The sequence below is a fragment of the Thunnus albacares genome, chromosome 9 (genome assembly GCF_914725855.1).
Source record: "Thunnus albacares chromosome 9, fThuAlb1.1, whole genome shotgun sequence".
Taxonomy (NCBI): domain Eukaryota; kingdom Metazoa; phylum Chordata; class Actinopteri; order Scombriformes; family Scombridae; genus Thunnus; species Thunnus albacares.
The window spans coordinates 16,562,121-16,706,299 of record NC_058114.1 but is presented as its reverse complement, the minus strand read 5'-3'; the positions used below and the strand labels follow the sequence as shown (position 1 = coordinate 16,706,299).

General features: G+C 39.9%; 5 protein-coding genes across 16 annotated transcripts; 4 read left to right on the top strand and 1 right to left on the bottom strand.

Annotated features, from left to right (window-relative positions):
• Positions 1–28,274: 28,274 nt before the first annotated feature.
• On the bottom strand, positions 28,275–30,336 carry fam43a (family with sequence similarity 43 member A). 2 transcript variants are annotated; one of them, XM_044362336.1, is made up of 2 exons: positions 30,248–30,336; positions 28,275–30,135 (listed from the first exon to the last, which is right to left on the bottom strand). In XM_044362336.1, the coding sequence occupies exon 2, from the start codon at positions 30,107–30,109 to the stop codon at positions 29,069–29,071; it is 1,041 nt and encodes a 346-aa protein (XP_044218271.1). In that variant the 5' UTR covers positions 30,110–30,135; positions 30,248–30,336; the 3' UTR covers positions 28,275–29,068. The 2 variants fall into 2 exon arrangements, with proteins under 2 accessions (XP_044218271.1, XP_044218270.1); XM_044362335.1 differs by having other exon boundaries at positions 28,275–30,138; positions 30,248–30,335.
• A 1,438-nt stretch (positions 30,337–31,774) lies between these two features.
• Positions 31,775–37,990, top strand: lsg1 (large 60S subunit nuclear export GTPase 1). Of its 2 annotated transcripts, none has more exons than XM_044362324.1 (14): positions 31,775–32,125; positions 32,666–32,792; positions 33,144–33,264; positions 33,350–33,436; positions 33,528–33,614; positions 33,706–33,766; positions 33,919–34,095; positions 34,323–34,691; positions 34,922–35,023; positions 35,132–35,275; positions 35,733–35,856; positions 36,051–36,130; positions 37,019–37,189; positions 37,332–37,990. In XM_044362324.1, exons 1-14 carry the CDS (start codon positions 32,027–32,029, stop codon positions 37,509–37,511), a joined length of 1,929 nt encoding a protein of 642 aa, XP_044218259.1. In that variant the 5' UTR covers positions 31,775–32,026; the 3' UTR covers positions 37,512–37,990. The 2 variants fall into 2 exon arrangements, with proteins under 2 accessions (XP_044218259.1, XP_044218260.1); XM_044362325.1 differs by lacking the exon at positions 31,775–32,125 and adding an exon at positions 32,409–32,497.
• A 1,164-nt stretch (positions 37,991–39,154) lies between these two features.
• Positions 39,155–47,169, top strand: tmem44 (transmembrane protein 44). 4 transcript variants are annotated; one of them, XM_044362705.1, is made up of 11 exons: positions 39,155–39,710; positions 39,794–39,920; positions 39,998–40,088; positions 40,323–40,480; positions 40,778–40,864; positions 40,995–41,165; positions 41,630–41,776; positions 42,134–42,199; positions 42,327–42,467; positions 45,456–45,516; positions 47,028–47,169. In XM_044362705.1, the coding sequence occupies exons 1-11, from the start codon at positions 39,526–39,528 to the stop codon at positions 47,033–47,035; spliced, it is 1,242 nt and encodes a 413-aa protein (XP_044218640.1). In that variant the 5' UTR covers positions 39,155–39,525; the 3' UTR covers positions 47,036–47,169. The 4 variants fall into 4 exon arrangements, with proteins under 4 accessions (XP_044218640.1, XP_044218639.1, XP_044218638.1 ...); XM_044362704.1 differs by lacking the exon at positions 47,028–47,169 and adding an exon at positions 45,597–45,723; XM_044362706.1 differs by lacking the exon at positions 47,028–47,169 and having other exon boundaries at positions 39,157–39,373; positions 39,644–39,710; positions 45,456–45,723.
• Positions 47,170–50,487: 3,318 nt separating this feature from the next.
• Positions 50,488–90,107, top strand: atp13a3 (ATPase 13A3). 3 transcript variants are annotated; one of them, XM_044361155.1, is made up of 34 exons: positions 50,490–51,095; positions 58,426–58,506; positions 64,219–64,305; positions 64,398–64,571; positions 67,123–67,353; positions 67,847–67,917; positions 68,214–68,297; positions 68,784–68,853; positions 69,726–69,860; positions 70,906–70,978; positions 71,679–71,810; positions 71,960–72,142; positions 72,616–72,773; positions 73,587–73,775; positions 74,176–74,237; positions 74,933–75,083; positions 75,219–75,338; positions 75,575–75,592; positions 76,077–76,230; positions 76,887–77,007; positions 77,342–77,466; positions 78,554–78,714; positions 79,592–79,720; positions 79,862–79,941; positions 80,182–80,224; positions 80,330–80,439; positions 80,664–80,760; positions 80,879–80,951; positions 81,077–81,254; positions 81,438–81,616; positions 81,716–81,804; positions 82,032–82,112; positions 82,916–83,008; positions 84,756–90,107. In XM_044361155.1, exons 3-34 carry the CDS (start codon positions 64,255–64,257, stop codon positions 84,951–84,953), a joined length of 3,813 nt encoding a protein of 1,270 aa, XP_044217090.1. In that variant the 5' UTR covers positions 50,490–51,095; positions 58,426–58,506; positions 64,219–64,254; the 3' UTR covers positions 84,954–90,107. The 3 variants fall into 3 exon arrangements, with proteins under 3 accessions (XP_044217092.1, XP_044217090.1, XP_044217091.1); XM_044361156.1 differs by lacking the exon at positions 50,490–51,095 and adding an exon at positions 51,156–51,263; XM_044361157.1 differs by lacking the exon at positions 82,916–83,008 and having other exon boundaries at positions 50,488–51,095.
• Positions 90,108–92,303: 2,196 nt separating this feature from the next.
• opa1 (OPA1 mitochondrial dynamin like GTPase) lies at positions 92,304–130,163 on the top strand. Of its 5 annotated transcripts, none has more exons than XM_044361112.1 (31): positions 92,304–92,495; positions 93,744–94,068; positions 94,509–94,605; positions 94,753–94,860; positions 96,369–96,422; positions 98,308–98,390; positions 100,371–100,526; positions 102,342–102,395; positions 102,543–102,647; positions 102,969–103,055; positions 103,310–103,423; positions 103,553–103,633; positions 103,738–103,812; positions 103,927–103,998; positions 104,273–104,372; positions 104,559–104,689; positions 105,189–105,261; positions 105,532–105,604; positions 105,690–105,805; positions 107,779–107,843; positions 107,989–108,065; positions 109,073–109,238; positions 109,650–109,802; positions 110,004–110,112; positions 110,549–110,628; positions 110,727–110,867; positions 111,003–111,119; positions 111,232–111,325; positions 111,856–111,966; positions 127,722–127,795; positions 127,941–130,163. In XM_044361112.1, exons 1-30 carry the CDS (start codon positions 92,467–92,469, stop codon positions 127,784–127,786), a joined length of 3,111 nt encoding a protein of 1,036 aa, XP_044217047.1. In that variant the 5' UTR covers positions 92,304–92,466; the 3' UTR covers positions 127,787–127,795; positions 127,941–130,163. The 5 variants fall into 5 exon arrangements, with proteins under 5 accessions (XP_044217047.1, XP_044217046.1, XP_044217049.1 ...); XM_044361111.1 differs by having other exon boundaries at positions 100,368–100,526; XM_044361114.1 differs by lacking the exon at positions 96,369–96,422 and having other exon boundaries at positions 100,368–100,526.
• Positions 130,164–144,179: the final 14,016 nt, after the last annotated feature.

Here is a 144,179-nt window from a genome sequence, read left to right as displayed (position 1 = left end):
ACAGAATTAAGTCACACTGATTATAGACTCCAAAAGTTTCCTTACAGTCAGCAGAACGTCCTGGTAGCCAGCAGGAGGAGAGCACTGAAAACTAACACATGAAAGCTGTGTTTATTCAGTTGTGCTATATATTCTCATTTTCATAATGTTCACAGCAGCAGGCAGAGGTGACATTAGTATTACTCACTATGCAGACTGCCACCGGGAGGTCAGTTTATTGTGTTATGGCCAAAATGTTAAATTTGAGATTGTCTTGTCTGTCCTCTCTCTCTGGAAGACGCAGCGGATTTAATGCAATAGCAGACATTTTGTCTTAACTGTAGGACATGTTGCTATTATGTTGGGCAGTAAAACATAACTTAGGGATTGCAATTTTAAATTCAGTAATTCAGTAAAAAAATTTGGTTTCAACTTGTTTGCTGTTTAACAGGTAGTTGGATGGAGGGTTGATATCAGTTTGGTCTGTGTGCATTCAGTGCTCAGACTGGTCTGGTACGTGCTTCCTTGGTGCAGATAGGAGAAATGAGATTCTAGGTAACACCAAAGTTGGTCACCGGGGCTAACATTTGTCTTTTGCTGCTGCACAATTAGTGAAGTAACGTGAGAAATTGTGAGTGATTACCTTTTTAAAATAGTATGCCCAACATTGGTTACTAATGACACACTTCCTAATCTCACTTCCTAATCTTTGTCTATTTCAGTTGATCTTACCCAGGAAAAATCCTAAATGCAAAAAATGTTTTTGATTTGTTTGGGATAGACAGAAGAAGAGCTGGTTACTTTGCATGAGCAGTGACTACCGAACAGACAAAGAACAGAGTGTCACTTACAGGATAAAAACTCAAACAGTGTGAACAGAAATTCATATGAAAAGGACGTCACAGTCCTGTTTAATAATGAAAGTCACAGTCATCCATTAACTGACACAATGTTATGCAAAAGCAGATATATATTTGGCTCTTATGTCCACCTTATTCATATTCTAAGGTAGTCAGACACAATGTTCAGGTTTGACTCTAGAAACAGCCCCTGAACCCCCACCTGCTTGCTCACTTGGTGTTTACGATGATAAGAGTATCAGCTGTGTTCCTAAAACATGTCTGTAAAATAGTGTGCTGAAGTGGAATAGAGATTATATATTTCCCAGAGGCCAACGTCTGTCTCACAGATGTCATGTATTAAAGTATCAGAAAACATCCAGACTGATCTTTTTAGAAAACGTGAGAAAACATCCATTCTGAGTACACTCTGAAACGTTCAGAGTCAATGTCTTTAGGGGCTCAACCGCTTCTAATGTCTCTCCTTGCAGTTTATTCTTGAGTCGAGATTTAAAAGAAGTGAAGTCAGGACCCCTGTGCTAATCTTTGACTCCTAGTCCTCTACTTAAACCTGGCTGCTGCTAAAAATACTCCACACACGCTACCTAGAGACACACCCCTCACAGCCACACCACTTACCACACGCACACATTTCCTTGGAATAAGAGTAGATTCTGGTGAACTTGTTGGTTACTGCGAATGCGACCACTAATGACAGTGGCAGAAAAAAACACCTCAATGACACAGACATGATGCAATCTGCCAGTGGAAAGGGCAGATGAGGGCGACTGGAGGGTAGCCAGTTTGATCCTTCAGAGAAAATATGGGCCGGGATGGTGAAGAAGAAACACTCCTCACAGGACAACACCTGCTGAGGTGTCCTTGTGACCCAGTGTGACTGTATGAGTGTTAAACAGAGGTGACTTGCAGAAGAAAAACATGTAAAATTATAAGATTTCAAATAAAATGTAAAATAAAAGCTAAGAAAGGTTAAATAGAGCTCATAACGACTTCAAACCTTTCATGTTAATTAAACAAAAAAGATGCTGAGTCAGCTGTATTGCCAGCAACATTATAATGCACAACATCCTGTAATTTCAAAGGCTCTTTGTGTTGAATTTGATCAAAAACAGCAATCCATTATTGTCCAGTTTTAAACAAAGCCCTGGGGTTCACGACCAGGTTGTTGTTGCCAAAGGCTGCGCTGATTTAAACACCTCTGGAGGGCTTTTTCCGGAGCCACTGAGGACACGAGCCAGAGCCAGGAGCAGACGGGAGTTGAGCTCCTCTGCTTTCTTTCTTCTTGCTCTTGGTTGCATCCTGAGGCCAGGCGGCGGCTGGAAATAGCCCAGACATGCAGGCCAAGTCGGTGCAGAGCGCTGTTGGTGTTGTCTCCTGTAAGACTTCCTCAGCCATGCCGCTAATCAGCACAGACAGAGGAGGATGCAGGACAGGAGCCAGACACAGATCAGGCTCCACTGGGTGGAGCAGGCGACGGGAGTGTGCATGTGTCTAAGTGTGTGGGTGTACAGTAGATCTGGGCCTGCATGCATGATTACCTGCCTGCATGTGTGCATTAGTAACTTTGTACATGTAGTACTTGTAGACAGGAGACAAGGGAGTGGCACGATTCAACTTGCATTCTCCCATCTCTAACACACCAACTAAGTATATTTATTTAAGTACTGTACTTAAGCACAATCTCAGCTATTTTCTGATACTTGTACTTCTACGCCACTACATAAGATATCATCAGGGAAATATTGAACTATTTACTCCACTACATTTATCTGACCTCTGTAATTACTAGTTACTCATTAGATGTTACATTTAAATGATGAAACCAGTGGTTCACAACCTTTTTGGCTCATGACAGAGTAGCAGGTTCTGTTTGGGGTCCTCTAAATGTCCCCTCTAAACTTCTCAAATGGTTTTGTTTAAATAATTGTTCAAGGTGTTAAGAGGTAAATGTATCTAATTATTCACAAAAATCAAAGACACAACTGTTTGTTTCCCCACCCATCGAACAAACATGTTGATTAGCAACGCAGTTAATCTGATTAGAAATGGTACAGAGATGCCTGGTAGTGAGAAAGTACTTTATTCAAGTTCATTTCACTTCCTCTTATAACGCCTACAATCACTCACTAAATCAAAAAAAGGTTTTTCAACTCAAACACATCATCCATCCATGAAGATTAGAATCTGTTTCACTGGGCTCCACACAGCCAATTACAGTGCTGACCTTTTTCTCTGACCTCCTCTCTCCTCCTAACAATGAAATATGAAGGTACTGAGTATGTACTTTTCAGTTCTGATTTTAAAGTGAAAGTGTTTTTAAACATTTACTTCCACCAGATGACTAAACTGTGTGCTTTGGTATTTCTACGTGTAGTTTTGCCCAAGGAGAAATACTTGCAGCAATATCAGATTCCCATTTTGTGACTTCCGGAGGACATCAGATGTTTTTGTCTCAGTTCTCTGGTTTCTGGTTTCATTACAGATTTGTACTTGTTGAAGAATTTCTGGCACGTGGACTGCCTAATGCAAACAGTTTGACACTTTTATTATTTCCAATTTCCAAAACATGTCTACATTTGCAGACTTGTAAATGTAAGCATTCTTACTGATGCACAGTGACACCAGATGAAGATTTGTTTTCCTTTTCACTCCACATTTGACTGATTCCAGAGTTCACAAAACATCATAAAACATAATAAAACTGTAGATTTGATACCAGGAACTTTTTTTTCAGATTGCACAAGGCAGTTAAGATGGTGAAACTGAGAGAAACATGAGATAATTCAAATATACATACAGATGCAAGTTGTGATGAGCGGGGTTCAAGCATAATATGATAATTTGACCAATTAAGTGATTTCTTTGCTGCTTTAATCTGGAGTGTGTGTGATTATGATGATCCTCGTTTTCAACATGGTGACTGCTTTTCTTTGCATGTCAGTTTAAATTCTTGGTCTATAAAGTGTACATATTTGAGTAATAAAGTTTTCCCTATATTGACACTTAGATTCGGAAAAAAATTGATGGATTCTGGCATTTCAGCATTGCAGTTTCAGAATTAAAGAATATTAAAGGACCAGTGTGTAAGATTTAGTGGCATCCAGCGGTGACGTTGTGGATTGCAACCAAATGAATACCCCTCCCCTCACCCTCCCCTTCCAAGTGTGCAGGAGAACCTATAATACCGGCTAAGCTTGCGAAAAACGCAAAAGCCCCTCTCTAGAGAACTCTAGGTTTGTCCGTTCTGGGCTGCTGTAGAAAAATGGCGGTGCAACATGGCAGGCTCCGTGGAAGAGGACCGCTCCCTATGTAGAATTAAAGGACTCATTCTAAGGTAACAAAAACACAACAATTCTTATTTTCAGGTGATAATACACTAATTAAAACATACTTATGAATATTATATTCCATTTCTGCCAAGTCTGTTCAGCTAGATACTACTACATTCTACACACTGGACCTTAAATTAGCCCAGGCTTTAAGGGGTACTGCATCATCTGTTCCTTTGTTTATCTGTGTGTCAGATATGATAACAGAACTGGAGCTTACTCTTTGTCAATCCCTGTGGATAAGACTGTCAGCTACGTGATTAAAAGTAAACACAGAAGGCCAGTGTTTAGAGCTCCTTCACACTTCCCGACTGGCAGTTCTCCAAGGTTCTCAGCTCTGTTTTTGCATTTGTGCAAATATTTTGAGAGGTGTTCCTTGTAATAATCCTGAAAATCAGTTAATTATCTCCCCAGAGCCATTGTCTTATCCTGTTGACTGAACCAAGTCTGCGCAGTACAAAATGTGAGTGGAAGTTCACTTTTTAAATTTCCGAAAAGTACGGCGCCACCTCCAGCTGACGCTGCAGTCCTGTGTGTGTGTGTGTGTTGAGGTCAGCTGATCCTCTTGGAGGGAAAGAGGTCGAGGCACACACACGCACACACTAAGCCACAAACACAGTCCAATTTGTTCTCTTTATCTGCAGTGCAGCGAGTGTGTGAGAGATGATGAATGAACTGAGACAAAGAGTGATAAAGAAAGACAGAGATGGCAGATGATAGGGCGGAGGACATTAAAAATAATCATACACTCACTAAAAACACGCATACTGAATTCCTCTGCCCTGTTTCCTGTTTACAGCATGGTGACGGCTATTTTTGTCTACTAGATGTATTGAAGCGAGGCCGTCAGCTTTGACAATAGAACACAGTGTGAAGTTGAGAGACAAAACACTTAAAAAACACAAACACAACAGTCATTTCTTATCCATTTCCTGTTTGTTAAAGTGAATCAAATTCAGCTTTTAATTAAATTTGAACTTGACCATTAATTCATTCATCTTATAACTAGTTTAAACAATAGAAGGTCAGACTTTATTTCATTGGTCCCATATAAATCCTTATTTCATCAAAGGGAACTGATATGTGAATTCTTAGAAAAGTTTCTGGGAGGGACTATGAAGTTTAGAGAGTAGTGTTCAGCTGGTTCGCTTCCATTAAGCACATTTCAGTTTCAATTTTTGTCAATGCACAGCTGGTTAGCTTAACATGCAAAAAATACAGAGAAGAAAGTGTCCAATAATAGATTAACATTTACTTTGTTTTTTTGGTTAAAAGGAATAGTTTGGCATTTTAAAAAAAGTCTATAGATATCTATACATAGCCACAGGAAGTAGGCGTGCTGCAGGTGCTGCAGCACCCCCCATTTTCACACCTCATCTCTCCCAGTCCCACGATATGTTAGTATATATATTAAATTATCACAAGCAACGCAAGCTTTCCAGTTGGTTTCATATAATATTGTGTAGTGTCTTATAACATTTTGTCTGTATTGACCTGTTGTGAAAGGAAGGTTTGGTCTGGATTCAGACAACCTCCAGCTTTAACAAAATACTAACATTCAAATGCAGTTTTCAACCAACAGTAGCACTTTAAAAATGTAGTATTATCTAATATTATAAACATGTTGTTTTCATATTATTGTTTCATATTGTTTGGTGCATTTGCTGTGGCATATGTAGCAATGTAATATTCTAATAATATGTGTATTAAAGTGTTTTTGATCAAGCAAATTTTCCTTTTATATTGTGAGAGTTTGGGGGGATTTGCGTGGCTATGGTAGGATAAATATGAGGCCATCACCAGCAGCCGCTTAGCTTAGCTTATAAAAGGAAATGAGGAAAAACAGCAAACAAAAATTACGGGACTCCCAAGAGCTGTATTATAGTGTATATTTAATGCTACATCCACAAGATAGTCTGCAATAACTGACTGAATTTTAAAGAGCAGAAAATCTATTGAGCCTTCATGAAGGGACTGGCTAAGGTTCTTTGTTTTTTTTCCTTTTTTGCAGCAGACATTGAAAACAGAAGGAGGAAAATGTTCTTGCTCTATATTTGGAGGTGGGTCAAAGGTGATGTGGGAGGTTGAAGAGTGCATTTCACTGAATCAAGGAAAACGCTTCAGTACAACAGTCTGTTCTAGCCCCGCTGCCGTCCACCATGACGCCTGTTTATCTATCACACTTCCTGTGTCTGTATGCTGGAGCCCACTTGTGTTTCAGTGTGTGTGTTTTTGTGTGTGTGTGTGCATGTTTGACAGTTTTTATCTACAGTAAGTCTTTATATTTTTTCCTGAACACATTACTCTTTTTCTGTATCTGTTTTTAATGTCAATCTTTGTCTCAGTCACACACAAACACACACACACACACGTGCAGCATACACCCATTCCAGCAGATAAATCATAGCATTGTGAGCGTGTCACCTCAGACCCTGGAGGCTGCAGTTTTAGCATATTTCTAATGAGTAGAAAGAAGAACTGAGAGGATGAACAACAAGGGATCACACACACGCACACACACACACACACACACACATACACACATACACACACACACACACACACACACACACACACACACACACACACACACAAGTCACACTTTTACGTTTAAAGACACCTGAGAAAAGCAACAAAAACCCAGCCTACTATCAGCTACTGAGGGAGTAAAATACAAGATCAGGCACACACACTTAAAAATGCATCAGTGTACATACTCATACACACGATATGTACATACTGACATGTGCATAAACACTTATATGTTCACACACAAAATGCAATAAGAGGATAATTATGTTGTTTTTATTATTGTACTTTTTACTTGTTGCACCTTTATAGACAATATATTTATATACAGTAGATCTTTGGACTCATATGATATGTCATATAAACATTTTTTTCACTGTTTATTTATTGTTCTTTGTTGTGTTGTTGTTCTTGTCCATGAACAGATTTTGATTCTGATACAGATTCTGAATGAATACACCTGACAACCTACGTATAATATGTACACTTGTTGTACTGCTTCAGTAAAGAGCAAAATTCTGATTATTATACTGAAACTCTGCACCAGGTAGTTTCATGCACTGGCAGCTCTGAGTGGCCATGGGAGTTCTGCGTTAGAAATTATTTAAGAAGACATCACCTGATCAGAAGTCATACTCATGATGTCAGCAAAATGTGCACAACTCCAGTCTAAATTTCTGACAGAATAACAGGTCAGCCAGCTCTATGCAGCTTTCTTAGAGAGTGCACATTGACAGGCTCCAGTGAAAGCAGAAGTTACAGTACCTTTTTTGAATTTTGGAAAGTCTGACGGACTTTTTAATCAAGATCTTATGCAAAATGAGAGAGGAAGCAAAAACATCGTTATACAGTAAACTGATCCAGCAATGCCACCTGTTCAACTTTTTTGCATTTTTGGATACACTTTTGGATTTTTCACTGAGGTTTTGTTTACAATAGAACCAATGTCATAAAATATGGCAAATCTCTAGTGTCTAATTTTGAGATGAGTGTTTGATAAGTGTTTATTTAAAAATCTTTCCTTGTGTTATTCTTGTGGCTCAGTTTACGAAGTCACATATCAAATAACTGCAGGTTCCTGACGTCCCAATCTGGCCCAGAATCAATCTCACATATATGAGCTGACTGTCTTTTTAAGTCAGTATAAACATTTAACTCCCCAATGAAGACAAAAAATGCTAAGAAAAATAAAAATCCTTCCAAGCGCAGATTTGAATGTGTATGTAGCAAGTGTTATCAACAAAGGTCTGTGATTACCCATGAACCCATGTTCATGGTTGATTTAAATGGTTTAGCACACACTACAGTATCTCTGGTTTCATTATCCAGCTTCACTGGTGAATGCAGGTCTGCTCGGCTTTGGTGTGATAATTATTATGCATTTCTATTACTATATGGATTACTATACTTTTAATGTTAAATTATTACAGGATTATAACATTATAATAGTCCCTTTAACCATAAATTATTCTATTCTCTCTTTTGAAGATACTTGAAAATGATTGTTGTGTGCAGTTTGTTGCATTAGCTTGAAGGGAACATATCATGCTTTTTGTGATTTTCTGTTCATTTTATACTGTTATGATGTCAGATACCTATGTTAAACATGTTCAAAGTTCCAAAACTTGAGATGAATGTATATAAAAATTCTCCCTAAAATTCAAAAGCCCAGGCTTCGGCCTGCTCTGAACACTTCGTTTGCAATGTTCCTTCCCCTTCCTCCTCATGATGACATCATATTGTTTGTACATGCCCACAAATTGCTGTCCACACTGCAGCCTTCTTTGCTAAGGTTGTTCACATTGTCCACTTGCATATTTCAGATTGGATTCAGGCTCGAACATGTACAGATGTATTTGAGAAGTTTCCATTTTGAGAAAAGAGCAAAAAAAAGAAGTGAAATCTTACTACTACTGTTTGTTCCTGCAGCTCGGGAGGCTGCATGAACAAACAGTAGTAGTAAGTAGTCTGCCGAGTGGCTGTTTCCGGTAGCTAACCAATTAGAACAGAGTGGGCTCATCAGGAGAGGGGCCTTAAAGAGACAGGAGCTAAAATGTCCTGTTTAAGACTGAACTGAAGGACTGCATAAAGGACCAGTATAAAATAAATAAGTAATAAGTAATGAATTTTTTTTTTTTTTTTTTTTTTTTTTTTACTGTAAATCATGCAACGTTATTCCAGTAGAGGCCCAGAATATAAACATAGACCAGGAAATGTACATGATGCATCCCCTTTAATAACGTGACCAAATAAACAAAAGAAATCCTGTGAAGTTGCACACCACTGGAACATGCCAGTGTCCCAATGGTGTGCCTGGTGTTTTCTCTGATTGTGTCTTTGTGGAGAGACACAGAGAAAACACTAGGGGGATCACCCTCACACCCACACAATCTTCCTTAAGCTCCTCCAACCCCAACCCCCTGCCCTCCCCCTCCTTCTTTTCCCACACAGCAGCCAAACAGGCAGAAGCTCAGCGACAGCCTGTTCACTGCATCAGATACCCGGTTGGGTATCTATTTTTAAACTCATGCTTGTATATTGGGCAGAGTCAGCTTTGTGTGTTTCTTAGTGCTGAGCTCTGGCTTTTGCAACACAAATGCTGTAAACCCATGTTTCCCATCCAGCCGCGGAGATAAGAGAGTTTCTGCTATTCTGGCAGACAGGGAGCCTCTGCACAACAACAATGAGCCCCGCTAAAGACACACACAGCTCCGACACATGCAAAACAAACACGCACATTCTCACGCACATTCTTTAAAGCTCTCTGTAAACATGAGTGTGTGTGTGTGTACATGTACATCGTCTCTCCCACATACACACACAAACATAAACAAATGAACAGGCTATCGTTATTATTTTTTGACCAAAGCTGCTGATATCAAGTATTTTTAAATTTGCCCCTTCTGAAAAATGACAGAATCTTCCATAAAATGTTATTTTTGCTAGGGTGGAAAATCTACAAATTACACTGAGGATATCATGTGCAATTTACTTATAATCACATTAATAATACAAACAAACTCACCAGCCGTAGGTCGACATGGCAAGCAAATAGTTTAGGATTCCATTACAGTATTATAAACTAAGTATAGCTTGGCACACGAGCATGAATAATAGATGAGTACAGGAAAGTGCACGCATACACACTCTGCAGACATACAAAATACAAAGCATACTCACACACAAGTACACGCACTCTCTCTTTGTTAGTTTATCCTTCAGATCCAAAAGTGTTTATTAAAGGTGTGATAAGTACCACCAAACTGGCAACAGCAGCGAAAACTCTCGTTCTCATGGGAGGATGCTCCTGTAGCGGAGCTGAATCTCATCCCACCAGGTCGTTGTTGTTGTTGGCAGTGTTGCTGTGGCTGTTTAATTGTGTTAATACATATGCAACATTTGACACAGAAAGTCTTTTCTGACCTACTTTCACCTTCTGTGTGTTCTCATTCCATTCATCTCTGACTCTCATTCATCTCTCTTTCTTTCCTTCTGCTCAGATGGAAGGAGCAAAAAGAGGGAGGCAACAAAATTTTAGGAATTTTGGCAAGCAGTTTTAAAACTGTGAATAACAATTAAGAGCATTTCCTGAACATCTAATCAAAGTCATGCCTGTGTTATTAGTTTGTGTTTCAGCAGGTTGGATCTCAAGGGAGTTGCCCTGATAGCTTGTGATCCACCGTGCCAAGCAGCTGCAGATGTTCTCATTTGCAAAAGTCATAATAGAGTAGCTGGAGCCGTAGTTTGCAAGGCTAATATCTATGATACAATCTGTTTTCCTTGTTTGATGCATCACAGCTCTTTTCAGCTAAATACCAGTGTTCCTAATGTAGTTTGTCGTGCACAATGTCTTTTTTTTTGCCTTCAAATGTCAGTTTTAAACTCACATACCGCCCCATATTTTTTCTAATTTGCCCATTAATTATAATTATCAGCCACATCACCGGAATGGACTCAAAGGAAATGATAACAATGTTTCCGACAGAATCCTCTTACTGTAGCTCTGCAATGTACAGATTATATAGGCAGAGGATTATACAAACCTATTTCGTTAATTGGTTTGATTTAAAGCCTCTTTGTGTCTTTGTCTACCAAAAATATTTGAAATCCACTACAGTTTCAACCACTTCTCAAAAAGCCATCTCTTGATCCATCCATTTTAAATAACTTTAAATAACTCCGATGTCTAAACTTCCCTTCCTGGCTAATGTCTTGGAAAAAAAATAGTTGCTGGCCAGCTCATCGATCATATGAATGGCAATGGACTCTTTGATAAATTTTAGTCAGGTTTTATGGCAGGTCATAGCACTGAGGTAGTTCTTTTAGCAGCTGTCAATGGCCAAACATCTGTTTTATTGCTTTTTGATTTTACTGCAGCTTTTTATACAGTTGATCATGTGATTTTAATTGAACGTCTTAAGCATTGGGTTGGCATATCAAGTACAGTTTTAGATCTTTCTAATAGTAAATTCGATGCCATTGGTGAATTTAAATCATCAAACCATTTCTTCTATGGAGTGCCTCAAGGCTCAGTCCATGGCTCTTTATTATTCTCCATTTATATGTTACCTTTAAGTCAAATCTCTCATAAGTACAACATCAATTTCCATTTTTATGCAGATGACTCCCAGATCTATTTCTCACTTGACTCCAACAACACAACTGGTCAAAATACAATCCTGTCTTACAGATGTTAAAATCTGGCTCTCTCTTTCTTCAGTTTAACTCAGATAAATCAGATGCTACTATCATAGGTCCAGACCCCTTGTCCCCCCGGTCCCCCTTGTCTTCTCACTCAGGTTCTCTATACTGTAATATCAAAACCCAGTGCAGAAATATGGGTGTTGTCTTTGATGACAAACTTAACTTTGACTAACAGGTGAAGTCAGTTGTTCAATCGTGCTTTCTGCAACTTCGTAATATCTCAAAAATTAGATCTTTTTTATCTGCTAAGAATCTGGAAACTGTTATCCTCGCTGCATTCCTGTCTTAATCAATACAACCTCTCCAAACTTCAGCTAGTTCAAAATGCTGCAGCAAGACTACTCACAAAATCCAATAGAAGAGTACATATAATGCCTATTTATACATCTCTACACTGGTTACCTGTACATTTTTAAAAATTGATTTAAACTTTTAATGATTACTTTTAAAGCATGTTTGAAGTTGGCCCCTGATTATATCATTGACTTACTAACCCCTTATGAGTCTGAATGCAGCCCGAGATCCTCCACCAGGGGTCTGTTAGTAATGCCTAGATCAAGGGTAAAAACCAGAGGAGGCAAAGCCTTTGGAATCAGGACCCCGTGACTCTGGAACGACCTGCCAGAGGAGATTAGGCAGGCTAGATCTGTTTCTTCTTTTAATCTCTCTTAAAAATGCACTTTTTGAGAATTGCTTTCTCTTGAATCAGTTTTATCAAATCAATTTTTACTCTACTTGTTTTTATTGCGTTTTGGTAATTCATACCTCGCTTGTCATTATTACTGTATGAATTCTATCAGGATATCAGGATAGACAGATACCCATTTTCCATACTGACAGTGTCATACTTTCACTGAAGGAACATTAAAATTTTCTCTTCTTCAGCTCCACAGGAAGGTCAGAGGTCACATCGCAGGTGTAGATCAACAGCTTCAATGCTGGTAGGGATACATCCAGGGGTGTCATGTAGTCCTTTTTTTTACTGGTTTCATGACACTTATTAACACTATATTGCATTTAACAGCAACATTGAACAAGAAAATCTAAGTGAAAAGGCTTTAATCTCAGGTGTAATGTTAGCTGGTTAGCTAGCCAGCACTGTTGATTATTTAATGGTGAGTAAAGAAAGCTCACAAATGTGTAGCTACTGTTCATACTTACACTATTTAGCTATTGACTCTGTAAAAAACCTCCTTCCTTATACATTTGTAATGATTCCACACAACTTCCACAGCTGCAGAGCTGAGCGGCTCAACGAATATGAAAATGACTTCTGTTTATAAACGACATTATTAAGGATAATTAAAAACACCTCTTGTGAAAATAGAATTTAACATTTCTAAAGCTATTCAATTTCAAATATGTGAGGGTGCACGATGCCAGCCTCATAAATTCTGTCAAGAATTGGCCGAGATTGGAGCAAACAAAATTAAATTTGGCATGTTATTAGGCAGCTGCAAGCAAACACATGATACTCTCAAAAGATTCAACAAAAGGAAAATATGGTATTATACCAAAACTAAAAACTAACTAGCTTTAGCTGCAAATATGTGGACCACATGATTATTAACTGCAGGTGACAGCAGTAACGTGTCAAAATAAGAATATGTCACAATTCTCAAAATAACATGTGCTCAGGTGCTGACTGAAGCCAAATGCAAAATTACAAACATATTTTTAACCCACAGCTCCAGTGAAAGAGTAGCCAAGTAACCAGTGTTTCAAGCTGCTCTGGTGTGTTTCAAATGTAATTTTCAACATCCTGAGCATGATAAAGAAAAATCCCAATAACCCCTATTGTATTGAAGGACCAACAGATATTTTAGCAGCAGATATTTCAAAACTGCAGCAGATAAAAACTAAAACCATTTGCATAGCCAGATACCACTAAGACTTGTATTTTGGTTCACCTGATCCTTTAATGTGGCCATCTATCTGGTGCAGAATCATAAAACACACAAACCACTGATATTGTCCATACTCATGGCTTGTTTGCTCACACTTTCCATGGTGACAAAGCCAATCAGGTCAGTTCAAATCAAAAGTCATTGCACTGTGACACCAGTGACACATTTCACACATTTATATTTCTCACATATTGAAATCAAGCATGAAACTCATTCGTGTCACACTTCGGTAGGTGCTGCAGTTGCAAGTTTGGCAATGATGAATTCATTTAGATAGACTTTTGACAGACTTAAAATACTCCACAACCCTACTGCAGGTCAGCCTTACTTTTTCTGTTCGTCCCTCGTTATGACACGGCTCAAGAAGTCACAACAAAAAGGAAACACACCATGTCCAAGTTTTAACAACAGTGGTGTAAGGTGTTCATGAGTGGTAAGTGTGTGTGAGTGTGTGTGTGTGCGTGTGTGTGTGTGTGTGTGTGTGTGTGTGTGTGTGTGTGTGTGTGTGTGTGTGTGTGTGTGTGTGTGTGTGTGTTGTAAAGTGCAAAATAAAGCAAAAAGGAAACAAAAGCATCATAACCAAACCAAATGGGTGCCTGCGGGGAGGAGCAGAGAGAGCAGCGACAGAGAGCCAGAGAGCGTCAATGAGCTGCAGCAGTGGCTTAAGTAACCTGGGAACACTGGGCCTAGGTGTTCCGGTTCACTCCAATCAGTCACCTGCAGGGCGAGGAGAGACACAGGTTTGTAACAGATCGAAACCCCAGAAGACCCCAGGGGACATCACAACCTCTCACTGCTATGGAGGGTGACAACATGCAGGAAGTTGCAGATTTCAGCTTTAAGCTAACTTACAGCTTCACTCATAGATGGTATGGCTTTCACCTCCATGTATACATCCCAGCAATATATATGGATGACAATCAAGTGCCAACATAAATTGGTTTATTCAATTAGAGTTTGGACATATAAATGTTGCGGTAGTGGCATATATTCAGTTTACTTACAGGCTGCCTCACAGTAAATTGCTTCCTCACTCTATTAATTTCTGATTTGTTAATAAAAGTGAATCTCCGGTCATTTAATGAACAACAGAATCAGAAATCATCATTAAACTGAGACACACAGAAGACAAGAATTAGATTGTCTGATCCCATAACCTTTTATTCTCTGTTTATCTCTCCCGACCCCCCTCACCCCTTCCAGTCCGTACCATGTTCCCTTTCTTTGAACTTCTTTCTCATATTGTTTTTTTCTTTCATCTCTCTTTCTCTCAAGCTATTGGAGGAATGCCAAATTCTTCAGAGGCCAGATATGAGGAGCTTTACGTTCCACTCTGCTCTGCCATGTCGAGGTGGACAGGTTAGACAGGCGGGTGGAGGCACGTGACTCTTCTGGTGACAGATGGGAACAAGACCCAGACGAATCCACCTCTGCCCCCACACCCTCCAATTCCAGCTTGGCCTAAAGGATTTCAGTTTCTCATGCTCTCACTTTCTCATCCCTCCTTGCCATAACTGTCATACCACACTGTAGCCATGCCATGGTGTGCTGTGCTATACATGCTTTTGTAGCTCTTGTGTACAGTAGCAAATATTGTCTGTGGCTTGATGTATTGTTCTGCTCATATGTTTATATTCTTACTTTCTTTCATCAAACAGATAGAATCCTCACTGTTTCCTAGTCAATTATTCTTAGTCAGCATAGTTACTGCTAATGCAGACGGAATATGTGACACAACTGCAGCGTCATACTGAAAGCTTTCCAGTGGAAAACCACAGGTCAGAAAGACTTTTATTGTGAAGCAGCTACAGGAAATGCAGCTGCAGTTGTCACAGATGGTGGCGCCAACTGCTATTCTTTGCTAAAAATTGGACTACATAGCAAAACAGGAACATTTACTGCTTTTATCTGTCAGCAGATAGAGGCGTGTTTGGAACTGCCACTTTTACATGGTTAAAGGTGCCATGTGGAGTTTTCTTGTAAACAAACAAAAGTTATGTTCACATTCACTGCTACTCACCAAAATTCACTGCGTGTATTCTTGTGATCTAAAAAAATGTGTTGAATCCGTTTCCTCCCTCATAAAACATGAACAAAATTTAACAAAAAGTATTTTAAATCATGCATTATTTACATCTGTGTTCACTAGCTTGCAGTCTTCTTCTCTGCCTTTGGCACATTACAACCACCTGTAGATCACTGGAGTAATGTGAAACAATTGGTAGGACTTTGTACCCTGTCACCCATATCTTCGTGCTTGTGCATGAGGAAAACAGAACGGGGACCAACTCATAAAAAAAACTAAAGGTCACAAACTCCACAGGGAACCTTTAAGTGAAGAGCTGTAGGCAACAGGTGATTAATGAAGTTAAGCCAACCACCACCAAACGTCCAGTGCATCACCGAGGTACGCCTTTTACCATGCTGTTGTGTTTTCTGTTCACTGTTGTTCACTGCAGGGCTTACAACAGTTATTGCAACTGTAACTTCCCCTTTTACTGTATATCAAGCACACAAATGTGAATACTTAATACTAATACATTTTACACACTGCATGAGTAGTTTATTTTGTGCTTCTGAGTTTGTGTGACTGTAAAAAGTCACACAAAGAGTTTTGTGTTTTTGCTGTATTTTTTTGGTTTTACATGGTTAATGCAGGTTGTTCATAAATTTGGTTTTGCTAGATTATTTCGGGAAAGCAAGCTAAAAAAAAAAACATACACGCTCACACTAAGCTATGTCCCTTTCACCCTTGGGTTGTGAACTATGTAGACACATATACTCACACACACACATACAAAGTACAATCCCATTTAATCACATGAATCCTGACTGGGAGCATTCCTGTCGCACAAAGTTAGTACGATTTGCTTATTAGAGCAAACAATGGTATCTGTCAATTTCATTTTCATAAGCTGAAAGATTACAGAGCGATGTGCTGATCCTCTGTATCCAGTCCAGCGCACTGCAATTCTTCTCCTTTCCCACGGCTGACAGGCACCTTGTTGTATGTGAATTTAGCAACCTGATTTGTCAGATAGTTACAAACCCACAGATCTTCCCCATCAAGCAGAGCTGAACATGCTTTATTGACTGCTACATAAACTATTTTGATGCACGTGTACTGCTGAAAGACTATAATAGCATGCGGTTAGTATAAAGCCACAGAGGACGATTGTTGGTATTGTTTACAGGTACTTTGCTCTCAGCTGGCCCCCATGTGGTGTCATTATTCACATTAAAGAACACCCTCTCAGATATTATTGCTATAGTATTACAGAGCAGTCTCTGTTCAGACTTCCATTTTAATAACCTGATACACCTGAAAGACTGCATTGTTGTCATTCAGAATTATATGTTGATTCAGCGTAGTGAACCCAATGACTGTACCTGAGAAATGATTAATGACACACATCTGCACAAATGTGCACAAAGTGTAAGCCGTGCTCATATACTGTACAAGTGGTGAGGCACACAAAAACGTGCTCATACAATTTATTGACAAAAATCAGACAAAAATCCTTTTATCTGTGGTATAAAGCACGCACACTTGCAAAATATTCCATCCATTTTACTCAGAAACCTTAAAAACCACACAAGTCACACACACATACAGTATGAAAAATCACACATGCACACACAAATAAGCCAGTTACACCGCTCACTTGCATTTAGAAAATATTCATGAATATGAAAAGCCATATTTATGAGTGGACGTTTGCCGCAGGGCCGGATTACTGTTGCATTGTTTTTATGAAAATCCTGTAGATGCACCTGCATTGTATTTACTTGCTTTTGTGTGTCTTCAAAAGTATGTTCATGTGCATGAAAAGGATTTTGTGAGCTTGTTTGTGCAGTGTGTCTAATTTGGTTTGTGTGTGTGTGTGTATGTGTGTGTTTCCAGGTGGAGGAAAGAGGGGGCAGTTTGCAGCAGGGGACCGGAGAATGAAATGAAGGAAACGGGAAGGAAATGACGAAGGCTTGCTATGTGAAACCGCAAAACCACACTCTCCCTTTGTCGTCCTGTATGGAAACTTGGACACACACACACACACACAGCCTGTTGTTGTTGTGACTGTGATGAAAACTATGGTACACAGGATCTGAGACACAGGATAAACACTGAACTTGGAGAATAGAAAGAGACAGAGGACGGAGAGAAAGGGGGGAGGAAAAAAAGTTAGATTGTATATTAAAAAGACAACCTGACTACAAAGGAAATTATCCTAAAAATTTAGAAATCCAGAAATCTCATAACAGCTGATAACTTCAATAATTTTTCCTTTTAATTTGCGCCAGCAATCATTTTTGTCAGAGTCAGCGTCCTATTTTTCAAACGGCTGTCATCTCTTTTTGGAATTAAGCTATTGAAAGAGACGTTTTTGAGTGGGAGCAGGAAAATCACGAACAAATAAAACGATTATTGTACATTTGACGGCTTAGCCAAACAAGCCAAACAAAGCATTTATGCACATTTATTTAAGAGTGAGACAGTATAGGACGCCAGTTCTTCCAGGCTGATAACCCACAGGGGCGACACAAACACCACTGTCGCAACCACAACACGACAGAATCAAACAGGACAATATGGAGGATATTTCCAGCTGTTTGTTTTAACCATCCTAGAGTACCATATCAGCATGTCCACCACATCAGAGCAGTTCATACATTACCAGCTAAAATATAAATCACAAAAAAATCCATTGATTTAAGAATATTTCCCCTTGGCCTTAACATTCAGGTGCTCTGGGGCAAACATGATTCATCTGCAAAGACCGACACAAAAACAAGAAAGGAATGTCAAAGGAAGGTCAGAGGCCACTGCAAGAATGCCATTGGCATGTTTGTTATCACATATTTGCACACAAATGCGCATAACTCAGTGTATGTGTAAGCACACATACACACACTTTTAAGGCTCTGAAGAAATCTGGGGTTGTTTTTGAACAATCTCATCTTTCTGCTCAGTAATGTTGTTTTGATTTAGGTTGTCTCTTCTGTGAAAAATTGCCTCCAGAATGAGTTTTCTTCATTCCTGTAACAGAGAAAAACAATGTTTCCACCTTGGCCTTATTAGCATTTCATATTTGATACAGAGGTGACATCTTGTTTTAGTTTGTGTGTGTGTGTGTGTGTGTGTGTGTGTGTATGATATCAGAATTGCATTTGTCTCTCATTTTCTGTGGGCTATGTGCTGTGTTGGAATTCACTTGTATCCTGTGCTTGACCAGCATGCATGTTTGCTTTTATGTCTTCTTGAGTCAGTTTTCGTGTGTGTGTGTGTGTGTGTGTTAGGACGAAATTACATGTTTGGGTGTGGCATAATTCAGATGCAATACACTACATTCTGTGGTAAATTGGCAGTACATTTTGTAGCATGTGAGTATTTGATATTTGGCACCAAATAAAAACCCAAGTCTGATAAACTAAAGGCAACTCAGGGAATTTTGAACGTATACATAGATATAAACTAACTCAGTCAGAGAGAGATTCCCAATGATATCTGCTGGGTTTCATTTCAAATTCTGCAACATAAATCTCATAATCTGATCTGTTCATATAAAGACAAATCTGCTCTCTGCCACTGGTTGATATAACACAACCCCACCCATTTCATCAAAATTTGCTGGTCTAAGCATACAGTATAAGGTAGCTCTTTCACAGGAAAAATCCCCTGGCACAGGAAGTGATGTGTTTTATGTTCTTGGCAGGATCAGCAGGGAGATAAAATGAGGAAAAGGTTTGTGGTTGGCATGAGTTGTGATAGCAACCCAGACTAAACTCAAACTTCAGTGAAGAAACATGCAAACTGCAGTAATTGAAATCAATGTTAAGCTGCAAACACAAAATCTCAAATCTCTCTCATGCACTGCCACTTTAACGTCCACTTTCAGGTAAGCCAGGCAACAAAGTGGGCATAGCAACAGCCAAGGGCGCTGAACATTTCCTAGATGGCTCATGAGACCTGGTGACATGCTAATTCCATGGATACAGCAATGTAGGGGTGGGGGGTAGAGGGAGTGAGATTACAGTCTAGCGGTGGAAGTCCAGCAAGGTTGCTCTGTTGTTTCCTGGAGCTCATGGCCTGTGTCTTAAGAGGCTTTAAGAAGCTTGGAAGAGATGAGCTGCCATCTGGCTAAATCCCAAACAGCCAGCCACACATGGTTGGGAAAATGTTGACACCGCTGATGTGGTGTGGTGTGGTGCAGCACAGAGCTGCTGGTGACTTGATTTTCTACCTCTATATGTATATATATACACCACATCAGCAGTGTCAACATGTTATATATATATATATATATATATATATATATATATATAGATAGATAGATAGATAGATAGATAGATAGATAGATAGATAGATAGATAGATAGATAGATAAAGTAATATAGATGTAACACTTTAAGAATTTTGAAAACCCAGTCACCTGAGTTGTTAAAATTTGAATAAACTCACTGACACTGTGTGAAGTAATTATTGTTCAGTCAGCTCTAGACTATGATAATTAACTGTTAATTTTGCTGTGCAGCCTTGCCCTCTTCCAACAATAGAAGAACAAACAAAATAATAGTTTGAAGATTAAAATAGTTATTTAGCATCAGAGTTCACTGGTCTTTTGAGGAAGTATTACATGCCTTAGGGCAGGTGCAAGCTGAAACGGCTGAAAAACTTGATCACATTGACACATTCTTTAATAAATTTCTCTCCGTCACTAAACTTTCCTGCTCTGTTATGTTTATAACTAAGACAAAAGTAACTGTTCCCATTACAGGTGTCACCATAAATATTCAGCAGGTGCAGTCCACTATAATGTTTCTATCTTGCATCGTCCATTTTTTGTACCTCAGCAGTGGATTGGTTTTGCAGCATGACTGCGGTTGTTTACAGTTTCACAAACCACATCTGTGTCAAGTAAGCTACAGTACAATCCCTGCAGGGAGGGAACATGCTGGCACGCAGCCTTCACCCTACCAGTCCGCTCAGGTCTGTTGAAGGCCTTCACTGTTTACAAGGTTTACTCTATCTATCTCTGTTTAAGCCCTTTCATCAGTGTTTAGATATGGAAATGACAGCTCTCCTGTTTTAAATATTTATATATGTAGTTAAGTTGCCACCACACTGTCAGTTGTTGTCCTGTCAGTCAGTCATGCAGCCTGTGAGTCACATATCTTCTTTCTCATTGATTTTATGGCTTGATATTTTGTGATGTGACATGACTGACATAATGATCAGTCTTTAAAATCAACATCACAGACTAGACTACAGTAAAATGTGGTGTAAACACTATCAGCTGAGATTCATGTACCTACAGCAACTTCTGTTGTTTTGATTTTATTGTGAATCTAAGGAGTGGTTCTTAGACAGAGTGGCAACAGATAAACATTGTTGGGATTTCAATGAACAAAAGGTCCTGTTTTGTTTACATTCCCCTTGCAGGGAGACACATGCTTTTGGACTGTCTGCCTAGAGCGGAGATACACAGAGCTGAATGGTGCTTTGCTCTCTTCATGCGGTTTCTTCTGATGTTCAGTTCTCAGACCTCCTGATCAAGGGAACATGGTGGAGAGGTCAATCATGGGTATCAAGAACCTCAACCATGTGAGCTGGTGACGTTAAACAATCACGGAAAAAGGCGAGGTTAGCATTTTCCTTTCTCAGGAATCATTGGGAAAGTGCCTGTGAGCAAGGCATTCAGCTCCCAGCTGCTCTGAAGACTGTGTGTATGCAGCTCAAATGTGCTTGATAGACTGAAAAAAAGCAAATCTTCTCTCAAACCCTCTTAAGGAAACATGACGTGCAAATGTTTGTCTGATAAATAGGAAATTATACACCTAGAAGATATTTTATCCAGTACCAGAACTATAATGCGTTTTATAAAGTATTGCATTCTGCATAATGTGCAGGTAGAGAAGTTATCCTCACTGACATAAATGAGGTGGACAACATATCATAAATGCAATATAATTCAACAGCAGCACAAACTACAGCCCCTAAAACTGCCAAAAACCTCTTTAAAACCTTCATGAAGTTACATGTAGGATTTATTGCAGACCAGTTGTGTTAGACTGCATTAGTTTTAGCTAGGTGTACCTAATAAACTGGTAACTGAGTGAAATTTCATATATACTGTATTGACAACTTACCTGACACAATGTATTGTCCTGAAGTGATAAACTATACTAATTTGATGTCAAAAACAGCCTAAAACAGCCTGCTTAGTACACTACATATTTTCCTCACAAATTAAGGATAAAACCCCTAATATTTCTGTAAATAATATAATAATAATATATATAATAATAATATTACTTTTGTCATGAGAAAACTTTAAAACTTTGAGTTTTGTGACTTTCATGTTTCCACTGAAAGATTACATGATCTACTGCAGGCTAAGAAATTTGTGGGAATTGTGCTAAAACTAGAAACAAAGACATCTTTATCAGCTCCTAACATTTTGTTTTTTTCACCTAACATTGACTACTTCTGTTTCATGTGTACAGTCTGTAAAAGTATATTGTTTATGAGGCGTAGCAGCAGTAAAATAGCATCATGTCATTTCTTTTATGACACCATTATCTTCTCATCCTGTCCACTCTGAAGATTTCAACAGACAAAAGTGCAACATGTGTAAATGGGGGAAAAAACTACATTTTCCACAAGTTCAGAGGTGACTGTACCCAAACGGCCAGGCCATATATCGATTAGCTTTGAGCTGGGCTGTCAAGAGGACACCTATCCATGCATGTCAACTGATGACATGCTGGCAAAATGCAATGAATCAAATACCCGTTCAGTGAACGCAGAGACCCTGATCCTTTCTCACAGCAACAGTCTGTCGATACCAGGCGGCAGCGTGTCTGTACACAATGCCCTCCATAGAATTGATCTAAATACAGTGGTCAGGACGTGTCTATCAGTGACAAGGTCTGTCTGGTACAGGTCATGCGGTCAGTGGAAAATTCAGATTTGATTATGTTAGTCTAATCAATGCCTCTGAGCTCTTGGAGTCTCTGTAAATATGTCACTGTGGTCAAGCCCAGAAGACTTTCACTGATATATGTGTAGCTCAAAACACAAACACACCCAGCACAAAGTGCAGCTTTTAGAGCATGTCATGTGTTGAAACAACAGCCATTCATAAAGTGCAAAGTAGATATGTGTGACTAAGGAATTTTTATAGTGTGATCCTTCACAGTTCTAGGTCACGGTTTTCTCATTGGGGATATATTTGTATTTCGCTCCTCAGATATAGCACTGGTGCTCCAAGCCTTCCTGTCAGCACATAAAAGCACCTACAAACACTCACAGGTACAAACAGAAACATGTGCATCCCATGGGACGAGCTTGAGAAGTAACATGTTGGACTTGCATCTGTTTCCTCTCTGTATTTGAAAAAGGAAAATTACACATGTGGATTTCATCATAGTTTCCTCACATTTGGACAAGTCTGAAAAGTAGGCCATGCTATCTGGTGAATAAAGTTGCTCAAAACCTACTCTCACTTTGCTTTTGCTGCTGAACAAAAAAAGCAAAGAAAAGCATTATGGGAGCATGAATGCGCCTCATGACTCCCTCCTACACAGAACTTGCTGATGGATATCTCATTAAAAACACTAAAAAGCCTCATGATGGGATCTCATTTTGGATTCTGCATTCTCCTCAGACAGCCTGTCTGTCTAAGGGTCACCCCATGATTTTCTCTCTCTCCTCTGTTATTATTCCATTTCCTCCCTGTGAACGGAAAGCCCGAAATAACCCTGCTGAAATCTATGGTTCTCCGGGGGCAAAGCTTTTGTGTAGGAGCAAGTGGAAAACAAGAGCAGCGGTGGCTGAATGGGACACTGCGAGATCTAGAGTTTCACAGCCTCATGGGGCTCGCTCCATAGACACAGACACGGCTCATTACACGAGCAGACTGTATGGAGACCATCTGAGAAGTGTCGTGTGAGACACTCAGCATGTATGATTCACGGGGGAAATTGTAGGCTGGACTCTTGTCTGAGGCTAAATGATGGCTGAGTGCACAGTGATGAAATATTCTGTAACTACCTGCAATTGTATATGTGGTGAACTGACAGGTTATGATCCTAGCTCAGGGTATCTCCTGATTTTAAGTCACGCCAGAGGTGGTCCAGACTGAAATATTTCACTAACTTAAGTAATGAACATGGCAAACATACTTTCTAAACATGCTGATGTTAGCATTTAGCACAAAGCACCACTGTAATACAGCTTCACAAATACGCTAGCATGCTGTAGACAAGAAGCAACTGTCATGACTTGAGACTGAAGCCAATATATCTTAAAGTGCAATGCCACTGATAGCTGCTGGATGCTGGCTCCAAGCGTCAACTTCTCTCTAGAAATATTAAGTCAACAATTTTTTTCATTATGGTTGCAAACACTCAGTTCAGGCCCTCTCATAAGTGTGCTGGTGGTCATTTTGGAAATTATTGCTCTGTTAATAAGATTTGAAGACTTATAGTAGCTATAGTAGCACCCAGGCGCTGGGTGTTGATTGACAGCTATGATCACCAGTTCACTCACCTGCTGCCCTCCTGGGCTCCGGGACTCACACTGAGTCGGACTATTATTGCAATATTTCAGTAAGTTTAATGTTACTTGATTATGATACCTGCCCTGTTAGCACAATTCAGCTAAAGTACCTGATGTTAGCCCAAGTGTGCACCACTCAGTGTTCCCAGTAAGCCAGCATTCGCTTCTGTCCAAGGTAGCGGGGAGTGTTTCCAAAGTGTGATAGGAAACAAGCCCACGCTCCTTATTTGGAAAGTCTTGGCTCTAAACAGAACAGAGGACACCAACCATAAGCAGCAACTCTGGGCTTCAAACCGGATCCAATGCAAACCAATTGGTAATGTCACACCTCACTATGACCATCTTTCCACACAGTCCATGCTGTAAACTCTTATTCTTGTTTTCACGATGAAGTTATTTTTTCATCCAAGTGGTTCATTTTAGGTTACATAACCCAATTTGTCAGCCACCGGTGCATAAAATCACTAGCATCTATGTGGATGTGTCACAGACACAGTGCTTTTAATGGATGCACATTCTCAATAATTAATTACAGCAAGTCTGTCTTTGCCTGCTGAGTTATCTTTTCTCCACTTCAGCCAGAGTAGCACTTTAGAGGATGCAGCACACAAAATGTTTTTTGAAACAGGTGTGCATGAAAAGTCGTGCTAAAAGTCAGAGTGCATCTGCGTGCATAGACGTGCACACACAAATCCTGGAGGACAGCTGTCAGATTCAAACTAATGAGAGTTGAGGCTGGCACCATAATGGATTTCTCTCTGTCTCTCACTGTCTATCTGTCTCAGTCTCTGTCTTGCACACTCACAGCGCCCTGGTAATGTCATAGGTGGACCCTGACACTGACACTGTCTGACACTGTCTGCCTGTGAAGCACAGGATCGAAACACATCTTCTCCAAAATAAAAAAAAGGTCAACAAAGTTCACCCTGAGTTTGCCTGCAGGGTCTGCTCCACCTCTGATTCTAAGCTGTGTGTAAAATGACCCTCAACACTCGTTTTTTTAATTGAAGAGTGTGTTAATTACACACTTTCACAACACTAATAGTAGCATCAAATTCAGCTCCTCCACACCTGCCCCCACTTGTGAGGTACTGTCTACATAAAGCATATAATTATGATCCGAGGGCATGCTGGGACTTGTTGCTCTCTGCTACTATTCTTAGAAATTGGTTTATGTTTCCACAGTAAAGAGAAGGTCACTGTCCCTCTGTGATCTGATTGAACCCTTATGACATCTCCAGTGCTGCTGGTGTAATCAGATCCAGGCACATTAACAGCTCTGGTGCTTTCCCAGCTCTCCTCATGCATTACAGATGAACAGATTTTGTTGCGTGATTTTAAAATGAAGCTGTGTGCATGTCTGGCACTGGCGATGATCTGGTACAGCAATGGCCCACGGTGCCGTTCCACTTACAGATAATTAGGAACTTCTGCTCTTCTACTTCTGTGTCAAGCCAGGCTCTGACCGCCAGGTTCATTCTTTTTATTCAAAAATGTTTCCTTTTTTTTATGGCTGAGCATATAAAAGATTCTGATCAGAGCAATTCTCTCAGTGAATTATATTGTGATTAATTTTTTATGTGTTGACAAGGTGTCATTGCAGAAAACAATAAGTGGCAGGTATCCAGAATACTTATTGAACCCTGTGGTAGTAATATAAAGCAAATTGTTGCTTTATACTTTATACATACAACAGCAGCAGAGCTAAATAATTAAACAACAACTATTTATTTCAATGATTTGCTGCTTTTCTTTGTAATATATAATGGTAAATGTAATATTTGGGGTGTTTTTGATGGTTTTTTGGACAAGAAATCAGCTTGGGCAATCACCTTAGGAATATTTTCACAGTTTATATGTATTTTATGGCCCAAAAGGTTCAATGAAGGAATAATTGGCAGATTATAAAAAAATAATTAGTTAGTTGCAGCCGTAAACAGCAGGTTTGTCATCATCTCAGTTCACATGTTGGGATGTTCTAAGAGTCGAGGCTCCAACTATGAGCCACAACATCCTTATTTTGAGTCCAGCTGAGGGCCTTTGTTGCCTGGAGCTCACCATCTCTCTCTCGCCTCATTTCCTGTCATTTCACTACTGTTGACTTGATAATAAAGGTATAAAATGCCCATAAAATTGCTCTTTTAAGTTAGTTCAGACAATGTATGTTTTGATACCTTTAAACTCTTGAAACCCTGAAAAGACACTTTTTTTTTTTTTTAAATGCATGATTATCTGTCACAGAAAAAAATTGCTTTCTTCTGTCCTGAATAACAATTTAGTTATAAAGATGGACAGGCATTAAAAACCAACTGCAACATACTCCACTTCTTTGATTGACACTGAATGTGTAGCCTCTTTCCCTGTGACTCATACATGGATTACAGTAGGTTAAGCAAACATTTGTTCAAGGGAAATGCGAACGCGACGTGTGAATGTCAAAACGCCTCTTTTCATTCTCTCTTATCAATCAGGAACTCCACTCTCTTCCTTGGCAGCTTGAAATGTGTTCTACAACCGCTTGTTGTCAACAAACACCATCAAACCTTTAATTGTATGAATAGGCTGGCTGCACATGTGTCTGATATCCAGGAAAGCCTGGGAGATTGTGAGAACACGATTGCTTTTGCAGCGGTGGGACACAAGAGAGGCCACATGAGAATGTAGGTCAGGGAGAAAGATTCGACTAAAAATTGGAACAGCAGACAAATGGCCTGTTCCTCTCTTTATGTTTGTGTGTTAGGAGCACTGGCTATCTGTGTCACTAATTACATTAAGCTGGGCACATGTTGATGATGTCATACTGTCTTCACAGTAAGTAAGAGTGGCTTCTGTGAGGCTGCAGCTGTTGTAGGCAGGCCATCAAACTGCATGAGGAAGAGAAACTAAAAGTGTGATTTTTTTGCGCTCTGTTGCTATTTCAACTCACATGCACAATTTCCACATACCGTAGGAAGACACAAATATAGCAACAATCTCAATTTAGCATGTCTGTACGCCTCTTGAAAGCACATCAATTCATAATGAGCCGCTGTGAAGCCTTTCATAGGACCAACCACCGGCTGAAATACATTAACCTTCTGTCTCTGAATCCATGGTGGGATTTTTTTGTTTTTGTTTTCAGTGAATACCTCAGCATGGCCGATGGGATCGTGTCAGCTGGTGAACACACAGTCTGTCCAGATAAGAATCCCCATATCCACCTCCTCTGGGTAGCCTGTTTTCTCTCTCCTCATGTCTTATTCAGCCCTGTATGTGTGCAGCATTGGTTCTAGTGGTGTTAGTGAGAATACGCCCGGCTCTGGAGGAGCATCTCTGCATGCTGTAGGGCTCCAGGGTACAGCCCTGGCAGACAGGCGCGCAGAGCTAATGGCTTAATGCATCAATATCTGTGTGTTTGAGTTGTTACTGTTATTTCAGTCTGGGGCCAAATGAACGGCAACTGGAACTGTGTGGCGTTTTGTGTAGGCCTGTGTCTGTCTGTGAAAAGGAAGTGACAAAGACAGTGACAGTGACATGTCTTCCGCATTTAGAGCAATGTGAGAAGTGGTGTCACTGTTGCCAAGTCACATCCCTCACTGACCACAGGCCACATGTGCTGGAATGAGAAGTGATTGTGACTGTCTCCTTGCCGATGCAGTATATATCAGATATTAAGCGTAATGTACTGGCATTTAAAAGAAGGAACTAATCTAACCTTTTATCAAGGTCAAATTCATTTATGAACTGATAATTTCCGATAAGTTGAACTGCACAAAGGAAGTATATCCAATTCATTTTGTCAAACTAGACACATAACACTACTAATTAATGGGGCAAACATATACCTGCTGGTTATAATATATGATTTCAGACTCATACTAATACATTGTAGATTTACAGTACTTCTTTTAACTCTTAAGATATTTTCTGTAGCTTACAATCAAAGGAGGACAGACGTAATAGCAAATAAAAAACCATCAGTATCTTATTAAGGGAGCTCTGGTGCTTCTGCTTCCTTGTCATTAAGAGCCATGTGATGTTCTAACTGCTTGCGCTTGTGGTGACGTCCTCCTGTGTGGCCTTCCTTCCCCTGAGGCCAGCAAGAATGAATGAGCCTTCAGTACCCTAACTAAATAAGTTCAACTACAGCCTGTTCCCTAGAAGCAATTTGGTGAAAGGACATAAGCATCCGTCCAAGACTACTGAATGAAATGCATATTTAAAAGCAGCATAGATACTACAGTGATAACACTGATAATGCTTATAGCCTACAGTTGTAAAATGTAGTCTCTGTCTGTGACTTTTTTCTCAGTAGTGTAAATCTGACCTCAATTTGAGAAAGGTAAGTCCCTGCTCATACTGAAGGAAGACATGGCCTACTTGTTTTCCAACACAAATATACACATACATAATGAACTATGACACATTCATATCACTTCCTTTTTTTTTTATTGATAATGAGGTTCCTGTGAGGTTCACATAACAAACCACATTTTTTATTCTTTAAAAAATAACATATTTATACTTAAAACATCTTACTTTACATCTTAATACATAAAGGTGTTGTTTCTTTTGCACAGCAAAGATATGACATTTATGTTTCAGACAACATACCAACAGACATTATGTACATGGTAATCAACATAATACTTGAATGAATTCCACAACAGTGCAAAAAATAAAATAATTGAACAGGCTGTCACAAAAGCGCCCTGACATGAACATTAAAGGGTGCCTGATTAGGCCCATTGAACCACTTATGAAAAAAACGAGACGTGCTTTAAAAACAGAGTGTTTTTTTTTTTTATCATGATGGACATTTTTCAACAGAAAAATGCCATTTTCACGAGAGAAAAAAAGGTAGGTAAACAAGCTTGAGGCTACAACAAATCCTCTTAAATAAAAGAGATGGAATTAGTGCTGTGCGTCCTAAGGCGCACTGGGGTTTTGTCGGTTCAACCAGCCATCTCTCAAATGGGCATGCACTTGTTTTCCAATTTTTTATGGGTGTATACAATCCTAAAATATAATTCTGTAGCTAACTTGTGCTGGTTATTGTCCCAGAATCTTTGAGGATCTTTTCTGGATCCTTTAAATTAGTCATGGAGGCACAAATTAGAAAAACACTCCAGCACAAGGTTGACGAAAGAGGAAATGTTTTTTTCTGGAGACATCATAGCTCAACAAAACAATGAGTCAGAGGAGCACAGAAATGCCTAATTATTCAGGCAATTTCCTGCACCTTCACCTCTTCAAACCCATTAGTGAGCAGAGGGGGCTCCTGGTTGCTCTCTATGGAGGATTCGCTCCCCGTGCTCTCTCCAGAGAGAAGTCTGGTGACTCTGAGGTCAGCTTTCAGTGTCTGCACATCGTTTCCTATGCTCATCTCCCCCAAGTCATTAATAATCTGAGTCAACTCCTGTTTACCATTAGTAACACAATCATCGTCCGTGTCCAGAATGTCCTCACATTCGAAGTGCATCGCTTTCTCCTCCTCCTCCTCCCCGACCAAGTCCTCCGTGATGGAGCCCAGCTTGGGCGCGCTCCGGCTGCGCTCCACCGGGGGTTTGTAGTAACACTGTCCGTTCAGGAGCTTCCTGAGGGGAACCAACGGGATGGTTTGTTCCCCTATTAGCTGTTGCTGTTGGTGTCTGGCATCGTCCCTCCGTTTTAGTCTTTTGAACTCAGCCAGGGCTGTTGCTGAGGTCTGGTACAGCAGCAGTGCCATGGCCTTTGCCTTCTCCGGCTTGGACACCAGCACTGCGTGGCAGCGCAGCATCACGGCCTTGTGCTTCATCTCGTGCCTGTAAATCCAAGCGAAAATCTTGGGTAGCCTCGGGTCCGCGACGCAGTAAGTTATCCGGTGCAGCAAGTACAAGTGTCCCGGCCGCCTGGCCTTATCGTCCACATGCACCATCCGGATCCCCTGCGAGCTGACCGTCAGCCTCATCTTGGTGCCGTTCTTGCCCATTTCGCTCTTTCCCCAGATCTTGCTCACCGCCACGTCCGTGCAGCCGTCACCTTTGGACTGGATGGTGGTGGCATTCCCCAGGTAAAGCACCGTGTATGTAGGGTCCTCGCTGGTGATCTTCACCTTTTTCCTCTTTGACTTGAACATGCTGCCCACCCTGTTGAGTGCGCTCTCGGGGCAGGACTTCGCGAAGGAGGTGAGCGCAGAATAGTTGAGACTCACCGCATAGCCCTTCTGCTTGGACTGCTTATCTTCCTCTATCAGGTCAAACTTATTCTTCTTCCAAGGCAGCATTTTATCGCTGTCAACAGGAACAAAGTCTACTGAGAGAGAAAGAAAAAAAAACTTTTTATTACTACTAAATTCTACAAGTGTTTACTGTCAGGTCATTTATGAGCTACTCTATGAGAACTGAACGCAAAGACACCGTACTTCATCTGTGCATCCTCTGGAGTGCTCTTGTCCATTGTGGTGTCCCACAGCCTGAATCTTTGTGGTACAGATTACAGTCTACTGAAGGGGGAACGAACCTCGAGGTTTATATACTGGGAAAAACCATTTCAGTGTGACTGTAGGGGGGACTGAACCAAATGAAAATAGTCGTATAAATTTGGGTTGACTGCGTTCATTAATACAAAACTCTCACGTTTGCTTGCTTGTTTTCAAATGACTGCAGCATCATTTTGAACATATGTGAGATTAATTATTTGGAAATAAATTAAAGTACAGACACAAACACTGAATTATTAGTTTAATGCAACAATTACACAGTAACATTTAATAACATCATACAGTTTCTTACAAAAGATGACTGGAATGTTATTACATTTTATATTTTACATACAGAAATAATTTTAAAATCTTACTACACAAGCAGTTACTTTCTGCTGGGATATTATAACCAGGTTATCATATCTTATCAATGATAAGATATGAAATTTTCATTATAAAGTCACTGCTGAGCCCAAGCAGACAACATTTCTATATTAAAATATCCATGATTTTTCTTAAGCATCAATAGGCTGCCACATTCCCACCACAAACCCAAATCATGTTGTCTTTGTTAAATGTGTTCGCTTTGTTTCTCACAGTTATTTAAGTTAGATTTGACAAAAGTAATCTTCCCTTTAATGTGTTACTAAAGAATTTTTTCGAAATTAGAAGCGTGGCGTGCTGTCATGGAATTAAATCAACATCAGCAGTCACATCTGAGGGCAGCACAGACTTCCAGGAAGATTTTTTCATCTTAACTATTGCTATTTTCTTGCTATGTTATGTTATATGTTTTAATGTTATAGCACTTTGAGATTCGCTGTGAATGAGAAGTCCAGTACAAAATAAATGCATTATTGTTGATGGTGATGATGATGATGTTATTGTTATTGTTATCATCATCATCATCATCATCATCATCATCATCATCATCATCATCATTATCATCATTATCATCATTATTATCATTATTATTATTATTATTAGCCTCCTTATAGAATGTTCGCGGGACAACGTGTGGTCTGAATTAAATGCGTTTGTCTTTCGAGAAATAGGGAGTACGGACTACAGAATATAGTAGTCAGACTATGTCAATTCATCATATTCATGAATGTGGGGTGAGGATAGCAGCGTAACCCTCATGTTGCTTTATGCTGCCATCTTTTGGTTCACATCAGAAGTGCGTTTTGTGATCGTGGAGAAAGATTTACTTGTTACTTTGCGCAATATGAAGCTTTCATTTATTATGTATAATCTATTAGCAATAAATTAATGAGAAGTGTATTTATATGTAGCCTATTTTATTAATGACTGTAAAATGCGCTACCCCTGCGGAACTAATGTTGGTATAGTCCCATTTTCTTCAGGGCACATTTGACAGCTGGACAAATAAGTGGACTGTTCCATAGCTGCGTTACTGAAGATGCTTATAACAAACGAGTTATCACCCCAAGACTTTCAAGGATGAAGTATTTTTATATTTAATATACGAAATGACTATTTAAATGTAATATGTTCAGAGTCGCTGAGGCGTAACTGTCGGAATACGTCACTGACTTGGTTTGTTCCACTTCCGCTTCTTACGACAACAACGTAACGTAGTGCCATGGATACTTAGTGCACATGGGTCACAGTTGTTGCTGACATTTATCGCATTTGCAGTTTTCAGTTTGATATTTCTACGGTGTTTTGTGTGAAGCGACAACAACAGAAGTTAGTATGGGTAAGAAGAAGGCAGGCGGAGGGGGCGGACTGGGCAGAGCTCTGATAAAGGAGAGACTCCAGGCTGGCCGAGGCAACAAGAGGGGCGACTCCTGGGTATGACATGGCAACAACTAATAATGTCGTAGAAGTGATATATCTCGCTAAATGATGACATTTTATAAAGTCTAATTTGTTGTGGCAATGTTTGAGATACCAAACGACTCCTTCATTACATGCAGGATCCGGTTAAGTTCAGTGTTTTACATGTCAGTTACTGTCGCCAAACTTCATTAGAAACATGTTATTATTTGTTTTTTTGCCTACGTAACGTAAGAACGTACATTAAGTAATACCTTGGGTAAATTCGCCATGGAGACACATGATCCAGGAGTTTGTTATTTTTCATATTGTTGGATTTTTAGAATCGGATCATTGGACTTCCTACGGTCCTACTATCCACGTGTGTTTTGATGCAAGGCACTTATGGTAATACAAACACTTAAAAGCTATGTGGGTGGAACACACCACAATTACAGTGTGTACTCATGGTTGACACTTTGTCTTCTGGAGATGCACACTTTGTAGTAGTCACTGCACACTAATGTGGTATGTGATTAGTTTGGACCTAATTTGACTTTTGTTTTACACTTACAGCTGCACACCAGCGAGCTGAGTGATGGCTATGACTGGGGACGGCTGAATCTGCAGTCAGTGACAGAACAGAGTTCCATGGACGACTTTCTGGCCACTGCTGAATTGGCAGGAACAGAGTTTGTGGCTGGTTGGTGATACTTAATTTAATTCTTGTTTAATACTTGGGTTGTGCTTACTTAACTCAGGAGTTGCAGGCAGTGTGTTGTATGCACGGGTCTATCTACTCTGCTTCCTAGGAATGAAACTCATGCCTCTAATGTAATTATCTGTCTGGGTCACAGTGTGCTGTTCCATTCCTGCTTAAAGGAACATAATCAATTCTTATAAATAAAGAATTAAGTTGGTAACTAAGTTGTAATTATGTTTGATTTTGGGCATCGGCTTTTGAGAGTCTTTGAATACCTTTTTGTTGTTGTTGTTGTGTTTCTGCATCTTTTTCATCTGTAATTACTGCTCTCTGTTTCTTTTTTTTCCTCAGAGAAGCTCAACATCAGGTTTGTGCCAGCAGAAGCTAGAGCAGGCATATTAACAGCTGAGGAGAAAAACAGGCTAAAAAGGCTGCATGAAGACAACAAGCATTTCCTCAAAATTCCTCGACGGTAAGTTGAACAGATTTAGTTAATTTACTGACATATAAGTATATTTTGCATTTTTAGATGTTGTTATGTCTCTACTTGTTTTCAGCCCCCACTGGGATGAAAGCACCAGCCCAGAGGCTCTTCAGCAGGCAGAAAAAGACAACTTCCTGGAGTGGAGACGAGAGCTTGCACAGTGTGTAATATTCTGTATCCATATAGTTTATTGTACACCCATTTTGGATTATCTGTGTCAGTAATCTAACTATTAAGTGTTACTTTTAAAGACTTGAAGAAGAACAGAAGTTAATTCTCACACCATTTGAGAGGAATCTTGAGTTCTGGAGACAGCTGTGGAGAGTCATCGAGAGGAGGTAGATACTGCTGCCTGTTCATACATGTGTTTAATGAGCAATGTGTTCTTCTTACGTGATGCTTAAAGTAAAACTGTTTGTTTTCTTGTAGCGATGTCGTTGTTCAAATTGTCGATGCCAGAAATCCTTTGCTGTTCAGATGTCCTGACCTGGTAAGAACATTTATTTTTAATAGTTGCAGAGTTAGTTCAGTGGGGAATGCAGCGTGTGTTACCGCTTATAACTAGCAGAAATACTGAAGTCAAGGTGAGCTTCACTTCTGTTCTGTTTATTAAAGTTCTTCTTTCCCGTTGTGTGCCACAAGGAGTTGTATGTAAAGGAGGTGTCGGAGAATAAGGTCAACATCCTGCTGGTGAACAAGGCCGACCTGCTGACCAGGGAGCAGAGGCGAGCCTGGGCCAAACACTTTGAGAAAGAGGGGCTAAGGGCAGTTTTCTGGTCTGCGCTGGCTGAAAGCAATAGACTGGATGCAGAGGAAAAGGTGAGACGGTGGAGCTTTAATGATGAGCTGTATATAAAATATCATAATTATGATAATAATATAATAATAATGCATTTACGTTCCGAGGAGCAGATAACTGTGTGGAGTCGCATTGTAATTTCAAAGGGGTTTCGGGATGCTTATGAATAGTCACGCTCTTCAGCATCCTCAGACTTACTGTTGCCTTTAAACACAGCATTTAAAGCGGTAAACTTCTCCTCTCATAGGGCATGGAAGTGGAGGATCCAGAGTGTGGAGAGAGTGACCCAGAAGAGATGGAGCAGCCAGACAATGAGGACTTGAGCCAAAAGGGGGCAGATGGAGAGGAGAAGGAGGAAGAAGAAGAAGTAGAAGAAGAAGAGGGAGAGGATAGTGGTACAGAGGAAGAGGAGCAGGAAGAGATAACCGTAGATGAGGAGGAGTGGTTTACCTGCTCAGAAGATGAGGGGGGAGAAGAGAAAGGGACTGTTGGTTCATCTAATGAATCCTCCTTCCACAACTCCAGTCGGCTGCTGCACAAGGATGAGTTGCTGGCGATGTTTAAGGCGGTTCACAGTGGACCCAGGTGTAAAGAAGACCAACTGACAGTGGGGCTGGTGGGTAAAAATGTATTGCTTACTTGCTGTGTGTGTACAGTAGTCGTATATACGAATGCTTTATCCAGGAATGCTGCTGTTCTCGCCATAGCTGTGACGAAAAGCTTTCTGAATGGTGCGGAACGTAGCGTCTTAAATGGAAAATATACTCTGTTCTCACATTGTTCTGACAGAAAAAAAGCCTCGACATACACTAAACTATCCTTTTTCATCATGTATGGACACAACAGGTCGGGTATCCTAACGTGGGGAAGAGTTCCACCATCAACACTATTCTACGGAACAAGAAAGTGTCTGTTTCAGCCACTCCTGGACACACTAAGCACTTTCAGGTACAGGACGGCTCTCCTAAACTCTCCACGTGAATTCAAGTCATGCTTTCCATCAGCAGAAAGACAAATGTGTGATTGATTTTTGCCTTTTCTTTTCATGCATCTCAGACTCTGTATGTGGAGCCAGGCCTGTGCCTTTGCGACTGCCCCGGGCTGGTCATGCCTTCCTTTGTTTCTACCAAAGCTGAGATGATCTGCTCTGGGATCCTGCCCATTGACCAGATGAGAGACCACGTACCAGCAGCCTCTCTGATATCCTTTATATGTCAATCAAAAATGTTTTGCTTGCATTTACATACATTATTACATTATTACTTACATTATTAATTAAATTGTAACTTTGTAATAGCTTCTTTTTTTAAGGAAAAACTGCTTTAAAGGTGCTTTGTGACATTAATAAGTCATTATTGAATACATTTTGAGAAAGTGGATCAAGTGGATTTATAGGAAATGTGGTCCTAAGTTTAAAAACACAAGATATAAATCTTTGTCTGGAATATGGGGTGTTTTAATGAACACCTTACCTTATCAATCCTGACAGGGGTCTATTTTATTTTACAGTAATTATACCAAACATCCCAAATTAATTTGAAATGGATATATTGATGTTTTTACCCAGAATTTAAAATTTTTACACCATAAAGCTCACAGTTACCAGGTTTAAGCTTTGGATGGTGATCGCAGTTAAGCCCTTAACAGATTTTTTCAAGTATGTCAAACAATCCCTCGGGACGTATTAGAAGGCACCTACGGCATCAACATCATCCGACCACGAGAGGACGAAGACCCCGACAGGCCCCCCACCTCTGAGGAGCTGCTGATGGCTTACGGATGTGAGACTATCAGACATTGATAGTTTTTCTACAAAAAATAAATAAAAATAAAAAGATTTACTTGCAAGTGTGCAACTTTCATTGGCTTTTATTTGGTATTTGGCCATTTCTTGTTTCTCTGTGTTTGTAAAGCTCCATGCTTTTAGATACAAGCTGTATAAAGTTTATCATCTTGTGTTGTCATGTTTTTTCAGATATGAGAGGCTTTATGACGTCACACGGCCAGCCTGATCAGCCCCGATCTGCCCGATACATCCTTAAGGACTACGTCAATGTAAGTAGCACACATGGGTCAGATTTGAAAAAAGTTACAATGACTTTGCTTGTTCTTGTTTACTTTTGTACAGTAGGTAGGTAATGTTGGAATGAATTTGAGGGACCTTGCACTGAGTACCAAAATGTTTAAGCAGGCCACTAAAAGTCAGTTTACAAATACTGCTCTGTGATGAAGACCCCAAGCAGGATAACTGAATGCAAATTACAATAATCTACTGGTGTTGTTCACCTGCAACATAGCATGGCATTGCAACTGGATGTCTGTTGTACATTTAAATTTGTGTACTATCCAAAAGTACAGGACCTTAGAGAGTGAATGAAGAGAGGGAGTGACGGTAGTGAGAACAAAGCAGCGAATTAGAGAAATAACGTGTTATTTTCTGATTATTTCATGGTGGTTACGTTCTAAAGTAGAAATAAATAACCACCAAACACTCAAAAGATGATTCACTGTTGAGACAGATGCTCTCAGTTTCCTCTTAAGACCTCCTTCTCATGCATTCATTATATCCAACTCATGCAGCAGTAAATACAAAGAACTGGACAAATCTGTATTGTTTTTTTCTCTTAATACTGCATTTCAAGCACTGTTGTCTTTTTTTATTACCTCATGGGTTTAATATTCATGATCTACCTGGTTCCTCATATGTGGTTGAAATGAAAACAGGATTGCACAGCAGTGACTTTTAGTTCCAAGTTAAGTTCCTGAGATTAGTTCCTCTGGTTCCAAAATACCCGGGACTTTTGGTTGAAACAGGGCTTATTAGAAACATTTTTGATTTGGGCAGTTGTTCCTATAAAATCATTTGTAACCTCAAACATTTGCATCCTGAATAGAACATCCTGTCCCTAACACACTCTGCCTAATAATGTTGACTCCTTACAGGGCAAGCTTCTGTTCTGCCATCCTCCTCCACATATAAATGCTAAAGACTTCCAGCCACAGCACAGCAAGTTCCAGAAAACAGACTCGGACAACTGTGACCTCTCCTCGTCAACAAACAAACAGAAAATCAAGAGAATCGAAAATGTGGTTGACAAGAACTTCTTCCATCAGGTACAACAAATCCACTGTCTTGTTACTAGCAAGGAAAATGCTTGAATAGTATGTCATCACATTAAATCTTGTTTTCCTATTTTCGAGAGGCTTTTTATTGTGATATTGAATGCTTGAGTTTTGACGGGATCTCTGTCTTTAGGAGAATGTGAGAGCACTCTCTAAGGGGGTTCAGTCTGTCATGGGCTACAAACCAGGCAGTGGACCAGTCAGCCTAGAAAAAGCTGGATCAGAGATGGTGGCGGGCAAACCCTGGAAAAAACATGGCAACAGGAACAAGAAGGAGAAAGTACGCCGGCTTAACAAGCATCTGGACGCCTGATGATAATCTGAAATCTAAGCACTTTCAATTACAGATCATTTCAACTGGAGTGGAAAAACCCTGAAGTACAGTTCACATGTGATTCCAAAGGAATAAAGGCTGAGCAGTACCTGTACGTAGACGTAGGCCCCTTAATCCTGTGAGTCCAGAAAGGTCATATTTTGATATTAACCAGTGAAGTGCATAATCTGTAATGGACTGCTCTGGTTCGAAAATCATATTGGTGCAATGCATTCCATCAACTGGATCACCAGTTGTACCTCAGATCTCACAGGACTGTTCGGTAATGAAATCGACATCCAGAGGGTTTGAATTTTATAACACATTGAAAAGGAGATTTTCAATACAGTTTGCTGAAGTTTTAAAAAGGCACAACATTGTCTTCATTAAACAGGTAGAATACTGTTTGTTGGAAAGAGCCTTCACTCAGATATGATTTATGTAACTAAGATTGGTTATCGAATAAAACTGAAAACTTACCATGTGTCACTCGTTTATTACATTTCCACTAGGATATTACTGAGTAATCTTCAGGGTGAAATGTTGGAAATATTGTTTCCTTAAAAGCTATGATTACTATGAGCATGAAACACACAGTAATCAATGTTTTTGATATTAACGTATACGTTTGCAATTTTTCAAGTCTGTCTTAAAACAGGTCAGATGCCCAAATGAACATTGAAACAGTCCTGCTCATCCTTTAAATGAAATGAAAGATGTGAAAGACTTGCTCATAGTGTTGAAATTATTGAAACTAGAGCAGTGCCTGTTTGGAACAGGCTTGGTCTCCAGCTGCTGCTTCAATGCATAGAAAAGTTAATACAGTCGATGTGAGGTGTGAGTGAGTATATATACTTTCAACATGAAAGAAACTAACATTCTGTTATGCACAGATGTTATAAGCAATAAGTGCTCTAATAGTACATAAAAATATTTTCTCATTTCAGGTAGCCTAAAATAAGGGATTGATTTAAAAATAAAATAATGTGCATGCTATAATAAAGTGGATCGACCATTTAGGGCTCTTAGATCGTTCTTATTTTCTGTGCCTTCAGTTCATATTTGAGTGGGTATGTTTGCGGGTGACCTACGCTCAACCATGTATCTGAACGCCTCCTGTGTAGCCACTTACTGCTGATTTGCTATTAATATTAAACGCATCTCGTGTCCAAATTGCACCAAATTCGACTCTGCACTCCCTTCGTTCCCCTGCAATGCACCCGCCAAGTGTGGAGTCGATGGGATGAATAGTTCAAGAGATACGCGAAGGACACACAGACATACTGACATGCAGAGATTCCATCCTTTAATAGATAGATAAATGTATTTTTAATGTTTCCACTAAATGAAGCAAAAAATAACTAAAACTGGTATATTTAATTAAGAATTCACCAAAACTAATGCAATTAGATGTGCAACAGTCTAGATAGGATAGAGTGCCTAGATATCTTATATCTTATAGATTTTATGAGTGCTGTTATATTGCTGACTTTTGTTTCGACCGCTGTTATTGAGAATTGAACACTCAGAAAACGATATTGGGGTTGAGCATGTTATTTTACTCATTCAGAGGTATAAACCTGGTTGCCCAATACTGCAAGGCTGAAGTCAGGACCACCTTCATAGGCCTCATCCTGCAGAGGATTCAGCTCTTAAAAGGGACGCAGCTCCTCGCAGGTGTTTCTGAACACTGGATGCGTGCAAATGATTATCAAAGCTACTTGTACACAGGTGGATCACCAACTACAGAGTACAAGAGAACTTTAATTTATATTCATCTTTTTAAGACAGGGTGTAATAGTGTCAAACATGGGCTGGATAATTTCCCACAACATATTTCTGTAGTGCAACATTTATCAAAGGTGAGCCCCTCCCTAAATGTGCAGCCACCTCTTCCATTGAACTCAAGTGCCTTTGACGCGCAAGTTTGCACGTCGGCTGCATGGCTTGATAAGCGCGGTATGGCTTGTTTTGCTTTGTCGCAACTCGGAATGTGAACTTTTTTGCAATTAATATGGGGGTACGTACATTGGCGTTGGAGGGCCAGACAGGAGAAAGTCCCAACCCCTCTCTCTCCAGTTTGTTTGATTTTTGCGTCGATTCAGTCACCACCTGTTTCTCCCACGACGCAGGCAAACTGTGCGTTCCCATCGGTCTCTGCTCTTTATCTGCTCTGCTTTTACTGCTGTCAAGTCTTCTGTAAGTAGTTTTTTTCATACAGCATTTGCTCCAGTAATTTACTGAAGACTTTCTGGCATTAATCCTGTGATAACTGTTTCAAGGCTCGTGTGTCAGAGGTGCAAATGTCGGAGAGGACATCCGGGAGAGATCATGACTTCCCTCTACTGCTTCTTGGGTAACCTGTGTGCTACCACCGGGGCAGTTATGTCCAAACAACTGCATATTCTGGTAATCTAGTTTAGATCATGGTGTGTTTCATCTTTTGCATTCAATATAATAACTTGTTTCTGCTCCCTCCTCTGTAGATTTTAATGGGGGCTTTTGCTGCTGCTGTGGATGCTGTTAATTGTATTTCTTGCTGCTTCCCGGTGTTTCTGTGTTGGAACTCAAAGACAGGTAAGTTTAGAGCAATGCCATGAAAAAGAATAATGCAAAAATTATAATCTCCTTGACAATCATAGATATTGTAAAATACAAAATGTAGCTTATGCATTTTAGATTTTATTGTAGCAGCCAAACCGTTTAGGCAAAACAGTAAAGAGACAAGCTCTACAGATAACCAAGCAAATGAACTGGGGATGTGTCACAACTAAATGTTTCCAACTATAACCATGAGGTGCTCTCCCTCAGAGAGGAGGCTGAGGGTCATAAGGAGGCGGAGGAGACAGCACCTCCTTGCAGTGTGTGTGCTGATGGTGCTAGCAGGAGGCTTCCTGAAATCCAGAGTCAACCACAACCCGGCAGACAATCCCCTCAGAGGGAGAAGATTGCTGCACTTCTCCCTGCAAGTAAGCAAGCACACATCACCACTGTGGCTGGTAAAATGGATTTACGTTAGAGCACTTTGGTTGCACTTTGCATAAATGCTTGTACTTACAGTTATTAAATAGTACATATGGTTCATTTAACTGTGTGTCCATGGACTTCGGCCTTGCTTTTAAATACTCGGTTGTTAAAATATTTCACATCAGTTTCTGCAAATGTGGATGAATATTCATGTGCTTAAATCCAGCATGTTTAGGCTAAATATCCTAACGGCTTGTTGTATCTAACATTATAACACCTGAAATATGTTCTTTTAACAGGACAACACTGAAATCCTGGGTTACATCCTTGGCCTGCTGTCCTTTGTCATCACCTGTACCTCCAGGTTTCCTGCACTCCACAGAGCTGTAAGTGATGGGATACAGTACGGTTGACTTGATGTCACTTAAAATCGTGTTCTTATTGCTTTTACAAAATTTGCTTCCAGTGATAAATCACTTTTAAGGAAATGGCATTTGCTTTTATTTTTCCCTGTAGCACAGAGGACGGATGCTGACAAGGGCCCATGTGTTCTCTGGGGTGCTGTGCTCACTGGCTGGTGCCCTGTACGCTACTGCCATACTCTTCTACGACACTCAGCTTGAGTTTCTTCTGACAGTTATGCCGTGGCTGCTGTCAGCAATATGCTGTGTCACCCTGGACCCTCTTGTATCCTTTTATTGACACATATCAGATTCAGTCCTGCCACAGAACTGGAGGTGGCCCCTTGGAGCACTTGTAACGCTATATTGATTCATCTTATGAAAGCTTTTATATGTTCTAGACACAAAGTTGGTTTTTCTTCCTGAGAAAAAAATCCTTCTTTCATAGAAGAAGGAGCAGCAGCAGCAATAGCCACTGTGGCTGAATAGAGAAGGAAAGAGTACTTCTTTCAGAAATCCAAAGACTATCAACAAAAAATACAAAAAAGGCCATCACAAGCCCACACAGTTTGACCTTTGGGAAAAGCAGTGCAGAAAAACACATCGAGCACAGAGCAAATTTCTACTAAAATCAAGGCTAGAGTGCAGCGCAATTAGATTAAAATGATCTCTTGAATTGCCTGAATATATGTGATTCATCCACCTTTTAAACCAGCTGTAACGTGCTGACCTTTGACCTGGAATTGTCAGATTCTAGTCATCTATTGGTGCAAGAGGGGAACCAGGGAGCAACCTATGAGGTTTTCTCCAGACACAGAGAGCCTCTTAGGTGGCTCCACTGAGGAGAAAGCTGTTGTGAAGAGAAAACAGCAAGTTCATTCACCAGAACAAACAAAGGTAATTCTTCATACTTAATGTTTTAGGGCCTATTTGTTTTCCTAAACCCTAGAAATTGTACCTTGATTGTAACATCTATTGCACAAACAACAGATTACCACTTTAATTTCATAGTGTTAATTAAGAGACCTTGATCTCAGTGAGACTTCCTGAATAAAGAAAGGACTAATTAACTAGCTGATTGCTTTATGTTTAACATTGACAACATAGGGATTAAAAAAGTAGGCAATAGGCAGGCATTGGTCTGCAAAATTTGAGTCATGTTCATAAAATGAAAGCCATGGTCTCTTTCTGTTTTCAATCTCATCATTGTGGTTTGAGTTTGAACATTTTACTATTCAGCCTTTTTCTTCAAAGACAAAAAACATCCCGATGACTGAGATGGGCCGTTATATGGATGTCAGTACTCACCCTGCAAGAAAAGTAAGCAAAGTTGTCTCAGACTTCTTTGAATAATGACAATGAAAACTGGATATTATTTCTTCCTGAGTCAACGGTTTCTCTTGCAGTTTAATATCTAAAGTAGAGACCATCATGTTCTTGCCGACAGATCAGCCCGAAGGAGGTGACAGTGTCCAGAGAGGAGGTGAATGACCAGCCTCCGAACAGGACAGTGCGAGCGATCAGAGTCAACAGTTTCTGCTCTTCAGATACATCTTATGACTCTTCGCTAGTCAGTTCTGATCTAGAGGTGGGTGGGACTAATTAAGTATTGTGTTAATAAAATGTAAAGAAGTCTTTTACCTCTGTCGGTGATCACAAGGAGCAGTATGACATTTTCCTACAAAATGGAGATGAGTAAGCTAACCAATCGGGGGAGTTTCTGAACAACTGCAAAGAAAATGTTGAGTCATTTGCTGTTATCAACAACCCATTCAACCCCTCCTAAATTAAATAAAGCTGAAATATCAGAACAGCAGTATTGACCTCAGTTTTTAGTTTCTGTTCTGAAATGTAAAAGGGTGAAAACTTGTTTGGACAGTGTCCTTTCATCTAGTTATCTAAAAATGTGTTGTTCGTTAGACAGATAGCCACTAGGTGGTGATAGCATGTTGACATAATGGGTGGCGCATGACAACTGTAAAAGTATGAATGAATGTAACTGGGATTTTTCACTGCGGTTAACTTGTGTTGTATCACCTCATGTGAACTTCTGTGATTACTTTAAATTTTTTGAGTTTAATGCCTCTTATATTGGCTTATGTAATGGGTTTTCCCCTTCACAACACAGTACTGAAGTTCATCAAGAGGTGAGAGTTGAGAGCTACAATTATGCTGTCTGATGAATGTTTGAGTAAATGTTTTTACTATGTGGCTTTGTTTTTCTGAGTGTAATAAACTGCAGTAAAATTGGATGCCTTGCAGTCTGACAGAGTTGGATTCCATCCCTTCTTGATGAGAGTACAAGTTTGGAGACGGCTGCTTGAAATTGTGGTTGTGTATGGTACTGACAGAAGTATGCCTCCAAACTTTTGTTTCAATGCCACTGAAGTTTCTTCACCACCCCTACTTTAAGAGTTGAAACAGAAATCTTCCTCTTCCTGTGTTTAATCCAAATCCACCAAGAGTATCTCCAAATCTATATAGTGAAATGTTAATGCTATAATTCTGCAAATGAAAATCCAACACTCTGCGACTCAGAAGAACTTGTAAGAAGAAGTAACAGTGGGCGCAGTGTGCTGTTGCAAACCAAGCTTTGTGCCTTCCACATGTGACTCTGGGGGAAGTAAAGTCAGACAGTCGTCAGAGGTTCTTGTGAGAAGACAACAGTCAGCAAGTTCTTTTAGGATTGATGAGTCGAAATCTACAGAGAGCACTGTGTGTGTGTGTGTGTGTGTGTGTGTCTGTGCATGTGATTCTGTGGGTAAAAGTTTATGGAGGGAATGTTTGTGAGAAGCAAGAGTAGCAGGGCTTGTATTTTAACTGCTGATTATAGGCTAAGTAAAGTGTAATGTGGCTTTATTCTGCAGTTGTGCCCAGCATTATATTTTGGCTACATAGCTAAACTAGTCTTGGTTTTCAGAGGATGGTACACATGGACATAATTTCTCCTTGAGTTTCCAACGAGAATTACAATTCAAGCTTTTTTCCTTCTCTGGCTATGATGCTCACAGCCGCAAGAGAAACTCCCTTACTGGGTTGCTGTAGGACGCCAAGTTATGGAGGATGTCATTTAATTAGAAACAAAGGCAAACAGTGTGAGTGCAAACAATTGCAGCTTGATACTGTTTACCAAACAGGAAAAAGCAAAGGACGTGAATGCCCTTACCAAAGTTAACGTTAGAAAAGAAAGAAGGCTTCAAGTGATTCTTCAATATGTACTTTGTGTAATTGATGTTTGTGGTAAAGCTCACAGCTTTATTTGGCTGTGGGACAATTCTTCCTATTCAGCTACATCTAACTCAAACTCTCAGTGGTCAGTAGTGGTCTGTCAGGCTCTCACACCACAGGATCATCAAAATATTCAATGTTAATTATCTTTTTTGACTATTGGTCCTGAGCAAATCTCTAGTCTGTAGTCTTTTGCTGAAAAGAGAAGGTAAATTGTTAGATTAGTCCCTCCTTCTCTTGCACTCTTTCCACTCGCTAGTTAAAAATAACAGAAGCTGTTTACTTGGTGATATAATGGATAGATATTTACATACCACTTGGCCCAGTGTCTAATGTTTAATCTATAATATGCAGCACTCTAGTAGTCAGGGAAAACTGTCACTGTCACATTTTTCCCTCTACATTAAACCCAGAAGTTAACCAACTGTAAAATGATTCAAAGTAAGCGGAGGACAGAAGAGATCACAGTGCTAGTGAACAATTTTAGATGTACTTGCATAAAACATGAATTTAAATTCTGGCTGCTTTATATGTTATCACCATAATGGCTGATGATGAAAAACCACACAACATTTTGAGTGTGCTGCCTGCTTACACTGAGCAGCCAGCCAGCTTGGATTGTCTATTGTACTGTGTTTCTTGCTCATTTCTGCTGAGTGCTAGTTCCTCATTGAGGTGGAGGTAAGGGGTGGGAGAGGACGGAGGGGTGGAATTGTTTGAGATTTGCTTCGTGGCCCAATTGTTCTGCTGTAAAGAATCTTTGATTAAAGACCAAAACTGGGCTGGGCCTGTCTGCTTAGGAAGTACTGCAAAAAAAATGTCTGCCTTGTCTATAGGGGGCCGCGTGCTACCCTCTGCTATTTTGGGAGATGTTTATGGTCTCCTGTGTGATGCCTGCTGGCCAGGGGTTTAACTCTGAGCTTGAGGCATTTAGCTGATCAAATACAACATGTGTCATCAGAGCAGTAAAATAAACATTAATACCAGGATCTCAAACATAACAAACAAACCTGCATTAAAGAAGAAAAGGGTTTGAGTCACAGAAATTGAAATGAAATATCGTTTTGTTCCAAAAGTGATTAAGTATGATTGACAAGTGCTAGATAATGATATCCTCTTCACAGAAGTGATTTTTGAAACTCCCTTTTAAAAAAACAATTATTTGAACAAGTAAACTAACTGCTTGAACAAATGACTTTCAACATTGTGAGAGACAAGCATGTGGCTCCTCCACATTGGTTTCTTCTAGTGAATATGAATAGATCATTAGTTGAATAAGGTGGTTCTGTTTGTCCTTTTTTATGCTTTGATTCTCCATGTGATATCCTGACCTGTCCTTATTTTCCAGTGGGATTTTGAAGTGGGAAATGCACAGTGGAGCGAACCAAAAGCAAAGCAACAGGAGGGAGGTGAGTTTCCCCTGCAAGAATGGCCAAGAAACCCCAAACCCTTTAACATCTGCACCTGTGCCATGTCTGGACTCCCACTGAACTCTGTAACCAGAAAAGAAGAGAGTGAGAGTGGCTCTGCTGCAAACCCGAATGATAAAGAAACCTCAATTAAATGATGTCATCTGGTGCATTAATTTGAATGGTAATAAAAACTGCAAACACTGACCTGTTATCTGTCATGTTTTACTGCACTGTTTTACAGTTTAGTATGTGTGTGATGTACTTTGACATCACCCTAACTGGCCAGTGTTGGTAAAATTATGGTGAAAATTACAGGGCTTTTGGTTGTTAATACTGAATGTTGTGTTGTAGATGCAGTGTGTAGCTTTGCCTCTGACTTGAAACCTACTGGTTTACAAAACACCTCCCCTAATAAAACAATATTGCTCCCCTGCTGCCTTGCAAGGTTATTGGGTCATATCCTGTATTTTGCCAGTCGACCTGCGTTATCAGGGCTGTACTGGGAAAATGGGCCGGCAGCACAGATAAGCACCAGACTAGACGGCCGGGGCTCCTCCGTCCTCTCCATCATCCCTCAACCCTCTGTCCGTCTGCCCACTCCAGGGCTTTAGACGATCATGCTGGAGCAACAGACCAGCAAATTTTTAACTAAAGGGACTTCCTGAGGTCTGATAGTGGAACAATACACAGATTAGAGCAAAGTTATGAAGCACATTTTACTCCTCCCTGTTACATTTCCTCAAGTCACATCTTTGTCTGAGACAAATGACTGGGAAACAAGTAATGAAGTGTAACAAAGCTATTGCTGATACCAGCAGTTGTAATTAAGGTAACTTAACACCTTGTTCAGGCTGTAAATATAGTCTGATAGGTTGTGTTGGAAGATAATTCAATATCACCATTTATTAATTGTCAGCAAAATCCTATTGTGATGTAATCTTATTTTATTGAGCCACCTACTTCTGCTGTCCAAATTGATGTTTTTGAACAAGCAGTGATTAAAAACTTGATTGGTTATGATAACACTTTATGTCCCTCTATTTAGCATTCATAAGAATAAATAAATATACAAGCATTTAATAAATGGTTTGTAACAGACTATAATGTAGTTAGAAGCAGATATAAGGAAAATTTTACATGTTTATGAATGTACAGTATTCGTCGGCAATTATATCTTTTATGAAGAAATTTTATGTGATCACAACTGAATTTTACTGCCATTCATTATCTGTCATTGTTCAACACATTTTTGACACAAATTTGGTCTCATGTATTGTATAATACTGGAATACACCTCATTGCTTTGAACATCAGTATGATTATTTCTGTGGTTTCATGATAATAAGAAAATAAGAAAATATCCATATTTCAATTGTCAGTATCCATATTGTGATATTTCACTGTGTCATATCACCGACCCTACCAATAGGGCACTCAATTTTGAAATCTTAAATGTCAGTGCTTCATATATCTTTATTTATGTAATTGTTTTATCTTTGATTCCTTAGGGATATGATAATATGCGGTGCTTCCTGCTGCTTATTCCTATCTGATGTTGCTGATGGGTAGAGATGAACTGTATCCCATGTGTGCATCATGTTAAAGAGGTTCGAAATCTGAGATGCGATTACATATATAGTGCTATTTAACTGGAGCTCATGTTATTATTATGGCATTATTTTTCTGTTTGGTTGTTGTACACCTGAGAAAAGTCACTGCTTTTCATCTGTATTTCCTATCAGATACAATAAACCAAAGAAAAAAAATCACATGTTCGTTCTCAATTGACGTATTCTGGTGTCATGATGAATGCTGAGCTAGCATTGCTCCATCACTGGGCCTCATCCCTGTCCCTTGTGAGACTGGGCCAAAAGAAAACAATCTGTGTGTCCCCCATAAAAAGGTGGAATTCTGTTTGCAGAAGTGAAGAGGAGCACGGATTAGGACATCTGAAGCAGCAGTGGGGAATGGGCCTTTCTGTTTTTCTTGGCCTGTACGTCACTGATCGCTCCACTGCAGATGACATGGAAGATGCTGGATGATTTGAGCCTGCAGGACATTTTGTTCACCTTGCAAACTGGCCAGAAAGGGAGGAGGGAAAGGTGGATTTGTTCAGGAGTAACACAAAATCATGAATACTTGCCAGTGAGTGAGTGAGGAATAAATCAGAAACTGAATGTTGATAAATGAGCACCAAGTAGTTACTAAGTAACTCTGAATAAAGGATTATATAATAGATGAACATATAGTCATATAATAGAGTTGCCTGAGAACTTTGTTGAGTGGCAGTCAACTGATTTGACACATAAAGATCAGTTTTCTTGTCACATACAGTACTAAAATGTCTACTGTGAACTTTTTAAAGTTCAAAAAAAGAGTTCTGATAATGTCTCTACTTGGAGATGAGACTTTAAATTTCTTACAGAAAGTCTGCATTACAAATTGGGCACATGGATTTGAAACTCTGCAAGTGGCAGGTAAGGGTCTAACAAAATACGCTTTTGATTTCATTATGGGAAATATAGGATACAGGATCTCTGCCTCCGCTGCTTCGATTTTGACTGTTCTCTGTTTGATGTGGTTCTTGCAAGACCCTCAGCTGTATGGAAGGGCAACTAACTCCTGCTCTCTGTGCATTACATATCCAGTCACGTCCAAGATCAGCAGACTGTTACATAACAGCCTCATTATTTGCTCTGCCTGGCCTTGGGTTCTTTTCGTGTGAATTAATTTTTAGTAATTTGTTTAAACACAAATGTATTTAGGAATATGCATGTGAGCACAATATTTACTAAAATAAAACTTAAACTAGATTTTGACACAGGGCTCCTCTACAAGACAGGGCCACACGATAACCAACCAAAGATAACTAAAAATCAACTAAGTGGCGATGAACGTGGGGCTTTTGGGGCCCCTGGGAGTCTGGGGCCACATTTGTTCCCTACTTTTCCTGGCTGGTAATCCAGCTTTGATAATGACCATATTCTTAATCAGTTTTTCTTGTTTGACTCTGGAGTCAAGAGCTAAATCACAACAAACCAACAAAAATTATCCTTATGATGAACTATTTGTTGTAGAGTTGCAACAATTAGTCGATTAATCAATTAGTCAATTGACAGAAAATTAATTGATAACTATTTTGATAATGGATTAGTTGAAAAATGTGAATATTTTGTAGTCCTCTGTGATAGTAAACTGAATATCTTTGGGTTGCAGACAAAACAAGACATTTCAGGTTGCATCTTAGACTCTGACAATGACAATGATTGATTTTTTCCCCATTTTCTGACATTTTATAGACCAAAATCAATTAATAGAGAAAATAATCGACAGAGTAATCAGTAATGTAAATAATCATTAGTTGCAGCCCTAATTTGTTGTAGCTGCGTCATACTGAGCTACGCTGGTCTTGATTATTATTTTATTTTATTACTTTTTGAATAGTTTTTAACTCACATTATCTACATAGTTTTTCTGGTGGTAGTTCACGCTCTGTGAAGCACATGTGCTATATGGCCTAAATAAAGTTTTGCTCGCTTTGTATGGTTGCTATGATGCATCATGACTTTGTCGTTACCTTACCATTACTTTCAATTTTTCCGTTAATTATTCTAAGTTGTGACACATGAGAGGGACTGAGCTCCCCTTAAACTGCTTCCTATATTATTATTTATTATTCTAATCTTTCCTTTTGGGTGACTGGGCAAGCTTCTTCTTTAAAAGCAGCTTTATTGAAACAAGTATACAACAAGTTTACTTGTGTATACAACAAGAGTGTACCATCACAAACAAGCCAGAGGGACTAAAGGTTGAAATAAAGTTAAATAAATATCCTGTAAAGCTTACAGTGTTTATATGTTTTAACAGCTTTTTTGTTTGTACATTCAGATACTGAAGAAATATATTGTTTGATATGGACAGTTGATATGGACATTTTGCTTAATAATTTGGATTTGTGAATATAAAATTTACTAAATAGTAGGCGAATTAATTAAATAGAACTGCAAACAAGGATTCCTGTTATATTCAGTGTATCCAAACAATACATTTTCCCAAAGTAATAAAAAGTGAGGATAGATATGACCAGCAATAAATCGTGACAACTTACTTCACTGATGTTTTGTATGTTGGCAAGACCAGAGTAAATGTAGCAGTGTTTCTCTGAGCTCCCCACAAAAGATACAACTTAGATCAGTATCTTTCTTAAGTTTCTGCAAATAATGATTGTGACTGGGCGAGCTTCTGTTTTTCTTTTAAACTATTTACACAGTGGAACAGTCAACGGCTTTACCGACAACAGTAACAAGGTAATGTATGCTCAAGGTAGTGCACAGATCATAAGACATCATTAAAGAAATAAAAATAAAAAGCAAACATAAACCAAATTAAATTAAATCAATTACAAGTCAAATTCATTACATAAGACTGTAGTTTTCACAGCTTTAGAGTCTGTGCAGTATTTAAGTGTGTCCAGGTAGGATTTTAAGTAGGAGGAGGAGTAGAAGACGTAGGGTTTCGGTTTTGCAAATTTGCTGGCATGTCTGGAACTTTTCTAATAAAGAAATAAGATTGATAACATACATTTTCTTGACAGACATTTCATCAGCATAGCTTCAATTTTGAGTTTGAGTTGAGTATCTAATTTTCTATTTAAAAAAAGATTAAATGAAACCAAAAAAGTCTGACTAAAGGTACAGTCCCCCCAAAAAAGATGAGTTGTTGTTTCATCTGTGTGGTGACAGAAGGAACAAAGAGGGTCAATATTCAGTGTATATTTTACAATAACTGACTGGAGACACGTGCAATATTTTCAGAGACACCTCTCACACCTTATTTGAAACAAACAAATTCCTGTACAGATTATTACCAACAAATACGGAAGCAGGTTTACTAATTATGCCCCTCTGAAATTTTCTCTTATACATTTATTATTAGTTTAAAAACTAATAATAAATGTATAAGGAAAAAAATATACTCAGATCAGAATTCCCTTTACATAAATCTGGTGGAGTAGTTAGATGGATGACAGCATCAAATGAGTACAAGAATGTTATATTCTAATAGGAATTCATTATAAGTAAACCTTTAACCCTCCTTGTTAAACAATTGACCGACAAGTAGTATGCCATTATCTACCCATTCCCTTAAAAACAATGACTCGCGTTTAAAACATACATCTTGATTATTCCAAATGTAGTATTTGTGAGGGGAACGATTATTATGTTTAAATACCAAGAGACCAGCATCAGAGTAACTGTTTACGAAAATTGGAGCGTTTTTACAAGAAAACGAGTGCGCGAGCTATTCACCTTGCGTGGCGGTCCGGTAACATCACAGCGCGTCACTTCCTGCCGTCAGACAGCCAGTTCAGGCCAGTTCACTACGTGTTGTAGTACTCAGTCTGTCCCGCTGAGCTGTCAACACACAGCAGCCCTTACTCTGCGTGTCCGTTGCGACAACATTTTTCTATTCAACTTAGTCCATTTTCTTCTTCAACGACGTTTTCCTTCAGATAACAGCTGCTTTCATCTCACCATGACTCGGAGGTGATCTTCAGAGTGTCCGGGTGGTTCTGGGTGAGTCTGTTATTCAGAAACATGTTGCGGTGTCTTCACTGCTGTCATCGTCACACATGTCAGTTGCTAGGGCTAGCAGGGCTAAAAGCTAAAGCGGTAACGTTAGCTGCTGCTGTTGCCGCTGCTGCTCCTGCTTGTGTGGACGTCAGCTTTCATCATTTCACGCAGGTGAGAGGCAGGGAAAGCAGTCAGTGTTACCGGTGAAATGGGAATTCACTTCCACATTGTCTGAAAAAGAAAGTACAGATGAAGACACATGGATATTGTTAATAAGCTGGTAACTGAGTAGCGGGCTAACAATGAAGCTTGGCTAATGTTAGCCAACTAGCCCGATGAATCCTCTTCCTGGCTGTCTGTGGTTTATAGCTATGATTAATTTGTCAGTAGTTTGGCGTTAAACGTTTCTTAGTAAAACTAAGAAGGATATAGTCACGTTAGCTAGTGACAGGTTAACCTAGATGAAACCAAGGAAACCCGTAAACCAAAACCACATCCTGTTACAATGTACACCTTTTTACTACATGGCAGCTAATAATAACACATATTGTAACATTGATTCTTTGGTCCCTAAATGTCGATTTGAGTTACTTTTCATATAGTGTTGGCAGTCATTTTATTACAATAAAGAATAACTCTGTTTAGGCTGTTTGGTCAACACCTGTCACTCTGGTGTGATTAGTAACAAGCAAGGATGTACTGTACACATGTCGAGCCAACCAGCTTAATTAAATCATCAATAACCTTGGGATTACTTAATTTCATCACACACACCCATTAGCTGTCATAACTTTAATGTGTGAGAACGTTCAATTGAAAATATGTAAAACAAATTGTGCCTATAAACATGCTCAACCTCTCTTTACTTCTTTGAGTCATTGTTTTATCCAATTATATCACAGGTCTTTTGATTGTTTTATAATTATTGTGTAGCCTCAGATTAATAAATTGTATGCACGAATTAACAGTAAAGAAACAATCTGTTATCTCATGAAGCAATGTCAAAGATAAAACAGCATCCTGTTTGGCAGCCCGAGGCACATCTACATCTAGTATGAAATGCAAATGGCCCCTTTACACTGTCCACGACTTGACAATGGTTTTTTTATGGCTGCATCATACAGAGGATGTGTGCACCTTGCAGCTAAAGATAGCCAGCAAAGGTTAAACAAGAAGTGCTGAAACACAGCGTAGTATCAGAACTGTATGAAAAAGTCATTGTTGCTACCTTCTGATAGTTTGCAGTAGCTCCTTGTTGTCCTAAGTCTCTTGGTGGACTCCCTCACTAGTGACCGTCTCACATAAAAACTGAATTTTTTGTGGGCAGTCTGCCCAAGGCTGACTTATATTTCCATTTTGCCTTGCCATTATTGTTATGATTGGCCTTACTGTACTGAAATTTAGAGCCTTGAAAAATGTTTTGTATCATTCTGTTAATTGTTACTTTACTATTACTTCACTGTAGATTTGTTTGGACTATTGTTTTGTCTTCATTATGTAGTTTTTGCCTGATTATTGATTTACCAGCAGTATGACCTTCTAGACACAAGTGTTTTTAATCTAAAACTAAAATAAATCTAGATTTACTTTCACTTAGACAGTTAATAATCTTGATCTAGAGTGGCTACGCTTGCATTGCCTGTGGCTACATGCTGTCAGCGTGGATGTCATTAATTGAGACTGCTGCCGGCTGCTGTTTATTTATTAGTGCTGCTGGCGCTGCATGACTGGCATACCCAGACTACAAAAGGTTTCAGTAAACAAAGGATCAGAAAGAGATTGGGCTTTGTATAGCCAGCACTGATCAATTTAAAAATGCCCTGATCTAGTTCAAGTTTATTTGTGTTGCACAAACACTGATCATGCAGACCAGCTCAGAGCTAATTTATTCTTTGTCTATTCACTTTTCAGTTTATATATTAACAGAGACAGTGGACTCGCTGGTACGTGTCTGTCTCCGCTGCCACAGTAAGACTTAGGAGATAATTAGTTTATGTGGATTTAATGAAAATGCGACCTTTGAGTTGAGAAGAACAATATCCACACACAGAGTGTTGTTGTTCCCACAGGACATAGGAATAAAAACTACCTACTGAACCTATAGACCAGTTCAGCCTTTAACTACACAGTGAATGATTCATTAGTGATATGCAGACTTGTTTTATGCAGACTGGGATGAGCTGGACCCACTGCTTGGAGGAAATATGTCTGATGAATTCTGTATCTCTAAATAGACTTGTTGTTTTAATATCATTTATCAGGGTAAAATAGGAGTCATTTTTGAGCAAGATTGAACAACATTTGTGATATCCTCAGCTCAAGCCGTGCACGCACAGCAGTCAGAGACATGCCCTACTGGTGAGACAACAAGAACTCATGTTTCAGACTATTCTCTTTTCAAAAGCTTCACAGTAAAAACTAAAACTGAAATGAGTATTCAACTGACTTATCTGTTGACAGGAAATGTATCTATAAAAACTCTGGTAGTCCTTTTAGTTGTCTAATTAACTTTCTTTGTTGGTTTGTTTACTCTTTATGTCTTTATGTACCCATGGTGATAGCAGAAAGAACCCGGGGCTGATCGTTGTAGATAAAATTCACACATTCACTACATGTAGAGTGTGACATTGTGTGATTTGAATGTCTGCTTATTAAGTAAGCACTTCACTAGGCACACAGGAAATAAATAGACCAGAAAAAAAGGTTAAAAAAAGATGTGGTTGGTTATTGACGTAAGACCCACTACATGTCTTACATTAGTGTGCACTGATGCATTTTCAGAAACTGAATATTGTTCATTTTCTAACTTTGACTATAAGTTTTAGCTTAACAAGATGTGCTTTTTGGTTACCAGTTTTCCTTTAGAGGTGTTACTCTGCCTCAATCATATGGCAGTAGATAAATATGCTACTTAGTTTGAGTGGCTCCTTCTTCACTTGGAATTAAGTCTACTAATAAGAGATTAGCCTGAACGTTTTAAGATTTGTGCCCATATGCTGGCTACTTCGTTCAGTAAGGCCAGGTAGCACAGGCATACAGTCTAAATGTATGTGTTGGTTTTGCTGTATACTTGTCTATGGATTAGGTTTGACAATTTGACTTGGGTAAGCTACTGGATGAGTTCTTTAATTGTTTAAAAAAAAAACCTTGTTGCAGCTTATTATATATGTGATCATGTGGATTCCCAGAATCGAGGAATTGAGCCTGCTCTTTTCACCTTTGAACTTCTTTGTGAGAGGGTTTGAGGTTCTGTCCAAACTGGAGATTTGGAAGCGGTTTAGTCTCAAGTTAAGAAGTGAGGCGCCAATATTCCACAGGTCTTTGAGCCAACGCCTCAAGACTTTTCACAGGTGAGCTTAAGGACAGCGGCCTGCGATGGAAGGCCTGCCAGTGTTGATTCAGAGTTGAGATGAGAAATATCCTGACATGGTAAAAGTCCTCTCAACAGCCCAGCACTGTTAGATGTGGGAGCTCCAGAGCAGCATGATAGAGAAACCGATCTTTCTATTGCTGGCCTAGTGGTTTGCCTCTAACAAGCCCAGGATAAACCAGCAGCCTTTTTTCAATAGAAGTGAGATGAAACATTAGGAATAAAAATAGAAACAATTGTGAAATTTAACAGACTGATGCAAACCTGAGGACTGAGTTGTTTGTTTACATGAATACATCAGATAACGCAGAGTTTATTATGGACTAGAATTTCCCTGCTTTTTTTAAGTTGTGTAGTCCAGCGACTCTGGTACCTGTTCATTTTAGAATTAATTTTAAAATTTTACTTTTTAAGGTTTTGCATAGGTTGTTCCCTAAAAATGTAACTTAACTCCTTATGAACCTGCATGCAGTCTGAGTCTACAGACTAATGTCTGATGATGTCACCTGTAGTGACCTGTTGCGCCCTTAGTCTCGTAGTGATTCATTTTGAGGTTGCAAAACTGGATAAGATGCTGTGTCGGGAAAAAAAAAAACGTCAGCTGAAAATCTGACCCTTATGCTTTGTGGACATATTAAATTCTTATGCATCACAAAAAGCCTCAAAAGTACACTTTGTCTATGAAATTACTTGGAAGACTTCCATTTGCTCAATTACCTTGTATCATGATATCGCAGTATCCCACCATTTGTCAGGCACTAGCATCCAAAAGATCGTCCTTGTCTGACTGCATCTCAAGACTGAGTGGGGCAAGATGGGAACATAAACCTCTCAGGGGCCTGTTTGATTGAGACCCAGCAGTGAGGACACAGTTTGAGTTATATTTATTTCCTGCGCGCATTTGTCATACCGGGATTTTAAGATTGCAATCAATTTCAGCTGATTTACGTCTTTCATCTGAGTGTTCCCTAATACACAGATGAGATTTGCGACTTAATTTTGCTTATGAAAGAAACTGTTGTATAATCTGTTACATCCACATAGAAATATTATTTCCCACCCTGGGTCATAATGTGCCATAAAGCTGCTCTATGAGGTAAAAAACGTGTTTTAATCTCTTGCACAGTGGTATCAGAAGTTTTTCATAGACTGTCAAGCAATGCCAATGTTAATCCAAGAGCATGTGGTCTGACTTAAAACTTTTGATCTGTAGGATTATTGTTTTTTCCCAGCCTTTTCCCTCCATTATTTCTAATAGGGTTTTCTCTGGATGGAGCCCACATACTGAGCCCTTGGTGATTTTTGTCCTCCTCTATTCTCTTTCCCACTATATTTTAATAATAGCCTATAATGTCAACAGTTCTTCTCACTTGATTGTGATCGAAAGTGTGTGGCACCATCTCAAAACATACAGTACCGGTATCGATGATGAATTTGCAGCCCAAACTCCGGATTATCTTTACAAGTTGTGGGTGTTTGCTGCATCGATAGGTGAGTTTGAGTGGGTGATTTGTATTACAGTGGGCTTAAATTGTGTTAGAGTTTGATGAATTAATTTTTTATTCCATTTAGTTTCATACTGCCTTTTTTATATATAAAAAAAACATATCCTCACTAATGACAAAACAAAACTTATTGTTCAGTATGTTATCAGTGGCGGTAGGCTCTTGAAGCTGGCTTGGGAAGAGGTTTTGGTTCGGACAACAGAGGAAGGGCAGGTGGTCATAGATTTTTTAGTAAAGCCAGTGGCCACAGTGATAAACAGCTTGATTGGCCCATGATGTGAAACAAAGCTTGGCTATTATACCCCATGAGTGGGAGGGGAAGTGATAAAGAAAGCACATTGAGTGCAGAGTATGATGGTAACAAAACACTTTCCTCCAAATGCTTCCATGAATTATAGACTTCTGTCATTAGGTCATGGCTCATTGTTCACGCTTTCCTTTTTGTCTGTGTGTCGAAGAACAGGACAGAAAGGGAAAGGACAATATGTCTAGTCTTAGTTATCCTGGAGTTATTCATTTATTTATGGTAGTTTTGCTTTGCTCATGTTCAGGTTATTTTAAAATACAGTACCAGTCAAAAGGGGACTGGTACTGCTGAGCTGTTGCTTAAATGGGATCTTAACTTTGTACAAATTATATTTAGTAAATGATGATATTTTGAGACAACACTATCTTCAAATGATTCGAGCACAGAACTTGAAGCATGACCTTAACATGACATTTTAAGCTACTGTTACCAGACAGTGATGCATGACAACGACCTTTTTATTACTATCACTTAAGACATAAGGTGACATTTAAAATTAAGTCCCATAAAGGGCTGAAAATCTAAGTTCATTAATGATGAGTCAATAAACAGAAAATGAATTGGCAACTATTTAAATAATCAATTGTCATTTTCTCTAGCAAAAATGCAATACATCGTCTGGATTCAGCTTCTTAAATCTGGGCATTTGCTGCCTTTGTTTGTGTTATGTGGTAGTGAATTAATTATCTTTGGGTTTTGGACAAAACAAGCATTTTGAAGACATCACCTTTGGTTTCTGAGATATCGAGACAGGCATTTCTCTGTATTTTCTGTCAATTTAAAGATGATTTATCAAGAACATAATAATGAAAATAATCGTCAGTTGCAGCTACAGTCCCAATGTTGCACAAACATTGCCTCTGCATATGAAATAAATGCTTTTAAAAGATCAATTTGCTAATGTTAATTAATATATTGCTGATAGTAGGTTGCAATCAGTTGATGAATTGGAGTGTCAGAGAGCTCACGACACAGTAAAAGGAATTAATAATTTATTGTGTCCATAGACAATCACCTCATATAGTATGTACCACCGGGCTCTATAAAAGCTGCGCTTGATATTTTAACTAGATTAGTTTTGGTAGCTGTTTCTGTCTCTACGTCTGTTGTGATTTAACAAACATTCTTGTCTGTCATCATCTTACAAATACTTTCTGTTTTCGTAATACTGTTTTTCCCTCCCAACAGAGAATAGCCAGTGTTGCTTATTAATACAATAGCAGACTAATCAAATGAGCGACAACAATGTGGCTGTAGGCTGGGCTGAATGAATCTATAAATATCTCTGAAGTCATGCTGACTCCTAGAGGCCCCAAACAGGGTCCTATGTATTCCAGTAAGAACACTGGTTTCTCCTGTGATCCTCGTCTTCACAACAAGAGACTCAACATTTATTTTGTTGTTAGTTTTTAGTGGGAAAAAAGAGGATGGGAGCTTTATTACATTGTGTCTATGGCATTGGGAACGCCAAGCCTCATGAGTTGATGTGAGTCAGGAGGCATCACCTGCCATTTCATAATGAGGTCATGATTATTTAAGTCATGGCTTATCATGTTGACACCTACCCAGGCTTTTTAGTCACTGTGGGAAATAATTACTGGGGATGGAGAATAAAATGGATGGTCAGCACGGGACAGGATTAGCAACAGCAGTAGTCCATAGGAGCTGGTGGGAACAGGAAGATGTAAATCCGAACTTTAGATGATGGGAAAACATTTCAGTAACCCTTTAGTCTGGTTTAGTCCATGAAATTCCATCCAAAATCTGCGTCAGTGTAGACGTGGTTATCGGTACTCTCTTGTGGTTATTCCATGATGCTGACAGTCTATTGTTGGAGTTGTTTACTTCAAACTTATCAGACAGTTCACTCATTTCCAAATTTGGTTTCCTGGGGCCAGTTGAGTTTTATTTAACTCATTTTAGTCAGTTGATTGTGTCTCTAAAAATGTACACCAGTGTGTTTTTTACATCGACTGATAGGTTTGATAACTTCAATACACATTAACCATTATTGTTTTTCCTTCAGGTGATATGTTACTATTTTGTTAAAGTCTCTCTCCTAGTTAACCTCCATAGTCAATTTAATGGAAAGACCTGACCTTTTAGAAAGATATGTTTGTAATGTGCATTGTTTGTGATCCCTCTCCTCAGGGTTCCAGGTTGGTGTGGTGAGAGAGCAAGCTAACTACGGGGTGGAGCACTGCCTGGGGCATTGTGTCCCTGGCTCTCAAGGTAGGAGCACAGCAACCAGCTGGAAACTTCTGCTTTACTTTTTTATGGTTTTTATGTTATATGTAGCCATTTTCAACCACGTTATCCACAAAAATCCACTTTGAAACAGCCAGACACCCAGGTTGTTAATCCCCTGGAGCTGACTGCACTGCAAATATACTGACTAGTTATGTGAGGAGACTCTAATAGCACCTAGAACGTAACAAAAACAAAAAAAAAGAATTTATGGGACAAGGGCTTACTCTGGATTATTTTGGAATGTTTGACAATATTAATCGGCTGAGCTGTGCTTTTTTTGGATGGATTTGAGGGAGCCTGTGTTATGTGACTTTATGTATTGTAAAGTAACAATGTTTGGACAGTGGGTTTTTTTTACCCTGCTCCAAGCAATATTGTATATATTCTTTCTCTCTACACGTAAATGTTGTTTTATTTTTTTTATGCCATTTTTAGCCAAAAAAACAGCCCACAAGTGATGTTATTGTCACTCAGATGCACACTATGTTCACAATGGGCCACATGCGAGAATATTTTTGTGTTCTTATCCTAAAACTTCCTCAGTTTTCCTGTTTTAAGGTTGCTAGTCGGATTTACCGAACTTTCTTTGACTGCACAAATTTGACGTAAATCACTCGGTTCACTCTTGTGTATGCCTCTTTTTCATGAGTAGGTATGTGTTTGTGAAATTTGATCAGTAGGATAACTTACGCCCCTAAAATTGCCATAAAAGGCTGCCTATTCTGCTCCATTTGTCAACGAGTTTCATTCACAAAAGTGTTATCTAAGAGTAAAAAGAAGAATTTCACACCGTGTAGCTTCAAGTCCTGCTTTCGGAAGTCAGCAGAACAAAACATAACGTATTTAGTAGTGTCTGTAATAGGGGGTCCGAAACAATAAGAAAATTTTATTACAGCTGCCAGAAATAAAAAGGGAACAGTCTTTCTAAAGTGAAGCAAAGGTCAAATGAGTGGTTCTTGAGCCCCAAGTTTTCCTCAATAGTTCCATACAGTTACTACAGATTGATTTTGTGACAGCTCCCTGTACCTGCACTTGCATAAGTCTAACTTCATCTAAACAAAAGTAAAACTAAACTTGCCTCCTTCCCCAGTTAACATGTAACATATTGGTATTTGAGCCACAAACAGGGTTAAAATGTCCAGCCTGTCAGCTGTCAAGCTTTAACTTTAGCCTCTTGTCTGTTTGGACTCTGTAATTATGGAACTCTCTCTGTTTTCTGAGGTTATAACCCTCTGTTATCTGAAAGGACGATTGAAACATAACTGTGACTGTGTCACAATCTCTGATTTCAGTAACCACATAAGCGTGATACTTAGAAATCTGTGAGTCACCATACCAGAACAGCAGTCCCATAAAAGACTGTATCCATGATGCACTGATGTCGGCATTTCCAGTCATAGCAGAGATTGGGGAGGGAGTGTTCTCTTGTTGCTCTGCATCCACTGCCTAGTGCCGGCCAGGGGGCTGCTATTGTAAAATACTAGGAAGGGCTTGGTCCTAAGCAAAATATTGCGCTGTATGCCAGAGAAAAAGTCCACACGGGTGCAGCTGGCAGATAAGGTTGAGTGTGGGGGGTAGTGATACAGAATCAGTGGTTGTTGCCGGGTGGTGGTGGCGGTAGCAGGGTGGCCCTATGGGTACCATGCCTTGACATGCCAGTGCTCCTCAGCAATCTCCCCGTGTTTGTGTTACTTCATGGTTGTTTGTTTTTCTTTTCTGTTTATGTGCTCTTTGGCCACCCTCTTTATTTGATGCAAAACCATGCTCTGCCAAAGGCATCTCTTAATCATGATCTGCCTCTTTGGGCTTTGACACTAAAGACACAGTCATGGTTGCGCAGAGGAAGGCCATTGTTTTCAATAGAGAATGCAACTAAGCTCCCCTGAACAGTTGCATGAGGGAAACTGGTTCTCACTGCCTTGATGACTTTTAACAAAGTCATCTCTACCCACATACCTGTAAAAGGCATAGCATTCTTTTAGCAGACAGAAGGTCAAATTTTATCAGTGGCAAGTTTGGTTGTAATTAGCAGACACAGTCTCAAGGGAATGCAAGGGTATGCGAGAGGATGGGAGTGCCAGATCAGAAAATTTGTCTTTTGTTTTTACATACATATTCCATGTTTGAATTGATGAAGCAGCTTGTAGTTGAATGATTAGCTGTGAATAACTGTATGATATTAACGCCTGAAATCTTTGCACATTATTCATATCACTAGTACATTTATATTGACCATTTACAAACAGATTTCCAGATGTAATACGCTTGGCAGGCACACTACCTGCAAGTTATGCACTTTTATGGGAAAGCCTGTGCTCTGTATGCCTCTTCGTCCTCTTACCCTTCATCCCTCTGCCAGTCTTTTTTCTTTTTCACCCATCTGGGTCACCAGTAAAACTTGCTTGACATATATATCTGATGGTGTTGTTGACAGCATAGGAGATATTGAACAATTCTCCAATACTTTTTATCTGCGTCTCTGTAGGAATTACAGTATGTCACCTGATTGGGTATCTCTTACTGAACCAGAATTTAAAGTTCTTTTTGCAGTAGTAGCTGAGTTGTAGAGTATTCTACTGTAGCTGTATGTGTGTATAGTACAGTGTTTGTATAGTGATGTGCCAGTACTATTATAGAGAACATTGACTGAACAGGACTGACAGTGTGCTGTACAACAGTAACGCTGTGTGTTTGCTAACATGCCAAGTGGTGCTGTTAAAAATCACAGACACGCAGAGGCAAGTTCTGCTCTACCCTTCAGCTAGTTCTGATTTCAAGCACATCCGACATATACACAATGAAGCCAGAAATTGCTTCCTATCTCTAATTTATTACTTCTCACCAGTAATAAATGTGGAATGGTGGGAAGTTATAAATAAGGCAGCTTTTTTCATGGTTATTCCCTGTTTGGCATGCCAAGCCAAGCTCTGATGACATGCTTTTCCATGTCATCATGACAGCCTCACAGCCTATTGTGGTCCTGCAGTGGTGCTGTAGTATTAAAATGTATGGCTGTGTTGGAGACCAAAGAGAAAGCGATGTTCATAAGTCTCTCTGTGTTAAACTCTTAGTGCTTTTGTAGCTTCTGACTGAATCTCCAGTTTAAAGTTTAGTCTCTCTCCTGCCTTCCTGTTTATAGTATTAGATACCATTCTTATTTTACTGTTTCCTGTTCGCTTTCATCCATTTCACAGCAGTGTTAAGTTACTGCTGATGAAAACCCAACCCAACATGATTTTGCTGATTCATATTGAAAGCTTTCCACCAGCAAACCAGCTGGAGGCTTTTAGTGTGAAGAAGTTACAGGAAATTTAATGCATTTATCACCAAGTTAGCAGAGCTTTGTTAGCAGTGCTATTCTCGATACAAGAATACTATACATAACAACATATGGAGATAATTGTCACTATTTGGTCAGCAGATTAGTTTTAAACAGGGAGGAATAGTACAAGCAGAGACAGCCAAAGTGAGATGTTAGATAAAGACTCTTAATGCATTTTCTGGAGAGCAGCACACCTCCAACACGTCATCAAGGTTAACAACTTCTTCTACCACGCTGTGTCGTGCAGTCAATGAAAAACACTCTTCGCGTTGCTCTTGACAGCATGGCTCGACGTAACTACCCCCACCACCATAGAAAAACCTATAAAGCTCCTTGACCTATTTTTCTGTCACTGCCCTCATCACCCAAAAGCTGGGTTGGCATCTTAGCATGACATGATGGGATGTCACCAATTACAGCAGAAACCATCTTGGAATCCTGAGTGTATTTTACTGATTGATTACCAACCCCTGACCTTGAAGTCAATAGCCTAATTTTATTTTCTCTGCTCACAGTTTGACTCAGCCTCACAGTTTTTCTGTGTAACTCAAAAATGCATTAACTGTAGCCTAACTGTTATTTCCAAGGGCCTGTTCATCTTTTGACACAGATGCCCCTCTCTGTATGTGAATGCAGAATTCACATACAGACTCACAGAAAGTGCCTTCCTTGACAGCTGGCTAGTCCTGGGAGACAACTGAGAGGAGGGAAGGGAGACACGGTCGATATTGGGTAACACACATCTGATGACTCAGTTGGTCTATGCGTGGGTATGTTGACACACTTAAGAGATAATCTCAGGTGTTCTGAGGTCAAGCAGTTGTCTGAGAAGGGCTATGCAAGTATGCTTGTAGTTTGAGCATAACCTGCGCACTTCAATGAATTACTGACCTCTGGTTGGCTTTCTTGCACTTTGTATCCACAGACTAATATCTTTCTTTCGTGTAGTTCTTGTCCAACAGACAGTTGAAGAGTTCACTGTGGGTTAATAAGATTTCACCAGAGTTAAGAAAAAGAGTTTGATCCCTCCTCACCCGCCCCTTGTTGTCCATATGCCATTGAACGTTTCTTCCATATCTATATGTAGTAATACACATGATTTAATGTGCAAAGTATCTGAAGTGTCAGAAAACATCAAGTTACTACTAAAAAGCAGCTTTGATGTTTTAAAAATTATTATTCTCAAGGAAAGGTGGTATGGATGTTTCGATTAGATGCAAATAAAATCTATGACAACCACAGAAATAACAAACTCTTGGCACATGTTGCCATGGCAACACACAAATATTAGACATAGTGTAAAGACAACAGGTGAATCCCACACCTATAAATTGTATGTTTGATTGCGATTTACTCCTAACGACCAGAAAATACCACAGAGCAGCTTCACCACGTTCAACCCAACAAGAAACCCAATGAAAAGTTTGTTGTTTGTTTGTGTTGAACACTGACAGAGTATCAATAACCTGAGTAACAATTCACATATCCACTCAACAACCACACAAAGTTCTGGTTAAAATTTGCGCTGCTCATAAATATCTCTTTTCTTTGTCACGTGGAGTAAAATTCGTGGAAGTTTTATGGAGAAATATCTGCCAAGTGATCATGTTTCACTTGTTCACTGTTAAACACTTAACGGAAGTGAAGGTTACTTCCTGCTAACAGTAATTAGACTATTGACTATCACTATATCAAATATCTATCATCATATCAAAGGCAATGCCCAGGTGAGAGAATGTTCCATATTTGGAGTTGTTTCTCTCTTTGACAAAACGGAGCAAAAAGGACTTAAACTCCCAACATCTCAAACAAGAAATAAAGATAATAACATTTAAAGAAAGAGCATAGAAGCTATTGACAGAAATTGGTGACATTTCTAAGATCTGATGGTAAAACAACATGTGTAATTAACACATATTTAGCTACAAATTAATGACTTTCTGTACCTTTAACATTCTGCAGTACATCACAAAGTGTTTATATGTGTCTCATAATCAAACATTTTATATACATGGTAAAAATTGTCAGCTTGTTATTCACATAAACAGAAAAATCAAATGCCTAAGGCCTTGAGAGTGATTGGTATATGCACTGCAGTGTTATTCACCTCCAAATTATGACAATGGTCATACCTACTGACTAATGTTCACTGCTCAAAGGTTGTTGTAAGGTAGCATTTCAGGCATTTAGCTAATGCTCTTATCAAGAACACAAGATGGAGGGTTCTGTGCCTTAACAGGACGTGTGTCTCTTTAAGACAGACGGTAGGATTGTTGAGACAATTGATCCTCTCTTACAGGACATTCTCACCTTTCACTCAACACATTGATTTAATATCTTTCTTTATCTCATTTTATCTGTTGTGTTTGTAGTGACTAAGGAAGGGGCTCGGCAAACTGTTCTGCAGCATGGAGAAAGAAGACCTGAAGGTCCTCAACAAGGGGGAGGAGGAAGAGATGGTAAGCCTCTTTTTCATTTTGCATCAGTACCAATGTGGGAATTCTTGTTTTCAGGCTCAGGACTGTGCCACTTCTTTCTTTGCACCCTTCAGGAGCTGCAGGGCTACCGTCTGTGCCGTTGGCGGTTGGCCCTCGTGGGCCTCGGGGTGCTGTGTACAGGGGGCTTCCTCCTCCTGCTGCTCTACTGGATGCCAGAGTGGTGCGTCAAATCCACCTGCACCCGTACCACAGCCCGTGATGCCGAAGTGGTGTTGCTGCGCTCCACGGTGGGTAGTAAGCTAAGCTGTGAGGTTATTATATTTATATTTAAACTAATTCAATTGCTTGTTAAAAGTTAGAAGTTGCCTCAGTCTCAAGTTGAGCCATTGAAAGCTCAGACAGTAGTTGGATGGTAAAGTAGTGAACACAGATGACATATTAAGGACATCTACTATCCACTGTGGCTTGTTAAGCCGAAAAAGTCATGTTGCCCTTTTAACAGTTATTTTATATACGTTAATTTGCAGGCCTGTCATCTAAAAAATATAGTATCAGATATCTACCAAGTATGATTTAAATTTTCTGTTACTTTTATATTAAACGAATCAAATGAAATGATACAGTTTGATTTCATTTCATGAGGTTGACACAGATCCTCCCAGTTTGTGGTTTAAAACAAAAAACAAACACTTTCATGGTTCTTTTTTTCAAACCAGTAAACCACAGAAGGGTCAAGTCCAGCTGCTGTCAGGCAAAGCTTGGTATATAGATATATATAGAGGATATAAATCTCAAACTCATGTGCTTTTAAAGGTTTGAGTGAATACAACTGATGTATTGTAGTAGCACAGTGAATACATTGAGACTGACTGACTACAGTCACACAGGAAGGAATGCACAGATAATTTGCCATGTGCCCAACAGTATGTTGTCATAACCCAGCCCGTAGGCCATGACAAGTACGGGAAAAGGCAACAAATGCTGATAAATACAAGTTATTTATTGTAATAAAGAAAATAAACTACAACACAACTTCGGATATGAGGTGTGTTAGTCAGTGACATCAGTAGTTCATGTGGATGTGTGTGGATGGTGTAGGGTTAGGTGGAGTAAAAATAAAACAAAGGCAAAACAAAAAGTCGAGTCAATTTATTTATAGGGCACATTTAAAAACAACAGACGTTGACCAAAGTTCTTTAAAGAGAGATTAAATTAAAAAGTAACAGGCGCTGGCAGGGAAGAGAGCGAGCCATGCTGGAAGCTGGGACTTTTATGCCATGTAGAGCGCTGGGCCCAGCTGCTCCAGATCTGGTTGGATACTGCAATCAGCTCCTGTAATCAGCCCCTTTGGCACCTCGAAGACAATGTGGGTAGACACAGGGTACGTCTCAAGTCTCTTATTTTATGGCTCCTCGCTCCTCGCCTGAACTGGAAGTTGTTCCTGATGCGCCATTTTGACGAGCGTCCCAAGTCTCTTATTTTGCTCGGAGGAGCGAGGAGTGAGGAGGTTATTGATTGGACGCTGCGGCTGATCAGACTGATCTGATACATCACTGTAGTTTCATACCGAAGTGGAGACAGATTACAGATTAGATTTAAGTATATCGTTCCCAAGCTTTATGTTTATTTATATATTCATCATATAGTTAAAAATCTGTTAATTTTCAGTCTGATCAACAAAAGAACCATAAACAACTTTCTTCATTTATTAGAAAGATTTTTTTTCATGATGTTATTTCCTCCATTAAACTGTTTCTTGCTGACAGACAGACTCTTCCTGACTTTAACTTAATCCATAATAACAGTTAAACACATTTATATTTTACATCATTTATCGTCATTTCCATTCAGTCACATGTGAGGCTGAAAATTCCTGAGTGTCGGGTTTGATATGAGTTACATCATTTCCATTTGCCCTGAAACATTTAGCCAAATACATATTTTCCAGTGTTCAGAAGACACCCTGATCATATTCTGGGTTATTGAATGATGAATTCACTGTCAGGGTTATCAAAAAATACAGATGGAAATGATCAATAAATAGTATTAATGCATTCTGCGAGTAGAAATGGTTTCTACAGCTGTTAAAGCCGACTAACAGCTGATCCAGCTGTGATCAGCTGTTGCCATCATCAGAAACGGACGTCGCTTCACATGACGCCTCAGAGGAGAAGACGTCTCATGTCTCTTAAAACAAATTTCCTTGTTTCCTCTCTCCTCGCTTGGTTTCCTTGCGTCTCTCCTTGCATCCATGGTGGGAGGGACTAAGACACAAGGAAAAGACGCAAGTGAGGGAAACGTGGATGCAATTTAAGAGACTTGGGATGCACCCACAGTAACTGACACAGCACACCCACAAGCAGAAAGAGGCCATTACAATGTCCATAGCGTGTGTGTGGGTGTTTGCATTCCTATCTCATGCGTGTTGGTCTTATGCTTGTGTGCATGTGTTTGCATTCATCCATGACCATCTGTGTATGAATCTATGTGTCTGATTATGGGTGTTGATTCACTTTTAAATGCCCTCATGAGGGTTTGTTCAGCAATAGGAATTTGGTTTAGGGTTAAGGTTAAAGTTAGGATTATGTAGGGTGAGGCAGGGTCTGAAAATAACACACGCAAAGCACCAAATACAGCTCAGTGTTTTAACATGGAAACGAAAGGCCACATGCTGCTGTGATCACTTACCTTTTTAAGACAGGCTTGCATGACAGAAATGCACTAAAGACAGCAGAATTAGCGTCAAGGTTAGTTAGTAATGGAGGGCGGTTTTGGAGTTAATGATTGAAGGTCCACAAAAGTTCAGTAGTTGAACTTAGTTTATTTGTTTTTGTGCAGGATGAGTTCCGGCGCTGGTTCCTGGCTAAGGTTCGAGTGATGCTGGCCCCGGGGAGCAACCCCTTCCACAGCCTGGAGACCCAGACCACCTCCCCCTCCTCCCCTTCCTCTCCCTCCTGCCCCTTCTCCCCTGACTCCCCCTCTCTGGCCAATGGACACACCCCCCACCCTTCTGACGGCAGCCCCGCTCAGGAGCTCATCAGAAGATTTGCCGACTACCAGCCCACACAGGTATGCAAAACATCATCTCCACAATATACTGTATTTACACACACATGCTAAACACACTGTTGACAGCAACCACAAACACATCCTGACAGTAAATCTTAGGACTAGCTGCCAGACTGGCAACCATACATCAATGTCTGTCAAAGTTGACAGAAGGTTTGCCATGTTTTAATGTGTGATTATACTCCATATTTCCATGATGATAGAGTGATAATACAGATTGTTAAACTTATCTTACCTTGCTGTCCTTGTGGATAGTCTCCATTGACCACATTCATTACATAATGCCTTACCATAACAATAAATTCAACAATCAGAATATATTTTAATTGCCTCCATTGATCCAAACATTCAAATTTCTGTTAAAAATGACAGAAAATAACAAATACTGGAATTTAATATGGTGCACTGTCAAACTGTTTCTCTTACCAGTTTTCCGTTTTAAATTTGCTCTGACTTATTTCCCCACTGCCCCTCCCCCTTCTGTTTTCCTCAGATTCGCTATTTTACCTTCCATAGCACAAAGTATTATTGGAACAACGAGGTGCAGAACTTTGAGGTTTTAAAGTAAGCATTCTTTGATTTTCTACACAAATTTATTAAGGCTATTTTTATACTAACATGCAGGCACGTTTCATTGCAGTAACAGTAAGCTAAACAAAGAATTTTATCTGGCAGTGTCTGTGATAGCAATAATGATAACTGTACAGCCCTCAAACGATAAATATTTGTAAAATAAAATTGGCAAAACAAGCCTTTGCATGAACAGCTGTAGCAAAGGTTAAATTTGCATTTCTGGCACTGTTAAGTCTTATTAAAGGTGTCAACTTTGTCTCTTGCTGTGATCTATGTTCTTACTACAGCGGCCTGGAGGATCTGCAGGTCAGCTGCTCCACCCTCCATGCGGAGCACAGTGCAGGCCTGACCAGGAACCAGCAGGAGTACAGGTAACATCTGTCTGAAGGATAAGTCACATAGCTTAAGATAATTTGTACAACAGTTCTAAGCCTGTTTTAGGTGAAAGGGTAGTCAGGCCCATTTGTCAGATTTCCCTGTTGTTGCAGATTATAACCCCTTTGCCTCAACAAAATTTTTCCAACATCTTTGAGTTTAGGCTGGCCAGATGTCAGCTGCGATTTCCCAGAGGAGTGGTGAGGGGAAGTCAGTACAGATATGTCGAAATGACAATTTATACAGAGCCCACGCTTTTTAAAAGCTGTGCAACCAAAAAGGAGGAACTACAGTAATCAGTGTAACCATCTGACAAATTGTTTAGTTTAGAAAACCTTGGAACCCTGACCCTCTAGTATTACATTGTGTATCTTTGCTTTATTCTGTGTGTTTAAAAATGAAGGTCTGATTTACAACGCCTTGAACATAGAAACAGTTTGACTTACATGAATGTGGCTCTTGTCTCTTTTACCCCTTGACAGGAGACTGTTCTTCGGAGTGAATGAAATTGCAGTGAAAGTGCCTTCTGTTTTCAAGCTGCTTATCAAAGAGGTAGGCCCACAGTTTGCAATAATTTTTTCACTCAATTTCACTTTTTTTTTTTGAATGAAGGACACTTTGTCAACTTGTGTGCTCATCCCAGTGTTGCAGGCATATTGGCACAATTAACAGATAGTTTCCTATATACCAAATGATAATGGTTACATTATGAAAAGTTGAGCTGACTACTACTGTGTGTGATATGGTTTGTGGCCCTCATAGCATTTCTGGACAACGGACATTTTCATTCAGTTGTCTGAACTTCATAAATGATAGATCTCTGATCGTGTGCCACCAATTTGTTCTAGCTTTTAAAGGTTATTTGTGAAGGATACAATATAACAATTTGTGCCCTTCATTTAACTATTCCACAAAATTAATTGATAACTTCAGGTCATTTTACTAAGTTCAGACTTTGTGAAACATGCAAAAATAGCAACCAGTTTCTCAAAAGTGCTTCCAAGATTGTTTGGAGGATGGTCTTATTTACAGACATTTACATACTTGAGAAGTAATTGTTTCAGTTCAAGGAAGGAAACTTGTCAAACCAATGCTGTGTCCAAATACCCTCAAGAAAGACACAGATACAAGTTTGCATCATTATGTCTGCATGGCATTAGTCACTTGAACTCTACTTCAGATGAGTACATAAACCTGGACCATCAGGATCTCTATTAGAGATACAGTTGAGCAACTTGAATAACATTACCCAGTGGGCATGTGCATCAAACCAAGTTAAATTTCCCCACTGCATCATTGGCTTTTTTTTCTTTTAGACCTCAAGTAGACATCTCTGTTTACAAATGCATTGTAGTTTCACCTTCATGCTGTCACCTCTGCATTTGCCATACAGTTCTAATCTCTCTCTCTGTCTCCTCCTGCAGGTTCTCAATCCTTTCTACATCTTCCAGCTCTTCAGTGTGATCCTGTGGAGTGCCGATGAGTATTACTACTATGCTGTGGCCATTGTTTTCATGTCGGTCATATCCATAGCTACCTCTCTGTACACCATTAAAAAGGTGAGCCCTTAATTTATTAAGACCCATATTAATATTTATCGTAGGCCTGAGTTGTTTGGAATTGGAGAGAAATGGGATCCATTTGTTGTTCACACACAATTAGACCCTCACATTTCACAATTTGTGTTTGCGTTACATTTAATGTCGTTGTAATTAAGATTTTCTCAAACATGTTTTTGCACATTTTATTCACATGTTAAGACACATTTATGGCAGCTTACTGAGCTTTTAACTATACATTTTTTTTGCCCCGATAGCAACGGGGCCAAAGGATGGCATGGTCGGTTCGTCCATCCGTTTGATGGTTTATCCGTATATCGGTTCATCTGTCCATCCATACGCCCCAACACTTTGATCCAGAGCAAGATATCTCGACAACTAGTGGCCAGATTGAAATTTGGTACGAATATTCATGGAGGACAGTTCCAAATGTTTTTGATGACCCCCTAATTTTTTTCCTATAGCAACAATTTTAGGCCAAAATCTTTGTTTACACGATATTTCATAATCTGTTGATTAAGCAGCCTTTAAGACTGCGATAAGTAGCATGTAGGCATGTAAGAGGTATTATTTGACCTTTTATATGTCATTTGTGTCTTATATCACAAAAAACATTATATCAGTTTATCTTTGTTTCATCTCAGAGGCTTCATACAAAAAGTATGACTCTGCTTTATGAAACAGTACAGCAAGTACCAAAGAGAATCACAGGAGCACATATTTACAGACACTTGTGTGTGTGTGTGTGTTTTTCCCCCCCTGTTGTTTACTGCACACATCACACAAACTAAATTGCTCTGGTGCAGTAAAATTTCTTATGTACCCGTTCCAGCCCCAGTGCCACGTCAGACACACTCGCTGCCCCGCTCATGTCTAATCCAGGGGTTTCAGGCTAGCATAAAGGCTCATCTGCACACGGTCTGCTGCCCCTGGCTTCATAGTTCACAAACTCAGATCAAAACATGCTTGCAGTCACACAGGTGGTCATTGGAATCAAGAAGCTGTCTGAAGTATTTCATGTGTTTTCTTTGTTCCCTTTCTCCAGCAATACGTCATGCTTCACGATATGGTGGCAGCTCACAGTATTGTCCGTGTGTCTGTATGCCGAGCCAACAACGGTTTGTCAATTTTTTTTTGTTGTTGTTTTGTGTCTCCCTCTGCATTTTTTTGCAGATTACCCCAGTTGACTTAGCACACAGCATGCATTATTCTATTCAGTCTCCTGCTTTTCTGAAGAGTGCTTTCCAGACCAAACCTGAGAGTAGATGGGCCAGACTCAATTACACTGTCACCCTGCTTTGGCTGTCCTCCAGATGGCTGCTATGGTGGGACACTGCAGATTTAGAGAGAGAGAGAGAGAGAGAGGGGGACTATATGTGAGACAGTGGGCGTAGCATATATATACATTTCAAAGCACTTTGTATGTCGGGATGCATGCTGTGTGCTCATCAGGTGTTTTATCAGCCCTAGCTACTTAAAGTTAATTCCATGAGTTTCTTAAAGGACATAATTAAATTGATGTTCAGAATCATAGTGGAAATTAGTACACAGTTTATATTCATGTTCATGCATCCATTTACTGCACTGGCCCCTGCTTGTGATGCCTCAGCTTTTTCTCTGCTGCCTAGAGGGGCGTGAGTAATGAGAGATGTGCTGAAAGAGACTCTGGGACTCTGACTGACACACAAAATATCTCCTGACTCATCCCTCCCCCTCCTCTCCATCTGCCATCTGCTACTCTTGGCTCATATACACACTTTTCACCTTTCTCCACACTCATCATTTTCTACCTTTTTTCATTACCCCGATTCCTGGCAGATATCGAAGAGATTTTGTCTACTGACCTGGTGCCCGGTGATGTGATGGTCATCCCCAGCAATGGGACCATAATGCCATGTGACGCCGTGCTGGTCAGCGGCACCTGCATCGTCAATGAAAGCATGCTCACAGGTTAGAAAAGAAAAAAAGGAAAAGAAAATTTAAGTTTGATAACTCAGGAACAAGATCGTTATTTGGTATCTTCTGTGGCTAGGATGTGTCATATAACAAAGTGTAAACCTCTCAGAAGCCAGTCCTAATATCAGTCTACCCTCCATCAGGTGAGAGCGTTCCTGTGACAAAGATCAATCTCCCGAACCCGATGCCAGGGGAGAGGGGGGAGGAGGCTGACAGTGCCTACAACACAGAGGAGCATAAGAGACACACACTCTTCTGTGGCACCCATGTCATCCAGACCCGCTTCTACACAGGCGAACTGGTCAAGGCTGTCGTGGTCCGCACAGGTAGGTGTTTGTGTGTCTTGGGATTTAGTGCTAACATTTAAATGTCCTTTATGCTCTCTATCGAAACTGTGGTGCTATAACAACAATGAGATTTCATATATTTAAGTTTCACTGTGAGACACAACTCACTTTATGGGAATAGCAACTGAGTAAGCTGTGACTAATACAGACTAATAATAGAAGACTAACAATAGTTAGAAGACCAATAACTTTCAAGCACTACTGATGCTTAGTACAAGAGCAATGCAGCATTTCAGTGTTCAGTAATATCTCTTTAATTCAGGAAGTCAGCATATGATATGCTCTAGCAAATATGTGTTCAACCCACATTTGAGCCATTCTAAGAAGACTTTTGTCACAGTCTAATTCTTGGTCACCAAAGTTGAGAGACCTCTGTCTCTGTATGAAAGTAAAAGTATAAACTTTTAAAAAACTTTTAACCTAAAACTTCTTATAACAACTTCTTCACCCAGGTTTCAGCACAGCCAAAGGCCAGCTGGTGCGCTCCATACTTTACCCCAAACCCACCGACTTCAAGCTGTACCGTGATGCCTACCTCTTCCTGTTGTGTCTGGTGGCTGTGGCTGGAATCGGCTTCATATACTCCATTGTCCTCAGCATCATGCACAAGGTAATCTAAGTAAACAGAGTGGATTAAACAAATGTTCTGATTTGGAGTAACGTGGGTAAGAGTTTCTGTTGCAAGGTAAAGGAGGTGAAAAAATGTTGTCTCATGGAACACCTGCTGTGCTCTGTCTCTGTTGATTTAAAAATACATCAGCTGCACAATATAGTTACAGTTTAATCACAGTTAAATCAGTTGACCTTTAACCATCCTACTGTGGCTGAAGCTTAAAAGGGACCTGTTATGCTTTTCCTTATTTTCAGTCATATATATAATGTTACAATGTCGGATGTTCATATTAAACGTGGCCAAAATGTGAAAAAAATAGGTAAACGTATGTAGGAGTAATCCCTGTAAGCAAAAAGCACTGGCTTCAGACTGCTCTGAATGCTCGGTTTCTAACATTTTTTTTCTACTTTCTGTTGCCACATTGTGCAAAAGTTATTCCAACAACAGACAACATAGTAATATATTTCTGGTTTACTGTACTGCAGAACATGGAAGTGAACTGTTTGAAACAGTAGTTTGCATTCTCTGTAAGGCTTATTGTAGGATTAGCATCAGACTTCAGACATGGAGGATCAGTCAGTTTGGGTCACCTATTTGGATCTGTGGTTAACATAATAATGGGTGGAGAAACGTACCCAGAGAGACTTAGCTGTACCACACTGTTCAGCTCTAAAGTGGGTTTCAACAGCCCAGCAACCCCTCCAACAAATGAGAGATGATGAACACTGAAGCCCTACTAGTTTAAATTAAGTGCTCATTTATAGTGATAATAAACCATGTTTCACAACTTTTACCTTTCTGCCTGCCCAGGTTCCAGCTAAAACCATCATCATTGAGTCCCTGGACATCATCACCATCACTGTGCCACCTGCGCTGCCAGCCGCCATGACGGCTGGTATTGTGTACGCCCAGCGACGCCTCAAACACATTGGTATTTTCTGCATCAGCCCACAGAGGATTAATATCTGCGGGCAGATCAATCTGGTCTGCTTTGACAAGGTGGGTTCTAGCGGTTGTATAATTGTTTTTTATTACCAGTCACATAGTCAACACTACTAACCTTACATATTTGCTGAAAAAGAAAAGTTAAAGTTAATGACGTCAGTGTATGTAGGCTGACAGAATACACACCCAAAAATTAACATAAAAAACAAACAGAATATACAGAAAAGTCAAACACAGTGATATGAACAGTGGTAGGATTAGAACATTTTGAGTAACCGAGCAATTGGAGTGATACTGTTGATGCTAAGGTTCAGTAGGTGCCATTTCATATGAAGAAGCAACTATTGATGTTACCCAAAATTAATTCCACCTGCCTCTGGTTGTGTGACCATAAAGATCTACATGATTTAATTCAGTTGATATCAGTTGTATTCTAACATCTTTCTTCCTCCAGACTGGAACTCTTACAGAAGATGGATTAGATTTATGGGGAGTCCAAAGAGTTGAGAATGGCAGGTAAGATTATTTTTACTCCAATGTAGTAAATATAGAACTACCATTCCACTTCGAAGCATTTTGGCCTCATCCCACAGAAGCCTCATAAATCTCTGGTCACTACGTTATTTAAATAATCTTCATGCTGATGGTCTTATTTGCTTATGTGTGTTACGTTTCACCATTTTAAATTAAGCTGAAAATGCTAAGTGAATGCTCAGAGCCCTTAGAGTTGCTAAAGTTTCTCTGAGCATATTGATGATTGCGCTGGGATTGTGTCAAAAAGATAGCAGAGAATATCATCAAAATTCTTAACCAACCAGTCTCTAGTTACTAAATTTGCATTTCTTGCACAGTGAATATTAAAACTAATTATCACGTATTTTAGCAATGTTGAACGATTTGATTCATTTTTTTTCCCAAAATTAAGAATGATAATTATTGATTGTATGATCATGATTTGTAGGAAAACTGGATATTTCTTTGGCATGAATCAGTAGAGTAAATGGAACCATAATCATGCAGTGTTGTTGTTTTAGTAGTTTTCATACAGTATGAGGTTGAGATCCATTTCTTCTGGAAGCATTTTCATAATGACATTTATTTTAATCGTCATAGAAAAATAGTTTTTCTGACTTGCACCTCTCTATATTTATTTGTCTCAGTAAAACTCGTCCTCTGTCCTTGTTGACCATCTGTTTGTCCTGCCTCTCCAGTTTCCACCTGTCAGAGGAAAACGCCTACAAAGAGAATCTGGTCAAGACCCAGTTTGTGGCTTGCATGGCCACCTGCCACTCTCTCACCAAAATAGAGGGCCAGCTGTCTGGAGACCCGCTGGACCTCAAAATGTTTGAGGCTACAGGCTGGGTGAGTTGCTCTGTATCTATCCAAAAGCATAATGAGGGCAAGACAGGAGACACAACAGTGTCAACAGGGAATCTGTTACATTAATAATGTAACATTTTTCTGATCCCTACTTTCTCTAAACCTTTGGATGCTCAGATCCTGGAGGAAGCCACTGAGGAGGAAACATCTCTCCACAACCGTATCATGCCTACTGTGGTTCGACCTCCCAAACAGCTGTTGCCCCCAGAGCCTGCAGTATCCCCAGAACAGGACATGGTACGTGCACTGACGCACTTGTTCAGCAAGAGAACAAAAGGTCTTCACAGTCTGGGAAATGCAAAAATGAATATAACGAAAACCAGCATATTCTTGTGCTTCAGTGTAACACAGATAGACACTGTAGTCATAGCAAAACAACAGCAACATTATTATCAATCTAAATTATGGGTTTATTTGTTGTTGACCTTTAGTTTTTCCCCAACTCATCCCACTTTACTCTTTTCTCATTCTAGGAACTTTATGAGCTTTCGGTAAGTAGTCTGCTTCCTTTTTAAAAATCCACTCGCCAGATTCTTCTTTTTTTTTTTACCTGTTTAACTGTTCAGCCTGTGTCCCAAAAGCATCTTAAAACTAAGATGATCTCTGCCCATAAATTTACAATGGGACTAGGATTGGGGGAAAGATCATTTTAGCCTTAAGAAACTTTTGGGTAACAGGCCTTGATCACTTGTAAAGAACTGTAAATTTAAGCATAAATAATGACTTTCAATTGTTAATGTAAGGTATTTAATTTAGACTTCATTTAAATTCAGGATTTTAAAAAAATATTTTGAGTCTTAAAGAGAGAATCTAATCTGTATAGAGTTCATGATTTTGTCAGCTGAGCACTTATTTCAGTTTTGCATTATCTGTATTTTTTATTTCATTGTTTTTGATGAAATCATTCAATCAGCATCCTCTCCTTGACATAGATGATAATGATGCTATCTTATGTCTCTGTGTGTGCATGTGCAGTCAGCATATGAGATAGGTATCGTGCGCCAGTTCCCTTTTTCCTCAGCACTCCAGAGGATGAGTGTGGTGGCCCGTCTGCTGGGGGAGAAACGTATGGATGCCTACATGAAGGGGGCACCAGAGGTGGTGGCTAGTCTCTGCAAGAAAGAGACAGGTGAGGTGTTTGATTACTGTAACTGTGATGGTGCTGCATTTTATTGAAACCCACTCACCTGCTAAAGCTGTGGGATTTAGCAGCACATCAAAGTGTAATGAGAACCAGTGACTTGCTTTTTTTGAAAGAAAACAATGGGGAAAATTGATTAATTGAAAGTCAATTAGGTTTTGTTTTTGGTCCTTTGGTTTGTTTGTTAGTTACTCTCAATAACTACTTTCCTGTTGGTATTGGGATTTGGACAACAGGTCAAGTACCTTGTGATTAGTTCAGGATGCAGAAGTGGATTAACAGTATTACCAGTGCTTACAAAGCTTTCTATGTTTTGGCTCAAAACACGTTAACTGTAAGGCATTGAAGCAAACTATCTATCCAATTAGGCCACTTCCGCCAAAACAGATTCTCCACTATTTTTTTTTCTCCACTCCTCCCACTATTTTCATCCAATCCTGGTATATACGATATTTGAATACTGTGAGCCCAAGAGTTATTAGCTTGTTTTTGTCATACAAATGGTTGCCAGATTCTTGTAAACAGCCTTTTACCCCTGACCCGAGTATTAAAAGCCACAGAAGTTTAATGAGTCTTCTCTTACTGCTGTTACTGCTCCTCTGTGACTTCACATATCTCCTCATCCTCTCCCTGTCTCTTTGCAGTGCCAGAAAATTTTGCAGAGGTTTTGGAGGGCTATACCAAGCAGGGTTTCAGGGTCATAGCTCTGGCTCACCGTCGTCTTGAATCGAAAGTCTCCTGGCACAAAGCCCAGAACATCAGCAGGTAAAGTATATTGTGGATATTGTTGTCTGTGACCTTTGATTTTAAAGCCAAGGATTGTTGCTGCTTTTTTAGCATGCCGCGTCAAACTGCTCTGATCAGACAGTGTCACACCCACATCACTCTAGTCTACTGTATATAAATAAGAAAACTAATTTGAAGGGGCTTTTGAGTCAAATAAAGAACCTTTTTGTACTCAAAATGTTAAAATTCATAATAATTTACAATAAATAATATAATAATTTAGAGCAATAGTATGTTTGTCCTTAATACTACTTAAAACGTTTTTGGACTCTGCACATAAGTACTAATGTGTACGCATCTTCCTCTGAATTAGGGATCACATAGAGAAAAACATGGAGTTCCTGGGTCTGATCATCATGCAGAACAAGCTGAAAGCAGAAACCCCAGGAGTACTGCAAGATCTCTACCGAGCCAACATCCGCACTGTCATGGTTACTGGTGAGAACATGCTCACACGTGTGCACATATACACATAGAGTATATGCTTCATTATTGTAACTAATGAGAAAATGAGCTTGCACAAACATACAGATATGGATATGCAAATAAAAACATACAGCACAGATGCACATAATCTCCTCCTGTCATGTTTCTGTCTGCAGTTGGTTCTTTTTATTGCTTTTATGCAGACAGCAAAATTGGTTTCATAATCTTCTGTGTTTTGGCACTCAAAAGATTTAATTCCTCTGGTATTTACTCAGCTGTATCTGTAATCTCAACTAATAACATTTTCTAGGCTGCTCAGTGTAACTGCCACAAACTAACTCCAGTATCCACCAGAGGATCTTTTGTTTTTTCCCTTTACTTTCTTCACTTTCTGTGTTGCTCTCATCTGGTTTTCTGTCTTCTTAGGATTATCACACAGGCTGTAAAAAGGAAAGAATGTCAGAAAACATCTCACACTCAAGCTGAAAATGATTCATGATCGACACACATTAGTTGCTATTTCAGGGCAAGCTTTTCTCTCTGTAACCTGATGATTTTTTTTTCCAAACTCCATTAGCCCTCTATTTGATATTGAGCAGGGGAAAGCAAGAGAACATCCACTCTAAGCTGGTTAAATTTGTACTGGTCTTGTACGGTTCTCTCTCTCTCTCAGTTTCAGCCCTCAGTCCAGACTAAAACAGTTTTCGTCTCTCTCCAAAACTGAGCTTTTCTGAAACTGTCTCCAGATTGATGTTATATAAATGTTAAATTGCTGGCTCGGTGTTTCATTGTGCACAGAGAAAACAGCTTTTGGAGAACAATGACATTTTGCACAAAAGTTCAAGGTCGTAACTTGAGTGTTTTTGTGAGAGAGGTAGAGAACAAGAGGGAGGATTAGAGTGACATAAAACACATGAAGATATGAAAAATTAATTTGTGTTCCAACTAGACACTATCATCATCCTAGTCTATCTTTAATTAGTTTTGGGTATTCTCAGAATAGAGCTTTTAACTGGTAAATGGTTTGAATTGAGATATGATTTTGGAAAAATCTTTGTAAATAAAGCAAATAAGAAATGCTTACTCATTCATTTTACAGGTGACAACATGCTGACGGCCATCTCGGTGGCTCGGGACTGTGGAATGATCCCTCCAAAGGACACAGTTATAATTGCAGATGCCCTCCCTCCCCATGACGGACAGGCCGCCAAAATCACCTGGAGATACGCCGACAAACCAAGCAAGACACCTCGCCTGGAGGTGAGGCGACAGGGCAAATGCTAGAATGAATACTCGCACAAACACAAAACATACACACTCATGCACTCAGTAATGGGATGAAAAAAACAATTTCCCCCATTGTGTGCAACAATGCATACCACAAAATGTTATTCCTGGCAGGGTGGAAAGCCTCTGAAACTGAATCCAGGTTGTCGGGGGGGCCGCTTAAACTGTAATTGCATCACAGCATGTGAAGTAGCTTTAAGAAGGTCGCTGTCAAAGCCAAGGTGTCCCATACCACATATTCAGTGGGAAGGAACATAATTTTCCTGCCATTTCCTTTTATTGTTGGTCAAAGAAAGGGCCAAACAAATGTGCCAATATTGGTAGATGGCTTGATGCTTTACTCTGACAGAAGGGTTTCTTGTCTGCAAAAGAAAAAATGTTGCACTTGTTGTCTTCAAAGCCGTGCTGTCACATCAGTGACATCCATACCAAAGTCCAAACACACTTGGGAAATTGATTTTACTAAGGGATGTCAGTCAGTCTGTCTGACTGTGTGAAGGATTTAAACCCTTGGATACTATTAATTTAAACTGCTTTAGTTACTCAGTGGGTGGTGCAAAGGACTCCCACTGCCAAGGTTGGATAATTTGAGTCTCACGAGAAATGCATGTGCTCATATTTTATTGTATTAGTACTGTGTGACCATAAAAAATTGAAGCCCTTGTATGATATAATGCAATCCAATACAGCAGTTGAATGATAAAATATGACCTTTGCGAAACCTCTTCAATAGTTGTTGACACTGTCTAAGAGGTTGATGCAACTCTATAGTAGTTATTGAGGCTACCTTATATTGGTATCTTAAATTGTCTTGATTCTAATCAATAATTTTATTTCATCACTTTAACAGGAAGTAAACATCAGCCTGGAGGATGTGTGTCACGTAGATGAGCCCAAAACGCAAGAGCTGTACCACTTTGCTATGAACGGAAAATCATTTGCGGTCATTGCAGAGCATTTCCCCGACATGCTTCAAAAGGTATGAGGTCTCTTAAATGAGGATTGACATCTCTTTTTCAGTAACTGGAGTAGAAATCTTCAAGTTGCACCAACTGTTCATTGAGGACAGCTGTCACAGTAATACCTGATGTCCGTTGTCATCATGTGTTCTGCCTTGTAGCTGGTGCTGCATGGGACAGTGTTCGCCAGAATGGCCCCAGATCAGAAAACCCAGCTCATTGAGGCGCTTCAGGGTGTAGAGTGAGTATCTCTGTCCGGCATATGATGTGGCTTTGAGAAGTCATTTTGACAAGTTTTCCAAAGTTTATTGTAGTTGTATCACCTGCAGAGGTATCAGCCTAAAGTCAAAAGTTGAATTTAGCAAAAAAATGATAACATATAAGTGGCTAAAAACTTGAGGTTTGAAACTATGTGAAATTTTAAATGTAAAATGTGGGAAGATTGAGCGCAGAGTCACTGATTTTTATCTTTCGCTCACAGCTACTTTGTGGGTATGTGCGGAGATGGAGCGAACGACTGCGGGGTATGTAGTGCAACCATATAGATAAATGTTGGAGTGACACATTGAAATGAACGTAAATTGATGCCAGTTAGTACATATGCTATCTTCCTCTCTTCCTTTACCCAGGCTTTAAAGAGGGCTCATGGTGGCATCTCTTTGTCAGAGCTCGAGGCCTCTGTAGCCTCTCCCTTCACCTCCAGGACGCCTAACATCTCCTGTGTCCCCAGCCTCATCAGGTTTTCTTTATTTGCATACTAAACAATATATAAATGATAAAAAATTATATAAATAGGGATATTGATTTAAAGTTCCAACATGTTATTTCATCAAATCTAGTCCAAGCTTTTTAGATTTCTTGAATGTTAAGTTTTAATAGCTGTGTGGCGTGAATGTTACTTGATGTCTTGTGGGGTTTTTATGTTGCACTGAGAGATGACACAGTGTTGGCTTTCTTTTACAGGGAGGGCCGTGCTGCTCTCATCACCTCCTTCTGTGTGTTCAAGTTCATGGCCCTTTACAGCATCATCCAGTACATCAGCGTCACTCTCCTCTACTCTGTACGTAATGCTGCTTCCACAGTTAATTGGTACCTGTAGAAGTAATGAGAAATACAGTAAATAGGCTCATAGACTTTACTCGATAGTCTCTGATCTGTACTCTTTGTTTTCTTCTTAGATTCTTAGTAACCTTGGAGACTTTCAGTTCCTCTTCATTGACATTGCCATCATCCTCCTCATTGTCTTTACCAGTAAGTATAAGAAAAGTAACAAAGATAACATGATAGGTATTTTATTGGTATGTATCATGTTTTTATTCAACTGAACATCCCTGAATCCCCTCTCTCTTCCTCCTCCTCCTCCTTCTCCTCCTCAGTGAGTCTGAACCCAGCGTGGAAAGAGTTGGTGTCACGTCGTCCCCCGTCAGGTCTGATCTCAGGGCCTCTGCTGTTCTCTGTGCTGACCCAGATCCTCATCTGCTTGGGCTTCCAGACCATTACATTCCTTTGGGTCCGACAGCAGCCCTGGTACACGGTCTGGAACCCGCATTCCGAGTGAGTACTTACTATCATTACGGAGGAACACCTGCTATAAAAGCATCATCGTTACCATGCTTTTTTAATGTGAAATGACATTTAAACCAATCTTGTACGTCAGGCAAATTGGTTTCCAGTATTTTGACCACAGACTGAAAATGTTCTTCGACTCATCTTGAATTGAACTCTCCTCTCTCCCAGTGTCTGCAACCTGTCATCACACATTAACATGTCTGACCTCAACGACACAGAAGTGGACGACCACAACATCCAAAACTACGAGAACACCAGCCTCTTCTATGTGTCCTGCTTCCAGTATCTCATTGTTGCCATCGTCTTCTCAAAGGGCAAACCTTTCAGGCAGCCTAGCTACAAGAATTGTAAGGAACTTGCCTAACATTAATAAATCTGTCCTATTATGAGTACAAAGTCACTTTTATTTATTATAAATTTATTTGGTTTTTTTGTGCTTTCCACAGGGCCTTTTGTGCTGTGTGCATTGAGTTTGTACTTTTTCCTGCTGTTCATCATGTTCCACCCTATCGAAAGCATTGACGAGTTTCTAGAGGTAAGAGGAACACGAGAAACATATACATTTACTCAGCTCTGGTGTAAAATGTAGCTTTTTTTTATCACTGCTGAGCTCTGTATGCTTCTTTTTTTAATGCACAGCCCAATCCATGATTTCATTAAAGTGTGCATTAAACAAGACTGTTGCCAATTATAACTTGGTGAGTTTTTTGTGTCGCCTCATTGATGTTTAGTGTTGATATGTGTGTCTCTCTCTCTGTACAGATTGTTTGTGTTCCATTTGAATGGAGGATAAAACTCTCCTTGATCATCTTAGTCAATGCAGCCGTGTCTGTTTTGGTAGAGGTAAGACACACATGTAAACACATGGTAACAATAGATCTTTTTCTCATGTCAAGTTTTTGTTTTCTCATGCAGTGTGCTCATCTTTGTGTCATTTAGCTGGACAGCAGGATCAATGTTGTGTTGAGAAGAAATTATGTTATAAAATGAAAATATTTTTGTGCTTGAAGAGACGCTCAACAGTATCCGTAGGAGTTAAAACTTAGATATGTGATAGCTTTGTTTGTTTTTTTTTAGTAAAACTATTTACATGTTAGGCTTTTTGTCTACTTTCTGGATAGATGGATGTTCTTTAAATAATATAACTTATTTCTGCACAACTGCATGATAGATAGTTTATGCTGGCCTCCCACACTCTGCCCTTCCTGTCAGCCGGCTGCCCTCGCATACATGCACTGCTTAGCAGACACCCTAGATGGCGCCATTTTCTAAACTGCCAGTGCAAATTCCTGTCACCTTTTCAGTGAATTAAAAATCAACCAAAATCATTTTTGCACAAAATCAAAACATTTAGCTGAGTTTTTAGTATTTTAAGACAATGGTAACCGAGCACTATCTTCTCACTAATTTTGTTGTCAAAATTGTAAGCTCTCATGTGATGATTAACACACAACTTAATGGAAGAAAAACGTTTCCACACATGATTTTTTTTTTTTTTTTTTTTTTTTTTTTTTAAAGCTTTGATGCAATGTGGCTCTGCAAAAAATAATTGAAGACCTCTGTGCAAAAAAAAAATAGCAGAAGCTATGTGAAATCAAATTAGCCTCTCTGTAATTCTTTCCCCTGCCCACTGCGCTATTCCATAGACCTTCATCATTGACATCGTCTTATGGAAGCTTGTGTTCAGCCGAGACAAACAGGGCAGCTTTGGCGACACTCCTGCCGCCCCGACACCACAGGTTGGGAAAATCTGACACCTTCTTCTTTAGCCTTTTCATTTTCCTCTTGTGTGGTGTTCCCTCTCTCTGTCCCCACTTCTTTCTCTGATGTTACACACCACACCTTTCTATTGTAACCTCTAACCAAGACATGCATGTGCTAGACTTAAGTCTCATATTATCTGTCTTCTCCCTCTCATGTCCTGCTCATGAGCACTCAGTTCAGGCTTGATAACAGTTACAGTTTTACTTTATTCTCTGGCTTCGTTCTCAAGATAAGTTCCGTTAACTGCTCTTAAATAAATAATATTTTAGTGAAGACATTCTTGCTGAAGTTGAAAGCTATTTCCAATTTGAGAGCTACTGATTGTCACTGTTAAACACATTTACAGAAGGTAAGAGATCAAATAAGTGGCTTTATGGTTGGATCAAATGAATGAGTAATGCTCTCACATCCTTCAGCAACTGTCATTAAGAAACAACCTCAGTTCTCAGCTGTCAGTGTGTTAACTTTTGTATTTGTGAGGTAGGTTTTGCTGAAAAGAGCACACTTAGCCTGTCAAATTTGTCTTTAAGATTTAAATAAGACATTTCACAACTAATTATACTTAAACTTGCCAGACATCCAAATGATTGATAACTTTTCAAAATGGCTAAACCTGTTGATGGGTTGAAAACCTGGCAGTTAGAACGAGGTGTAGGACGAGATGTGAACTAGTTTTAGATTCGATGGTGGAGCTAAATACACCAGCTGCCAAAAATATAAGCAGCAGAAGAAACCATTAGAAACCAGGCATAATTTAAAACAACTTCAACCTTTTTATCTGTGAAGGTGGTGACATTTAAGTGCAATATAATGAATTTGCTGTTCATTCAATTTAGCAAAAAATGTTGTTTCAATATACTGTAGATGACGATTTGATTTTTTTTATGATGTGATATGCTGCCATGCACATGTATATCATACACTACACTTATTAATGTTGGAGAATGTTAAAAACCACAGTTTTTATGCAGAAATATACAAAAGTGGCCAGTTATTATTCTTCCTTTTTAAAATTTTAATTACTCAAACCAATTCAAGGCTTCGATATCTTACATTGCTTTTTTCTAGCAGTATGATTGCTTGTCACCTCTTCTCCCTTCGTCTACTGCGTCTCAAGTTCCAGCCCACTGGCCCTAATAAGCTCTCCTTGCTGCACTTGTCTCTTAGCCTCCCTATTACTGTAGGTCCCAGCTAATTATCTCAGCCGACACTGTCAGTGGTTTCCATCAAGTACAGTATGTTTGAATTTGAAGCAGGCTGGCCTTAAATGTCTTTTCCCAATATAATGTTAATGACAAATTTGACTTGCATATTTTTTTTAATCCGTGCTGATCTGCTGTGGAATCCTTTGTTTGATCTTTGACTCCATGAGCTTGTTTTTAAGGAGTAGGCTCAGTCTTAAAGCTGTCCACTGCCAACTCCTTCAAACTGTTGTCATGCTGAATTTTGTTTTGAATGACTTGCATGCATGCATAATTGTAACAGTTGAACAGTGTAAAGAAAGTGTGCCTACGTATTAGACAAACGGCTCCTCTATCGTTTTATATTTTTGCATGATATAGTTTATTAGCATGCCATTGTCTGATGTGATTTGCTCTTGTCAGTAGAAATGTTTTTAGAGAAACTGTCTGACACCTGCTCATTGAACCTTTCCTCCCTCCCTTTCCTCCTTATTCTGGTATTTATTTCATTTGTTTATTTCTGGGGCTGTGGTATTTTCAGGGGGGCATTGACCTGCGGGCGTACAAGTGTCTGTCCTGGGTGTGCTGCCCTCGCAAGATGACACCCAAGGCTCGCTACATGCATCTGGCCCAGGAACTCAGTGTGGACCCCGACTGGCCACCAAAACCAACCACCACTACTGAAGCCAAGCCCAGCCCAGAAAACGGCTCCACCTATCAAATCATGATCAACTCCTAGCATCCCCAACACCTCTCCCTGTATCTAATACCCCTTTTATACGGGAGACATGCATATGACGCATGTTTAGTGAACGCACATTCAACCTATTCATATGAAACAGTCACAGGATATTTGCTTGTTACTGTTTAAAAACTTGCGTCTAATACTGCAGTTCCAGAGACATAACTGCAAAACCCATAGACCTACACATAATTACCAAATAAAGTTAAGTTTCCGTTATCTCTGTACTCTTGCTCTCTCTGGCTCGTCCACTCACGCGCTCTCAGGTCTCTTAAATTAAAGTAAATTCCCATCCCTTATAACAATGCCTGTCCATCTAAGCCGAACAGCATCCAACATACATGGAGGGAGTGTTGAGAAGCCAGGTCAGATTAGTGTGTCAACCAAGGGTTTAATATCCACCTCACTTTGTCTGTCAGGAAGGGGTATAAAGGAGACTCCGCTCCATTTCAGAGCTAGCCTCTGACATACATGTGCTGTCAGGAATGTCATGGAAAGTGTAGGCGTTGTGCTTGAAAATAATCGTTAAAAAATTGTTATTGTTAAAAAATTGTTAAAAATACTGAGAGTAAGAGGGTTGTTTGATAAACAAAGACTCTGGAGTTTGAGGAAAATTACTGTAAAAAGAGGTTCCACTTTAAAACTGATCGTTTCGAACAGTTGCTGTTAACACTGGAAGGGTGTGAAGGTGGTCATCTTCTGATCATACAGTTTTTAAAAGCAGCAGCAAAAACGTCTCCTCGATCTTCATATATCTGTGTAGCCACCACCTCACATCATGAAGGCGTTCATTCTGTGCGTAACTTGTGTTGTGGGCAGTTTAGGCTCTGATTGCTACTATGTAGTGGTCTTATACAGTTAATATACTGTACATACACGTCATTTTAATGAGCTTGCATAACCACCTGGCAAGCACTCATTAGAAAGCATAAAATTATAACCAAAAAGAAACTTACCATAGACCCCCAGTTATGAATAAAATGGCTAATTTGAGACCTGTATTCAAATAGTCTTTCAAGCACACTGTAAGTTGTATGGCTGCCATCAACAGGCCCAAGTTCATATTGACACTTGCAAGTAAACAAAAATACGCATATCCCTTCGACTGTCACTGATGATACAGGTCTGGAAAAAAAGTATAAAGAATTATTTAAATAAAAAATGGGGCATGTCTAGATTTTGTAAGGTTTGGAAACTGTACAATAATTCTAAAAATCTATATTTTTAGTAAGAGCTGACAGGATAGTTTTACTTGCTTTCATTGAACGTATTTATTGTGTTGAAGAGTCACCAGCCATAAGGTGATATGACCTTTAATAAAATCATACTGTTGTTTTCGGCCACTTTTAATTTAATTTAAGGTAGTTGTAGACAGTGACTTGTTGATATTAGAAGTAGGCATGGTAGGTTTAGGGAAGTTTTTTTTATTGTAAGACTTTCTCACAAAATACACTAAATATACAGATTGATGATTAAAACTACAAAATGATTAACCTCAGAAACTAATCTGAGGTAAATTTTTCTCATATTTTGGCCAAAACTTTTATAAACATTCAAGAAATGATGGCCTGTAAAAAGTAAAGATTTAGTGAGAGAGACTGATTCACAAACAGATGTACTCTTCCTCTCTCAACCACAGGCTGGGACCTGTGGCAGGCTCTCCATTGTATCTGTCATCTTGTCAAAGATATTATTATGTAGAAAATATATCAAATTATGGATCAGGGAATGGCAAATACCATTGGTCTGTTGCTCCAGACTGAAACACGTCAACAATTATTAGATGTATTGCCATGAAATTTGGCACAGACATCCATGGTCTACAGAGGATGAATTCTCATGATTTTTTTTATTGCCTGGTTTTTCATGTCACGCCACTAACCGGTCAACAACACTTCAGCTCCTAACAGGATACCTCTAAAAGATTGCATGCACGTTATAACCTAAGTCTAGCAGGGGACAACATGGCCTTTCCTCAGGCACTCCCCTCAAGCCAAACTTTTTTGCCCAACTAGTGGTAAATAGTAGGAATAGCAAACTTTCACACTAGAAAATTTGGTTTTCCGGTGTGAGATGAACATTACAATCTAATGAGCCACTAGCATGGCTAGAAAAGTTTAATCTTGTTTTTGCATCTATGAGCCAATGTCCTGTCAGCATCTTATGACATCAGACAGGACACTGAAAGCATGCAAAGACGTGCATGACGCCAGCTCCCTATGGTCATGTTTTGAAGATGTGATGGTTGCAAAACTAGAAATATTACTGCAAATACACAGCATTACTGTAGAGTAAGGAATATTTTACATGAACATCGCTGTATTAAAAAATCTGCACAAGAAACTGCATGCATCTGGCTGGTTCTCATGTGCAGTTATCCAAATGCATGAGGACGTATGCTTCATACATCTACAAACTCATGTCTGATGGGCTCCTGAGAGCCATACTACAACTTTTTTTTTTTTTTTTTTTTTTTTTTTAAAAACAATGTCCGTGACCGTCTCAGTAAAACATTTCTTCCTATGGAAGACTCATTAAAAGTGGGATGGTAAACCAAGGCAAGGCATTGTGCATCTCATCAGCTTGCTGCTTTTGGCACATTCAGAACATCCTCACAACAGCACACCCTGCACAAGATGGATGCTGATTAACGTTGACAGTAGTGTTCATGTATTGCACACAGGCTACCTGCATACAGTTAAGGGCTACATTTTATGTTCACTGCTCTCCCTTTGATGTTTAAAGTGATACTCCCCCAAATATGTTCATTAAACATCTAATACTCACTCACATCTGTTAGATTTTAAAGGTGACTGTAGACGTTTGTAGTTTCTTCCTTAATAGAAATAAGAATGTGTAATTCAGTCGGTTAAAATAGGTTCCAAAAAAGCCAAAAAAAATGGTACAATTGGAAATCATTGTAACTGACCGAATACAAGTTGACCACCAAAGCCACCAGAGATGGTGTTTGATAATCAAAAGACAGATTTTGAGTCAAGCATCACTTTAAAACAAACACACCGGCACGTATGTAGCTGCCTCCCAATGTCAATATAACTGTATTCTCTACAAAGCAGCCTGCCTTTCACTCATTTTATGGTTTAATATTCTTAATTTTAAAAAAATATGTCCAAATATATTCTCTGAGTGCTTATCAGTGGTTATGCGACACCATGTGAAAAGAATATCAATGTAATGTTACTAAAATTAAGCAAATTATTTCTCAAACATCTGGTAACAGCGCTGTGTATCATTTGCCACTTTATCATGTATTTGATTATGAATTATTTTATTCATATAAAAACAATATCACAACAGATTTCCATAATATCAGCAACATAAGAGTCCAAAGTTGCTCAGTTCTTAAAAGCCATTGTCTATTGAGATACTTGTAGTAATATTACAGATGCATATGAAACTTGTGATCCATACTGTTTTCAAAGCTCAAATGTGATATGTGATAATAGTTTTCATGCATACATGTATTTGATTTGCAAAGTTATAATATTTTGTAACAGCATTTTATGGGTTAATGGTCAGACTGTGAGAAGGATGGATACTAGATGAAACTGATGAGAAATGCATAACATGATTCAAATAGACATACTTGTGCCAATTTGCAGAAAGATTATGATATTTTGTCATGAATTTGTCAAAAATATGTTAATTTTGTTGAAGTTAAACAATATGGCTGAACATGGGCCAGATGAGTTTCTATGCTTCTGAATATTCAGCGGTATTTTTTTTTTTTTTCTTTTTACCTTTCAGGGTTTCATTTTTTTCTTCTCTAGATACCTACTGAGGCTAAAATTGAATGTTATGAAAAGAACAAAAACAGTAGTTTTGTTTTTTTTGAATGCAATGCAATACTATGGTTATTGATTATATTTCCAAAGACTTAAAAACATTTGATCACATCTGTATTGGTTATTTGAAAAAAAGAAAAGAAAAAAAAAACAGTTTAATTTTAGCCTGTGTTCAGTTCTGTCAACTCTGATTTGACTGAGCAGAAGTGGACTTTAAATGGAGATGATAATAATATTAGAGGTTGGATTCTATCTGTATATATGAGATGTACATTTTTAGTGTGTGCATAAAAGTCAAAAGATTTAGTTATAAAAATGTATGGTTTTTGGATTATCAAAGGGCTGGTGTGTCTTTTTCTACTATTTTGGTACTGTGTTACAATCAGTTGTCTTTCTACTTTTAATTTATACTTTCTATTGGATTTGTTTGTACCTTCACTTTTGTTATGAAGTTGCATTAGCTTGGATTTTCTTTATTTGGGCATGAATCCTGGGCATTTATTTCACAATTTTAATCAGTTATTGTGAAGTATGAATAGGGCACTTGGATCAATATTCATTCTGTCTTGGGTAAACATACTACAGCAAATGTCTACTTTTAGAGTTAAAAGACACCCTGACTGGAGAGACTTCAAGTCACCAAAGTAGGCGTTATTCTCAGCTTTTCTTCTCTTGAGTCTCAGCATTTTGTATTAAACCAAGGATCTGATCTTGACGAAAGAAGGGAATTAAATTGATGTAGTATATTCGGCTCCTTCGCTTAGCGAATTCAGAATTTGAGCAACATCTGACAATCTTGTTACTTTTTTGTCTGCTCATCCAGTGAACCTTTTTTTTTTGTTTAGAAATTTTAAAATATCTTTTGCATCCATGTAAAATTAAAATGTAATTGGCAAAAAGAATGTGCGTTGCTGTTCAGCCGTCTATTGTAGAGGTGATTATATTGCTGCTAGGGGCAAAATGATTCAGTCACAGCTGTGTCATAACTGTGCACCTTGATACAGAAAAGTAATCAATTTAATGACTTGCAAAGTGTAAATACTACTATTGCTTTTCTTCTACGCTACAGTTTTGCCTTTTATTGTGACACAGCTATGTCAAAGCAATGGATTTTATGCTGAAACCTCTATGCTCTTATACAGGTACAACATATACTGACTGTTGACAGTTAGCATTGGCCTCTTATTCACTTCATGTATTTTAAACAAACCATTGAATGGCATTTAGAGCGAGTCAGCCACTGAGTACATGAAGCCTCATGTGGATGTTGTTTCCTCAGGGAAATGTGTGTATTTGTAATGAATAGAGAAAATAATAAAAGTTCATACCCAAAATAAGGAAAATATACAGTTGGTTAAAACTTTTTATTACAATTCATCTGTATGTCAGTGCTTTCAGAACAGTTTATTTGGTGTGCTTTATTTGCAGCTCCCACACCTCAGCAAGAGACTAAACTTGGGTATATGTATTTTTTTTATCGGCAGAGATGTACTTTTTTTTTTTTTTTTTTTTTTTGGAATTTTTTGTACTTTATAATTTATTTTTTATTTATTTTCATTTCTTTTTTCCCTGAGGATTGTATTTCAGATTTATCTTGATTTCTTTCTTTTCAATAAATGTTCTTAAAACATTCTGCTGCAGGTCTACAACTTATTTATGTTCATTTGGGATACGTGGGATACCACAGAAACTACAGAAAATGATCAGTTTATATGTCAAAGAATGGTTAGGAAGCCTCAAGTTACACAGTTGTAGCAGTAAGTCAAAGTATTTGGTTCAAAGTGTATCTGAGTGTAATACAAGGTAATTGTAAAGTGGTCACAAGATGTTTACTGACTCTACAAGTTGACAAGGATCTCCTAAATGTAAGTAACTGCACAGCACATAATATATTGTGAGATATTGAGGGCTGTACACAGCGGTGGTGTCCTCCATGTTCAGGTATAATATGTCTCATTCAGAGGTGTCTTTAAATTGAGACGGTGCTTCTTGTATTCAGTTGAGAAAAGTGGACAGTCCCTGCTCTCACCCTAAAGGGTAAAATGAAATTGAACCTTAGATTAACTCTAGTATTAGATCTTCTGTCTAAAACCATTTACAAGAAAATTTGATCCACTGGGATTTTTGTTTGACACCCACGACTCTTGAATGTGTTACGTCTTTGGGATCCTCCTGTGTGACGTAACAAATACTGGCTCAATGGCTCATTTCACACAAGTAAGAACACATTTCTTTATAAATTTTCATCATGTAACTGATGTGTCACCTACAGTCATCCATTTAATCGCAACAGCAGTTTGTCCTCAACTAGTCTAAGTCGCACCTGTTTATTCAAATAACACCTTTATCAGTCAACGGTATTGCCCATTTAAACTTAGTGGTAGCACTCAGGGTGGTGTCTGTTCTGTTTGGTTTTTTTTAATCTCTTTATGTGCACTGTCTATACCTAAAGTCTGTAAGGTTGCATGCTGCCTGAGGACATGACAGGAAAAGTCTAAAATAACAAACTAAATTTACAAATCAATTTTACATGCACATTGTAGTAAGCTCTGTGTCTGGTGTATTTGCCTGTAAAGCCTGTCAGTATTGTTTAATTTGTGTTATCCTGCTGGCCCAATGTTACAGCATTTAGAGCCCTTAAAGGATAGGTTCACAATTTTTCAAGTCTGACTTAAAACAGTGAGATTTCCATATGAATATTGGAACATGTTTTGCTCTCTTAAATCATTCCTCCTGTTCATACTGAACATTAGAAGATCCCCTCCAAGTGTGCTTAAAGTGTAAGTCAGTGGTTCCCAACCTTTTTGGCTCGTGACAGCTGGGACCCCTCTTCACACGTTGCATTGTCTACTAGTTAAATGAAAGAGGACTTATGACTTTTAGAGGCTTGAGGAGATAAAATACAGTAATTCACAATAAATAATGCAAAAAGTAGTGTGAAGCTTGAAAATAAAAACATTTTGTGTGTCTGAAATGTTTTGTTTTTTTCTGTTCTATCCTGCCCAATCAAGTCACGACCCCTTTGACTAGAAATGTATTTTAAAGTTTATCTGAAGCTTATATGAGGCTTCAGCCTTTTTACTTTGTCAAATAAAGTGGATATCTTCCACAGTCACAGTCTTTTTAGTGAAACATTTCCCTTTTTGTGTCTCAGTTTTTCCTGTTCAGCTGCAGTGGAACTATAGTACTAACAAAAAGAGGGGATTTAGTACTAAAAAAGACAAACTTTGAAAGATATGACCTTGATTTGACTCATTTGGACGGCTGAAGCCTCATATACGTAAAATAATCTTTCAGATACATTTTTGTATGGAAGGAGGTTTGTGGATTTTGGACCCTATCACTTACAATGAAAATGCATCATGAAGGGATCTTCTGATGGTCAGCATGAACATGAAGAATAATTACAACAAGACTAAGTAACTGAGAGTTAATAGCACCAGACAGTTGGAGGTGCTGTCCGTGAAGGGACGGTGCAGCAATATATCGGAACTGTTTCACATTTTGGGGTTTTTTTGTCAGTGCTGATTTGGAGGTTGTACCGGTTCACAGGAAGTGGACTGTCATTCTGAGCTGTGTCCTTGTTAGCAAACGAGCTACTCAGCTGCCATAATAGGCGAGCAAATGTGTACCATTTGGAAAGATGAATTGAACTGTGCCTAAAAAGTGTATTTTAAAGAGATTTGTGTGTTAATAACAACACCATGTTGCGTGTCGGGAGCAAAGCTGCCTGGTAAGTTCCCGTTTAAATAAAGTAACGGAACAGTAACAGTAGCTACTTGTTGTAGCTGCGGTGAAAGCTAAGCGCAGATGTAGCTTAGCTGTTCATTTTGACAGCTGAGGACAGAGGGGCTACCTGCTTCATGTGAATATCTGTCGTCCTAATTAAAAAGCCTCATATACCAAAAACCAAACTGGATACACACACAACATAATCCTTTATTCAGTCGCTGACATCTTAATTATAAACAGGGAATCGGCCTTTGTCGCTCTTGTGGATTTTGACGTAGCTTTGGTCAGATAGCTAACCCTAGCTAGATAACACGGGTTGTTACTGGAAAGCAAACTGACTTCCAGATTAATTGTCTTTGGACGTTAACGCTACCTGCTATATATTATCTATGTACGCTATATTCAGGGTTAAGTCTATACTGAAGGTAACGTTGCCTTAAAATTTGTACCAAATCTTCTAATTGCCTGCATGTTGCAGCGTCTTGTGCCGTTACCTTGTACCAAAAGGACCATTTAGATAACTTGTCAGAGTATGAATTGCATTAGCTGACTTAGTTATGTACGACATTAAACATATCAGTCGCTAGTCCTTGTATCTCAAAGCTATTTTCTAGTCACCACCCCAAATCAAAAATGGGGATGAGGAAAACAAGGATGAACGTACTTCTACTGATGATACTTTACTCCTGCTACTGCTGCTATAATTGTACAACAGCAACAACAACCGGTGCTGCTAATACAATCTTTATTTTTTCCTGGTTTCACATGTTTATCAGGTATAGTGATTAAATGTCTTTGGGCCACAGTTTTCATGTCACTGTGTGGCTCATATTTGAATTATTGTGTGTCAAATATGGAAGCATTAGTGCTGAAATACTTAGTTGACAAATCGAGGAGTTGATCAACCAAAAGTTACTGACAGCACCTTTTATGATCAAGTACTCATCGAGTAATTTATCGAACAATAAAGCCAAACCATCTCTGCAGAGAGCCATGGTTCCAGCATCTCAAATTTCAGGATTTTTTGTCTTTCATAATTGAATATCTGTTGATTTTTCACTGTTCATAACATTTCACAGAGTAAAACAATCAACAGATGACTCCACAGTGAAACTACTCTCAGCTGTAGGACGTGTGACTAGTAGCTTCCTTTGAGATTATTTTCTTAGCGGTGATGGAGTGTATAGGCGCGTACGTTTCAGGAAGGTGAGTTTGTGTAATTTGTTGTCCGATTCCACTGTTATCTCAGCATGGCCTGCAGGAACCTGGTCTCCACCAACATGGGGGTGAGATTTCGGGTACCGCTCCAGAAGCTGCACCCTCTGTCCCGTGCCATCCACCACCGCTACTCGGGAAACACTAACCCACAGCGACCACCTCATCGCACAGCAGCCCGCTATTTCACCTCCATGTCGCGGTTGCCCATGCGGCCTCCTAAGCCTCCCCCAGGGTCAGGGGGCCGTAACTACCAGCAGCAGCGCGGCTTTTGGGTGGCCCGCCTTGCTGCCAGGCTGCTAAAGCTCAGATACATCCTGCTGGGCAGTGCAGTGGGAGGAGGATACACAGCTAAGAAGGTCAGTATGGAGTCAGCGATTATCTCATCTCCTCACTTGTATCTGCTATGAGTACTAGAAACTCTTTGTAAACTATGGTTTATTAAGCTTTTCTGTCCCATGAGCATGTCTTTAGTTGTCAATGATCTTATGACCAGAGAAATTGGATATTTTCACAAGCTTGCAAACAAACAATTTACAGGAGCACTACTAATATTAGTTTATTATTAAGCAACAAAAACTTACCCAGGCTTATACAATTTCCCCATCAGTGGTTGTAATGCATTGGTTGTTTTTTCCAGCTGTGATCATACACCAGTGCTTATTCAAAACAGTAGAAAATCCTCTCATTCACAAAGTCTCATTACCAAACATTCTTCTTATATAGCATAAAGGAAATGTATATCATTGTTATATATTGTTTGTGCGACAATAACACAGGCTTGTCATTTTACCTTTAGACCTATGAAGAGTGGAAGGACATGCTGCCTGATTTTAGTGAATACAACTGGGTTATTCCTGATTTTGTCTGGGAACTGAGTGAACAAATTGACCTTGGTAAGTGTTTTCATCTTGGTGCCGTAAAGTGAGAAACATGCAGTTTATTACTTGAAATATGGCCGCACATTTATGCATCATGAAATACTTTCTACCTTCCTGCGTTTCCGTCTTCTCCACTCAACATATCATCTCTTTTGTCCACAGATAAACTGGCCAAAGCTCTACCAGAGATAGAGGAAATAGCCAAACTTCTACCTGACATGGACAAGATAGGAGAGAACTTCACCTTCCTCAAAAGTCTCCTGTCTTCCGGTGAGTGAACAAATCCTCAACCATGCCTTTTTATAAAGTTACTGCATCTTAACAAAATAAATAATTATTTGTAGACATCAGAGTGTGTAGTCCAGTGTCCAGGCAACTCTGACTTCACCCAAGCAAACTTTTCTTCCACATCTGCATTGGTCTATGCTTTTATATAATGTACCTTACGGTTCAATTGGGTGCCATATCTCAGGCTAAAAGTGTGATATCTGTGGTTTCTCCTGCCTCAAAGTGACCTCAGCAGAATGAGATAACATAGAATAAGAGTTATGAAAAAACACGAGGGAGTAGCCTGCTTTGTGATCTAATCCGCTGCTTTTCTGCTATACCCTTTCTGTCTATGGTTGTGGTTGCAAACCGATTCTACAAAGAGCCTGTACACCAAAAAACCTTTAATTGGTGTTTTTTGGATCAGTAGGCAATAGAAAAATCCATGGCTTACACCATGGTGTTGCAAACAGCCAATTACTCAGGACCACATTACTGCAAAGGTCCCAGGTAGACTGTTGTCAAATTAAATATTTCCATGTTCATTTCACAATATGTATTGACATTAACTAACAAGACATCAAAACTGCTTTGTATCACTTTTTTTGTCACAGTCGCCTTTGAAAAGACAAAAGCCCTCATGACTTGAAATCAATCCCACACACCAACTTTTAAGTGATAATGACTTTGTTACATTTTGTGGATGTGTTGTTTCATATAATGTATAAATTACTGCAGTTAAGGCTAACCACATCCACCATCCTCCAGCTTCAGATCAAGGAAAGTACAGACTTTCATGTTGTTTGGAAAAGCACTTAACGCCATCTGCTTATCAGGGGTTTTCATCACAGTTGCTCGCATTACACCATGGCGCTCATATCCCTGCTGCAAATGAAAATGATCTACTCTACTCAAAATTATCTAATATTATCTACTCGTAACCACCATATAATTTGCAACTAAATTTGTAAAGCAATCTCAGGTTTCCTCTATCAGCAACAGAAAACTCCACATGGCACCAGTAAGTCACCATGAAATTCCTCTAATAACGCTTGCAGAATTTAGTCCAAGTGTTTTCTTTTCAGCACTTTGAGTCCAAAAGGCATTGATGGAATTACACTCACAGAGAAACCGATAATGTTTTGTTTCATTATGCGACAGTATCAAAGAAAATCTTATTTTGCTTACAAATCTGTAGCCAGTAGAGGAAAAACCTTTTTAAAATTGAACGTCTCGATTAGCTGATATTGACAAAATATGACTATGGGCTCCTTGAGGATCAGGCCCAGTTTATGGGCGTGCTACTCTCTTTTAACTGTTTCTCATGAAGTGGCTTTTTTTACTTGAAGCTCTGGCACAGCAGTGAGTTTGTTTAACACACATCATTTAGCTGTGTCCCTGCTTTGATCACCATCCCTCTGCTTCTGCCTTTTTTATGATTTTTTTATCTTGTGTTGTTCTTCCTTTCTCCCCTTCCCCTACCCTCCTGTCCTCCTCCACATTCTTCACAGGTGTGAGTTTGGGTAGTGAAGTCAAAGGAGCTTCTGGTCTGCATCTGTTGTTAGGTGTGTAAACCCTGCTCTCAGTAGCGTTGCCCACTCCCCTCCTTTCTTTTTGTTGATGTTTGACCACCATCTTGCCATGATATTGGTATGGTTGTGGTAATATTCCTGTTTGAAGACTCCAAGCTTCCAGGTTGCAGACCAGTGCTGCTGTCAAGAATGGCGTTGTTCATGGTGAACGCAAGTTCTGTATTCAGTGAAATGTATGACCTGTCTCAAGGATGGTGAAACGGTCTCATTTTGGGTTCTGGGTATTCAGAGGAGTAGGCGTATTTATGAAGACATCCAATTTGACCCTGTTGCTAATATCTGTTTACTGTAATCAGTAAAAGCCTCACTCTTACAGTTGCTCTCCCTCTTTGTGAATTCTTTCAAAATCATTAGAGATCGTGAATGATTACTATTCCAAGTGCAGCAAAAGGAAAGTGGTAAATGGAGCAATAACCCGCTGATGATTTTTAATTTTTCCTTCCTGGTCTGAAGAGCTCTTCAATGCAAATCCAGTGTGTTTGCCTTTAGTATGTCCTCCTCTTCCCCTGTGACTTTCTTTAACCTGAATGTCCTTGGCTAGACTTTGTCCTACCTGTGTGTTTTTTTTGCCTCCTTTGACTTCCACCCTCTCTCTGTCCTGGCCTGTATGGGCTGCTTTCTTTAATTACATTCTAATCACAAATATTTTGGGTGATCTCTTTCTGCTTTTAGTTATTGCCACTCAGATGTTTGGAAAATGCACGCAAAATGCAATTTACATAACACATCGATTGAACTTTGACATATGCAAACACCAAAGTCAAAGACTTCCAAAGTCATGCAATAGCCAGGCAATAGTGGACCTCACCTCTGCTGTGAGTCATAAAAACACCAAAGGAGTGTTCCTTCTCTTCAATATTAACCTTTCAACTTAATACTTTCTACATGGCTTCATGAAAAATACTTTTTATGGGTTTTGTTGTTTTTATTTTCTTCAATATAAGTATTCAGTTAACTTATTCCCAAGTTAATAAGTTGGATGGATGTTACTGTACATTTGACTATGTAAAGTACATTGCAGCATAGTGCTTTTGTAATAACCTCCCTCATTTATAAGCAGACTTTGCTTTGTGCATGGCAGTAAAAGCTTTTTAGCTCACATCATACAAACCAATAATAATAATAATAATAATAATAATAATAATAAGTTTGTCCTACGGTAGCTGCTTTTGTAACACAGAACCCCCACCAAAGTGCACCAATCTAAATTTCAGCAAACTATGTCCTACTTTATATCCAAACCAAACCATCAAGCAGTTTTTCTGAACCTGTATTTGCATATTACTATAATTATTCAAAGAACTCTAAATGTGCACTAAATGTTTTGAAAATCATTTTTACTCTTACTAGACTTAATAAATGCACGCTGCACAATGCATGCACGCTGTGAGAGGTTGAATGTTCTAGTTTCCCCTCATGACTTGGCATTCAATGGTTGAATAAGTTAAAACTTTAGAGATTTAACTTCATTAGTACCCAAGAAAGTGAAAAGGAATGTTCTAATCTCTGAACTGGAACGCTATTAGAACATTATTATTAATTAAAGTAGATTTACAATAAATAATTATGAAGTTATAATAATTTTTTGCAGTTTGCCGCACTATATGAACATAACTGCAGTGTATCTAAAAGTAACACTCAGTATGTATGTCTGTACATCAGTGCAAGATTTTCCAAACATCTGAAATCTAATCACACTGGTCTTTCTTTTTCTAATCATAGGCATGCTTTAAATGATGGCATCTGGCATCTTGTGGCTACGGGCATTGTCACCTTAAGCTTGTGTACATTAAACACTGAGTATGTCATGCATGTTCATGTTTAACCTCAGTCTGTGTTGTTATATCTCCTCTGGTAGAAACCTCAGGCGACCCTCCTCTAAACGCCACAGATGCTTCTGCTGCAGCCGCACAAGATGCCAGCGACAAGCAATACAAAAAGGCAAGTTTATAAAACCCCCTGACACTGTCAGCTTTGACCTTTTCTACTTCATCATAACTTGGTCTCTCAAGTATCTTTTATGCAGCTTGGCTTCCTTTCACTTCAGTGGCAAGAGCTGTAGTGCACTGAATCAAAATTCACTCAGAATTTACTCAGAAACTCAAGAAAAGATAAAATTTGAGTTTGTATTGTTCAAAGGAGAAGATCTATCGCCCTAACATTGTCAGAGACATGCATTGAAGGGCCATCATTTTATAAACGTATATACTCATAAAGCACTTGGAATTAAAATGTTCCCTAAATCACAGTGGGGTCCAAAAGTCTGAGACCACTTTCCCCAATCAAGGGAATAGGAAAGTGATCTTAGACTTTTGGACCCCACTGTATATATTGTGTAACATGGGGAAATATCATATTTATGGGTGTTTTTGGATTCAGTCAGTTCTACTCAATGTGAAATATGCATTTCACACTAGCAGCTTGTTATCAACAGAAGCATTTCAAGGTCTATGACAATATTATAGTAAGAAAATGGTTCTTACTGATTAATGTCAACAATATGATGAGAAAGATGGCAAGTTGTCTAACCTTAGGTGCAAGTCTCACTACAGAGCAGCTTGCTCTTCAGTGTGGTGCATAACAATGTAAAAGGTTTTAGCATTGACAGAGGATAACATGTGCTTACTGTATGGCACTTATTCTGACAGAGTATCACCTGAATTTATGCACACTGATATTAATCATTGCTTCAAAAGTACCCTTTACCGCTTGTCATGCTTTTTTTTCCCAGAAGTCCCATTCATGGAGACCATTCCTACTTCTAGCTTTACATTATACATACAGCATTCTCTATATTCACATTTGTTTAATTTCTGTTGTCCTCTCTCTTTCCTGTTCATTTTGTGTTTTGTTCATTTCCCACAAAGCAACCAATTTCAATGTACCGCTGTTGTATTTTCTGGTTTTGTGTGTTTTTAACATTACAGAATTAAAGTTTAAACAACCAAAAAATATGTGAAGATTTGACAATAAATATGATTATTCTAAGGAGAGCTGCATTAAAATGAGAGATGATGCCTTTCTTCTCCTATGCCCTGCTTTTAGTCTGCAATCATGGTCTCCAACATGACACATAAAGTATAACATGACACAACTTACAAGTTGATGTTTCTCTTCAAGGTATATTTGATGCAGGCATGTGCACAGAGCCAAGAAGTAAAAAAAACAACAACACAGAAATGGATAATGTCGTCATGTTGGGGACACTTGAACTAAAGAAATTTCACCTGCTATAGCATATGCTTTGTGCTTCACCCCTGATAGAGCAGTATCCCAGTGCTTGCTTTGCTTATTTAATCATCATCATCATCTTCAGCAGCATCAGCATACAGCAGAACATCATTTTGTGCAGCAGAATGTAATATTGTGGTCTTAGTTATAATCTACAACGGTCAGCAGTTGTCACTGAAGATCACTACAAATTTGGTTATTTTACTTTTACAGTAAAACTGAAATTTCTTTTCTCTTCTTGTACTGCTAAGAAGTATGAAAACCTGTCATAGCGTTGTCTGAATTATGAGCGTATTAATCCACAGTGATGATGATTGTGAGGAAAGAGAACAGAATCATTGTTGTTGCCACTTGCTGAGAGGCGCTGGTTGTGGTATTAGTCGCCTCTTCTGCCTTCAGTCTGGCAAAGTTTGGCATCTCCCCTTTGTGTACGAGAGAGACTGACTTTGTTGGGTCACACTGATGATGGTGGCAAGATTACCAAAGCCAAAGATTCTGTTTAACTTGAGCCTTGACTGAATCATGATTCTTCAAATTCGTCAGCAACAAAGTCACAGCCAGTGACTGAGACAGAGGCGGGGATTCCTCTGTCGTAGCCGTGTGTTTAGATGCAGCACTGACCAACCCGATGGCTGGTTGTTGTTTTTGATGCTGCTCCTACATCTCTCTTATTATGACATACCCCAGCAGGGTCTGCTTGGCGAGCTCATTCTTATTCAGCAGCAGATCCAGCGGCACGAGGAGGAGGTCCGGCGGGCCGCTGCAGCCAATAATGCGCGTCCCCCACCGCCAGAGCCTGCTCCCAGTCCGCCTCCGAACCCCAGCCCCCCTCAACAGAAACGCAAGGTGAAGGTCCCACCCCACTTAGATCCGCCCAGAATATATATTGTAGGACTACTTAAGAACCAAATACCTTAAAGAGTAACTTAACACCAGGCTGAAAAAGAAAGTAGTTTCATTGCCCTCTCTAGTAGAAAATTACAAGACTGCATCTCTGACCACACCCAGCATCCCTTATAGGTGTGGTTGGATTTGGTCAGAAGTGTGCTCTGGTGCATCTGTAACCACACCCAGCAGGGATGTCATAGTGTACTGTTGCACCCCAGGGTACACTGCTGCATCACCGCAGCAAGGTCAGAAGATATACCACTGGTGGTCAGCAAAAACAAGATTTTCAGCTAATGTTAAGTTGCTATTTAACTAACTTAATATGTGAAGAATAAAGCAATATAGGCAATTTGAATAATCAAATCAGAATTTTGTAAAATGATTAAAGATTCAGTTTATAGTGGCAGTGTTTTCTTTGACTGCTAAGAGTAAAAAAGTTCATTATAGCATGTTAGCTTAATATATATGGACATGAACAGCTGCAAAATATTTTATTGATATTTTCCAGCGCTGTGGCCATGCAATAAATGCAATCTTTGTTATACCTACAATGTTCAATTTCTGTTGAAATTGAGTGTTTATTTTGTCCACCACATAGACAAAATAACAGCAAGATCTTAAAGTAAAATGCAACACAGTACACCACCACCACAGATGAATTAACTCCTCTCTGACTGAAAGCATTTATTGCATGACTATTGCATTTTATTTTACAGGTGTTTGTGTCTAGCCCTCTACTTTGAGCTGTGGTGTTAGGGTTTTAAAATAATGTTTGTAACGCCCCTTTATGCTAAATTCACTATATCTGTAGTGCAGACAAATTGACCCATCAATACCGTCAATACAATGCCCAGCAATAGCCTCCATATATCACCCCATAGTCTGTCAGGCTGTGCTAAGATTTGCTTTGCCAGTTGGTTGTCGGAAGGGCATGCATGGGCCTTCATAGCTCGGTTCCAGGAGCACAGTGACATAGCTCAGCCTCACTGTCTGATTACAACCGGACGGACATTCATCAGAAGCACTATTTATTACGGAAGCACTGCATGAAGTGGAGTAGCAAGCCGCTGCATGGTGTGAGCTGCACTTATTGAAACTAACATGAAGGTGACAAGGTTATCGACAGCAAGGGAGAAGCCTGAAGCCTTTTAGCTGCAGTTATAAATAAGTCTCTTAAATAACAAAAGTCATAACATTTTAAAACACAGCTGGTGCCTATCACTAGAACATAATTTACAGAACACTTCATGTCCCAGCTGTTGTTGTGTAGAAAGTTTTTGACAACATAGTGTGGTGTGACTGTCTGTTAAATTCCCTTTCCTCTGCTGCCAATCCCACCCGTTAATGTATGCTGTGTCTCCTGTTTTCTGTCCTGTCTCTCATCCCTACAAACATGTTGCAAATGTACAAAATATACAAACAAATAAGGTATGATTTTTGTGATCTAAATTCAGACGGATTTTTCGGGGGTTAACTATGTGATTTTTGTCAGTTTGTGAATCATAGCTTGTTGATCAAAACTGAATAATGCCACAATAAGTACTGTCTGCCTGAAATCTGATCTTTGTTCCTCTCTTTATGCATTAACTTGACTTTCAACTCTGGTTCTTTCTGTAATACAGTGTGCACGTAACGTACCTTTGTGGTGCTGGTGGGAGTTCATGCTTGTGAAGTGCGGGTAACGGGAAGCCCTTATTTTCAAAATCTTCCGGAGAGGAAGCGTTAACTCAGTTTGTCGCTGTTCTTTTTCTATTTTTCTACTTTGACCTCTAGTCTTCAGACAAAGAAAAGGTTGACCAGCTTCAAGAAGAACTGCTTCGTACCCAGGTACAGTAGATTTTGTGTTACTTTGGCTAAAATCAAATTCATCATATTGTTCACAGTTCAACTGAATACTGCCACCAAGTCCATTGCTCTTATAGGTGTGAAATGTTGCTGATGCTGTTTGTTGATATTTTCCTACTTCATCCATAGCTAAAATATCAGCGCATGCTGGAGAGACTGGAGAAAGAGAATAAAGAGTTGAGGAAAGTGGTTCTACAAAAAGATGATAAAGGGATTCACCAAAGGAAAGTGAAGGTGGGTTACACATGTAAATGCATATACACAATAAACACATCAATACACACTAACTTTTAAAGATGACAAGACAAATTAAATTTGGATTTAACCCCTGCTTAAAATTACATTATCATGCGTGATCATTCAATGGACAAGGAAATATTTTCTTAAATTCTTTGACAACTGTACCTTTGATGCTTCTCTAGTGTCTTGCCTATAATTTTAGTTGAGTTATTCTATTCCTTTAGTTATTCTTTACAGTGAAAGTCCCAACTAATTGTTTTAAAGTTAATATAAAGTTAAACATAATTAAGCTTACTATTGTATCCCCTCTTGTAGAAATCCCTTATTGACTTGTATTCTGAAGTCCTGGACATCTTGTCTGACTATGATGCCAACTACAACACCCAGGACCACTTACCCAGGGTAAGGAGCAGGTTTAAATTCTCGTTGACTGGAAATGGATTAGAGCTGATTCACTTTTTTCACAGTATTGGTATTTAATTTCTGAATGAGTACTCATACCACATTCCTAATTCTGTGCTTTGTATTACTTGGACCCTGATTACTTAACACCTTGTGTTCTCTCCCACTTTTTTCCCTTACCTTTTATTTTTGGTTTACCTGCCCTCTTTTTCTACTATTCTGTCCTCCACCGTCCACTTCCTCTACTATTCCAGGTGGTTGTGGTTGGGGATCAGAGTGCTGGGAAGACTAGCGTGCTGGAGATGATAGCCCAGGCCAGGATCTTTCCCAGGGGCTCTGGAGAGATGATGACACGCTCCCCTGTCAAGGTACTTGGGACCAGACTGGCTAGTGTTTGTGTAATTTTGTTTGTAAAAGAACAGAAAAAAAACATGTACACATACATACAATTTTTGTAATACATTCTTTCTTCTTACATATAATGCTATTTTCTGCAGGTTACACTAAGCGAAGGCCCCCACCATGTGGCCTTGTTCAAGGACAGTGGCAGAGAGTTTGACCTTACCAAGGAAGAGGATGTAAGTCACAAAGCCATTCAATCATCCACCTAGTATGAATTTCAGCACTGACTTGGCTACCTATTCATACCATTATATCTGGTCCCTCTTTCTGTGACCTGCAGCTGGCTGCTCTGAGGCATGAGATTGAGCTGAGGATGAGGAAGAGTGTGAAGGAGGGACAGACAGTCAGCTCTGAGGTGGGACATGGTGTTTACATTCAGATTGTTAAAAGCTGCTGTTTTAAAGCTGTAATGTGTTGTTGTAGAGTAATAATATATAATAAGAGGTTTTTTTTTGGTTTTTCTTATCAGACAATATCCTTGAGCGTCAAAGGCCCCGGCATTCAGAGGATGGTGCTTGTTGACTTACCAGGTGTCATCAGTGTGAGTAAAGACAACTGTAGTCTTTGCATTAGATTAATTTGCACAAGGAAAGTATCTCATGTTTAAGATCAGTATATATTCTTGTATTATTTTGACCTAATGACCCTAAGTAGATTTATTAACATGTACAAGAAACTGGATTTTGTGATTTATTACCTTGATATTTAAAATTTTCTGTTCTTTTTAGAAAGACGAATACTGTAAACCATGCTGGTCTCCATAAATAAGTAATACAAATACATCCTTAAAAGTTTTTTTTGTGTGTCTTCCTCAGACTGTGACCGCAGGCATGGCGTCAGACACGAAGGAAACCATCTTCAGCATCAGCAAGGCCTATATGCAGAACCCCAATGCAATCATCCTCTGTATTCAGGGTGAGCCATGAGCATGCCATTCCCAGTTACAACAATTGTGTATGAAGGTAGTAGGTATAATTGTGAGCAGGGGGAGGACTGGCATTCAGTCACATGCTGCACTATCCCATTGTTGTGTTCTTAAGCAGAACATGAAAAACAAGTCTTTCATCACTTCTCCTCTGACCCTCATCTCTCTCCATCCAGATGGCAGTGTGGATGCAGAGCGGAGCATCGTAACAGACTTGGTTAGCCAGATGGACCCCCATGGGAAGAGGACTATCTTTGTCCTGACCAAAGTTGACTTGGCTGAAAAGAACCTGGCCAGCCCCAGCAGGGTAAGATAGCTTAACTGGTCATTTGGGCACAAAAAGGCAATTCAACAAAAATGTTGTTTTATATGTAAAAGATTACGCTGACTATTATAAAGTAATTTTCCTGTGTTTTTGTTTGTTTTTTGATGACCAGGACAACAGTGCCACTGTTCAACTTTGTGATATTAGTTAACTTATTCTTGGTTGATAATTTCTTCAAAACAATAATTAATCAATCATTCATCTGTTATTACCATCCTTAACTGAGTAGCTGCAGGAGAACAGAAATACTGACAAAAAGTTACCTACAGCTGAACTTAAATAACTAAACAGCTGCATTTGCAGATTTCTCCTGACCAGTGCAGAAAGGATGAGAGAAGCTATATGCAGCTGCACCACAAGAGGGAGCTCAGAACTTTGATTTTAACCTGATGTTCCCTCAATGAGCCAGTGTTGGGAAGCTTGAACTACAGATTGAAGGATCCTGAAAATGTAATTCTTTTTTCACATTTTTTTCTTTCAGATCCAGCAAATAGTGGAAGGCAAGCTGTTTCCCATGAAGGCCCTGGGCTACTTTGCTGTGGTGACAGGAAAAGGTAACATGTACTACACAGTAATCCAGCAACCTGCATTGATTCCACATTAGTTAATGGGTAGCTTCAGAATATTATGTCTCAGCCTCCTCCGGTAACCAGGGACCTTCTTGTAGGTTCATTGTGGTTTCCCCAATCTAATATTCTTGTTTACATAAACTCCTCTCTGAATTATTAAAGTCATAATCACATACATTTATTATTCTGTATGAAATAATTAACTGAATTCCCATTTACTGATGTCTTATTCTTACTCTGTCCACCCATCCGTAGGGAGCAGTGGTGAAAGCATAGACTCCATTAAAGACTATGAAGAGGACTTCTTCCAGAACTCAAGATTACTAAGGCAAGTTACACATCATTAACCAAAATTGAATGCTTCATGGAATTAATTAATTTAAAGTTGACAATGAATGTACTTATGCAACTAGGGACGGCATGTTGAAGGCCCACCAGGTGACCACAAAGAACTTGAGTCTTGCCGTCTCTGACTGCTTCTGGAAGATGGTCAGGGAGTCTGTTGAGCAGCAGGCTGATGTCTTCAAAGGTATGATCACTCTCATATGTCTATTTAGCAATTTCTATATTTCTGCACATTTTGTGAGTGTTAATATCCAAAGCCATGGTTATGTTACACATTAACTGTACAGGGAACAGGTGCTACTCCTCTACTCCTGACTCTCCCACCTCATTGTAATGGTCTTACTCAGCCTGCCTTGCCACAGTTTTCCACCTCCCCAGCGCTGCCTTCCAACTGCAATTAGTCTAGACAATCAAGGGCCCATTGCTAACAGCACAGGAGATTTATGGCCGTGAGACTGCAGTTCCCATAGGCCCATTGTGTGGTGTATCGATCCATAGCCCATCATATCACACACAGCCGGCCTCCATCCTCCATGCTTGGCACCACCGTGGCCCCACAAACCAGCAATTAGCCTAATCTCCACTGTGGATAGGGAGCTGTGGAAAGGGACAGCAGGCTTGGTGTGTGTGTGTGTGTATGTGTGTGTGTGTCTTTCTTTCTCTGTCTCTGTGTGTTTAAGTGAGAACTAAAACTCTGACTTTTAATAAAGAGTGTGTGATTGGCCCCATCCACTTTCGTCCTAGGGGGCCAGTTAAGAGAGTGTGCATGCGCAAAGTCCTCACACACATTTATTAAAGGATAGGCACCATTAGCAGTCTGAAAGCTGCCTTTATATCATACCAAGTTAAAACAAAGCAGGTCCTTCCCTCTTACTCCCCCAGTTGATTTGGTACATTACATTTTAGATCTTAACCTGTATGAGAAGGGCCTAATCTCCAGGGTATATAACGTGATCCAGCACATTAAGCCCTTTACTTGGGCTGACAACAAAGCAGCTTAGGAAGAGGACATTGGGGGGAGAACTATCGGAGCAGATATGGGAAGACAGTATAGTGTGCATCCATACCTCATCCCTCTGTATAAGACATAGACTAATACAGTTCAAGTTCATTAGCATAAATATACCCTACAGTAAATTCCAAATGTCCCAGATGCCACCAAAGCCCTGCCATTTTGGGCCACATGTTTTGGCATGTTGGCACAGGTCAGTCTCTAAATGCTTTGCTCATAGAGACTGAGGACAATCTCCCAGGTTTTTTGTTAAAACTGTTCTCACCACCATTAAAGCAACTACCATGCATTGTGGTAGAACACATGACCCAACCTGTATCACTGCCATTTTTGGTGTGGCAAAATCAGACGAGAATTTATCTGCTCATCAGGAAAATGCTTTTGCATTTGCATCTCTCTTGGCCCGCCGTCTCATTCTTCTCAACTGGAAATCAACAAAGCCCTCATTCATTTATACAATGGATCAGAGAGATGATGACTTCTCTGAAATTAGAAAAAGTCAGGTATTCAGTACATGGGTCTCGGAAAAAAGTTTTAGACAACTTGGTCCTCTTTTATAAGATACATAGGAAACTTTGTCTTCTGCTTGAATTAAGCCTTTTCTAAACTAACCCACTGCCCTTTTTTTCCTTACCAAAATTAAATTATAGCAGTAAGACACTAAAGAAGAGAACTTTCATAATCTGACTCAGTCCACATGTACACGTTTTATACACAGTTTTTTTTTTCTTTCATGTCTTTTTAAGCATGTACAGTCTATTTATATATCACTGTTCTGGTCTATTGTTTGCTAAATTTATTTGTTTGTATGTATGTTGACCTTTGGAAGGGATGGGGGATGGGAATAGGGATGGGGGATGGGAAGGGGGTTTCGAATGGGAGATGTCACCTGTAACTTTATACCTATTCCTCTGAATGGAAAAATCAAAACAGAGTATATAGAAATAGTAAAAAAAAAAACTCATGAAATGGTAAATTTATTTAGAATTTGTAAAGGACTGAGGAGATGAATTTGTAAAAATCCTTTTATTATGGAACCACTAGTATTCAATCATAATTTCACTTATGTTAAACGTAAAGTTTAAGGTTATTCATATTGATGTTCAAAATCAAATATTCATTGTAACCATCCCTCCGTACCTCAGCATCCCGCTTCAACCTGGAGACAGAATGGAAGAACAACTACCCTCGCCTGAGAGAGCTGGACAGGGTGAGAAAAACAAACTTAACACTTAAAACTGCACTCTTGTATCACATTCCCCTAGAATAGACAAAGGATTCAACTGCACAGTGTGAAAGTTGTCTAAAGGTGTGTAATATTGATACAGATGTTTCTTTATTTTGTCTCTTTGCAGAATGAACTGTTTGAAAAGGCAAAAAATGAAATCTTGGATGAAGTCATTAGCTTGAGTCAAGTGACCCCACAACACTGGTAAGTTTAGTGAGGTCAGAGGTCAGTTGCAGCCTCATTTTGATATTGTAGGTAATAGTGTTATATGCACTTTTTATACAATATTGATCTTAACAAGATGCTGTACTACATTTTAGGACCTAATGCGTAACTGTCTGTTCATGAAGAACACATTCTCATACTAAACCAGCCATGAGTGGGAAGATATTTTTAGAGTAAACTGCAGGCCTTTCTCTTCATATACTTATCTGCACATGAATTTATAGTTATACCTCACCCCCAATGAGGGAAAACCTTGGTAAATTAGATGTATGCATGCTGCTGTGGCCGTCCCCAGTGTGCGTGCCATCAGTTCTCCCAGATCAATACTCTGATGAATGGCCCATGGACGGGAACAGGGGTGGCCCTGTTAGCCAGCCAGCAGCCAGCCAGCACTATTGGAGATTGCGCTTATTGACAGTGAAGAGTGCTAGCCTGAACAAAAGGGGAGCTTAATGAAATATGAGCGTGTGTTTATGATAAATGAGAGGCGCAACACTGCTCTGCTCTCATGGGGACTTGGGGATAGGTTTTGTTCCATTGTCACACTGCCGTGGAGAAATAGAGGAGGAGTGGGGAGACCGTTAACTGCTAACAGGGTCATAGCAGAGCTGTATTGGAATCTACTGGAATTGGAATCAAGTGCAATCACAGAAGCATTGACTACACAAGTGAAAGCCACTCAGCCAAGAGCGATCCCTCTTCACTCATTGTTTTCTGTCTCACCGGATCACTTAACTGAACTGAGCTGGACATCTGAAAGCAACTTGGTTATAAACACTCTTGCTTATTAGATCTATTATAAATCTGAATCAGAAAATAATAATCTGAATCTAAAGGGGGGAAAAAGTTAACGTGTATGTAAAATATGGACAAGAGACAGAGAGCACCAAAATACAACAACCTGCTCCAGAATAAGGCGCCAATTAAAATATATTCTATCAATCCAGTTATTGGAAGTTGGCATGACTTATCTTTTAACCTTCCAGGGAGTCCATCCTGCAGAGGAAGCTGTGGGAACGTGTTTCCACCCATGTGATTGAGAACATCTACCTGCCTGCTGCCCAAACAATGGACTCGGGTACCTTTAACACCACCATAGATATCAAGCTCAAGCAGTGGACCGACAAGCAGCTTCCACACAAAGCACTGGAGGTAACGGAGACTGTCTGTCTTTATAAACCTGGTTATGTTATGATTTAGATTTTTAAAATGAGATGTTATTTTGTAGCATGAACTCTAATCAAATTTTTGTTAAATCAGATCTTCTGAGTTGGTCATCTGGTCATAAGCATATTAATGCATGAGTTTGTGACTGTTTTTGTATTTTATTTAGATACACATTATGCTGTTGTCTAAATTTTGTTTTTTCTGAAATGATTTGGCACTTAACTGATATTCAGATTCTATGTTTTAGCATTGCTCCTTACTCATTGCAACTTCCTACTTATATTCAGTTCAACTACTGCGACACAAACTGCTGAACTTCCAATAAATATTCAATCAGGCAATGGTCTTATGTTAATATGAGCCTTTTCCTTCTCCAATATACTTGCCCCCCATTAGGTTGCCTGGGAGACACTGCAGGAGGAGTTTGCCCGCTTCATGGCTGAATACAAAGGCAAAGACCAGGACGACATTTTTGACAAGCTGAAGGAGGCTGTGAAGGACGAGAGCATCAAGAGGCACAAGTGGAATGAGAGGGCCATGGACAGCCTGGTAAACACACAGTAAATCCACTCACCCTGTGTGCAAGGATACAGAGAGCACATGCACATGTTGATTCACTTTAGTTTGCAATTTAGTCATCATGTACTATGAATATAAAGAAACTCAAAGACTTAATATGCATTGCCGTTACATGGCATCTTAACTGATAATGTGATTTTCTTGCCTTACATATGTGTGTGTGTTTGTCAGAGGGTGATCCAGCACAATGCCCTAGAAGACCGTTCCATCACAGACAAGCCGCAATGGGATGCAGCAATCCAGTTCATGGAGGAAACCTTGCAGTCACGCCTCAAAGACAGTACGTCAGCCACGATGCCTTCACGTAACATGAACATGGTTCAAGATAATTAATGATCAAGCTCAGCATTCAAACATGGTGGGGTCAGATCTTTTAAAACTATGAATGAAATTCTACATTTACTCCAGACATCACAGTCAGACACATCTTCCCTAATCAGCATGGTTTCATATGATATTATGGCTACCAAATTTTGGGGGTAAATGGTTAAACAAGTCACAAAGACACATCTCCTGTGCTGTTGTGTCAAGTATGTGTTTATCAGCTACACTGCCAGGGTTAGAGGCTCTGTTTCTATGCTGCCATGGATGCTCAGGAGTTATGAATTTATGGTTGTGTGAAATACTTTGTATAGAAGTGGCTAGTACTAAATAACATGCTATATGTATTGTCTTTATCCCTTGTCTTTTTCTTTTGTGCTCCTCCCATGTTGCAGCTGAGTCAGTAATCAGAGACATGGTGGGTCCAGACTGGAAGCAGAGGTGGCTGAACTGGAAGAATCGTACACCAGAACAGGTAAGAGTTTTTTATAGGCACTATTTGCATTTATACATTATAAATCCAGTAGTACCACCATGAAGACAGCGCTCACTCACTTTTCTTTGACCTTGTAGCACATCCGTAATGAAACAAAAAATGAACTGGAGCGCTTGCTGAAGTTGCATGAAGACCACACAGCCTACTTGGCCAATGACGAGGTCACCACCGTCCGGAAGAACCTGGAGGGACGAGGGGTTGAAGTTGACCCTGTACTGGTGAGATCAAAATACTTTTTTAAATGTAATTCTTCATCTCTGCAACATGTACAAAATTTGTGCTTCATTGGCCCTTTTTTTATTATGTCGTCCACCCATTAACTGCTGGATTACTGACTTCCTTACCTGGCCCAGATCAAGGACACATGGCATCAGCTGTATCGACGACACTTCTTGCAGAAGGCGTTGTCCCACTGTAACCTCTGCAGGAGAGGCTTCTACTACTACCAGAGACACTTTGTTGACTCTGAGGTAAAAAGATAGGATGAGTTATCCTGAGTTGTCTTTCTTTTCCACCTTCTTCTAAGTTGCATTTAAGGTCACTATGTGAAAAGCTAAACTGTGCGCCTGCATGTTTCACCAGTTGGAGTGCAATGATGTAGTACTGTTCTGGAGGATCCAGAGGATGCTGGTCATCACAGCTAACACTCTCCGACAGCAGCTCACCAACACCGAGGGTAAGGATTGGGGACTTAATTATAGTTAATGGAAGACTTAATTCAAAAGGGGACTTAGTCTCTCCTGTCAGCCCTGCCTGACATTTCTACTTCTCATTCAGTTGGGACAAGCAGTCAACATTGTATTCTGTGATGAACAGTTTATTGCAGGAATTCCTACTCTACACTTTAGGTTAGCAAGACCAAAACAAGTGGTTGAAAGTTGCCCAAATCTGTTTGCACAGGGCAACTGAGCAAAAGTTATTGTTGAGCTCTGTTCTTTGTTGCCAAAGATCCATAACCAGTTTTCTAGGTCATTGATAACCCCTCAATTATGACATCGAGTCCTACAACCAGTATATACAAAAACTTATATTGGGAAAATAGACAATTTCTCTTTCAACCATTTTAATGATGGTCAAAGGTGTTGATCATATAATTCACTGCATTGAGAAACTAATCCAATGTATTGTTTTTGACTTGGATATTGATTTCTTTGTTTTGTGTGTGTGTGTGTGTGTGTGTGTGTTTTCATGCATCCATCTTCTCAGTGCGCCGGTTGGAGAAAAATGTGAAAGAGGTGCTGGATGACTTCGGAGAAGATATGGAGAAGAAGACCCAGCTCATCACTGGCCGTCGAGTCCAGCTGGCAGAGGATCTCAGTAAGACACAAACATTCAAATATGCTTGCTTGGCTCAACTTTCAGTATGTTGTATTGGTAAATGTTTCCATCATAGGAGATCTCAAAGTTGTCAGTAGGTGGCACTGGTGCTTAAGGAAACAGTACTAACTAAACTGGAAGAAGCAGAATTTATTCAGTTACTGAACCAGACTGATACAGCCAGCTGCTTTTTAAGCTTCATTTTAAGGGGGATTCACTGTTGCTGTTCTCTCAGACACTCACTCAGTTCTTCATATAATAAGCATCATTGCTGCCAGACTGTCAGCAACATTGTGTACATTGATATGCACCAGTTCCACAAGGTGTTGGATTGGTGTAAAAATGTCAAACATTGTTTATCACTTTTAATGGTCCCCAACCACATTTAAACCATAACCCACCATGCTTGCCCCCATATGTGTATACTATGCACATATGGCTGGCCCTTCGAGACTACTACACATTTACTTGACATACATGTTTGTGACGATATCCTTCATATACTCAAAATTGTGTTTTTACAATATGTTCTGAAGCTTTAATTGGCACATAGTATAGGAAGAAGTGTGTGTGTGTGTGTGTGTGTGTGTGTGTGTGTGTGTGTGTGTGTGTGTGTGTGTGTGTGTGTGTGTGTGTGTGTGTGTGTGTGTCGGTAGCAGCAGTGTGCTGGCTGTCTGCCTGTCAGGTCTATCTACCAGCTCTGTTAACACAACCCTGCTGATTAAACGCAGCACAATTTGCAGTGCCCACATGCCTAAAAGACAAGCCCAGACTTGGATTCAAAGACACCCTCTTTGGTTTTACCAAATGGCATCTCTCTGAACTTGGTAAAATGTTGTAAGACACTTCAAAATGGAAAACACTATCTAAAATGTTCCAGAGCCTCAGGTCTTCCTTCATACTTCTTAGTATCAATCAGATATCCACCACTTCAAATGACTGACACCCCCCCCCCCCCCTTCAAAAAGGGACTGCTACCAACCTTCATTGGTTGTGTGTGATGTTAAAGTTGCATTGGTGTTACGGTTTTAGGAACTAAATAGGTGGAATCATATGTTTTTAGTTTTATTTTCTAGAATTTCTAAGAAAATATTGTAGTACAGTTGTGCAAAGCAGATGAATCATAATTTGGAAAATCTTTGTGTTTTCAAAGGTCATGAACCAGATCCAAGCACACGATATTGCACATGCTTGGCATGCTCATTTGATGTGTATATGGGCGGGATGAGGCTTCGATGAGTCAGACCACCAGTATGGCTCTGGTCTCAGTTTGAGCCTGGTGTTAATGGTAACCAGAGACGGATGAGGACTTCTATGTTTTTGGCACAAACACACCACCAACAACCCCCTAGTTGTTGACTATTAGTCATGTCTTGGACTGAGCCACCACTGACATGACCAGACCTGTGTATATTGTCTGAAGTTTCCATGGATATCTAAATCTTGATTTAACCACAGGAGGTTGATTGAAGCACACAGACTGCTGGTCAGCACCCATGGATTTAGATTCACACAACTAAGCTGGAATCTACCTAGTGTAATCATAGCCTTGTTTTGTTGGCTTCTAGAGTTATGCAACAATTTGTTGACAGTTGTTGGGACTGTGTACCACAATCTTTGTTGCCTAAAGTTTCCCAGCTTGTACAGAATTAAAGCCAGCAAATTTCTGTGGTGAATAAAAACAGGTGACCCATCTCCCCCTTTCCCACCTACCGTCATCTGTGTGAAATGTGTGTGTGCACATCGGCTGTTGTTTATGTGCAAATGTGTATTTGCACATCATATTCAGAATAAATAAATGTACAGGAGTTCAGAATTTAAAAAAATGCTTTTCTTGGGTTGCCCAACATATCTGCTAATATTTACCTATCTGCTTGCTGAAAGCTCCTAATATCTAGTACAATGAGGGATGACTTGTCTCCAGCGGTTGTCTTATTCAGCAAAACTTTGCTTGCTAAGCAAAGTCTGTATACACAAAGCAGCAGGAGAGGCGTGCTGCCATTCCTCTCTGCATGACACATACACAAACACACTCATAATCATAGTTCCTTTAACCACAGAGGCACATCCGCAGGGAAGCATCATGTAAATACCCCGACCTCAAATATAGACGTTGCACATACACCACTAAAACTGATTGAAAACGCTCGCATTATCTAAATTGTAGCCTTTAAAGAAACATTAAAATTGAAGAACATTGAAATTAAATACACCAATTAAAGGTAATAAATGAAAATGCAATTCATTAATGTGTCATTTTCTTAAATAGCCTTTGATTTGTTAAGGCTGATGTTTTTTGTAACCTATCAGTTTTAATTGCATCTACAAGATTTTTTTCAAGTGGGGTTTGACAATCCCATTTGTCTCCAATGCTGTTTGTTTTAAAGAATTTTAAGTGGGTGTCTTGGAAAAAAGACAGAACTAAGCAGATCTGTGTCTTTATCAAAAATGACATTTCATCAGCTATTCTTAGCCATAGTCGTCGTATTTTAAACTGACCTTAAATCCAATTTAAAAGATCAGTTTAAGTAGGAGTTTTTGCAACTTACAGATACCCCAGCCCTACAGCCACATTTGTGACTATGGCTATGTAGTGACAGTGACAGGATTCAGTTGTCGTTGCTTTGCCCTCTGGCCCGTGGAGATCTCATCCTGCTGTCTACCGCCTGCTGCCAGATATTCTTGGCTTTTATGTACTAACTGTAATTGATGGGTGTTGCTATGGCCTCACACACTCAGACATGAACCCTCTAAGACTCTTCCACATTTATTTAAACCCTTACACAAGCACACAATCCCTATTGTTTCCCTTCTTAATCTGGGCTTCCTGACATCCTGATAGGGGACTCGTGTTATAAAAGCCCACAGGTGAATGAGGCCAGACTTTGTGTGGTTGGGTTATCTCTATGTCTGTTTGGTTTGGTTGACTTGACCAAGAATTGGTTATCGCCTTAAGAAAACACACACACCCTTTCATTGACTTTTTCCCTCCATTACTACCAGTGTAAACACACACACATACACGCATCCATTCGTATCATATAAGAACAGGATACATATTTTAGAGGGCATTTAAGTACACAAACATTCAGAGTAGCTTGTGTAACAGTGGATGCACTGTTACACAAGCTCACACCAAGTACACCAGTACATGTAGGCACAGTCAAACTACATGGAAAGATGCATAGAAAACTGATCAAACACACACACACACACACACAGCCTGCCTTTTTTGCCAGGTAGAGTTAACAGTTGACTGGCTTCACTTCCTCTTCAGTGGATTTAGGCTTTCTGACACCAGCCTAGGGGAGAGGAGAGGGAACACACACACACACACACACAGTCCTCTCTCCACTCCACACACAGTTAGGAATGCCCAGACCTGCCTGGCCTTGCAAATCCCATAAGGCAAGTCGATCCCAAACTTTCCCAAACAGGCATGACGTTCCCACTTCCCACCACCCAACACCTATGCAGCGGTAGATGTGGGAATGTGGTTGGAATCTGTCATGTGATCTATAGGATAGAAACACACCTGTGCACACACACATACTCTTTCACAGAAAACGGGAAACTTTTAGACCTTTACTGGCTGTTAAATCTCAGTTTTCAGTCACTTTCATTATCATATAATTAAAGATATATATATTTTTCCTCATTACAAGAACTTCTTGAAGCTATTAGCGAGACGGTACAAGCGACAGAGCCACATGGCTCAGCTTCAGGATGTCAAAAAAGCACACTATCACTTAGCTCTAATTTTACGGTGATGTCAGAATTTTCTTTTTCCCCTACCGAGAAAATTTGTGTTCCAGAGTTTTGGCTTTATCAATCTGTCAGCTTGAGTAAGTGGGTGAGTGGAGGATCTGGGTCATTAGCTGTCTGACACTTTACGCAGGGCTTTCTGTGTAATGCAGCCTGTGTGGGTATGTGGGTCCATCAGTCTAGACTGAACTGCATGGCTGATGGGCTGACTCGGTGACACGCTTCAAAGCAGAGTGAGTGAACTTACTTAGAGCAAAACCAAAAAGTCTGCAAAAACATTTCACTAGTGGTTCTTTAAAAGTCCGGTTGCAAGTTTGTAGCCTCATCCAGTTATGCATTGGCATGTCCAGTTACTGCATGATGACGCTGCAGTTCCCAGAGGCTAGCTTTAATGACTTTGACTTGGAATCTGACTTGGTCAAGACACACAGTTTATTGGACAAATACATCAGCCAGTTATTTTGTTTTACTAAAAGACATTTCAGCTGTTGGCAGGCATTGAACGTGTGGCATTGCAGTTAAAGTGAGTGTCTTTGCAACATCAACGCCAACCTGTTATTACTGTTATTATTATTATCCTCTTATTCATTTTTATGTGTCAGTATGGTTATTCAAATTAGCAGTAGAAACACTTGATAGGAGCCACACACACTTCTTTCCAGTCATGCAATTCTCCTGTCTATCTGTCTAGCAACCTCACTGAATGCATTATAAAATCATCTTCCCTCAGAGCTGTTGTTCCCTCCCCTCATTTTCCACACTGTTTAAAGACAGCAGGTCAGATCGCCTCAGGCCCAAACTACGACCTGACCCACAGGTCAGCCAGCTAATAGCACAGGCTACTTGATCCAGCAAGCTTTCTTTCTCCCTCTCCATCGGTTTAAGTCTCTCTGTCACTGTTTTCACTGTCAAAATCCTGTCCAGTTGACCCTATCCCTCTCTTCCTTTACTGTCCCATGACAGAGGGGGAGAGAGAACAAGAGGGAAAGTAGAGAACAGACCTCACCTTAACCTGGCAGCCTCTCCTATGAGCACATGAGGTAAAATAGGAAGAGATAGGAGACGGGAGAAAGGATAAACACACTTAACAAAGGCAGAAATGTGCTCCCAGGGGCAGTCTGCTGTTAAGCTCTATTTGCCCCTACTCGCAGACAGGCCCAGCATTGCTCAGGTTACAAATACAGGTCAGGTGTGTGCGTCAACGAATGAGAGTGTGAAAGCAGCGCTAATCAGTGGCACAATGTACATTGCAAAGAGGTGTGTGTGTGTGTGTGTGTATGTATGTGTGTGTGCGCGCGCGTGTATGTGTGTGTGTCTGTGTCAGCGTGTGCGAGACCAGCTGTATGGCACAGTGCCGTCTCTGGAGCAAAGCCCAGGCCTAATGTGCAAGCACAGGCCTCTTAAGAGACCACTGGGATGTTGCTTGGCTGCTTCATTGCCCCTCATAGAAATTGTGTTTTGTGTGTGTGTGTTGTACTGGAAAAAGTACTGTGGTGCCGGATTTTGGAAAGTGCACTATACCGGAGGGTTTCCAGAATTACTACTCCATTATGAAGTGTTAGATATCATGTTTAATATTGTGAGCTTCTAGAGATGTAACACTTGTGGATATAAATCATGACTGCACCATTTTCCAGCAACTTTTGTGTCGGCAAGATATTTCATATGGGACATCTGTCATTTGTGGTGTATAGACCCCGTTTTTTTGAAGAAGCTGTTGGTGGGATTTATTGGTTATGTTAACTTTAAATTATGGCACTTATGACATGCCTAACCATTTTTGTATTCCCACAGTATTAGTTTTGAGTTAAAACTGCATTACCCTGATGGTGTGTGCATACAATATTCTTATTTCTCTGTCAGCAGTGACTAACAGTCATCCACCTTTACTCTTCTGTCACATGAATTGGCCGCTCCTGAAGGGGGAAGAAATGGTTCTTGGCTGTCACTCCCCTCTTGGTAGCTGTTGATCTGACTTGTCAAATTGATGAAGAGTATGTGTTCAGTGCACTGGCAACACACTATGTTTCTTACTTCAGCTCTTCTCTTCTGTGTTAACTTGAGATTAAAACCTTGTCAACTTGGTCATGAGACAGATGTTGTGAGAGACGGAGTGTGTGTTTATGTGTGTGTGGCAAGTAGCCGTTTCTCGGTTCTGCAAAGGCCTAGTTTAGTGTTTTGGATCAAATAAACCAGGGTCGATTATTTTGATTTTTTTAGATTATTACATTAACTGCCACAGTAACCATAAAACCCCATTCGTGAAATCATTTCTCATCGAGTTTCTCAATGAGCTCGATGCCAAAGTATTTATGTTCTACAATCATATTAAACCTGATCACAACCTGATCACAAAAGAGATTATGATAATTATTGTAAACTATATCTGAGGGTCTTAAACATGTTTTTCCCCCCAATACACTAAGTGATAATTAAAGGCTAATAAGAGCATCTTTCAGCGTAGGACAGCTGAAATTTCTCAATAGCTAATTGAACACGATCAACAACATGAATAGTATTGTCCACTCAAAGATGTGTTTTAGTCATTTTATTTAGGGTGAAGGTTGAGAAAGGTGTAAGTTTCCCTGTAGCGCACTAGAAGTAAATCATTATACATTGTTTTCATTTTCAGACACCAAAATTGCACTTAATTAGCATCACACCTTACTTGCTGGCACATTTTCCATGTTTTGGGACGGCTGGTATGAACAGCTGGCTACCAAACACCCTCGTACAACAAGTTTGCTGTCTTAACTGTAGGCTTTTTGCCACTGATGATGATGTGGAAAATTATGGATTTCAACTTTTTATATGAAGGGTATTTGAGGGTTAAAGTATTTAAGTTGTCAACAGTTGGTGCGCTTAAGAACAGTGATAATGTGTTAAGTGTTCGCATGTTTGCGCACGCAGTCACTTTCTCCTCTTCCTTTTGTGGAAGCAGAATACAATAAGGCTCTGGTTGTCTGGGCTTGCTCACCGGAATGCCCTCTCAGCCTCACGCTCACTTCGTTTCCTTTCATCTCCTCCCCCGCCCCCCCCCCCCCTCCTCCTCCTTTTGAGCAGCTACCTCCAGTGTGATTAGTGGGCGCTCAATGAGAAGTGCTCCTCTGTTCTCTTCTGCTGTAAGGGATGACGTATCGTCTTAAGGTGTTGTGTGCACATGTGCCTGCGTTCAGGGAGGAGAGCAGCAGAAGCTATCAGCAAGTTGTGTCTGCTCTTGCACATATCTTATAGTTGGCTGTGCCACTCGAGTTTTGTGCCTCGATAATCATGTTTTTTTTTTTTTGTTTTAATAGCCGCAAGATTTGAAACAATAGTTATTCTGTTTGAGTTATTTCAGTTTCATTGTACTGTACAGCTTGTTTACAAATCAGAAATGCAGTCTGTCCTCCCAGGCATCCTGAGCATAATTTTCTCAGCTCGATATCAGGTTAATCATCTGCCCTGACTCTCTGTGATCACTTATTTTGTGTTTGAGTATAGCCAAACATGTTTTTTTTATGACAGAATAGGTTTCAGACAGCTAATTGTCTGTGTTGACATACAATTTGAGTGAATACAGAAAGCTGGCTTCTTAACATTGCTACTAGATGTTAGTCCCTGAGACATGGTTCCTGCCTTTTGGAACGTTGGGGAAGTTTTGTGCTTAGTGCCACGGTTTGATAGTAGGCAGGCTGTCTGCTCTTTGTTTTGTTGGGGGCTGTTGCCCTTACATATACTGTTTCTTCATTTCATCCTCTGTTGTTTTGTTTCTCCATCCACACTTGTCTTATTCTACTTTTCTCGCCTCTCTTGCATTGTCTTGCTTCTTAGCCCCTCATTCCTCGGCTCCTGTTTTTTTCTTTTGCTGCTTTAAGCCATGCTGGTGGCATGGCTCTAGGGATGGCAATGGTTGGTTGGTCCACCACTTCCAGACTGAAACATCTCAACAAGTGGATAGATTTCTATGAAATTCAGTACAGACATTCCCAGACAGTGAATCATTATTGGTGATCCCCTGACCTTTGAGGTTGACATTTATGTTTTTTAGTAAAATATCTCAACATCTGTCGGATGGAGTGCCTTGAAATTTGGTACAGACACTCATGCCCCCCTCAGGATAACATATAAAAACTTTGGCGATACCATGTCTTTTCAGATAGCGTCACCATCAGGTCAAACTGTTGTTCATTACTTTGATCAGATATCTGCAAAACTAATGACATTCCCATCAGCCTCAGTAATTGTTTGTGTTTTGTGCTAATTAGCCAAAGTTAGCATGCTAACATGATAAACTAAGATGGTGAACAAGGTGGACAGTGTACCTCCTTAACATCAGCATGTTAGCATGCTGAAAGCACCACTGTGTCTAAGAGCAACCTCACAGAGTCTTTAGCATGGCTGTCCACTCTTAGCCTTATATCCACCTTTCTTGCTCTTTCTATAATATTCACTCTCACTCTTCCTGACCACAATCTTCATTGCCTCTGAATTAAATAGACATTAGTTTAGCAGTATGGTGTGTGAGTGTGGCTCTGTGAGGCTTAGTAGTATTACAGTCCAAGTTTGTTTTTTCCCACGGAGGAGTAAACCTCAGGCGGCAGAGTTGCTGCCAAATGATCCATTTTCTTCATGGGAGCATCAAGTATACAAACAGTAAATCCACAGTTGTCATAATGCTGGCAAAGATAAAGCTGCTCCTCCTGTGTTTTATCCAATCTTGTCGGGTTAATGTTGTGTGAAAGCGACTTCTAAAAAACTAACACCGCTTCTCTATTCCACACTTAAACAGCTTAATTATCCTCAATTATCATCTGTAAGGATTTAGAAATGTAAACATTTTTGTGACAGTTTTCTTTGTGTTGAGTGTCCCCTATTAGATTAGTGAAGAACGAGGTTAATAGAGTATGAAAGACAATTTTCTCATCATATCTCGTCTACTACAGCAGGCTTCCTGCCCCTAACTGATCAGGTCAGGTTCGTTAGCTCTCTGCAAGCTGGTATTCGGCCAAAGATCATTTGTGAGGGAAGAAACTCCACCCTGTAACACCAGTACAATTGTGAGTGATACGTCTTCTCTAATAAAACAATCTAGCTGATCAGGTAACATCCGTTTCTCCCAATTGTGTCGGATACAGATTTAATCTACATTTAGGAAAATAAAAGCATCCAATCAGACTCAGTATTGGCAGATACTCAATACTGAAGTACTCTGTTCAGGATCTGGGCCAAAAAGTCTTGATTTGGACATGGCTAGTTAACACTGAAAGGATACTTTAAAATTAAGATGACATTTCTCATGACCAGTTGTGATGCACTGATGCTGTAACACAATCTACAATCAGATAAAGTAAACTGAAAGACAGCATGTAGGCGCAAACACGGGAAAGAAACTCGTAGTAGACTATGAAAACCAGAAAAATGAGCTGTGTATTCTAGATGACAACCAATCAAGAGGCGATGAGGGAAGTGGTGATGAGGAAATAAAAATATGAAGGAGGATGTAGAGTCATCTTTTAATCTCCTTAGAGAGCGAGAGAGACAGCAAGTGTGGGAAAAAAGGAAAGAGAAGGTGGTGTGTGATGGGAAGGGAACTGTAGCAAGGCTTTCCAGCGCAGTTTGGCCACCAGAGACCCATTCCCACTGATCCTCTTGTCATTCTCTCACACACACACACACAAAGATCTGACATCAGGTGCTGCTTGGGATGAAGTAATAGGAAAACCATACACTCCTTCCCTGCAAGATTGTTGAAAAAATGCACCCTTTTAAATTAATTTTGTCTCATTAGGAAAAATATTCAAAATATGTGGGAATGACATATGAAGCAGTTCAAAGTCTGATGTTTAGATGGATTCAATTTGTTGCCTTTTGTTGTCATTTTTAAGAAGGGCAAAAATATAAAATGTTTTTCCCTCATACCATTGTGTGGGTGATGCACAGACTTGCTCTGGACTTGTTGCAGCAAAATGACCCAGTCATACTAATAAATATAACAAAATCAAGTCCTTAGGTGCTGGAAATCTCAAAATGTAATGCAGGCTCTCTTGTACTGTTTGTGTAAGTATGCATCTGTTTTTAAGGATTTCGTTCTTAGGTATGAATTTAATTTAGATCCGCAAATTTTTAAGAATCAAAATACCTGTGTCACTTTTTGTGTGTTCAACCGACTGTAACAGCATGAATGCCTTTGAGGAGAGACAGTCTTAAAGAGTGTGCCATTATCCCAGCTGGTATAATTTATTGCATCTCGCCCGTCTCTATGACGATGAAATTCTCTCTCATCTTCTCAGCCTTGTATTTGCAAGTAAAACACCTGTAGTCCAGCCTTTGGGCCCGAACAGGCTTTTTTCTGGAGGCTCAAAGGAATTCCAGGTGCGTTTGCTGTCTTCTCAGAGTTATGTAAATGTGAAGGTGTGTGGGGTCCAGAGCAGCTGGAGACATGTATTCCCCCGAGGGGGCGAAAAGGAGAGCTGGACAGTTTTATCTCTGTTGTCTTATTTGATCGGATGGTTTGGGGCTCAGCGCTGTGGTAAGAAGGGACTGAGACAAATTGATTAAAAACTGATTCTTTACATTTAGGTCTTGATATCAGCGAGGTTGGGTTTGTATCTCCATTTTCATGGCTGCAAGATTCCTGCGCGTGGCACCTGTTGATATGCAGCTGTGTGTGAATCTAGTATTTGTAAACTTGGGGGTGAGCATGTTTCCTTGCTTTTGCTCACACCTGTGGCTGATTCAGCAGAGGGGAGTTTCTCTTAGGGATTATAACAGGATCTCTGTTAAAACCAGGCTTGTCATCCTCACATCCCCAGGCCCATGTGGCTACTGATGATTGATTGCCACTTAGCCTCAGCACAGAGCTCCATTTGAGTGCAAAAGGTGAGTCTTGAAAAACTTAAGACCTCTGACCAGCTCTGATTTACACCATGAGTCATAAGCAGACTTACTGTCTAAGACCTGTTCGTTTTAAAGAAAGGAAGTAATGGTGACAGTTTACTGCTGTGTTTGGATGAAAAATTCCAGTTAGACTTTCTCCTTCTGTTGTATTAGTATCTGTTCTATCAGTTAAACCCATGAAGCCCAGAGCTAAATCCACAATCTCCCAAATTTTGTCACCCGCTAACTCCATCTTTACAACCCCCTGCACTAAAAATCTTTTATGTCTGGCCCTTCAAAGGCACAAGCAATGCTTGTCAATAAAACCTGCACCATAGAGACTAAAAACAGTCATCACCTGGTGCTTTCAAAGGATTTTTCCCTGCATTTTGCTGTTTTTGTTTAGTCTGCCCTCTGGCTGACCCCAAGCTTTGACCTGTTCAGACCTACGCATGTCTCTCCCCAGGTTGGGCTGTCTCTCCCAGGCATCTGTTTTCTAAATAAGAGCTGCGAGCGCACGGGGCTGATTCATTGCTCTGTCACTGACACGGCGTTTGGGCCGCTGACATCCCCGCTCTCCCTGTGTCCATGTCTCTCATGGCCCACTTTTTATAGTGTGACAATCCAGGTTTAGTGACAAATCAAGCAGCATGCCGAGGGAAAAAAAGGCTTTTCTGTTTGTTACATTAAGAGATCGGCTTTCAAAGAAGGAAACAGCAGAGCATTCAACTGTTCAGAGTCCCCACCTACACTGTGACCTTGGCAGTCACAAGATATAAAAAGTTTCTTCATAAACGATGACAGGTTGGGACAGGAACCAAATACTTTTTCTCTAGTGACCACGCTGTGAACTGCTGCTCTGTTGTCGGTAGAAAAACTTCAGAGCCGTACGCTAAAGTAGCCTCAACCTTGGCGCCACACTTCATCTGTTGAAATCTCTCTGTTGCCACTTTTTCATAACAACCACCTTTTCTTAACGCTTCCCTTTCACATCCAGCGAAGAAGAGTGGCCATCTCCCATAGGAAGAGGATTAGTTTATTTTCTCTGGCTCGCAGTAAGTTGCGGGCCTCCCTGTCCTCTCCCTCTCATCTTTTTCTCTCCTCTGTGTTGGCTACTTGTCCAGCAGGGCCGTGCAGTTTCACAGTCTAATTACAGGTCAATTAAAGGCTTTCTGGCTCAGCTCTCCTTCTGCCAGCGTTTCGGCCGCAGCAGGCTTAGGGGACTCTACAGAGTGAGAGTGAATGAGATATCATTTCATGTGGAGATCAGCCGAGAGAAGGCCTTGAAAGAGGGGATTGGGGGGAAAGGCTTTCCTCTCTTTCTCTCAACGGGCGAGAGTCCCTCCACCCTCTGCAACTCACACAACACCCAGCATTTTAAAGAAGGGGCCTCTGGGATAGAGGCCAGAGGATTATGGGAATATTCATGACCAGATAAAGGGGTGAGCGGTTGAATGACTGTGTTTTGCAGCTCATCTCTTAGGTAAACAGGAGTCTAAATGGAGTTTTAGATCGCTACTCCCACTGCTCATAAGGAACAGGCAGTGGTGACTCTGTCCACTGTTTTTTTGTTGCATTTCCACAGGACGGTGAAAAGAAAGCCTTGTTGTGGTCTTTTCTTCCTCTCGCTGGTGGCAAACAGATGGTGCCGGGGAAATAAATATCAGTTTCTCACAGTTTTTATCCACAGAATATTGGCTTTTCTAAAAGACGCCATTCACCATCACCCGTGGCCTCCTGGGCTCCTGAAAGCTGCTGAGGGCTCATTTTAAAGTCATTAAGCATCCCGCTGTAAGGGAGCGGGTAATGGATTTAGCTGTTCTGATCTATGCCATCTTATCCCGAAAAACGTCATGGTGGAACTCTGGTTGTGCAGCTAGCCAGGATAAAGCAATCAGGATAGATGGCTGGGCATTTTATCAACATTGTGACACACAAAGAGGACCGAGGAGGTTTTGTGGGCCAGCTCCTACCAGCGTTTGTGGTCATCTGAAAGCTGCTCGACATCTTCTCAGATTCACACTCAAAATTCTTCCACACTATGCTTGAAACTCTTCGGCAGTTTAACAGTCAGATATACCTTCCTCAGGAGTCGGTGGAGGAGAAATGAATGTTGCTCAGAATATGCTGGATGTGTAAACAAGCAAGTTTGTGGCAACTTTTCTATATCAGTCTTACTGTCAACAACTCTCACGTGCAGAGCTAATCCAGCAATGAACTCATCCTCCTTTTAACTATCGTGCATGTGTCCAAAGCCTGATATATCATATCCCTCTGTGCCGTAGACCTCTGTTGTCCAAAAACTATTAAAAACACATCCTTGAGGACCGCTGCACTGGCTGACATGTTCGTCATCCATGAAAAGGTGGTTACCGTAACTTGTTTAGAAACAGCTCTAAAGAGTTAAAACTGTTCTTGGACAACAACGGAGGTCTAAGGCACAGAGGAATACAATATATCAGGCTTTGGATACATTCACAATACTTTTAAGTAGATTAATTCATTGTTAGTTTGGCTCTGCACATGACATTTGTTGACAGTAAGAAAAATATAGAAAATCACCAGCCAAATCCTTTAAAAGGTGATAAGTCAGTGTTGTTTTTACAGCCTGTTGAATATATTTTTACTTGATTTACATAATATCGTCAGTCTGATTATCCAAATTGTAATTTCACTACCTCCTGTGTGTACGACATCTGTTTAGTTTGTTACGAGCTCTTCTTCACCAAATTGAGGGTATAAGGTCATCTGAAGCCTTTGTTTGTTTGTTTGTTTTTAACTATATAAATAAAATTGACTTGATTTGACCATACATGAGGTGTCCTGTACAAAGATAGTTTTGCGCTTCGCTCCTCTGAAGCACAGGATCAATGATGGGTTTTCCGTTTCCTCAACAGCAGGTGTTGAGCAGAAGAATGATTTTCAACCTCCTCAGAAGCCGATCCGAGGATTCAAACCTGCATCTCTTCTAGTCACAAGCCCTCCTAATCTAACTTTTAGACCACCGCTACCCTCAGTAATCTAGCAGAGCCTGCCGTCTCTGCCCGACTGTTGGCAGGATCCTCAATGTTTGACCCTAGTTAAGCAGTCTGCGTTTGAAACACCGAGGCTCCACAGAGCACCTTATCGTCAGCCACATCTAAACCCAGTTAAGCTTTGAAGCTTGAGCCAGGGGATTTCCCATGTTTTGATGATCTGACAGTCAGTGCCCTCCTTCCCTTACACCAACCAAAACGCCACCTCCACTCTCTTTTTTCATCAGGTCGGACAGATGTTGGTAATCCTGCTCTGATTGGCTTGGATTGAGTCATGTTGTCCTGTGGTCAGGGCACACAGCCCACGCGGCTTACTTTGTCAGTTGCCTTTGAGCTGTGCCCTGCGGTGGGCTGCGTGCTGGAATGGCGTAACTCAGGGTTATGTTTCATTCAACCCCACACCTGCTGCAGTGACTTGTCAGCGTGCCCCACTACAGGCCCCTTTAATGCCTCCATTAGGTGTTGTAATCTCCTCCTAACGCCCTGCCATTTTGCCTGAGTGTGTTAAGAGTATCAAAGGCCGGGGAATTTTCTTTTTTTTCCTTTTTTTGCCACCTGCCAGCGGTGAGTGTGTGTAGGAAGGTGAAAAGAAGCGGAGGTGGCATGACTGTACAGCTCTTGCTGTGTATTCAGGACTTTGGGGTGGTTGTGTCTGTGTGTCTTTCAGGGTCGAACGTTTCTGTCTGTCAATCAGCTTTTCTCAGTTCTGCCAACCAGTGTGTGTATGTGTGTGTGTCGGCTCTTCTCATGTTATCCAGCACTTCTCAGCTCTGCTAGTGTTTCAGGACATGTGTGGGGGTGTGCCTGCATCTCTCCTAACAACCGTGTGCTTTTCATCCATCAGGAAAAGGATACCTCAGCGGCCGTGCTCCCATCAAAGGGGCTGCACACAAGCCCCCCTGAGTACGATATTTAGTTTCACTCTAAAGCACGCACGTAGTTATCACCTTTGTGCCGACCTGAAATGGACACTTGGAATGGACAGTGTTGCTCTGAGGTCCAAACCGTAATAATTTATCTCCCCTGACACACAAGTCTTTTTTTTTTTTAAAGCTGTGTTTTCATAGGGCCTTCTCATAGGAAAACAATCGACAATAGGTTGCCTATGGATCTCGTGTGGCTGATTGATCAAGATAGAGCATTGCTAGTTTGTTCTTCAGAGCTGGTGTTTGAGTTTGTGCTTGGGGGAGATCCAGACAGATTAGCAAAGGGTGACAGGGAAGCTGAGAGCCAGCCAGGCCTGGAGGTGCAGCTGGCATTGCGAGCCGTGGCTTCCTTTTCTCCGAGTTGGCCCACAGACTTCCTTCAGCCACTGTTTAATCAGCGATTAAGACTGCTTTAGATGGCTCGCTCATCTCGTGTGACAGTACATGTCGGGTGGAAGGATTGCTCGTCTTATGCGGTCTCCGGACAATAGAAGTGTAATCATGAAAAGAAGTGACTGACTGTTTTTCCAGTAGATTTCCCTCTTTCATGTGAAATGTTGTTGTTATGGTATCTCCTTCTGTCCATTAGCAATGTGCCCGGGAGGTACATACCATGAAAAAGGGGAGGGTGGGAGCTTTGATGCGGTCTATGCTAACTGGGAAAGGGTATACAAGCCTTCATCATCACATGTGTGTGAAGGAGGTCTGCCTTGAGGTTCGGTTGTCACTGTCAGAGGGGACCATCTGGTGTTTTGGAGAAAAATGTGAGAGAATTTCTACCTGCAGAAATACACTGCAGGGATGACAATTTTGTTGAATATTTACTCTGTATACAGACAACAGATTTATAACCAGGTACACATCCTGTCACTTGATTTAGTTTGTTTCCTGACATTTCATTTCCCTCGCTCACTTTTCCCAGAGCCCAAGATTTTTTTTTTTTTTCTTTTTCCCGTTTGTCCAACAGTCCAGAAAATTTGAAGTTTACACAAACAAAGAAAGGCAGCAAATCTTGTTGAGTTCTTGGCATGTTCTTTTCTTGAAAACGACTTAATCAATTGGAAATCTTGCAGATGAATTATCTGTTGACATGATTTCAGCTCTAGGATTGTTTTTTTTTGTATCAATATTTGTGTATTTATTGTTTCTTTCTTTGTGTGCTTCCTTGCAGAGAAAGTTCGTGAGATCCAGGAGAAACTTGAAGCCTTCATAGAAGCTCTTCACAAGGAGAAATAAGAGAAGCAGGTATTTGTCTCTGTATCGTAAATCTTACCAGTTACCTGCACCGTAGCGATAGTCAGTGGTGCAGCAAACATCTACAAACTAACGTGACTCAATGCGTGCAGTGTTTTATCTGATCTGTTGTTCCTCCTCCCTTTTTTCTTTACAGAACCACTGAAAGTAAATTTATGGATCACAGCAGAGAAATGCACTGAACAAAGATAACTAAATCTGTATATGACCATCATCACCCCCTGGCCCTGCCCCACCACCCGCCTGATTTTAATACCCACGGCTTGGCTCCTTGTCCCCCTTGAACAGTGAAAGATGGACCAGAAGGATAAGATGGAGGAACAGTTTTCAGGCTTTCTCTTGGATTTTCTATTTTTATTTTTTTATGTTTATGTTTTGCTTTTTTTTTCTTCTTGCAAACTGTCCCGATGTCAAGAGGGGGACTTCTGCACAGGAGCCCAAACACAGTCAGATCCGGAGGAAAACGAGAAGCTCGCACAGCATTGTCAGACATCTGACCACTCATTTTAAATAAATGAGTACTGTGTACATGTTTATCTCCTCAGTTGTTTGCTTTTTGTTTGTTTTTTTGGTTGGTGTCTGTGTATACATGATCATACAAGTGTGTGTGTGTGTGTACAGAGAGACACCATCGGCACTGTTCCCGATGGGTGTAAAAAGCCTTGAATTTCATACCTTTGTCTCGCTTGGTGCTCCTAAAATATGCCATGTTACCCTAACTCTGTTAAAATTTGCCTCTATTTAACATCAGGTCTTTTTAGTTGCACTTAGGATCCAGAGCACTTATGTTATCCCTCCCAGCTGCAGCTGCATTCTACATTTAATGTACATGAACTGTACCTTTAATGAGACTGTGTGCAGTTTCAGCAGATGTTCTCACCTTAATTCTCTAATCTTAATTCAATATTCAGCTTCAACACTCTCCCTTGGATCACCAACAGGATCAACTCTGAAACAGCTGTTGGAAAGAATATTATACATAGATTTATTTCTTATTATTTTGCTCTATTGGGGTTTATCAGACAAATACTGTGTTCCATTTAGATGCGCCTGCCAAATTCACATAATGCCCCTGGTCATACCTCTAACTCACCCTTTGTTTCTGTCTTCGTTTGTGTTTAATGTGTGCTTTTCCATTATCACATAGGTCTTTATGTACATTTAAATTTCGTCTCCACTTTCTATGTTTCAACTGACAGATAATTTTACAAATTGCTCAAAATATATTAAAATGTCCCTCTTAATAAGTTGAAAATGTAATAAGGCATAAGCGTGCTTCTGGATAATTTAGACACATTATTACATTAAGTGCTGCAGTTTTTTTAACTTAATGCATTCCAACATGCAATGTATTACATTATCTGTAGTTATTAGCATTTAATGCATTAATAGTTAACATTAGGTAAAAATCATTGCCATTTATTATAATAACGGTTCTAAATATATGATCAACCAAATTAGACTTACATTTTATTCGAATTTGAAAGTTTATTACAGTATCTGTCAGTTGATGCACTTCACTTCTCTACCTTGCGCCTGAGCGTGTGTCTTGATCTAGTCCGAGTTCGGTCCGGTCACACAGTATCAGGCAGGTCATCGTCATGTGTTCCCACCAGGTTTTTATGTCATTTTTGGCACGACAGGTTCTTATTTATTTATGTACCTGTGGTGACACAGCACAGACCCACTTGTACTCATCCACTTCTCCTCTCTTCATCTTGTATTTAAATCAACATTAAGATCTTAGGCTTCTGTCAGGGGTGAGATGAAAAAAACCACAAATACAAGGAAAGTAGTTATCTCACTTTGTAAATTAATAGCAATTCAAAGAAGGAAAATGTACGCTTCTCTGAACTCACTTATTCTTCTACTAGTCACTTTCCAGGGCCAGATGTTTCTCTATCTTGTGCTTTCCTCCTCGTTATCTTAAATTCGCTCTCAGAACTACACTTTCATCTCCATCATTTGGACCATTCTGACTCTTCCCATCACCCGTGTAGACATCCACTCACTCTTCCTAGTGTGAAAACTGTCTGATATTTGACTGAAAGAGCGCGAGAGACTGTGTTTACTCCATTCATTCATTCATATGTGTATATGGGTATATATAAATAATATGCCGTGCATTCTTGTACAGGTAAAGTTAATGGGAAGTCATGGAGCTACTATCATGTACAGCACGTGTAAGCAGAGTGAGCCACTTGTGTAACAGAAAATCAGTGAGTTGGTTCAAAAAAATGTTTTATGTTGTAGAAGTAATGTTTGCATGGTGTACCCCATCAGATGTGCTTTATTTATTAAATTTGTGTTTAAAAGAAAGTGAAAATAAAATTGACATAAATAAAAATGATCTTTTTCATGACGTGTCAACCTGTCCAGTCAGTGTTATCCTAAAATGCTGCCCACCTAAAAAAAAAACAAAAAAAAAACATCTAACTAAATGTTAGCAGTTTCAGCCAAGAGTAGCTGTTGTTCCACCACTTTGGTCCTGACTGAAATATAACAATTATTGGATGGATTGAAGTTTTGTACAGACATTCATTTTTCCCAGAGGATGAATCCTACCGACTTTGGTGATCCCCCAACTTTTTACGTAGTGCTACCATGAAGTTGAAGTTTTTGGTTTTTACTTTAAGTATCTGTACAGTCATTGGATGGATTGGCACAACATTTGGCACAGATATCCATGTTCTACAGAGGAGATTATGATCTTGACTTTTCATGTCACACCACCAGCAGGTCAAAATTTTAACTTGTCCAATACTATGGTGTATGACCAAATACCTGCAAAGCTAATGAGGTGCCCATTAGGCTCATCTGTACTGTGTTAAGTGCTAACAGCAAATGTTAGAATGCTAACACACTAAACTAAGATGGTGAAAATGGAAAATATTATATCTGCTACTCATCAGCATGTAGCACTGTTGACATGCAGGGATTAGCATTTAGCAACAGCATTGCTGTCAGCGTCAGAGTTGCAACCTTATACAGACCAGATGTCCATTTACCTGAACCTTTAAAGTCTGCGAGAGACTCAAAAAGAAAGTACTTCACACACATTTGAATCATTGTTTCACTCATCCTCGGAGAGTTGTGTTGCATGTATGTGTGTTTTCCATTACATAGTTTGCTGTTATCCCACAGCTGGTTGCTGCTGCTGGATGCAGTGACCTGTGTGCTGATGTGCTGAGGCCTCTGCTCCAGGTCTGGGCAAACCCTCAGAGTATTTAACTCTGCAATTATCTCATCCCAAATCAGGCTGAAGACACGCTGCAGCCTGAGGCAGGCAGGCAGCCGAGGGCCTGACTGATTAATAAGTCAGAGTCCAGAGGTCCTTCACTCCTGGGCATCCTCTCCTCTTTCACAAGAGGCTTGTTGTTAGTGCATCTCCACATTGCTCAGAGGGCAGCACAGTGGAGAGGGATGGATGTGTGTGTGTGTGGGGGGGGGGAGGAGGCAGGGCTCCTCCTCGCTACAATCACCTGAGGCTTTACACATGGACTTAACTGCCTCACATCAACTTGCTATTTTCTGTGCAGCTATTATATTCCCCTGTTTTCTTAAAAACAAGGGGAAAGGAGTGAAAAACGCCTAATGACTTTGTAGCAGCCGTGAAAAGAAAGGGGGAAAAGTCAACCTCCAGCAGAATGCCTTTGTGTTATCAGATAGCCACGTTCTGGAAGGAGGGAGGCTGGCCGGGACACACTATACGCCATTAGCATCTGCAAAGGCCGTCACGTTGACTAATAGCCAGTGCCACAACGGCACAGTGGTTCAGTTTGTGTTTTCCCTCAATCCCCTTTATGCTGGTGACACAAAAGCAGCCGGGCCAGACCTGTCAAATGTGCCACAGCAGCGGACGTGCACAAAGCTTCATTTCTAGTCTTTCTTAAGGAAAAGAAAGGGCCGATCTTGTTGCTTCATTTTTTTAATCCCCCACCTCATCACACAGACACATTCTGGGTCTTTTGGCAGGGGGTGTGGACGATCGGTGTATGAAGAAAACCTTGAATAAGTCTTGGAAAAAGGCAATGAATTGTGGGGATGGGCGTTTTTTGGCAGTAGCAGCAGTGTCAGCATTTGTTTGCCTTCTTGTTGGCGACGTTGGCTTTGTTCTCGTCTTTCTGACTCCTCTGTTATGGAGCTGTTGGTTGAGGTTGTGGGAGAGGCAGAAATTCTGGCAGCCAGATTAACGCACATGGCTGTCAACTCATGGGATCCTGGCGCGCACCACACGGCAGCTTTGAACCATCCTCAGGTGGACATTTACCAGAACTATAGTGGCTTAAGAAGTCCACTTTAAAGATTTTTAATAAATTCGCTGGTCTCCTAAGTGTCAAATCATGAAATTAACAAGTGCATGATGATAGAGATTTTTAACGATCCTATACAGACAGTGGAGTGAGGTGTCACCTTTTGGAAATTCAGAATCTATTTAGATTTAAAGGTAAATCTTCCAATGAAGCCTTTTCCTGGTTTACTTACTAATTGTCTGTAAATTTAGATTTTTAAAGAAATAACTTTAAAGGCTCTGAACATATTTTTTTCTCAATCAGTTTTCTTATTCTGAGCAATGCATGAACAGTTTTGGCTATATCACACGAGATTTTATATATTTTTTTGTTTTCTTTGAGGTCGTTTGAAGAGGGCAGAACATGAAATCATGTATCAGCTCAGTTGTTGGGTGTTTTTGAGCACTTTAACTACTTACTTACTTACTTGCTGTTTTTGAGCAAAAGTAACTACCAAGGATGATTTATTTCCTAACTTTGACTTTGATTGTTACTTAATTAGACATAAATGTATAATGTTAAAGAGAAATATTTTAAAACCGTGTTTTAAGGGGCTTTAAAGTACATAATAAAATGAACATTGTACCAGATTTGAATAATGCCAATGACTTTTTCCTGCTTTCCTTTTTAATTAATATTTAGCATGCATGCATAGTAAACCTATTACCTATGTTGTTTTATTCTTATTTTTTACATAGAACATCCATTGAGCCTAGATAATGTACCTTTATGTTTTTATATTTGACTGATCGCCGGATGGCTCAGTTTGGTGCACCGACCATAATAAATATTTGACAGTACATGAGACTCTTTCTGGCTCTTAATACATTTAAAGAGACAGTATAATATTTGAAGAGACACTATACCACATAAAAGACAGCGATTTGGCCTATGAGAGTCACTTATCAGCACTTCAGTCAACAAGTGCAGATAAATACACTGGATATAAATCTAACACTTTGCGCCCCGGGTGACAAACTGATGAATCTTATCAGAGGCTTGTTGAAGCAACAGGCTTCCTTCTCCGTTTCAACCAACAAAACCTTCTACTGTCCCCGGGGCCTGCCGCTTTCTGCCCTGCAGAGAATAGCGTCACAATTGGCCTTTGTGTTCATTATGTTGGAGGCATCTTCCCATTGCACTGTGGGGTCCATTCCAATGCTGAATTAGGCCCATGGGGATTTTAGCCAAGTCACAGAGGTCAGTGACCTTACTTGTCACACCCCCAACACACACATACGCACACACACACACACATACAGGGAGCCCTGTTCTTATTCTGTGTGAGCTATAAATTATGGCTTAAATTTTAGGAACTGAAGGAGGCTCGACCGTGTGAATCCTGTGGTGGTCCTGTATGCATAAATATATATATGTGTGCGTGAGACTCACCACTGTTACCACAAGGGTCAGGGTAGCAGGGCAGAGGATCACTGCATGTTCTCACCATTCAAGTCTTTGGTCCAGCCTGAAAGAATCCATAAAATGACCTCACCATCTCACGACATGGGACGTCATACATGAATCAGGCCATTGTGGAGGGAAACAGCCTCCATTAATAAATCCCTGACGGTCGAACTATATTTTTCCTACTAAATCCCCCCAAGATGCAGTGTGTCTGCTCACACAGGGGTCACCCACTGGACAGGAAAAAACACACAGAGATAGTTGACTGTTATCCCAGTGCTGCTGAATATATCAGATTTAAGATTTTCCCTCACATGTGAATTATTGTTGTGCTGGCAGCCAAAAGCCTACAAATATGTGCTATTAAACTGGATTCAAATATATGTATCCTACAAATACGGGTATTGGTTGAGGTGAAAAAAAACAATCCTGCACACTTTCCAAAGCTTCATCTATCACATTTTATTGACAAGTTTTGATCCAACAAGTATCTTATTTATGTTTCTCCAGTATCTTCTAGTTTCAAGCTTGAGGCGGTATGTGAGACCTTTCATTTTAAGTTTGTCCAAATGCTGGATGTTCTGACACCCCTGTTGCTTGATACCTTCAAATTCAAGTGGAAGATATTTGAAATCCACAACAATCAATAAATCTCACATCTTTTACCTATGGCAGCTGTTAGCTTCCTGCTGATCACATCATCTTAGCTGAGCGAGTGTTAGCTTAACCCCCATCCTACATATTTAACATACAAGGACTACCGAAGAATAAACTACTGTACGCAACAACCATCATAGCAAAATGTTAACTTATTTCTTCTCTAAACATTATTAGTTATGTAATTAATGTTACCTGAAAAAAAAACAGATTATTGTTATTTTAAGAAAGTTACAGTTAATTTGCATATTGTGTAAAACAAAAATATATACTTTTCTTTAATACAAATTGCAGCTTTTATCCCAAGTACAATCTTTCCAAAAAGCCTTCAAAATGACTGACATTCTTGTCAGTTCATAATGATAATCTGGGTTACGTCTCATATTAAGATATATTCAGCCATCCACAAACATCTTATTTTTATGGGCAAGAATTGAGCCTGCAGTGTGAACACCATCATAAGGACTGTGACACTTAAATTTAAGCCATACCCGCCTCCCCAAGATGGCAGTTTAACTGTGACTGAGTGAGGAAATGCTGAAACAGTGGGTAGCGAAATGAAAGGGACGTGTGTGTGTGTGTGTGTGTGTGTGTGTGTGTGTGTGTGTGTAAAAAACAGAGGGGTGGGAACTTTCCTTTGCAGAATGCTGATATGCAAAGTTGCCATGGAAAAACTGATCGTCGCACAAACTGTTTCTTAATCGAGTGGAGGTCTTAGTGAGAGGGAGGGACTTGGAGCTTTTAGCACAAGAAGCGGCTATGGGTTTGCATGGACTTAGTGGGATTATGTGAGCATTCATGGCAACCAGTGGGGCCAGCAGGTGAGGTCTGGGCTCAGCTGCCTTAGCCTTTAGGTAAACAGAGAGAAGGGTTGCCAGATCCTGGCTGTGTTGCCAGGCTGAAATTGTATCTGTCCACACTACTTACGTCAGTCAGGCTGATCTGCCTCCTCCTGCAGAGCTGCGGAGACAGGGGGCTGCACTTGTTGCCGGATGGGGGACGCTGAGGACCATCTTTTATCGTCTAAGTGCCACAGTGAGACCAGACCAAAAACGGTCTGGTGACATTACTTGACTGGCCATCAATAGTATCTTAGCAGGCACTAAAACCAAAAGCAAACAGGCAGTGAGCCCGAATGTGAACGTTTGAGGCGAGGCAGCGTTAGCAGTATCGTGTGTTAAAGGAGAGCAGAAATGACAACAGGCCTGGTAAAGTGATCAAGTTTGTGAGCTTTTGTCTCTTTTGAGGAAATGCTGATCTGATTTTCACTAAGCTTATACCTTTAATTAGATTTGCATTTTGAAACAGGCCTGTTTAACATGTGTTTTGGCAGTTTAAACAGTAAAACAGGCTTATGTTTGAATGAATGGTGCTGTGTTTTCCCAGAATACTTCAGTTTCAACATGCCTGACACCACATCAGATTAAGACAAGGGAATTGCCACGTTACATATTCGGTGTTGTCAGGAATTCTTCCACATATTCTTCACACACACAAAAAATGTTTTTTTTCACATGACCTTAGCACAAATAAGAGTTGAAAATAAGATTATAGAAAGAAGAAAATGTTGAACAAAAAAGCAGCTCTGAGAGGGCGATGTTTTCTAAAAGAATGTGGACCAAAAAACATCTTGTCCTAATGTGCTGATGTAGATATTTTAACACATATGAAGCCTTAAAAGTGAATGAACAACCGACTGAATACTGAGAGAAAAAAGCTGCAGTCTCAGTGTGTACAGCTTTCCTGAGATCAACGTTTTTTGTCTCTTTCTCTGTCATTTGTGACACTGTTCTACAAACACTGGTCACACACTTTTGTCAGTTGTGAGTCAGCTGTATTTTTTAAAATGTAAACTTGTACATTTTTCTGGGGCTCTTTGTTCACTAATCTACACTAAACTTTTAAAATGAAAATGCTTCTCTGTAGCATCCTATCATGTCATCGTTTTGCTCCTCCTCCGCTGCAGCCCCTCTGTTTGTTCACCTGCTGGTCAATCGGGTCCAGGCTGAAAGGCCACCGCTTTGCCCCGGCGACCTCCTGACCTCCTGCAGCCTCCACACGCCTCCTCTCTGGACCAGCAAATATTGAACTAGTCAGTCAGTCAGTGTTTTGGCCTGTTACTCTGCTGCCCACTGAGTGTTTGAGTGTTGCCAGAGAACAGCTTTACCACTACTGGACAACAGCAGGCCAGGGCATGCCCCTGTGTGTGTGTGTGTGTGTGTGTGTGTGTGTTTGGATGTCTGGAAATATATGGTCGGTATGTGTATGTATGAGCGTCTATACACAGCTTGCAGTGTGTGTTTGGGAGTTTAAGCATGCTGCACCAACTGGAATCAACTTTAAAACTGGACTTAAGATGAAATCAGTGTGTATTTTATCGTTCTATTACATCAAAACTAAACTTTAAACCTACTTTAAAAGTAAACAGTATTCATTTTAAACCTTTCTCTAAATGTAGTCCTCAAGATTACCATCAACCCTATTGTGCCAAATGTCTAAATTATAATTTATACTGTGATCATTGTTTCACAGCTTCAAAACATTTCAGATCAGTTTGAAAGTCTCAAATTATTCCACACAGTTGAGTTCAACATCAAAAGTGAGTTTATCATTTTAAGATCAGTTTAACTAAACTTGTCTAGACTGATTTAAGTTGATATGGCAAATATGTCAGCAAACAATTCCCTACTTACACAACCAGGAGTTGTGTCTGTGTCAACTCAGCAAATGTAAGTCAAATATTCATTCTTCTTCTTCTTCTCTTTAAATGCTAAATGCTCCACTACGATTGCCAGCTAGTAGCTAACTTTGTCTGTCTGCTGTTTGTTTGTTTGTTTATTTTATTTGCATGTAGTGTGCATTGTTTTTTTGTTTTTTGGTTTTTTTTTCTAGCTGTTTGGTGAAAAAAGCTGATGAGAGCAGTGGGTGAAACAAAACTGTATGTGTGCCTGAGTATTATGTGTTTATGAACATAAAGGTAACACTCTACTTTAAGTCCCACTATTAAGCATTTAGAAACAGTATATAAACATCAATAGATTATTTATAACTATTATATATACGTTTATAACACTATAATGTAGTTGTAAGCAGATATGAGTGTTTATTGATGTATTTTCCAACAACTATAACTCCTACTGTGGGCACCCATAACTGGAGGCTGATGTATAAAAGACAATATAGTAAAATACAGTTGTAATAATAGAAAATATATCTTCATAGGCAAAGTTATAATTGTTGACAAATAATTTACATTCATAAACAATTAATGTCCTCAGAAATCCTAAATAGGGAGACTTTAAGTCAAGTGTTGCCAATGTAATTGTTTCTCAGAGCTGTTGCTCAATTGTGTGCGCGTGTGTTTTTTCTGCATTGTGTGTGTGTGTGTGTGTGTGTGAGAGAGAGAGATCCTGGGTGCTCAGGAATGTTTGCTCTGCCAACACTCAGTGACTGTAGTCGTCATCGTCTCTCCAGCTTCGAGTGAAACAGACACTTTGCAGCCTTTTATCAGCCGGACACGGCCCGTCCCTTTAAGAGGAGGAAAGTAAATAATGGCGGGACTTTAATAGGTGGATAATGTGCTTGCAGGGTGCAAGACTGACTGTCCCTAAGCAAACAGGATGACAGCAGCCTACACAAACATGCACACACACACACGCACACATACATAAGCTTTCATTGCTTTTTAAGGATTTAAGGTTCTTAAACGTGTTTAGTCTTTCATCAACCACAAAAACACACACACATACACACTAATACAGGGCATTTGGGAGCAGTTATCAGTTTTTGCTTAATACGCAGGCTTGATGAACCAATGATACACAGATTGTATTCATCACTTTGCACTGCAATTTCATGTTATTTTGTTCTTTTTCTTCTCGGTTTCCATCTCCAAATGACCAAAGTTTAACAAGGAAATAAATCACTGTAGCGTTTCCTCAGATCAAATAAAGATAAAACCAAAAAATTGTTTTAAATTGTGGCTTTATTTACTTACAGTATTTTTTAAAATATTTTTCTCCCTTATTTCTGGTTTAAGTTCTTCTGCACTTTTCCATTTTTTTCTGGTTCATCTGTTTCACCTTGTTGCTTATTATCTTGATGTTTCTTTCTTTCTTTCTTTCTTTCTTCTTTTCCTTTTTTTATGACTGCATCAGATGTTCACCTGTAGGGCTCCTCTCCTGGCTGCACTACACATTCCTGCTCACACACACATCATCATCATCATCCTCTCATATCACATCCATTAAGATACATCAGATTTATCTCCACATACAGACACACACTCACATATGTTTAAACACCCAAAGCACACACACGCTCCCTAAAGTCTCCAGATGCCAATTAGGATAGTCTACCTACCTTAGGGCATTTACACCCCCTCTTACCTCCCTCCTCCTCCTGAGTCACCACCACCAACCACCTCCCTCCTCCCCCCATAGACCCTTTGACCCCTGACACACGACCTCTGTGCTGAATGAGTACACACAGGGGCGTCAGAGCGAGACCCCCGGCCATTCCTGACACACACACACACACACACACACATACCCTCTGGCTGTGCACACTGAAGTGAACAGTAAAAAAAAAGGTATGGACCACTGGTCATACACAAGGCGTCCCATTACACTGCCTCTCCACTACACACACACACACACATGCACAGCTGGGAGGTGAGGGGTTAGTTGTGGGTCGCAGGTTAATACAGTCCAAACGAATGGTACAGCTGCAAGATGCAGGAGGCGCTACAGAGATGAGGAGGAGCTCAGTCGGTTTGGAATGATGACATGAAAAAGTCTCATAAAGGCGTAAGAACACAAAATCTTTATATGACTCAATATATTCACATACAGTACAATTTTGTTGACAAAATGTAAGCCTGTCTACTTGTATTAAAACTCACTAATTTGCATTGTAAATGGAAACTGACACTTAACAGGTTACTTTAGTCCTCTGGAAAATGTCTCAAAATAAAATGCTATCCCTCTTAGATTTAATCCTTATCTATGTCCTTGTTTATGTCATATATGTTGAAAAATTGCCAAAAAAACCCCAACATATTTTCTTATTTACCTCTTGTGATATTCAGCAATGTAGCTGGTTTTGTCTTTATTTGCCTGGCTTTTGAGATATCACATATGTCAGATATCGTGTGTGATTTTTAGGTAAATGTAATTTTGTTTGTGGTGCCTAAAGCATTTAAAAATGAAGCATAAAATTTCACCTGCAAATTGTCTTTCCATAATTAGTGTCCCAGTTAATCCAGTCCTTGCTGTGAAGAGTTTTCACTTGGAGAACTTTCTACCTAAAGAAATAGTCTTTATGAAAACTGCAGGCTCTGTGGATCATTATTATAAAAGAACTCTTCATATATTGTAATAAGTTCAACTTTTTTTTTGGAAAGATGGCTTTCCTGTGTGGGAAGTGCCATAGGATTTCTTTTACATGCCTTGTTCTATACATGTGGACTCACACAGATATCACAGCCCTACATGAAAAAATAAAAAGCACAAATGAATCTCCTTAGACGTCTGTATTTTTCAAGAGAGGGTTCTTTAGTCGTGAGTCTCTTCAACCATCAGTATTTTTTTAATCAATGTTACAGCTGCAGTTGTTTCTTCCTCTGTGTTGCATATTACCTTTGCACCAAATCCAACACAATACCTCTCATTTTTAGAAAGGACAAAATGTGAATTGTTGCGTTGTGGTGGTCAGTGTATGAGGACATCAGTATTTTTTTAATCAATGTTACAGCTGCAGTTGTTTCGTCTTCTGTGTTGCATATTACCTTTGCACCAAATCCAACACAATACCTCTCATTTTTAGAAAGGACAAAATGTGAATTGTTGCGTTGTGGTGGTCAGTGTATGAGGACATCAAAGGGATCAGCACAGTGGTGGCAACACTGGGAGGAGGATAAGACCAGAGCCAGCCAACAAAACTAAGCCCAACCTGAAAGGCAGCCTGGGCCAGTAATACGGGATCATCCCTGGTGTAATTCCTCCCTCCTGGCCCCCAACAAAGAGACCTGGGACAAGAGCTGCACATCTGGGGGAGGGTAGAGGCGGGCTCAGAGAAGGTCCGGTGGTCCGACAGTCACTGACCGTGTCGCCATGCCAACAACATACATGCGCACACACACATACACACAAACAACCGCCTGCAACAGTCCGGAGCCTTCTTGCCCTCTTTCATCCCCTCCATATTCTAATCAGCTGCTACGGGCCTCGCATTGTGTGGACGTGTCCAAACATGGCGGGAGATCAGAGGTCAGCCTGGCCGCTGACCTTGGCCCCTAGTGGCCCCTTCAGAGGCCCAGTGAGAGGGGTGTGTTGTTGGATGTGGGTGGTGTCGGGCTATGGCTCCGTCCCTCTGTGGCAGGTCCGGTTCCTAATCGGCTCACAGGCCAGTCGGAGGCCGGAGACCAGTCGGTATTGTCCAGCTGCGTCTGAAAGGCCTGGCGCTGAAAGGCCGGGGCAGGACAGGGTCAGACTGGCTGCAGCGCTCTGTTGCCTTTCAAATGCCATCGATACCCTCCTTCACTCTGGCCAGCTCTGCATGGCGAGCACCCAGCCATGGACACTGGTGGTAGTCACCAGAGGATAACACATCTCTAGAGAAGAGCATCGGCTAATTATTAAGAAAATGTCAAAAAGAATAAGACCCCGATCTATAAACTTATCACCAATCTTGTTATCAATCATATCCTGTAGACTCAAAGCTGCTTTCCCTTTCCTTGTGAGCACTTCCTTCTTTTCTCCCCTTCTTCCTCTCATTTGTGACACAGAAATTGATTCGGTGCTGCCATTTTGCTCGCTGTCCCAATGGTGACTTCAAAAATGTCCTTAGAAAGCTTAATTGGAGGAAAAACATGAATATCCTGATAGAAAGTATTTTAATTTATTGTCTACTTCAAATTCAGATAGTGGTTAACTAAGCCATGTGATTGGCTACCGGACTGAAGTTTGTCATAAGGCCATTTCATTTGTAATTATGTGGATGTTTATTATGATGTAAGTAAAGAGCTGTTTACTCTGGTCTCCTTGTCACAATCACTTCCTTCCTTTGCTTCCTCTGAGTTCTATTATTTCCTGATAAAAGACAAGTAGTGGTGATGGAGAGAAAACAGGCAGTACAAACGACAAAGGTATTAGTGAGTGACTATTTCCAGTAAGTTATGGGTTTAAATCAAATAAGATATTTTGATTAGAAAGCATCTTAGAAAGCATCTGAGACAGCAGTGGAAAGTTTTTCTGTCATGCATCCAGCAATAGAAGGAGCAACAAACTGACTTTAAAAAAAGGCCTCATCTTCATCTAAAGACTGCTACTATTGTAGTTTTTCATAGCAGAAAAAGAGTTAAAAAATTAAGTTTGATGGTACAAATTGAGTATTCATTTGCTAATATGCGACATAATTAGTCTTTCATGGCTCAAATTATTTACAAAAAAAGATAAATTCAACCAGGACAAAAATGTTCTCAGGAAAACAAGTACATGTCCCACAAATCTGTGACTGGAGTAAAAAAAAGGATTTCTGCTATCCAGGTTAGCTGCATTCCCCATCTCACCCACACCCACACACACACAAACACACAGACACACACACGCACACTCTCCATACAGCCTCCATACAGCCTCCACTTGTTGACTCAGGACTCAATTAGCGGCTGATAAAAAGATGTTGCCAGACTCCTAATTCACTTCCACTCACACAGCTGCTGGTGTCTTCGGGCTGCCCTTAGAGACTGACCCACACACGTTAATTCTATTACAACCGTCTGCCAAACTAATTTCATCAAGCATTTCTTGGTAACTTGCACGCACTAATCACATTTTCAGAAAAACTAATACTGATCAATGAGGTGGCCAAGGTGATGAAGTGCTGTGGGAGCACACGCGGCCACTGAAGTAACTCAAGCTTTTCTCAAAGACACATTCCTCACAACCAGAGAAAGAATAAGGACAGAGTACTTTTTTCTGAGGAATGTTAAATTCTGTGTTGACAAGCTCAGGGTATTTACATTTTGTGATGAATGTTAAGTCTCTGTATGGGACAAAAGGGAGCTTGTTAGGGGGGTTTGTTCACAAGAGGTGTGGAAATTTTCAGTGATGAGCTATATAGACATATAGCTATATGTGTTTTAAATTGCAGAAAAAGCACAGTATTTACAATCATCACCAAATGTGTTCAAAGCAATGAAGACAGTCATTTGAAGCCATCTCAGTATATGTCTTAAATAGAGAGACATTTTCATATCTTCATTTCATAAAGGGAAAATGTGGGTCTTGAACCCGAGTTTTGAGTGTGACAGCTCTTTTTCAGAACTCTCAACCAAATCTCACAGTCTTCATCAGTGGATGGAGTTTGCTCAGTTATCATTACGTGATGCTGACGCCAAAGACCATCCTTGAATTTGAGACATTGGTTATATTCTCCACTCCCATATATGTATGACAATCTGTTCTCTTGTGACCAAAGTTTCACAGGTCATGTGATGACAACTGAGCAAACTTCCTTTGCTTATGAAGACCGTGGGATGTGGTTGAAAGCTCCAAAAAGCTAGATTATTTCATCAAACCTGTATCTTATTTTTGTAGTTTTGGGCACCATTTCTGTTCATTATGAGAACTTTAAACTTACCAAAGTAACTGCTGAGATTGTTAAATGTGCCAAACAGGAAAGAAACTTGAATAGTCAAGACAATCTGACAGGTTGTGTACAAGCCAACAGTTGATCCAGATTATCTAAATCCCTTTGTTAAGGATTAAAACCGAAAGTGACCACACCTGAAATGCTGAATATCACATTGCACAGGAAAACTATGTGCAACAATGGTAGTACAGGTCAAAGTTGCCCCATTGGACTATTTAGCATTGTTGGTGTGTCCCCCGATCTCATTGTAACTACAACGTTATCATCAACAATAAAAATAATGCCCAAATCTACAAAAAAAGACCCAGATCCCCCTCTAATAAGTGGCCTCTTTGTCACCAACCGTCTCTACTACTGCACCAACTCATCACAACATGTTAAGTCTTTGATACAAGATGGGTGACAGTGCAGCGAGTCCAAGGAAAGTCCTCTTGCACCTAAGTGGGTATGTTTTAATGAAGTGGACTCTTCAAATACACACTCACAAGACGTGTGACATCCTAGACCCCTCAGCTCTGGTTGCTTTGCAGGCTAATAGGACCTGCCAATGGGATCGTCTCTTTTTCCTCTCACAGTCAAGAGAGAGGCGAGCAATTAAATCCAGTTGGAGCCTACAGCAATGCTGGGACCTGGGCCCCAGGAGGCCCTGGCGGTCCGGACGTTTAATCATCATCTGACCTAGTTGCTGGTTCTGATAAATGGGCCTGGGGAGGGAAAGCGTTGGCTGGTCATTAATCTACAGTCAGATGGGGACAAGCACACACGGTTGCCGCCAAGTTAATTGGCCACTTATTTTAGCACGAGCAGGAAGCTAAAGTGAGATGGAGATGGATGTTCCTCTGTTGATCCATAATTCGGCCCTCAGGGGTACTAATACAAGCAAAACAAACAGAACAGGAGGAGGTGAGGAGGATAAGAGGAATGAAGTGAGGGAGGAGGAGGGGACATCTCCGAGGAGCTCTGAGGGCTTTCCACAACTCCACAAGGCATGAAAATACAGTCCAAGGTGTTTTGTGGAGGAGAGACCAGTTTGACTGGAACTCTAGAGGAGAATTGGCTTCCTAGTTAAATTGGACAGTTGTGACCCATTGGTTCTTTTTAACTGTCATTTATGGTGAAATATGACAAAAAAAGGCTATGTTAGATTTAAAAAAGTCTGATGGACTTCCAAATGCTTGCTATGTTCTGAAGAAAAATTGCTGAATTACAAGAATGTGGACAGGCTCCTTATCTATCTTATCTCCTTCACTTTTGTGTGTCCTCTCTGCCTGGCTGTCCAATCGGGTTGTAGCGAGGGTCAGCAGTCGTCCAGGTGGCTGCCCGCCTGATGGATGATGGGAACAGGAGGGGCTGACCAAGTCGTG

Bases quoted from the DNA above. Each gene is read 5' to 3' on its own strand.
- fam43a (XM_044362336.1), bottom strand. From the start codon at position 30,109: ATGCTGCCTTGGAAGAAGAATAAGTTTGACCTGATAGAGGAAGATAAG.
- opa1 (XM_044361111.1), top strand. From the start codon at position 92,467: ATGTTGCGTGTCGGGAGCAAAGCTGCCTG. The intron at 103,056-103,309 runs GTAAGGAGCAGG...CTACTATTCCAG, and splicing joins CCCAGGACCACTTACCCAGG to GTGGTTGTGGTTGGGGATCA. The intron at 111,967-127,721 runs GTAAGACACAAA...GCTTCCTTGCAG, and splicing joins CCAGCTGGCAGAGGATCTCA to AGAAAGTTCGTGAGATCCAG.
- lsg1 (XM_044362324.1), top strand. From the start codon at position 32,027: ATGGGTAAGAAGAAGGCAGGCGGAGGGGGCGGACTGGGCAGAGCTCTG. The intron at 32,126-32,665 runs GTATGACATGGC...TTACACTTACAG, and splicing joins ACAAGAGGGGCGACTCCTGG to CTGCACACCAGCGAGCTGAG. The intron at 35,024-35,131 runs GTACAGGACGGC...CATGCATCTCAG, and splicing joins GACACACTAAGCACTTTCAG to ACTCTGTATGTGGAGCCAGG.
- atp13a3 (XM_044361155.1), top strand. From the start codon at position 64,255: ATGGAGAAAGAAGACCTGAAGGTCCTCAACAAGGGGGAGGAGGAAGAG. The intron at 78,715-79,591 runs GTGAGGCGACAG...TCACTTTAACAG, and splicing joins GCAAGACACCTCGCCTGGAG to GAAGTAAACATCAGCCTGGA. The intron at 81,617-81,715 runs GTAAGGAACTTG...TGCTTTCCACAG, and splicing joins GCAGCCTAGCTACAAGAATT to GGCCTTTTGTGCTGTGTGCA.
- tmem44 (XM_044362703.1), top strand. From the start codon at position 39,526: ATGGGGGTACGTACATTGGCGTTGGAGGGCCAGACAGGAGAAAGTCCC. The intron at 40,865-40,994 runs GTAAGTGATGGG...TTTTCCCTGTAG, and splicing joins TTCCTGCACTCCACAGAGCT to CACAGAGGACGGATGCTGAC. The intron at 41,777-42,133 runs GTAATTCTTCAT...TTTTCTTCAAAG, and splicing joins ATTCACCAGAACAAACAAAG to ACAAAAAACATCCCGATGAC.